General features: G+C 41.8%; 11 protein-coding genes and 1 pseudogene across 18 annotated transcripts in view; 2 read left to right on the plus strand and 10 right to left on the minus strand.

Annotated features, from left to right (window-relative positions):
* The window catches only part of esrp2 (epithelial splicing regulatory protein 2), a 17,810-nt gene extending 17,433 nt beyond the window's left edge, over positions 1-377 (minus strand). For 6 of the 7 annotated variants that reach the window (XM_062548560.1, XM_062548561.1, XM_062548558.1 and 3 more), the window contains exon 1: positions 1-377. This exon is cut by the window's left edge and continues 101 nt beyond it. In XM_062548560.1, the coding sequence (XP_062404544.1) occupies positions 1-31 (31 nt within the window). In that variant the 5' untranslated portion in view covers positions 32-377. The other variant, XM_062548559.1, reaches the window with a different exon arrangement.
* Positions 378-1,935: 1,558 nt separating this feature from the next.
* Positions 1,936-4,004, minus strand: si:dkey-148a17.6 (uncharacterized protein LOC108190685 homolog). Its single transcript, XM_062549027.1, has one exon. It carries the CDS (start codon positions 3,910-3,912, stop codon positions 2,863-2,865), a length of 1,050 nt encoding a protein of 349 aa, XP_062405011.1. The 5' UTR covers positions 3,913-4,004; the 3' UTR covers positions 1,936-2,862.
* Positions 4,005-4,828: 824 nt separating this feature from the next.
* On the minus strand, positions 4,829-6,172 carry LOC134095285 (atypical chemokine receptor 3-like; annotated as a pseudogene).
* A 2,709-nt stretch (positions 6,173-8,881) lies between these two features.
* LOC134095656 (leukotriene B4 receptor 1-like) lies at positions 8,882-10,224 on the minus strand. Its single transcript, XM_062549310.1, has one exon. It carries the CDS (start codon positions 10,185-10,187, stop codon positions 9,126-9,128), a length of 1,062 nt encoding a protein of 353 aa, XP_062405294.1. The 5' UTR covers positions 10,188-10,224; the 3' UTR covers positions 8,882-9,125.
* Positions 10,225-11,341: 1,117 nt separating this feature from the next.
* On the minus strand, positions 11,342-12,331 carry LOC134095286 (leukotriene B4 receptor 1-like). The gene has a single exon (XM_062548735.1). The coding sequence runs from the start codon at positions 12,329-12,331 to the stop codon at positions 11,342-11,344; it is 990 nt and encodes a 329-aa protein (XP_062404719.1).
* A 4,181-nt stretch (positions 12,332-16,512) lies between these two features.
* LOC134095287 (leukotriene B4 receptor 1-like) lies at positions 16,513-17,502 on the minus strand. Its single transcript, XM_062548736.1, has one exon. The coding sequence runs from the start codon at positions 17,500-17,502 to the stop codon at positions 16,513-16,515; it is 990 nt and encodes a 329-aa protein (XP_062404720.1).
* A 1,443-nt stretch (positions 17,503-18,945) lies between these two features.
* Positions 18,946-31,464, plus strand: amfrb (autocrine motility factor receptor b). Its single transcript, XM_062548576.1, has 13 exons — positions 18,946-20,083; positions 20,201-20,293; positions 20,766-20,930; positions 21,625-21,777; positions 22,177-22,217; positions 23,021-23,153; positions 23,437-23,570; positions 24,318-24,428; positions 24,797-24,993; positions 25,376-25,479; positions 26,706-26,840; positions 27,166-27,362; positions 29,506-31,464. Exons 1-13 carry the CDS (start codon positions 19,832-19,834, stop codon positions 29,681-29,683), a joined length of 1,893 nt encoding a protein of 630 aa, XP_062404560.1. The 5' UTR covers positions 18,946-19,831; the 3' UTR covers positions 29,684-31,464.
* Positions 31,465-31,689: 225 nt separating this feature from the next.
* dpep2 (dipeptidase 2) lies at positions 31,690-38,365 on the plus strand. Its single transcript, XM_062548577.1, has 11 exons — positions 31,690-31,801; positions 32,281-32,426; positions 32,684-32,810; positions 32,889-33,018; positions 33,721-33,862; positions 34,030-34,099; positions 35,420-35,596; positions 35,713-35,797; positions 35,879-35,954; positions 36,086-36,221; positions 37,177-38,365. The coding sequence occupies exons 2-11, from the start codon at positions 32,284-32,286 to the stop codon at positions 37,375-37,377; spliced, it is 1,287 nt and encodes a 428-aa protein (XP_062404561.1). The 5' UTR covers positions 31,690-31,801; positions 32,281-32,283; the 3' UTR covers positions 37,378-38,365.
* A 359-nt stretch (positions 38,366-38,724) lies between these two features.
* slc12a4 (solute carrier family 12 member 4) lies at positions 38,725-62,697 on the minus strand. Of its 2 annotated transcripts, none has more exons than XM_062548574.1 (24): positions 62,465-62,697; positions 53,588-53,685; positions 53,233-53,364; positions 52,048-52,194; positions 51,047-51,101; positions 50,587-50,717; positions 50,229-50,470; positions 49,477-49,694; positions 48,814-48,978; positions 48,559-48,657; positions 46,823-46,880; positions 46,316-46,490; positions 44,310-44,428; positions 43,946-44,044; positions 43,530-43,649; positions 43,282-43,386; positions 42,600-42,768; positions 42,281-42,476; positions 41,550-41,719; positions 41,130-41,261; positions 40,887-40,994; positions 40,578-40,765; positions 39,849-39,982; positions 38,725-39,595 (listed from the first exon to the last, which is right to left on the minus strand). In XM_062548574.1, the coding sequence occupies exons 1-24, from the start codon at positions 62,598-62,600 to the stop codon at positions 39,504-39,506; spliced, it is 3,288 nt and encodes a 1,095-aa protein (XP_062404558.1). In that variant the 5' UTR covers positions 62,601-62,697; the 3' UTR covers positions 38,725-39,503. The 2 variants fall into 2 exon arrangements, with proteins under 2 accessions (XP_062404558.1, XP_062404559.1); XM_062548575.1 differs by lacking the exon at positions 62,465-62,697 and adding an exon at positions 55,756-55,959.
* A 23,399-nt stretch (positions 62,698-86,096) lies between these two features.
* Positions 86,097-114,681, minus strand: slc6a2 (solute carrier family 6 member 2). Its single transcript, XM_062548578.1, has 15 exons — positions 114,564-114,681; positions 113,624-114,115; positions 112,659-112,790; positions 112,158-112,386; positions 101,035-101,173; positions 100,533-100,667; positions 100,264-100,367; positions 98,238-98,362; positions 97,575-97,687; positions 96,911-97,039; positions 94,961-95,060; positions 94,103-94,203; positions 89,858-90,025; positions 89,081-89,152; positions 86,097-88,600 (listed from the first exon to the last, which is right to left on the minus strand). The coding sequence occupies exons 2-15, from the start codon at positions 113,928-113,930 to the stop codon at positions 88,577-88,579; spliced, it is 1,878 nt and encodes a 625-aa protein (XP_062404562.1). The 5' UTR covers positions 113,931-114,115; positions 114,564-114,681; the 3' UTR covers positions 86,097-88,576.
* Positions 114,682-121,932: 7,251 nt separating this feature from the next.
* On the minus strand, positions 121,933-132,222 carry lpcat2 (lysophosphatidylcholine acyltransferase 2). Its single transcript, XM_062549669.1, has 14 exons — positions 131,625-132,222; positions 131,102-131,244; positions 130,360-130,577; positions 129,901-130,013; positions 129,069-129,129; positions 128,003-128,061; positions 127,847-127,881; positions 127,343-127,397; positions 127,008-127,090; positions 126,402-126,527; positions 125,602-125,755; positions 125,398-125,496; positions 124,216-124,357; positions 121,933-123,210 (listed from the first exon to the last, which is right to left on the minus strand). The coding sequence occupies exons 1-14, from the start codon at positions 131,733-131,735 to the stop codon at positions 123,032-123,034; spliced, it is 1,578 nt and encodes a 525-aa protein (XP_062405653.1). The 5' UTR covers positions 131,736-132,222; the 3' UTR covers positions 121,933-123,031.
* Positions 132,223-132,515: 293 nt separating this feature from the next.
* The window catches only part of mmp2 (matrix metallopeptidase 2), a 13,536-nt gene continuing 1,872 nt past the window's right edge, over positions 132,516-144,179 (minus strand). The window contains exons 3-13 of the mRNA XM_062549668.1: positions 144,006-144,154; positions 143,025-143,153; positions 142,447-142,620; positions 141,728-141,901; positions 140,436-140,609; positions 139,982-140,137; positions 139,732-139,861; positions 135,993-136,129; positions 134,893-135,052; positions 134,618-134,727; positions 132,516-133,563 (exon numbers count right to left, since the gene is read on the minus strand). Of these exons, the coding sequence (XP_062405652.1) occupies positions 133,460-133,563; positions 134,618-134,727; positions 134,893-135,052; positions 135,993-136,129; positions 139,732-139,861; positions 139,982-140,137; positions 140,436-140,609; positions 141,728-141,901; positions 142,447-142,620; positions 143,025-143,153; positions 144,006-144,154 (1,597 nt within the window). The 3' untranslated portion in view covers positions 132,516-133,459. The remainder of the gene's footprint in view (positions 133,564-134,617; positions 134,728-134,892; positions 135,053-135,992; positions 136,130-139,731; positions 139,862-139,981; positions 140,138-140,435; positions 140,610-141,727; positions 141,902-142,446; positions 142,621-143,024; positions 143,154-144,005; positions 144,155-144,179) is intronic.

Genomic DNA, 144,179 nt, shown 5'->3' on the forward strand with positions numbered 1-144,179 from the left:
ACACCACCAGAGTATCACTGTGCGAAGCCATCAGGGACCACAAGGGTAAAAACTACAATTAAAAGCAAAGACCAAAAAAAATAACACGAGGGTTCACCTTTCTCCAAGTGATAAGAGAAGCAAACAAAAGAGCTGGAAATTCAATTGCAGTAAACGAAGAGGAAAAGGAGATTATTTTCGAAGAGAGGACGAAAGAGTTTGCGACCACAGACTCTACCTGATCCGGTACTTGTGTGCTCTATCCAGAGTTACTGGTTTAACTGGTAAAGAAGGTTGGAAAAAAATCTTGGTTTCTTTCACTCTAACCCCATAACAAGCCCTAAGGGTTTTTTTCTCCTCCTCGCTATTTTTTTCTTAGTTACCTGCGCTTGGTTCTGCCTCTCTTCTTGTAGTCAATCTCCCAAGGGAGTTGGTCTATTGGCTGTTTCCAAAAGGTGAGGGAGGGACGCGATAGCACCAATACTATGTAACCCAACCTGATTGGTCTATTATGTTGAAAGGAAGTTACCACATTCGAGAATCCATTTTTCCCTTCGCGCTCACCTTTGCCATTATAGGTGCGCCTCTGTCTCGGTGACATTGTGCGCCACCTATATGAAGCCCTATTAGCCACACGCTAAAATGTTCTTTCCGACCATTTCTGCTTTCTATACTATATTTTATGTATTATGGTTGTCATACTTAACCATGTTTATCTATAGATATACAAACGCAAGGTACATAGCCTAGGTTGTTTCACCTATAGGCTATAGTCCTAAAACATAACTTTAGAAAGTTAGGACATAGCCTACCGTTGTTCAGTGTATGTATTGGCTGTGTTGATATGCAGGCAATATGTTTTGCTAAATTAATGGTCATGTTTAATAAAGACAGAGTGACAGTTTCTCTCACATTTCCCAACGTCCTGCTTGATTAAGCACTTTGCTTCACTGACAAACCAGTAACCAAAATGCCCCTGCCCATGCCTGCAGTGAAACCAAAACCTGGGTGTCATCAAATCAAAAAGGTCAGTAGTGATCCATGACATTAATTTCTAGATTGAGGTCGTAATGTGCTCATCAACCATACATTCAAGCCACCCCTTCTATCTAAACAAAATCATGAGTCAGTATTTGGCAATGTCACATAGCTTATATTTCATGTGTTGCCTTTGTCTTTCTCAACATGATATTTTGGATTTGCAAATAATTTTGAATGAATTCAAATTAAAGAGCAAGATATAGCTTTAACTGAGAAATAAAAAATATTGTTCTTCGTGGTGGCAGTAAGTGTAAATCAAATATCAACTGCAAGAGACCATTTTGCATAAACTAGTATGCATATATACTGTATATCTTGAAATTGAGTGCAACATGAACAGCCAGGCAGGGCACTCTATCTCTCTAGGTCTCTCTCTCTTCCTGTCTCTCTTTCACTGCCCCCCCCCCCTCTCTCTCTCTCTCTCTCTCTCTCTCTCTCTATGTATTGTAGCTGTCACGTCTCTCTCTTTAAGTGAAACTAACACAGGTGGGGCTTCTGTATAACTAGAATGGCCAGGTGGGGCACTCTTGAGCCTCATTAGGTTTCTCTCTCTCTGTCTCATTTCTGTCTGTATTCCCATTCTGTATCATACTCTCTCTCTCTCTCTCTCTCTCTCTCTCTCTCTCTCTTCAATTGATCAACTGAAACCTAGCTGGAGCAGATTGATAGCAATTAGTGTGGTCAGACAGGGCACTCTCAAATCTCTTTGAAATGTATGTGTGTGTGTTGACAGGCTACACAGCACATTTCACAGACAGGGTTTGTGGCTACTTGATATATAATGTGCAACACAAATTTGCTATATGCTAAATATATATTAACATTTGTATAATATTCAGTCTATTTAAACTTGCAAATATACATTCAATGAAAATGAGAAACACGTTGTAGGAAAACGATATTTAATGCATTTGTTTAAGTTGTTTAAAGGCTTTCTCATTTTAAGGATAACAGAAGTAACAACACAGACATCGTAAAATGAATAAAAATGAAAACGGAAGGTAGCTTAAATTACACAATGTTCCACAATAATGAACTCACATTTGTCTTAGCAACTCCAACAAAAAGCAGCACAACATGAGGATTCATTTCCTCTTTTCACACACATGTACACGCAACAGTAATTGTGAAATCCATGGAGAGCAGATGTGTCTCAGGACACGCAAGTGAGGTGCACAAAAAGCTTGCACCAACGCACATTTAAAAGCCCTGTGTCAGCTGTTTGTAATATCAACCATGGTTGAATCCTCAGTGCTCTCACAACTATTTATACTAAACCTGTTGCTGTTAAAATGATTCAAAAGCACTACACTGCTATATGCTGAACTAGAAGTATACTGTATGCCATTCTAAAAAGACTACAAGTACAATATTTAGTCTTCGGGTTCAAAATCACAAACATTAAAAAAAATATCTCAATTTTAAGTGCTTAATTTGTTGATATAATTTGGTGGTTTAATAGTACTACCATTTCAAAAGCTTTTTACTATTATTTTGGGATGATTCCTAAAATGAATATGAAGGCCGAAGGTCATTTATAAACCTGTGTACTTCTGTTTTTCTTGTAATGAGTTATTATGACTGTCACTTTATTATGAAATTCAATATATATAATGTTGGTTTGTAAAAATACAAAACAGTAGGCTTCAAAAAGAGTAAACATATAAACAAAATACAAAAATACAGTACATTATTTTCCAAATTTCATTACAAATATTGTACATTAAAATGCATTATAATCAGTTCCAATACAGCATATAAATGATACTTCCCTATGCATACATGTTATAAATTCTCAATAAAAGTGTTTAACAAATGCAGAACAGTAAAACTGAGGCCTGGTTACACACAGATGTCCGGGAGGTCTACTTGAGCTTTTGATTCTGTATAACACTCTGAAGACAGAGTGTGAGAGCTCTGCCTCTTGGATGTGAAACATAAGTCTCTATTCCCCTCACCAGTAGCTGTGCTGGAGATGTGGCGGAAAAGCTTCTGTATCCCCGTGTCGCGCAGTGAACTTCGAAATGACCGCGCAGCAAAGACATATAGCACTGGGTTAATAGTGCTGCTGACAAACGCTAAGGCCGCCGCAAAATACATCATGGTCTCTCTAACCTCATCCAAACGGTCGGCCGCCTCTTTATGAGATGCTTTGATGCCAATGTAAATCAGGGAGAGTATATTGCAGATATGATGGGGAGTCCAACAGATGACAAACGCAGCAACCACCGCTGCAATGAGACCTGTTGACTTGCGCTTGGATTTGAAGTTCATCTGCGCAATGCGGCTATACAGACACCCATAACAAACCACCAAAATAGTAAGTGGAGCGACAAAGCCCACAATGGTCTCCAGCAGCATAAATATGATTTCTTCAGTCTCAGACTTGTAGTCCTTAAATGTACATTGGTCTGTTTGATCACCCAGCGTTTGCGTGAGAATCACCGGGATGCTGAAGAGAAAGGCCGTTCCCCAGACACCAAACAGTAGCTTATGAAGTGCTTGTTTTCTTCTCCAGCCAGCTGAGGCAAAGGGGTAACGAACAGCCAAAAAGCGCTCCACACTCATAATAGTAATGAAAAACACACTGCTGTACATGCAAGCATTGACAAGATAGACCACGGCCTTACATGTGACCAGCCCAAAGATCCAGGCGTGAGCGAAGGAGTAGATCCACAGGGGCAGGGTGATGAGCACCATGAGATCCGCAACGGCCAGATGGAGGATGAGAATGACCGTGTGAGAGCGCTGCTTGACATGCTTCAGGATGGTCCAGATCACAAACAGATTCCCAGGAGCGCCAACCAGAAAACAAACACCGAAGATTACAGAAGCCACCACCAGCTGAGTCTCTGGACTTTGTGGCTGACTATCCGTACCCACACTTGCCATGGTCACAGGGAGATTTGTCGTGACTGTGCACCCTTGGAAAATGCTGTGGCAGAAGACACTGCTTTAAAGACAGCCTTCACTTCCTTCTTTTGAAAAACAGAAAGAAAGAAATGAAGAACAAGGAAGATGTAGAACAGAAAAAGTGCAGCTCATAAGATGAGCTTGATATTGCCTTTTCATGGTTCAAATGTTTGGTTAGACTATTCAACAGAATGTACAAAGTGATACACCATCATCATTTCCACTTCCTGTGTTTATATTCACATCAACACAACAGCATTACATGCCAGCATTGCATGTTTTCAAAGTGTGTGTGTGTGTGTGTGGGGGGGGGGGGTCAACATGATCAATACAACTAGTGTTTCTGAACATCTGTAGCTTTGTCTTTGTCTGATTGACTTGAATAGATTGTGTTTACTCTTAATTTGATGCTTGGCTACATTCCATTTCAAAAAGAGCCACTTCCTCATTCAGTCAGTGATGATCTATTGTACTGTTGAGAACAATTTTAATGTTTGATTATTTTTTGACCGCCTCAACACTTACATGGTTGCCTTGAATGGTAGGAATCATTAGGAAATTGCTTTTCTAAAGCCTGTAAGCCTGTCTGAATACCCTGGTTGGTGAAAAAACCCTAATGAAAGATAAACGTGATAAGGATGTGCCCTGATTGCATATGCCATACTACCATGTAACCTGTCACATATATTATACTTCAGTTTGTGCTATGATATCTTGAATCTTTGAATTCCATTTGGCTTTTAAAGAATGGGAGGCTATGTCAAGGAACAGTTTCACAAAGCCAAAGCCAGACCAAAAAAAGTTCACCCTGGAAATTTTGTTCTGCAAAAGCATACAGCAGCACAGGGTTCACTGAACTGCTGATAAAGACCAGGTCACCTAAAATGAGCGCAAATTATCTCTGAAGTCTGGTGTAGTTCTCTATGGACAGGGTGATCACATCGATCACATTGAGGATGTGATGAGGAAGCCAGAGTAGGGCGAAGGCCACGACCACACTGCTGATCAGCACAGTTGACCTCTGTTTGGTGGCGGAGTGGAGCTGCTTCAGCTGTGTGACCACCTGACAGTAGCTGATGGCCATAATAGAAAATGGAATCACAAAGCCAACAGAGGACTCTAGGCAGAGGCAAAACAGCTCTTGGTTATCAGAAGTGTAATTTTTTAAAATGCACTGAAGAGTATCATCTCACCCACATAATGTACCAGGATCACTAGACCCAAAAGAAAAGACACAAACCACTAGCCTAGAAATCTAGACGCCCCTAGTGGCAGCAAATTTGCTGCCCGGGGCAGTCTAGCAACTCTCCATTTGACTTGGGAGCTGGGCTCAGGCAAAAACCACCAAACCAATCACATCGTGTATAGAGTCGGTGGGGGGGCTTAACATAATGATGACTGACATGCGACCAGAAGATGCGACCGTTAAGCATCCTGTTACTTGAAAACAAGAAGATGATTTGTTTAGCGCTATCCTATTGCGTGGAGAGGGAATTTGAAAGACAACTGTTTATCCCACCCCTCCGATTGAGCCCTGCCTACGGTGAGTTCCCAGAACCTTACATCTTGATGTGGGTCTGGCTGGTCAGGCTATCAAACCACATGACTCCCAAACATTTGTACAGCATACCCAAACCTTTCCAGCCAAGCATCTTAAAAGGGTAGTGGATGGCCATGTAGCACTATATACTCATAATGGTGATGAGAATCACACTGCTGCTGTACATGCAAGCGTTAATGAGGTTATGGCCTTGCAAGTAGCATTCCCAAAGATTCAGGAGTTTGGCAGGGAGTAGATCCACAGGGGCAGGGTGACCAGCACTAGTTGAATGTTTACCGGTCACACGAATGCGTTGTCTAGATTAGTTCCTGTTGATTTGATCTTACTCAACCTTACTTCTGCAAAACTGTGTGTGTGTGTGTGTATGTGTGCATATGCGTCTGTGTGTGTGTGTGTGTGTGTGTGTGTGCATGTGTGTCTGTGTGACAGCATAATGATATAATGTGACAGTATAATAATTTTGTCTTTCGTGTGTCTGTGCGTGTGACAGTATCATCCTAGACCAGACCCTTTGCTCAATAGCACCATCTACAGGCCATCTGGCTTTGGGACCCACAATTTCCTATGTTCATAGAGTCGCGACCCATATATTTATTTTTAGCGTTCAAGCCAACGGATATGGTGAGCATACAAAGTGCCTGTAGACCTACTTGTCTGGAACATGTGGATGTTTGGCATTACATTTGCGTTTACCACTAAAATGATGTCTAACATGACCGCTCACATAAACATTGCTTATGTACATGGTAATGACTGACATTGGCTACGAATAAAGCCTGTTAAAATAAAGGTACAATATTAGATCTGATAATAAGGTATTTTGAATAAAAGCTCCGCGACCCACCCAGAACGGTTCCGCGACCCATTTTTGGGTCCCGACCCACCAGTTAAGAAACACTGATCTAGGCTACTTGCATCCTGATTGTTGTGTCCTTAAAGGAACACTTCACCGTTTTTTCATATTAAACTTTGTTATTCGCTTAATTAAGACGAGTTGATACAGCTCTCACGTTTCAATGCGTGCACTCACTGGCTCTGGTGCCCGGCGCAACTTTGATAGCACTTAGCTAGCCCAATGCATTCATTAGGATCCAAACAGAAATGAAGTTAAAAGTGACCCGTAGATATATATATATTGACAATTAACTATAATATAAACTATTGTCAATATATACAGTATATCTATGGAAGTGACCAAACACCTCCATGTTTTCCCTATTAAAATACAGTTACACGAGTAGTCACACGACCAAGTATGGAGACAAAATAAAACGTGGTGCATTTCTAAGCAGGTAAAAGGGATAACTATATTGTGTGGCGGAATAATGTTGGGAGCACTTAGACTCTGCGCAGTAATATCCTCACTCCAAAGTGAAACTGAAAGTGCAAGAGTGAGGATATTACTGCATGGAGTACTTACATGTTTTTCGCTTGGCGGTGTAATGGCATGGTATGGCCACGTGACGGCGATCTGAATAACTCCCAAAATGTAATTGTTTCTTCCTTGAGTCATTTCAGACATTCTCTGAAAATTTCATCGAAATCCATCCATCACTTTTTGAGTTATCTTGCTAACAAACAGACAAACAGACAGACAAACAGACAAACTTTTACAAACAAACCCCGATGAACATAGCCTCCTTGGTGGAGGTAGTAGTAATAATTTTACTTTCTTAAGTCAAAATCAGTTTTTCCTTTGTAAACTTAGAATGGGTGACAATCTTTGCTTATCCATGTAGGATAGTGGTGGAATTAAAGGGATATTCCGCCATTTTAGGAAATAAGCTCATTTTCCACTTCCCCTCGAGCAAAACAATTGATATTCACCTTTTTCCCGTTCATCCAGCCATTCAGTGAGTCTGACAATACAACTTTTAGCTTCAGCCTAGCATAGATCATTGAAACGGATTAGACCAGTAGCATCTCGTCTGCTAGCATCATGTTTAAAAGTGACTAAGATTTCCGGTAATTTTCTTCTCAAGTTAGAAAGTGCAATAAGACCAACTGAAAATGAAACCTGGCGTTTTTCTTGGCTGATTTGACATGGAACTACACTCTCATCTGTCGTAATAATCAAGGCAACTTGCAATCTACTGGCACTTCTACTGCTTGTTGTCTATGGGGACTATTTTCAGATACTGCGTGATATCACTGTGCCCATGGTACGTTTGTAAGTTGCCTTGATTATTAAGGAAACGGAAAAGCTTCCGTTTTGCCGACCGGCTACGATTGGTCACAAGTGCTGGCCTATTACGTGCAGAGTAGTTTGAAAAGGCGCGTTCAAGTTGACCTCTTGCAGCAGCGAAATCTGCTGGTGACAGCAGGGGCGGGGATACAAACGCTGCTATGAAGTTGTACTCTCTCCACTTCCCGTAGTCTAGATGTGACCATGTGATGAAACATATGGCACGGAACCCTTGTAGATATGAAGAGGCATCTAAACACCTGCACATACGTCAGGGATGTAAAAGCCAATTAGGGCAAAGTCCTGACATCATGAAGGCAGGGTCTAGGCTCCGCAGTACCTAGAGAGATGCTGCGCCACTGCTCAGCAGCCGCCTTGCCCCGCCTTGCTCCCGCGATAAGTTGAGGCCATGTGATGTCGACTGCCGAGTCGTAAACACGCCCATCTAGAGTCTAGACCATCGTGGACAGATTTTTAACCACGTGCATCACGTTTTGCGCCATTACAAACTCGCCTATTGACACCGGTTCATCCCACCCACAGGCTCCAGCTCTGTGAATGGTCCGACTCCAGACTATACATTTCTGTATAGTTTGGAGTCGGACCATTCACAGAGCTGGAGAGAACTGAAGTAGATAACGATCGAAAACTCATGATATCTCACGATCCGGACATTTTATCTGGACATTAAATCACAATGCGGCATTTGATTGATATTGCCGCATGAATTGTGTCGAATCAGGCACGTCAGGTCAATACCAGGTCATTTCGTCATTTTGTGGGTTCGTCAGGTTTTATTTTATTGCACTCTCTAGCTTCAAGAACATTTTAAATGGGAAAATGACCGGAAATCTTAGTCATTTTTAAACGTGAGGCTAGCAGGCGAGATGCTAATGGTCTGAACCGATTCAATGATCTATAGTAGGCTGAAGCTAAAAGTTGTATCGCCAGACTCACAGAACGGCTGGATGAACGGGAAAAAGGTAAATCAATTGTTTTGATCGAGGGGAGGTGGAAAAATTAGCTTAATTCCAAAAATGGCAGAATTTCTCTTTAAGGATGATTCCTGAAATGAATATGAAGGTTTAAGGTAATAGGCCTATATACACAATTTACTTGTAAAAATACAAAACAGCGGCTACAAAACAAGTAAAAATACAAAACATGTCAATTTCATTTAATTAAAAAGCATAGGCTACATTAAAATGCATTTTATTATTTAGATAATTTATACACCTGTGTACTTCTCTTTTTCTTGTAATGAGTTATAAAACATTGGAATGTAAAAATACAGAACAGACAAAAATGTAATACATTATTTTCCAAATTTCATTGAAAATGCATCATAATCAGTTCCATTACAGCATATATATGATACTCTTTTATGCATAAATGTTACATATTGTCAATAAAATCTTTTAACAAATGCACAGCAGTAAAATGTCATTAAGTTGAGGGATGGTCACAGATGTCCGGGAGGTCTATGTGAGCTTTTGATTCTGTATAACACTGTGAAGACTGAGTGTGAGAGCTCTTCCTCTTAGATGTCAAATGTAAGTCATTATTCCCCTCACCAGTAGCTGTGTTGGAGATCTGGCGGAAAAGCTTCTGTATCCCCGTGTCGCGCAGTGAACTTCGAAATGACCGCGCAGCAAAGACATATAGCACTGGGTTAATAGTGCTGCTGATAAACGCCAAGGCCGCCGCAAAATACATCATGGTACGTCTAACCTCATCCAAACGGTCGGCCGCCTCTTCATGAGATGCTACAATGCCAATGTAAATCAGGGAGAGGATATTTCCGATGTGATGAGGGGTCCAACAGATGACAAACGTGACAACAACCGCTGCAATGAGACCTGTTGACTTGCGCTTGGATTTGAAGTTCATCTGCGCGATGCGGCTATACAGACAGCCATAACAAACCACCAAAATGGTAAGTGGAGCGACGAAGCCCACAATGGTCTCCAGCATCACAAATATAATTTCTTCAGTCTCAGACTTGTACACCTTATATACACATTGGTCTGTTTGATCACCCAGGGTTTGCGTGAGAATCACCGGGATGCTGAAGAGAAAGGCCATTCCCCAGACACCAAACAGTAGCTTATGAAGTGCTTGTTTTCTTCTCCAGCCAGCTGAGGCAAAGGGGTAACGAACAGCCAAAAAGCGCTCCACACTCATAATAGTAATGAAAAACACACTGCTGTACATGCAAGCATTGACAAGATAGACCACAGCCTTACATGTGACCAGCCCAAAGATCCAGGAGTGGGCGAAGGAGTAGATCCACAGGGGCAGGGTGATGAGCACCATGAGATCCGCAACGGCCAGATGGAGGATGAGAATGACCGTGTGAGAGCGCTGCTTGACATGCTTCAGGATGGTCCAGATCACAAACAGATTCCCAGGAGCGCCAACCAGAAAACAAACACCGAAGATTACAGAAGCCACCACCAGCTCAGTCTCTGGACTTTGTGGCTGACTATCCGTACCCGCACTTGCCATGGTCACAGGGAGGTTTGCTGTGACTGTGCACACTTGAAAAATGCTGTGGCAGAAGAGACGGTTTTAAAGACAGCCTTCACTTCCTTCTTTTGAGAAACAGAAAGAAAGAAATGAAGAACAAGGAAGATGCTTAATAAACAGCTCTGGTCACTGCTATGACAGAAAACAAGCAGACATTCATGTTGAAATATGATTTCATAATTTCATGGTTTTCTCATTGTTTCCCCAGACAAACCCATAGGCTACAGAGTATCTAATTCGGAAAAAAATAAAAATGTTTTACCAACAAAAATTAAAATGTATTTACATCTAATGTGATACACCATGCGACAATTTATATGTCAAATGATAAACTAGATGTACCACAAAGTAGTACAAAATATGACCGCTGCTCAGTCCTGGACATTCTCTCCTAAAAAAAACAAACATGCTTGTCAATTTGTCTCCATTTCCTACTCCATTCCCTACTCTTGCAATGTTTGTGAATGTAAGTCAGTGTGTGCATGTGTGCGTTTGCTTTGTGTACATATTTGCTTCTCTGTGGTCTTGTGCCGGTGTGGGTGGGGATAATGGTGTGTGCATGTGTGCGAGTCTGTGCGTGCGTGCCTGTGTGTATGCATGTGTATGTGTGCATGTCTACTGTGTGTATATCTGTGCATGTGTCTTTATGCGTGTGTGCTATTGTGTGTGTGTGAGTGTGTGTGTTCCTCTGTGTGTGTGTGTCTGTGTGTGTTTGTGTGTGTGGACTTCTATTATTGAGAACAGTTTTCATGTTTGTTTATTTTTTGATCAAATCAGCTCAGTCATTGATTCATTAACATTGTGTGTTGCATGTGTTATCCTAACATTGCAGTGTTACTCATGAGTATGATCAGTATGATTAGCATTTGAGTATAATGAGCCTGTGCGTGGAACCATAATGTGACTTTAACACTTACATGCTTGCCTTGTCTGGTAGGAATTACTAGGAAATTGCTTTTCTACAGCCTCTAACCCTGTCTGAATGCCCTGAAGAGAAACCCTAAAAGATACACATCGGGAAGTCAAAAATACTGTTTGTGTAGGGAGGGCAGAGGAAGGAGGGACCTATCCCCTCACTCCCCCCTTCCTTCTGTGCCCTGATTGCATATCACAAATGAAACATATTACATATCTTATACTTCAGTTTGTGCTATGATATCCTGAACGTTTGAATTCTCTTTGGCTTTCAAAGAATTGGAGGCTATGTCAAGGAACAGTTTCACAAAGCCAGACCTTCTAAGTCCACCCTGGAAATGCCGTGCCGCAAAAGCATACAGCACAGGGTTCACTGAACTGCTGATGAAGGCCAGGGCGCCTGCAATGAGCACAAAATTATCTTTGATGTCTGGTGTAGAGTTCCCTGCATACATGATGATAACGTCGATGATATTGAGGATGTGATGAGGAAGCCAGAGTAGGGCAAAGGCCACAACCACACTGCTGATCAGCACAGTTGACCTCTGTTTGGTGGCGGAGTGCAGCTGATTCAGCCGTGTGACCACCTGACAGTAGCTGATGGCCAAAATGGAAAATGGAATCACAAAGCCAACAGAGGACTCTAGGCAGAGGCAAAACAGCTCTTGGTTATCAGAAGTGTGATTTTTGAAAATGCACTGAAGACTACCATCATCAGTCACATCCACGTAATGGATCAAGAGTGCTGGAATTCCCAAAAGAAAAGACACAAACCACATGACTCCCAAACATTTGTACAGCGTACCCAAACCTTTCCAGCCAAGCATCTTCAAAGGGTAGCAGATGGCCACATAGCGTTCTATACTCATAATGGTGATGAGAAACACACTGCTGTACATGCAAACATTAATGATGTAGGTTAAGGCCTTGCAAGTAGAGTTCCCAAAGATCCAGGAGCTTGCCAGGGAGTAGATCCACAGGGGCAGGGTGACCAGCACCAGGAGATCTGCGACGGCCAGATGGAGGATGAGCACCACTGTGTGGGAACGCAGCTTGATATGCTTCAGGATGGTCCAAATCACCAGTAGATTCCCGGGAGCCCCTACCAGGAAGGACAGACTCAGAATCACGCAAGCCACAGATGTACTCGCCATAGACCCCTCATCTAGTGCCGTGCTATTGGGGTTAGAAGGTCCGGAGGCATTCATCTTGCGTGCTCTAAATGAAGTAAATGTCACTGGGCACACAAAGCGTAGTCTAGGTTAGTTCCTTTTGAGTTCATCTTACTCAGCAGTACTGCTTTTGTTATTTACTTCTGCAAAACAGGGTGTATGTCTACTTGTGTCACGGTAGTGTCAGGAATTCAGGTGACTCATGAAAGATTGGTGTGATCTGTCACAAACATTGAGTTAAAACATGAGTTCATGTTAATATGAGTCATTAATATGAGTGAGAACAATGTTGGCTTCATTGGTTCAAATGGTCATCAGTAGATGTGCATTTTCAAATTATACAGCGAAACTTTAATTTAGCCAATTGAACATTATCTCACTGACCCCTGTCTATGGGTTAAAGATTTGAAATTGAGCTCAGACGTTCAAAAATGAAAGTGTTGAATTCAATTCAGTTGGATCAAATCAAAGTTCAATTAAACCAGTTAAATTAATTAGATCGTGAACGGGATGGCTTTGCGGTGATGGAAGTACAGGAGACAGTGTTGATCCGATGCAGCGATTTATTTCCACCTTAGCAGGTAGCATGCCCATCAGGAGAAATAGGAAAAGTAAAATGAAAACCAAAACTTCAAACAATAGCTCCAAATTGTTTGTTTGCTCCAAATTTATTTCCACCTTAGCAGGTAGCATGCCCATCAGGAGGAATAGGAAAAATAAAATGAAAACCAAAACTCGAAATGAATCATTAAACTCTCCAAAAATACAGCAAAAGTAACTCTGACAAATTCTCTTCAATCATAAGATCAAGCATTCAGAGTGTTAGGCCTCTAAGCAGGTGCACGCTGGCTCACCTCAGCCCATTCTACCTCTAACTGCCCAATTCCCCCCAGAGACTTTAAATCCCTGGCCTGAACCATTGCAACAATTAATCTATTAACTAACCAAATGGACATACTCAATAGACATACTCATAACCACATTCCAAACTAAAAGGCTCACAATGCAATACAATTACAACATTCGCTAATCCAATACATAGCATATATTTTTAGAAAAACCCCAAACACCCCCATTGTCTTATACACTTGACCTCTGCCCGTTGATGATGTCACACTTGGCACACTTGAAATGTCCCTCACGACTTCCCGTCTGGTTTTCTCTCAGTCCCCAGACCAGGAAGTAAAATGCAACTGGGTGAGTGTTTGAAATGTTTGTTAAATGTCCATGTGTGTGCAAATAAAGTGTGTTTGGAAATTATGACGTCCGTCTTGTGTGTGTCTGTGTGTGTGTCTCTGTGTGTGTGTTGTATCTACACTTCCAATTTCGTGCAGTTTTGACTATGTCAGCCAGAGATACCCATGATTACAGCACTTCATTTTTGCTTTTTCATTTTTAGCTAGGTACCTATACATGAAATGAATGGTTATGGGATGAGTTGACATGGCTTTTTAAGACCAACATACAAAAAAAGGTGGTCTTCCTAGGCCCTATGGTTCTCAGAAAACTGTGTCGGCCCCACCCTATTTTTCAAGGGGTCCGTTCGGCAAGGGAGGAGACGGATAAAAAAACAAAAAACAATGGCTCTGTTCCATCCTTGTGGGGCTACATGCCCACCAAGTTTCGTGCACCCCAGTCTTTCAGTGTCCCAGGAATCGTTAACACAACATTACTGAAGAAAAAAAAAAACACTGGAAGCAAAAAAAATCTTTGCTTCACAGACTTTGAAGACATAATTAAACACACTTTAACAACTTCAGCCAACCAAATGAATGTGTGGTTTCTTGTCGTGTTTGACTGGATTTGAGAACATGTACAGTAAGTGTGCATATGATGTGGAAGAGCTAATAGGCCAGTCAATCTAGTTCGAAAAAGGGCAAAAAATGTAACTAATTGCAATAGTAATGGTTCATACTTTTTATTGATCCTTAAACCCTCCTGCATCACATATTAGAAATCTACTGATTTATATTAGTGGAACATACTTTTTTTCAAGGTCAAAGGTAGCAATTTCCAAAGCATTTTGCCATTGGGATTTACTACAGATGAAATGGGTAAAATTGAAAAAAAGTATGTTCCACTAAATATAAATCGGTAGATTTTTAATTGGTTAATTAGATATACTTAGGGATCACAAAAAAACTTGGAATGATTACTATTGCGATTTGTTTGCTGTCAAATGCTAGATTGACTGGCCTATAATGTCACATAGCCTACCCATAAACAATTACTATGACCCTGAAAACTAGCCTTAAAAACATCTTTTGCTTTGTTATCAAAGTGGTCTGCTATTGCAAAAAAGTCAACCATATGAACTTTTTTTATGCCAGAGCCCAGAGGTAATGCAGTAAGATTTTATACCTCGTAAATAGTGAAAGCAATATTAATGCACATCACAGTACTCTTTGTGGTACTATGGTCCCTGTTTCGTCCTTTCTCATGGTAGTGTATTGAGCCAATAAGAAATAATCTTAACACGATATTGCAGTTTAGGACATTGTGGTTAAAATGTTTGGTTAATCTGCTCAACAGAATTTAGTCATGCCTTCATAGTTTCCACTTCCTTTGTGGTGTATATTCACATCTTCTTCATCTCTACAAAAGCATTAGCACACACTTGTGCGTGCGTACTGTACCTATGTGAATGTGTCTTATGTGTCTTTTTTTATGTTTTATTTTTTTATTTTAATCCCACCTCCACCCCCCACATTGGGGGACTTCTTTTCATTCTTTCCATCCTTTTTCTTTTTTTTTCTTTGTAAATGAGTTTTTGGTGTTCTAATTATCTGCTGAAGCTTGAAAGAGATACAGAATAGCCATTATTAAAGGGAATAATAATTAAAAAAAAATAATTAAAAAAAAAAATAAACAAACGAAAAGTGAAAAATAGTGTCTTATGTGTCTTTATGAGTGTGTATTTGTGTGTGTGTTGGGGGGGGGGGGGGGCGGTGTCAACACAGGCCGGTAAAATCAACAATATAAGTGTTTCTGAACCTTTTTTGAACATCTATAGCTTTGTCTTTGTCTGATTGATTTGAAATGTGTTGACTCTTAAATGCACGTAGCTACATTCAATTTCAAAAAGAGCTTAGCAAAACCATATAGCCACTTAGCCTCCTTATTCTGGTGACATGTTCTTATAAAATGGAACAGTCAGTAATGGATTAATGTACTATAGTTTTTGGTTTTGAAGTAAGGGAAAAAGCGCAACACTGCTGCTTTATAGAATCATCACTTTATTGGCTGGTGTGCTGATGATTCAGCACTAGGCCTTTATTCATTTATAGACATACTGTACACCAGGGAACACCCAATAGGGAGTCCCAAACAATAATTCAGTCATTGATATGAAAAGACAGTAGGACATAAGGGCACTGAAGCTTCACAACAATCGTAAATTCACATTTTTTTTCAAACTAGGCAGAGTACAAGCAGAATTACAGCGCCACAGACACAGTTCTTCATTTAGTCCATTCTTAAAACTTTGCCAGGTATATATCCAGAAGGCCTAACGTTGTAGCAAAAGAGATTCTGTGTTACCACATTCTGTGCACAGTAACAGGCTTGTTCAAATAAGTATCTCACTTTTACTTTTCTGAAAAACGTACAGGTCCACCTAGTGTTGAGAGATTTGTCCTTACATACCCAGACGAAGGATATACTGTAAGCCTTTGGAAAGAACAGCCGTTTGGTCATTTGTCAGTGTCTTCTTGGAGAGGTTGATCACCGACTGCTGAACTTGGTTAGGAAGTGGTGTGACGGGGACCGGGGTCATGTTCCAGAGTGTCTGTGCGCGGCCACGGCCATGGCCTCGTCCTCTTCCCCCTCCTGCACCGTTTCTTGGCCTCGTTAAGTTTTTGGTCAAATCAGTTATTGATTCATTAACATTATGTGTTGCATGTGTCATCCTAACATTGCAGTGTTACCTGTGAGTATGATCAGTATGGTGATCGTTTGATGAGCCTGTGTGTGAAACCATGTAACTTTCTTAACACTTATGCTTGCCTTGTCTGGTAGGAATCACTAGGAAATTGCTTTTCTACAGCCTCTAACCCTGTCTGAATGCCTTGGTGAGGAAACCCCAATAAATGATAAACATTGGAAAATCAAAAATACTGTTTGTGTAGGGAGGGCAGAGGAAGGAGGGACCTATCCCCTCACTCCCCCCTTCCTTCTGTGCCCTGATTGCATATCACAAATGAAACATATTGCATATCTTATACTTCAGTATGTGTTATAATATGTTGAACCTTTGAATTCTCTTTGGCTTTCAAAGAATTGGAGGCTATGTCAAGGAACAGTTTCACAAAGCCAGACCTCCTAAGTCCACCCTGGAAATTTTGAGCTGCAAAAGCATATAGCACAGGGTTCACTGAACTGCTGATAAAGACCAGGGCACCTGCAATGAGCACAAAATGATCTCTGAAGTCCTGTTTAGAGTTCTCCGTGGACAGGGTGATAACGTCGATGACATTGAGGATGTGATGAGGAAGCCAGAGAAGGGCAAAGGCCACGACCACACTGCTGATCAGAACAATTGACTTCTGTTTGGTGGTGGAGTGGGGCTGCTTCAGCTGTGTGGCCACCTGACAGTAGCTGATGGCCAAAATGGAAAATGGAATCACAAAGCCAACTGAGGACTCCAGGCAGAGGCAAAACAGCTCTTGGTTTACAGAGGTATACATTTCGAAAGTGCACTGAAGAGTACCATCATCAGTCACATCCACGTAATGGATCAAGAGTGCTGGAATTCCCAAAAGAAAAGACACAAACCACATGACTCCCAAACATTTGTACAGCATACCCAAACCTTTCCAGCCAAGCATCTTCAAAGGGTAGCAGATGGCCACATAGCGTTCTATACTCATAATGGTGATGAGAAACACACTGCTGTACATGCAAACATTAATGATGTAGGATAAGGCCTTGCAAGTAGCGTTCCCAAAGATCCAGGAGCTTGCCAGGGAGTAGATCCACAGGGGCAGGGTGACCAGCACCAGGAGATCCGCGACGGCCAGATGGAGGATGAGCACCACTGTGTGGGAACGCAGCTTGATGTGCTTCAGGATGGTCCAAATCACCAGTAGATTCCCGGGAGCCCCTACCAGGAAGGACAGACTCAGAATCACGCAAGCCACAGATGTACTCACCATAGATCCCTCATCTAGTGCCGTGCCAGTGGGGTTAGAAGGTCCGGAGGCATTCATCTTGTGTGCTCTGAATGAAATCAACGTTCAATGGGCTCACAAACCATATGTCTAGGTATAAGTTTCCTTTTGAGTTCTTCTTACTCATCACTGCTCTTATGACTTCTGCAAAACAGGGTGTGTGTCTACTAGTGTCATACCAGTGTCAGGAAATACCCCTCTTGTCAGACGTATATTCTGTCTTGATATAATTTATTATCAAGTTAGTTTTGTTCATGTAATGTGGCTTGTCTCCTAACCAGCCAATGCTAAAGCCATGTCTGGGTGGTAGCAAAATAGGCCTACACAACTCAATTTACTGACCAGGGAATGAATGAAAGTGCCAAATATTGGATAACAAAATTTGATAATGTGGACTGACAAGCATTTCTAAGCAGCTGTAGGAGTAGTTTATTCATTGAAGTGAAGTGAATAATTCAAGTGATTCATGAAAGGTTGACATGTTCTGACAGAAACATATTAGTAAATGTTAATATGGGTGAGAACAATGGGCACAGTCTGCTAGTTTTATTGGTGCAAATGGTCATCAGTACAGTATGCCGTTTATGCAAATTATACAGCACACTTTAACTTAGCCGATTGAACATTATCTCGCTGACCCCTGTCAATGACTTAAAGATTTGAAATTGAGCTCAGACATTCAAAAATGAAAGTGTTCAATTAAATTCAGTTAGATCAAATTGAAGTTTAATGAAATCAGTTAAATTAATTGCATATTTAGTAGTAAAGTAGGCTTAGGCTATACAGTATAATAGGCAGGCCAAATGGCCTACTATGTGGTGATGGCTGACAGTCTGGTCTGATGAGAGTGATGCATGTAGCCTAACAAGAACGCCGATGTAGTGTGCTCATCAGCTTTAGTCAATGTGAACACACGCGGTATAATTATGACCGCCGCTAGCATAGCTAGCGAAGTGGTCATATAGTTGTAGTCAAAGTTTTTTTTTTTTTTTTCGTCATATTTTTGGTCAACAATTCCCGGGACACTGTAACACCGGGGCACATAAAACTTGGTGGGCATGTAGCTCCAGTAGACTTTTACAGTAGACTCACACACACACACACACACACACACACACACACACACTCATAGACAGACAGTCATATTTTTGGTCAACAATTCCCGGGGCACATGAAACTTGGTGGGCATGTAGCTCCAGTAGACTTTTACAGTAGACTCACACACACACATCTTTGAATATGTTTTGTGAGATACAGCACTGTGTTAGACCACCGGAGCTGAGAAGTGAGTGTTTGTGTGATGTACTATAGCCTGTGTGTGTGCGCGTGGGTGCGTTTCTGTGTGCCCGTGTGTGTGTTTGGCTATTTAATACAATTAAAATGTGTCAAGTGTTTGACACTGTAGTTAGTCCCGGCGACATTATGCACTCAAGCCAGTAGGTGGCAGCATAGATACCACTTTCCACTTTGAGATAGAAAGTCCAGTCTTCTCGCTCGAAGCACTCTCTGTCGTCGGAGAAGAAAGTATGTTTGGGGACTATGCTGGGAAAGCCACCCGAGTCAAACACATCGGACAGTAAGACTGACAAACTCAAGGAACGCATTTAGTAGATGCAACCCAAAAGCTAAATTCTTGTAATGAGCCTCTTCAAACTCTGACGTACCTATCTACGTGTATCTGTCATTGTATCCTGGAACCGAAGCTGCTAAGTTTGCTAGCCAGGTCAGGTGAGCCTTAGGTTGATCATTCATGTGATAGCTAGTAATTTGCTAACCCAAATATATGTTTTTCATATATTCAAGTGTTGTCCATCGTCTTGATACATCTGTTGCGTTGGCTAATCTTGTTCAAAGTCTAACGAGATATAGATGTGCCATAAGAGATTGTTCGCTAGTAACAGCTAAAAGCGGAGGTTAGCTGCCAAGTGGTAGTTTGTGGAAAGCTAGCTTAGGTTACCTAACGTTAGCGATACATTTGCCAATCGTGGTTTGCTGACGCTGCCCATCTCATAACACTATTTTGTGAAGCCAATTTCCTGAATTTAGAGATCTGTGCCGTCCCTAGCAAATCTTTTAGTATACAAGTTTTACGTTCACTCATTTCATTGTGTGAAACTTTCAGCGATGGTTAGCCTCGAATTAACCTAGTTAATAGTTGGCTAGTTAGCTAGCTAGCTTGCTAGCTTAATATTAGTTATCCAGCTGTCTGGCCCACGCAGCTGACTGTCTGACGGAACGTGTTGACAAGTTTTTCCACGCAGTTGGCTAACATTGTCAGACGAACTTGTTTGGAACTCCAAGGATCTGAACTCTGTAAGACTGTGAGGATTTGGACATTCTTTCCCCCCTCCACACGCTTTAAGTTGCAATGCCACTGATGTTTTTGGAGAGATTGCCATGGCCCAGTTTGCAAACCTACATAGCGCTCAGCGCGGTCCTGTTGACAGGAAGCATCTACAGCGCTTACAGCACCCTGACAGATTTTAGGCTGAAGTCGTCATCTTTGGATGAAGCCCCCCTCGGCTCTGCTGACACACCCCTGCACACTGAAGATGTGGACAGTGAAGTTGTGTTGTCCACAGTCCTGTGGTACCTTGTTAATGACAGTGTTTATGTGTGGGTAAGCTTCATATTAACAGTATTTTGTCCTCAAATGCACATTCAAATAAGATGCATGTCTTCTCAGATATGCTGTCGTGCCTTATTTATACAACCCTAATTTTGATTTTACCCCAAGGTGCTTGTCAACACCGCTTGTTGCACTCTTATGGTCATTGCCAAAATGATCCAATGGATGATTTTTGGAGCTCTCAGAGTCAGTGAAAAGCAGGTATGATGATTTGTGTCAATTCATGTTCCAGTCAGCTGTATTATATCAAAATAAAGACATTTAATAAGTGAATGAATTAGATACACATGAGTAGAAAAAAATCGGCCTCTCCATGAGGCCCAGTAGTTATGAGAATGCAGGCTTCTTACATGGGACTGGTAGGCTTTTCCAGTGTGGGGTCAGCTATATTAAGTGCTTGCCCCTTCTGTAAAGTTTACTAGGTGTAGAAGTGTTAAAGTTGTCTCAGTTGTTGTGGTGGTTACCTCTTCCTCTAGTCTTAAGAGCAAAAACAAAATACGAAGACTCGTGTGTACCAAGTTATGAATTTGTTTTGTTGGATGTGGAATGGCCTTTAGATGCCCTACTGCTGTCCACTGTTTTATCTCCGACCAGGGTGACATCTGTTCTCTTGGATAGCCTTTGCTACAAGTTAACCTGCTTTCTGACTCTGCTCCTGTCCTGATCTGTCTAGCACTTGAAAGACAAGTTTTGGAACTTCATCTTTTACAAGTTCATCTTCATTTTTGGAGTCCTGAACGTGCAGACGGTGGAAGAGGTGGTCATGTGGTGCCTCTGGTTCGCTGCTCTCATCTTCCTCCACCTCATGGTTCAGTTATGCAAGGACCGCTTTGAATATGTGAGTTAAATCGGGCACTTGTTTGTCTCTAGTGTAAACACAAAAGGGAGTTTGCATTCTCATGTACTAGCAGGTGTGGTGAAACCGAAGGCAATTTTTGGGGGCTTGGGGATGCCATGTGACTGACATTTTTTTTGTAAGGCCCAGAAAACCTGCTCATCGTCTTAGTCTTACTCCGAGCCTGTCTTTACACTTTCTTACTTGCATAGCAACAGTACAGCACAACGCATTATATTTGCATATTGCTTCTTTCAAGGCACCCAAAGCACTTTAGAGTGAAGGGGCAAACACTGAAATACTGTTGTCTACAGTATAAACTGTTACAAATTGCTGTGCTATGAGACCGTACATCTTTTAAAATGAGTGACAACGGTAGGCCATATCTTTTTTCAGGTCTGCCTCTATTAATAGTATCCGGCTAAAGCATGTGAGGCCTAGAGTTTTGGTCATGCAAGGGGCTGCTCATGTTGTGCATCTGAGAAGCTAGGTCTCCAGGGACTTGTTTTCATTTGTTTTCAGGTTATGATCGCAGGTTACGGACATATAGGTCAATGTTACATTTGCATGTCCTTTTAGATTTTAGGTTATATCAGACATTGTCCTACCTACTGTCGTTAAGCATTAGGCTATACGTTGGCTGATATGTGTGTGTTTGTGTGTGTGTGTGTGTGTGTGTGTGTTTTTTGTCCCATAGCTCTCCTTCTCCCCGACCACCCCCCTGGGCAGTCACATGCGGGTGATGTCCCTGCTGGCGGGTCTCCTCCTCTCCTGCTGTGGCCTGGGAGTGCTGTGTGGCCTGTGGGCGCCGGCCCATGGCATGCACACGCTGTCCTTCATGGCTGCTGAGGTGAAATACGTGACATGGCAATCACCCATGAGCTCACCCATATGTTTTTCTCATTTGAAATACACAGGCCTAAGTGTTCTATTCAAAAGCCTTTGCGTCTGTGTTTGTGTTCATGGGCGTATGTATGTTTGTTGTTCATATGTTGTTCAGGGCGCTCTAAAATTAGTCTTGTTTCAAAAGACCCAATGGATGTCAGGATGTCTATTTCGGATAGGTGTTATTGAATATAAATTTAGTCGAGCCATCCTATGGTTGATGTGTTCAGCTGTGTTTTGTTTCCTGCAACACATGTGCTCCACAAATACATCCCCTTGTGACAATCCAAGATGTTGTCTAGTTGCAGTGTATAGCTCCTGAATATTTGTTTCAATATATTTCTTTTGTCTCTCTTTCCCCTAGTGTATGTTGGTGACAGTGCGCACTGGCCATGTCATTATGCGGTAAGCCTCAGCACACCCAAAGATAATGATCTCGTTTCTTGCTTTGGCACCTGGTCTTAAGTCGCCTCCTTCTTGTTTGAGAGAAACTCCTTTCTCCTTGCTTACCCAGAGCTCACGTCAGCTGAAATGGCAGCTTTGTGTGGCAAAGGGAAAGGGAGATTAGGGCTTTATTTAGTTAGCAGACTCGTTAATTAAAGGATTATTTTTGAGCTAACAAACAGTAGGGCTAGTCACATACTGTAGGCATTCTAGTGTCTAAATGATCCTTAGGGCTATGTTTATAAAAGACTGATATTATGGACAGAGATGTAAAATCATTCAGCTGTGTTGCTTTTCAGTGTATGTTGACTGATTGTGAAAAGGCACTGACTTTTCAGCAAACCAGTTTAAAATCACTCATGGAATGACTCAATGGACTCTCAATGGAAGAAGCACATATTTTACCGCTAGTGCTTGACCTATTGTCTCATCTATCAAAATAAACACTGCATGTCTGCATTCTCTCGAAATTCAACAAGTTGAAGCTTTAGGACATCACATTTCACCAGAGGCACACTACAGGCGTGTTGTTGTGGTCTCTGAATTGCTATCCTGACTGATATGGACAGAGATATAAAATCATTCAGCTGTGTTACTTTTCAGTGTATGTTGACTGACTCTGAAAAGGCACTGACTTTTCAGCAAACCAGTTTAAAACAACTTTACTGCTAGTGCATGAAGCTTTAGGACATAACATTTCACCAGAGGCACACCACAGGTGTGTTGTTGTGGTCACTGACTCACTATCCCCCTCGTTCCTTCAGCTACTCCATTCACCTGTGGGATCTGAACCACGAGGGCACCTGGGAGGGCAAAGGCAGCCACATCTACTACACTGACTTTGTCATGGAGATGGTCATGCTGTCCTTGGACCTCATGCATCACATCCACATGTTGGTGAGTGATGGGAGGGTTGAGTTTCTGTTCTAACTCAGGGAGGCTCATAGCGAGGCTTACCGTAGTGTACTCCATTCATGGTTGCATGTGTGATGCTAAATTACCAGGGAGAACTATGAAATGAGTTCACTGGACTATGTAGGCATAGAGATAAATGATCTTGAATGCTGATCAAATGAGCTATGAAGTGAAGAGATGAATACATGATCACCCTTTCTTTGATCTAACTCTCTCCCTCACTGCATCTCACATTATCTCTCTCCCTCTCTCTCTCTCTCTCTAGCTCTTTGGGAACATCTGGTTGTCCATGGCCAGCCTGGTGATCTTCATGCAGCTGCGCTACTTGTTCCACGAGGTGCAGCGTCGCCTGCGTCGCCACAAGAACTACCTCCGCGTCATCGACAACATGGAGGCCAGGTCTGCTGCCCTTAGTTGTAGTTAGTAGCTCACAACGCCGGCCTCTACTCCCTCTGTCATGGCTAGGGATTTGCTGATGGCCTGGTTGTGTAATGTCCGAGCCTTAGGCACAGATTTAGTGTGCCGGTAATCCTTGGCCAGGTTTTGAGTGAATGAGCGGTCTTGAGAATCACCTGGGAGAATGGGGTGGACTGTGGTTGCAATGTTTTTAAACTCTGGTTAGTCTGTGTCAGGCTTGTGCAAAATTCAGAATTTTAGAATTGGCCTCCATTCAATTCAGGAATTGGAATTGAATTGACTCCACCCTACGGGAAGTTGAATTTGGAATGACAGGAAGTGGAATTAAAGTAATGGCAATTCAAATCAATTCGACAGTCACACAACATAAACAATATGTTGAATCTTATCTCACACTTTCAGTTTCGGGGTGTTTACTTTGGAAATGTAATTAGTTACTGTTTTAAATTATAAGTTGTGTGTTTGATGGAATCATATCTGACTACTGTGAAGCTTCATTGTTAAGCACCACTTACATTATGTATATGTGTTTCTTTGAATTTCATTGAATTTCAATTCTACTTCCTTTAATTCAAATATAAATTGATATTCTTCATCCTGTTTTTGACCTCAATTCAAATTCAAGAATTGAGTAATTCTCAATTCAATTCTGAATTTTGCACAAGCCTGGTCTGTGTCTGTGTGAGTGAGAGAGATGGTTTTGGCTTACTCCACGGTCTGTTTTCATAGATTCGCAGTGGCCACTGCAGAGGAGTTAGCAGCCAACAACGATGACTGTGCTATCTGCTGGGATACCATGCACACTGCACGCAAGCTGCCCTGTGGACACCTCTTCCACAAGTGAGTTGTGTATTGCTCTGCTGATGAATCACTATGAGCTGTTTTTTGAGACTAACAATTGCATTGCCAGTATTTGTTTCAGGAAACGTATTGCATTTCTTTTCTTTTTTTTGGCATCAAACATTTGTTTTGCTATTTCCTCGCAATGCCATTTATAGGTCATATCCTTCGTGACAAGCATACTGTAGGCCATACCATTTGTGATCTCGCACACCATGAAGTGTAACACTGAGTATACCTACTGTAGGGAGTTGGCCACTGTCACCACTGTTATTTGATCTGTGCTTGCGTGTGCCTGTGCGTTGTGTACATGCGTGAATACTACTGTAGGCTTTGTAATGTTTACAGTGTTGCATGTTTCCTTGCAGCTCCTGTTTGCGCTCCTGGCTGGAGCAGGACACCTCGTGCCCGACCTGCCGGCTGCCCCTGAACATCAGCGGCGAGGGGGGCCATGCCCGGGATGCCCCGCAGAGGGGGGCCCTGGAGGGCAACCTGGCCCCTGGGGGCCCTGCTGCAGACGCCAGACCCCACATCAACCAGCACAATCACTTTTTCCACTTTGATGGTACTGTAAAAGCCCATGCTGGATCTCAGATGTGACCTTAGATAACTGCAGGACTTTTATGATGCTAGATGAACTGTGTGTTGTTTGCTTTACTTGGCCCCACCTCAACCTATGTGTGTCAGCCTCTTTGAAGTGAAGAGTAGTGGTTTGTTTATTCACCAGTACTGCTGGTATATGGATTCTGTGGTATTCTATAGTATTGTACTATATATTGCACAAAATAAGATCCAACTACAGAATCCAAGTAGTTGGATTTTATGTTTTGCAATATAGAATACGTTTCAATCTTTTAAGTCTTAAATGATAATGTTAGTATTCACATTGTATTATAGGCATTGTTAATGGATACATTTTTAACTTCCTGCAATGATGTGGTTTGCAGGATCTCGCATTGCCAGTTGGCTGCCCAGCTTCTCAGTGGAAGTCATGCACACCACCAACATGCTGAGTATTGCACAGGCCAACAACTCTCAGCTCAATGCTATGGTGAGACATGTCATGATCTTTTGTTGTTTTGGGAAGTGACAAAATAACTTTAAAGTATCAAAAGAGCTGATGACTAAGAGCCCTTTCTCTATTTACCTCAATTTAAAAAAAGTGATGTGTTAAATTCCAATTTTATACATAGTCTCGTTGCTACCAGTATTTACTAGTACTTTCAAGACCAACATTTGTATTCTCTTCAAGAATGCTCCTATTCAATATCAAATATTCTTCATGGTTTAAAAAGTTAAATTGTAAAGAATAATGTTGCCCTTTAAAGATAATCCCGAATGGAAAAACACTTTTACCTTGGCTTTGTTGAAGAAGTTCGGTTCATGGCCGTAACATTTCCACAGGAACGGGAAACACATTTGTTTCCTCCTCCATATGTAAATCTGGAACTCTAAAATGAGCACTTCAAAATGGACGAATCTGAACGATGGACTGTGACGTAAATACAGACTGTAATGCAAACCATCCTTCTGATCGCCGCTTCCCTCCACAGACACGCTACTTTATCTCTTCTAGTTGGAGATTCAGGAGGAAGTTGCTAAAGAAATAACGCCTTGAGGGGGCGCTATATATCATCTTAAATGGGCCATTTTATTCCTCGGCCTACCCTAAATAAAGGGTTGTAAATAGGCTTGTAAGATTACATTTGAACATGTTTTTAACAGAAACTGATGTTTCACACCTTCAATGTTCGCATCAGAGAACATGGTTAAATGTGGCCATCATTCTATGTCATCTAGTTGAAACTTAAAAAGCCTTACTTTGCATACATCAGTCTTATCACAGACTCGTTTTGGCATTTCACTCTAACCCTTCAGGGAAATTCTCTGGAAAACCAGTGCATTATTCGACAAACAGGCCCAACCTGAAAATCCATGATATCTTTTTTTTTTTTTTACATAATTAACATCTACTTTACTTGAAGGGAAGGGAACTGTCAGGAATGTGTCATAAACATTATAATTAAGTCATAAATGTTTATGACAGAACGCTTCTGTCATTAAGTGTCATTCGTTTTTCTGTCATGACAAGTTAAGGTTAGGGTTCATGTGTTATGTCAGTCTTATGCAGATACCTTCAAGTGAAGTGTTTACTTCTTTTACTGCTTAGTATGATACCGAAATTCCCAGTCAGTCTCTCTTCCTTATTTGGCTGTTTTAGCAGACCGACTGCTGTCAGATGGGTGGTAACAGCTTGTCCCCCTCTCTCTCTCTCAGGCCCATCAGATCCAGGAGATGTTCCCCCAGGTGCCTTACAACCTCCTGCTCCAGGACCTGCAACTCACACGCTCGGTGGAGGTCACCACCGACAACATCCTGGAGGGACGCATCCAGGTGCCCTTCCCTACTCAGGTGAGTTCTGCTTCGCTGACCTCTCGGTTGGGGGTAGGGGGGGGGGGGGGACATTAGTAGGCATCCAGTGGGGCATTTGACCGTTTCAGTTCTAAACACATGGAAGACCATATCACCATAGCGTGGTATTCAAAACACAGAATAAGAGGATAAGGGACATATGAAAGGTACTAGATTTTAAAATGACTAATGTTTGTCGAGAGCCAGTCTTGTAGATGATTCAGTGCCAATGATAAAGCAACAATATACACACCATCAGGCAACAGAGTTATTCTTAACCCTTGTGTTGTGTTTTGTGTTGCACATGTGCTGTGTGTGATGGCAGACAGTGGAGCGGGTGCCTCTCCAGATGGGCGCGCCCCCTGAGGATCTGGCGGCGGGGAGCAGCTCCTCGGGCGGGGACACCGCGTCCACGGAGCCAGAGAGCCTGGAGGTGCGGGGCAGCCGCTTCTCCAAGTCGGCTGAGGAGCGCCAGAAGATGCTTCTGCAGAGGAAGGAAGAACTACTCCAGCAAGCACGCAGGTACACAACAGCGCTGCAGGATTTTATTGTGGGTTGTATGCTTAGGGTTGTTTCATTTGTGTTTGTATGAAGTGTAGTGCGTAGGCCTGTCACGATAACAAATTTTGCTGGACGATAAATTGTCCCAGAAATTATTGCGATAAACGATAATATTGTTATCTAATATAATGATAATGGCATAATAATGCAGGTACCCCTTTTCAAAGATCAATAACTTGTATTTCTAAAGAATAAGGAACTGGAATGGGAAGACATTTTTAAATATCCACAATAAATGAACAAAACAACCAAAAACAATAAATACAATGGACTCTCAGTCTCTACTAAGACTCTGTTTAAGGGCCAGCAAATTAAAACGTGACATGGAACAGGGGGCGTGTAGAGTGACAGTTGCTAAGCCTTATGCACAGAACTAAATGTCATCATAGCTGATCAATTAGGCCTACGCAGTCAGCTAAACATTTGAAACTTGCGCAAAACGGCATGAACCCAGCATCTGCACGTCACATAAAACACAAATTGAAGCAATAAGTTGGTCATCGGATAATCCTACTGCAAAGCCTTTTCATAGGTATGCTACGTTTATGACATATTACGAACACATTTCACCACAGCTGACAATTAGCTTACGACATTTTAACCGGAGCTGCCGGCTGTTTTGGCTGATTCTTGAGCTCTCAGCGGAGTGCAGACTTTGCAGAGTGTGTCTTTATCAGATGATGAAAAAACGTAGCTTATAAGCATGATTTTCTGAACTGCATTATCACTATTTTTACCCCCATACCTGTCAAGCTACAACAGAAAGCCTCTTCAGTGTGCTTAGGCCAATCGCCAAAGCCTCGTCTAGCCTGTTAATCAAATGAATGTAAGAAAGTAAAGTTGTCCGTCATGTTTTTGAAAGATACATGTCTGACAACTGACTGACATGAGGGTTCACTCCTCGTTAGGCTGCGCTAAAGGAAGCACCGTGGTTATCCTCTCTTTCGTAGAGAGAGAGAGAGAGAGAGAGAGAGAGAGAAGAAAAACAATCAAGCATGAAAATGGAAATTATCGCGGGCGGCAAAGTTATCGAGCTCATTTTTTTTATTGTGCGATTTATTGATTTATTGAATATCGCGACAGGCCTAGTAGTGCGACCATGTTACATGGAGATACTGCACTATAAACTATGTATTGATCGATTGATTTGTCAAACATTTTAAACATATGTTGCATGGCACCAGAGAAACTTTGAGAGAGCTTTAAGTGCTCTGTTGTGTTTAAAAGGCTGATGTGAAGACACAGGTAGTCCTGGTGTATGACTTTAGATGAGATCTCATCATAGAGTTTAGTTTCTGAGCTTAGATTAGCCCTAAACTGTGGAAGGCATTATAATGACCATCACGCATGGTTTCTTGAAACCAGCAAAAATATTCCCTGAAAATAAATGACTCAACGATAATTACCGTAACACACGGTGTTTCTGAAGAAAAAAGGAAATGTTGACCAGACGCATTGGCAGTTTCAAGAAAAGTAGTCTAGACTTCATCATCATGAAGCAACAGTCAGCCTATGACAGGGAAAATGACTAGCAGAGCTTCGGAGAACCGTCTTTCAGTTAAACCAAGAGCAGGAAAGACAATGATGTAGCCATGAAACTATAGTTATAAGAGAAGCAAAAGCAAAAGTAATTTAATCTTTTCTGAATTATGTAATCTGCAGTATTTTCTGAATTTTGTAAAATTAGCGGTTATGCTTCAGTTTGTGAATTTTGTCTGCCCAGATAATGTTAATTAGAAAGTAAATACAAATACAGTCTGCAATACAATGGCAGAACATAAAAACATGATGTACAGGTGTAAGGTTCAAGGGGGTCATGGGCTTTGGGCTCTGTACAGCGCCTATAGCGATTTTTTCAGTGGTTATTGGCACTACAAATGATTGTATTGAGATTGAAAACTCTCTCTCTCACACACACACACACACACACACACACACACACACACACACACACACACACACAGCCAGACGGAAATGAAATCTACCCCACACAGCCTGCGAAATCACACTACATAATCTGGAGGTCATGGGAGTCTGCTGTCTGAGGTTTGTGTATCGTACAAGCTGATAGCATCTGTCTATGTTCCTTCCTTCCTTGTCACAGGAGGTTCATAAATAGAAGCCCGGGAGAGGAGGAGGAGTACGAAGACGAGGATGAGGATGAAGATCTGCCATCTCTGGAGGAGGCTGAGCCCAGCTCAAACCCAGCACTGAGGAAGAGACACACTTTAGCAGCAGCCGCCGAGCGCCGCATGAACAGGCAGCCATACCCTGCGGAGTGAGCCAGGACACTGAGGACCCTTGAGCAACAACACACACACACACACACACACACACACACACACACACACACACACACACACACACACACACACACACACACACACACAGAGATACACTCACCAATAAACACAACAGAACCAGTTCAAGCAGCCTGTGCTCTCTCTCACTCACAGCCTTCTCTTAAAACAGTAGTTGAAAGTACCTACAGAGAACCAGACGAGACAAAGCGGAGAACTGCTACCTCTAGGGTTGCCTTAGCCAGATCTGATTGGTCGGGTCTTCCTACTCCAGATCACTACTAGAAGCTTTCTTGAAGAGCGTTGGCATGGCATTGAAGCTTTCAGTGTTGCAAAAGGACAATAGACGATGCCCGGTGGTAGCATGCAAGTTTAAGATGGCTGCTGCATGGTTTGTGTTCAGACATTGTGTGTTGCAGAGTCACAACAAGCACCAGAGTTGGTTGCTATTATTTTTTTCTCTTATTTTTGTTGGATCCGAGGAATGGAAGGTTAACGTTTATAGCTGTGGTTTAACCTGGGATGTCAGTGTTTTTCATGTACTGGATACTCTCACTTTCTCGCTCTGTCTCTGTCTCTCCCTCTTTCTCTCTCTCTCTCTCTCTCCCCCTCTCCCCCCCATCTCTCAATCTCTCTCTATCTTTTCCTTGTATTGCTCTTGAGCCAGAATGTACCACCGGAGTGTTCTCATTGAATCCATCAGTTGAACGGAGACAAACTGTACTACATAGATAGACTTTGCTCCCACATGATCCATATCACTACTGCTTAAGGTCACATATCAGACATCCATATCATTGTCTTCCTGATGAGAGACACTGTCAGTTTGTGTTTTTTTTTTTTTTTTTTTTTCCAGCATAATTTTTGATTACAGCATGGAACTTTTGTCTATATGTGTTACTAACCCTTGACCCCATTTTATTTTTCTAATGTAGGTGGATGGCAACAGAGCCGCTTCTTATTCTACTCAATGCATCTTACAATCTGCCCACCTTTTTTTTTAAGTTTGCCTTTCATTAGTATCAAAGACTGCTGAGGACATTTTTACCTTGAAATGATCAATATTTTAAGAATGTATGGGTTACTTTCTTACAGTCTTAAAGGGACACATATCCCCTGTTGCACATGGTGTTTAAACAAAAGCAGAAAAAGTTGTGATAAAGCATTGACACAGATAAGAAGTTGATTTTCTTTTTTGTTTTGTTTTTTGTTTTTGTTTGTTAACCATGAGCAATCTGGGTCTCCTTAACTCGGCCCAGTCTGTATGGGGGCTCATATAGAGGTTACATAAAATGTTCTGTTTGCATTTCTTTGCCTACTTGAGTGAGGTGGGCTAATATCTCCCATTAACAGTAACCTTTTCCATTTAGCTAACGAGAGACCTGAGAGGTGCTGTTGCAGTGCCTGGCCATAAAGCTACCATTGTTATTTCATATCTGTCGTGTAACACTCCAGTGAAGGTATTACATTTGATTTTCTTTGTCCCTTGAACATCAGCAGAGAAGAAACGAACATACCCGGTCTTGTCATCACGTGAGATGTGCAATGAGAGATTTTATTTTATTTTAGGTTGCTGGACATTCAGCTGTTTGTCCTATGCAAAAAAAAAAATTGTCAAGTATATTATTTTATTTCCGAGGTCTATTTTTTCGATATTTTTCCCCAACATTGTAGATGATGGTTTGAAATGTTTTCTCAATGAGAGATTGGCTGTAGGGCCTACTGATAGAGCTTTATTATTAAATTATTGTGCCTAAATTGGAGAGTAGTGTCAGTGCTGAATGAATTAGTTTTTATATGTATTATAATTGTACCATTATGAATATATCTGCTAATTAAAGTTTTTAAATGAAACTTTAATCTACTGTTATTTGTATGGACATCCATCATTTACATCAGCAGAGGGCGGTGCTGAGACTGAAATATTCTTCTGTCAACAAATGTAGTAATCTTATGTTGCTCAGAGTTCATGTACAGCGTCATGGGTGGGTGTACAGAAATGGATATGATGTAGCCAAACGCATATTTCTCACTGACAACTACGACAAAGTGCCATCGTAAGTCTTGCGTCCTAGCCTGAGGAACTCTGGGAAATTGACAGTAAGTTTGCCATTGGCAGTTTGTGTTTTTGAGGAATTGTATTTAACCTTAGCGTAGCTTATAGCAGTGAAATAAATGCGTTTTTAAAGACAGGACGACATTCATTCTAATGAAGTATATCAGTTCATCATACGGGCATTTTATCTTTAAAGTTCACAAATAAACACTTGTGGCGATCCTTTTTTTCTTTTTCCTTCACGCTGACATGCACCGACAATATTCTAACTAAGCAGTGCATAAGCTGCTAATAATTGTTATCTATAGCCCACCTTTAGGCTCATGTAGGCTGCGTGCGAGTTTTCCTCTTCCAAAATATACTTCGATATCTTTTTGCGAATGTCAGACACATTACGCGCCACTGAATCTAATGCTCCAAGCTCCAAGTTGCATTTGAACTTCACATCCAGTCGGTTTAGGTTACATGAATTTCTTGACTCGCGAATGTATGCGCACACAAATCTATGAATGATGTATCACAGGAAATGCTGCCTCATTCTGTTGGAGTACACACTGTGTGGATATTTTTGACATGGTTTGGCTTCTTGGTCCAGTGTGATGTTAACTCCGAGTCTAGCTTCGGAAAACAAACGGTGGACCTCATGTCAAAATACCGATTAATAGACGGGTAAGTAGACCTACCTTTTATGTGGTTTATTTTTGGTTGCTGATGGTGGATAGAGTTTAGTTCCCCTCACATGTATTAGTTTGTTGCCTTTTGTTGTATGAATGTGTGGTGTTGTCTGTCTTGAAGCTGCTGTGACACTATCTATCTATCTATCGATCTATCTATCTATCTTGTAACCAGGTCTGTAGGTATATTGATCACATTTATGTAACAGGTGTCTTCAATATTTGCACTTGAAATAATTTGTCTCCCTTTAGACACAATGATCTTGCACTACAGCTGAGGATCAGGCATAACAATAAACTGAGTCAGATTGACCCATACAGGATTCCACAAGTTGCCACAGACATAAATCGCCTAAAAACGGGTTATGTTGGAGCGCAGGTAATGTGACTCTCTGCCTACTAATATTTTAACTTTCATCTGGTGATATCTTAAGAGTGTAATCTCCTGTCATTGCAGGTATTTGCAGCATATGTGATGTGCACTGCCCAAGACAAAGATGCCGTGCGACTGGCCCTTGAGCAAATTGATGTGATTATCCGGCTGTGCAGTGAATGGCAGGATTTCGAGCTAGTCAATTCATCCGAAGGTACATTAAATGCTGTAGTTTACTAACAGGCTTATCTGTAGAGGAAAAGAGATCCGCCCACCACACATGTAGCTCCCACTTATATATTTGTTATTATGATGATGATGATGATCATCATCATTATTGTGTGACGTTTTGAACCTCTTGTGCTTCCTCAGTAAGTCTGGCCACGGAAGTCAACCAGTAGAAAAATATTAGAATGGGAACTAAATGGTATGCGGATATCTTTTCCTCTTGTGATACTTTCATGCTGGATCCTACACCCCTCCAATTTTGGCCTGGGGTGTGTCAGGCCTTGGGCTTCTTCTAAACAGGCTTGTCTGACCTTTGTTGGCATTAAACTCTTCTTTGCCATTATGTTCCCTCAAATTTTTTTCCCCCACCTCAGTTGGATTGTATTGAATAGCCTTTCGTGAGGAGAAAGGCTATTCAATCTGTAATGGCCTTGGAACACTTAATGATGTCCCTGGGCTTTTCCCTTCATTATGTGCAATTTCTGAGGGATTCCCAATATCTTGTTTGTGTGAGACCGCCCAGTTGTCAGGGCTATTATCCAAACAAAGCATTGCTTAACATTTTTCCACTTTTCACATGGATATAAAAGGAGTGGAAAATTCAACCATTCATGTCCTGTGTAGCTTGTCAGTTGTAACATTTGCCTTTACGTTTGGGTATGTGTTTTTGTGGGTTCTGTCGCTTAAGGGCTGAGGAATACCAAGAAAATTGCATGTTTGCTGAGCCTTGAGGGCGGGCACATCATAGACAGCTCCCTGCCTGCGCTACGCATGTTCTACAGACTAGGAGTGCGCTCAATGGCTCTGACGCACACATGCAACACGCCCTGGTAAATGTCTTTAATTGATCCTCTGTGTAATTGCATATACACTAGTATACACTATGGCAGAGTACAAGATGAGTATCCGCTTTAAAAGACAATATGCAGCCATGCATGATGAATAGAGCTGCAGATATCCCCACTCTATCAGTAACTGATACTGTTTTTCTTTTAAGGGCTGAATCGTCATCCAACCGTTATCAAATGTATAAAAAGGAGAACAGCAGTTTATCAGAATTTGGAAAGGTAGGATCTTTGAGGTACTGTAAAAACATCAATTAAACTGATAAATGGAATTATGTTTTATAATGGTCATATACTGTAGCTGAGGACATATAATTGAGTGCAAGTCTGCATTACAGTAATGACATGTCTGGGCTGCCATGGCATGAACTGTTTCAGGAGAATAACAGACAGAGCGAATTATGTTCCCAAAAACACAACAGATGAAATCCTTAATATTATCTCACTTAACTAGTCACATATCTCGACAAGTCTCTCGCATGAACTGTTTCAGGAGAATAGCAGAAATTGAGCAAGAAAATTATGTTCCCAAAATGTTTCTAATGCAACAGGTGAAATCCTTAATGCCATCCATGTTAACAGGCCACACAGATCTTGACAAGGCTCTGCAATACTTCTTCTAAGGCATGTTTTAGAAAAAGGGAAGCATTTAGTCTTATCTGAGAGGGAAGGAAATGTGACCTTTTCAACAGATCAGCAGAAATTTGCTGACATTTCTTTGTTTAGCACTATTATGCTGTTGCCATTGTTCCCTCTCAGCTGCTAAACACTGTTGTCTATCAATAACATGCAGCAGACGATGCCGTGTTCTTAGAGCAATGTGGCTGCTTTGAATATTCTATGTATGCTCATATTGTCATAATGCAGTATTTCATGCAAAGCATATGCACAGAATATTCCACATATATCTAACCAGAGAGGGTTAAAGCGGAGCGAGAGGCGCAAACGTTCGACAATTTCCGCCTTCTGTTTTCGCAAAGGGGTGGGGGGGGGGGGGGAATCCCCCTTTAAGCAGACCTAAAAGTGACGTTACATTAGAACTGAACTGCTTGTCGATATCCCACTATGACGTCTTTCCTTAAGCAGACAGGAACTGTTTGAATTTTGCTTTCATAGAGATGCATTATGTTGCTCTATCTTGTCAGCAATGAAGGATCTTTGGCTGAATGTCTTCCTGTGTTATGTGATAAGAAAGGGGCAAATGTTACTCCCTTTTGATGTCAGAATGAGGGCAGTATTTGTGAGTGTGTGATTCAAATACAGTATGATTTAAATGTGAAATATACATGTTGAATGTATAGTGCTCTCAATGTTGATGTGACGTGAGTCTATGGGTGCCTCTCATTCATCTTTTATACATCCTCCCTTCCTTCCTCGGGCCTCGTCCGCACTGATCTACATAAAGAATGATGGGGCGGCAACAATGTGATAGTCTATCCAGTGTTAGTTATACTGTAGATCAGTGGGAACGAGCCTGGAGGACCGAGCATCGAGGATCGAGGAGGGTTGTTGAGAGGCACCCTATGTTGTCTCTCACTCTAGGTTGTGGTGGAGGAGATGAACAGACTGGGGATGATGGTGGACCTCTCGCACTCCTCCTGGGCCACTGCATGGGCAGTGCTGAATGTCTCCAAGGCCCCGGTCATCTTCAGCCACTCCTCGGCCTACACCGTGTGCAACCACCTCCGCAACATTCCAGATGACCTGCTGCACGCGCTGGTTAGCCTCAACACACACGCTCACTCACTTACTGATGCCAAAAAAGTTTATCACAGTGTGTCATTACCTTCTGTCAGTGTGGAATAGCATTCTTGTGTTTTGTGTCATTTTTTTAGAAAGACAACAAGGGGCTCATTATGGTCAATTTTTACTCTGAGTTTGTTGGCTGCAGTCTCAAAGCAAACATCTCCGTTGTTGCTGGTGAGAAATCATTCATGTAAACTACTGAATGCTCACCCTCAAACAAGTAAATGATACATTCAAATGCTATTCTTCTTTCAGACCATTTTGACCACATCAAGAGACAGATTGGGACCGACAGTATTGGAATTGGCGGGGACTTTGATGGTGCCTCTGAGTGAGTATCTCCACATGGATGGTTTCGCAACAACACACGTGTCGGATTCATTACTCACCCGGTTCCATGTGGTTTCCTGTACATCAGCTGCGTCAGAGTGTTTATGCTAATGCAGGATCACTGTTCCGTAGTTTCCCGGAGGGCTTGGAGGATGTATCCAAATATCCATCACTGATCCAGGAGCTTCTGCGTAGGAGCTGGACAGAGGCCGAGTTGGCAGGAGTGCTCAGGCTCAACTTCATCAGAGTGTTCGAGGACGTTGAGAGAGTGAGCTGGGCACAAGATGTTTACTAATATGATAGCTAATAATAGTCTTAGAATGGAGTATCTGTCAAGTGGGTGACCTGATTCTTCCCATATCTATTTATATCAAACACTTATCCACAAGCTATGTAATTGTTTAATGAATTATTGAGCCTATTTAACATTTACATATTTTGTTTTGTGTAAGGGATAATGTATTGTCTGCCAATCCTTATCGGGCATTAAGTACCGTCAGGCGAACAGGATGCGGACACGTTTTGCTTTGTCCTGAAGGGACTTATTTTCCAATAATAACCAGCAGACAATACATTATCCTGCTTATTTTACACCTGCTTGCCAAAACAAGTACAGAAACTTCGCACTGTGGGTCTTTTAAAATGATGTTGTCAACATTTTGTGGTTTCCACTGAGAACACAAATAGTTTGCCACACAAATGGAACGTGAAAGTTTCAGATGTTGCGTGGCAATTGTATTACTTTTCTGGCTTTCACTTTAAATGAAGTTCCATCGCGATAAGCAAGCCAACTATTTGCAGAATGAGATGAGTGAATCAGAAACACAAAATCCCTTGCCACTGACAGCAGTCATTATACGTTGCAGCGGCCATTATATGGGTTTAGCCTCTGTTGGGAAGGCCCATTCAAGTGAATGGAACTTTCTGCAGGACTCTAAAGAGCCATATAATCATTAATAAACAACTTTTAATGATATATTTTAATGAATATAATTTTGTGATTATACATTTGTACTGTTTTTGCATCGTTCCCTCACTGTTTATTTTTTGGTGACTAAAAAATCTCCTACCCATATTTGCCAATTAGGGCTTTACCTTTATTTTTGGCTTTTTTTATTCTAACTTTTTGTAAAGTGCATTGAGACCACCCTGCATGGTGATTTTGCACTCTAAGTAAATCGACGGACCAATTGAATGATTCTTATTTGGATCCACTTTCCCAGGTACGAGACTCGTTGAAAAACACCCATCCAATCGAGACGGAGATCCCACTGAAAGAGGCTGAGAATGCTTGCCGTCTGGCTCTGAGGCCTCCCACGCAACACGTTAAGTCCAGGACGTCCACGGTCAAGAGTGAGGGCAGTTTCCTGTCGGATGGAGCTTTCGTAATGATGTCACTCCTGATCTGTTTATTCCTTCAGTAGAGCAGACCGAGACCACTCCTCAGGGTTTAGACGGACAGCGAGCAGCTCAGATGTACATGTAGCACTTTATTTCAGGGCTGTGATTATTTTCACAGTTGATTGTTTTATCAATTCATCAATTAGTTGTTTGGTCTATAAAATGTCTGAACGTTCAGAAACTGCTAATCAGCATTTCACAAAGCTCAAGCTGATGTCCTCTAATGTCTCATTTTGTCCACACGTCAAAGATGTTGTTCAGGTTAATGTCAGTAATTTGCATAGAGGAGAAAGTAAATAGCAGGTTACTGAAGTTGCTTCAATCAGAGAACTTTCCACACACATAACTAAAATTGATTAATTGATAACCAAAATAGTTGACAAATTGTTTAATAGTTGACAACTAATCCATTCATCAGTGAATCGTTGCATCCTTACTTCATTTACATACAGGGAAGAAGAGTAAAGTAACTGAGAAATGTGCAGGAAAATGCTGATTACCAAACATGCACCTCTCTGTGAGTGAGTGAGTGAGCTCACAACATTATATAGGCCTATGAACATTTTATTCTTTTGATATTAACACTATGAAGCAACGTGTGTTTTGTTGCTATGCATTGGAAAGTACTGTAAAATATAGTCTTACTAGCAACTTTCTGATTTCCCTGTATCAAAAATGTAACCTCTCAGACATATCAAACAAAGGGTTTGAATATCCCATGGCAGCAAATCTGGAGTTTTCCGGACAAGTCTTGAAAACTTATCACCTCAGCTATTTTGCATCACTGTTTTTGATGTCCAAAGAGTCTCTGTTTTTAGCTTCATTTATCGATCATTTCATATTTACACTTGAATGTATTTGATATAAATACATAGCCTACATTGTGTTCATATGCAAGCATACATGTAATGCAAGATTATATTGTGTTTTTTATTTAAAGTAGTTTATGTCATTTTTGCATGATGATATCATCTTATTTGTCAAATAAAATAAGTGCATTATTCAGTGAAATACATATGATTTCTTTTTAATCTACTTGATTATCCTCACTGCTGAATGGCAGGCAAAAGATCTAAGTAAAAATGGCCGGATGTATTTTCTCCCCTTTTTTTGGTCTTTATTCAATATTTATTATTTAAACATCAGACTTCACAGCTGAATAACGTTTTGTTTCGTTTCTACAAGCAAAATACTTTATTTTATAAATAATATTATTTATAGTAATAATATTCTGGCGCAGGTCCTATTGAGTGTTGTGCATGAATTTACAAACTAACTCATAGGATTATCAGTATACATTTACAGACTGAAAGGCGTTCATTCAGAATACAAAGCAAATATAATGTACAAAAGTCATAAATTACTCGCTCTTTCAAATGTTCCATTACTCTATTACAAAATTTCTGCGTTGACAATTTTCATCGGCAATCCAAGCAGCGAACCCCACTTCAGTTTACTATCTACAACCTACTTGATCCCAATGGGGGTGTTACAAAACAAAATAAATAAGAAAATAAATTATTTCTCCAAACTCAAAAACAAACCAACGTTTGGCACTTTTGTTTGCAAAGGCAGTGTAACATGCTCCACACTCGAAACCTAGAGGAATGTTAGCTGGACGTGAGCCTTCACACGGATGTCGCTGCTATAGGGTCACAATCAAATCAAACACTTGCTAATTTGCTGTCAAACATTCGACTAATTGTCGTAGTCAGTAGGTTTCACAACTTTTCCCACGATGCTCTATGCGCCATGTTTGCTCCAAATGTTGATTCATGTCAGTTACAAACAACAAAAAAAAGACTTCCTGATGAGTAATTCCAATGATTGTTCAGTGGTGGGACATGGGAGTATATACAGTTCCGTTATGGCACTGTCAAAGGTTTTGGCAAAGGTTTTGGAAAAGTCCCAACTTGACATGCTGCTGAAAAAAATTGCATGATTATATAAGCATCCTATTTGAGGGAAATACATTCTGTCAAAGTGCCAAGCCCACGTTTTTCAATCGTCTTTCTGTGTGTCTACACAGAGCATCAGACATATTGAACCAGCCACTGTGTTTATTGTGTCTGGCTGTTGGAGAAGATCTCATGGTTCTCCTGTCAAAAGGTTTTAAAGAGAAACCCCGGGAACGTCTGGTCTGGTCAGATCATGAGTAGATAGTGATGACCTCTCGACCTCCTCCTCTCACCAACAGAACTCTCTCAAGACCCTCAGTCAGGACTTCCAGGAACTCCATGTCTGAGGAGCAGTTAAGGACACTTAAGGCAAAACAAGAAGTCTGGCATAAGAATCATATGCTGTCCACGTGCCAATGCTATGCCTAAAAGGTACCATATGCTATTCCTTCAGGCAGCTAAGCACAAGCTGAGCCCCATTGCTGGTTCCAACTCTGTAACTACAACACTCAACCAGATTATAGGTTTTCAGATATTAAGACAAATGTATACTAATGACAGTGATGGCATAGTACTCCCATGTGAGTAAAGGATACAGTTCTCATCCCCATCTGTGTTGCGAGGAGGACCAGGCATGTTGAGCAACACCAGCCTTGCATCGTGCGACCTGTTGACTATGACCTCATTGAGCTTAACAGCTGTGTGCATTCTTCGTACGTTAGACTGATCCCTAAAAATCCAAATAAACTCAAGTCAACACAAATGCATCTTCTACAACACCGGTATTAATTGCAGCTGTCTTCATTAAACAAGCAGCAACATGCTTGCAAGCTGACTTACAGACCGACCCACTCTCTGCTTGCACAACAGCAAAGACAGAGTGAGAGAAAGTGTTATGGTTATGGTTATGGGGTTTGGCAGACACTTTTGTCCAAAGCGATATACAAATAAAAGCAATACAATAATTAATTTAACAGTGAAATTGAAAAGAAAAGTTGGTGAGACTACATTATGAAGAATAGCAAATATCCAATATAACAATAATGTCCATTCGATCAATCATATAATAACAACAACGGCATGGTGAGGCTACAGTACATTAAGGAGAATTGCAGTAATAAACAACAATGTCAATTCCATCAGTGGCCAAACGAAAATAAACAATGCTGTAATATACACACCATACCCCATAAGAACTGTTAAAGAAAGTAAGTGCATGTTGAACAGATTTGCCTTTAGACCCCTCAGATATGCCTTTAGAGCTACAAGTTTAAAACAGATGCATCTGAGACGCCTGAGGTTATGGCTTATTGTACAGTACGTACGGTTTGATACTGATGAGCTCTCTGAAGTTCTCCGGAGCATTGGCCCGGTTCCTCCTCTCGGCCTCACACTTCTCCATAGTCCAGGTCATCTGGATCTTATCGGGCATGGGCTCCGGCACGTCCTCCTCCTCGTCTGAGTACAGGCTGCCCATGCGGATCATGGAGTGCCGGTCCTTCACCAGCTGGGCCTGAGGGAACGTTTCACAGACATGTAGTGAGTGAGGTCTGATATTGTGCACGGTGTGTAGAATATTTTCCCATACCATGGCTGTCAGAGATGTCATTGCGGATCGTCATGGAGGCGTTTACCTCTCTCTCTCTCTCTGTGTTGGATAACCTCATCTGTCTCAACATCTGAGACCTCTGCTCCATCATCAGAGTGCGCTCGTATGTGTACGCTGAGATATCACTGTCATGCTGGAGAGGGATGGGGAGTGGGAAGATGTTACTTTGATGAATTCACATTAAGGACGTTTAAAAATATATATCCGTTATAGTATATTTACTGTACTGTATATAGTACACAGAGATCGGGTGAATACTGGAGCCTACCATCTCCACCACCTCCACTTCAGCTTCTATCCTCAGCTGGTAGAGGAAGGTGGCCAGGTCTTTCTTCATCTGAATGCTGTTGTCGTCCATCTGGGCCACTGTGAAGATGCGCATTTTACACTTCCGCCAAACCTTTAGAGTGAGTAAAAGAGTCAAAAGAGAGTTATTATTGACTCCAGCAGTCTGCGTCTAGAGATTCCTTGATTTTCAAAGTTTCTATGACCATTTTGAACCTGACACAGCACAGGGATAACCGTTGAGTTGAAAATAAAAATGTCCAAAATTAGAATGAAATGATATGCATTTGATTACATATGATATGAATTAAATGACACTGGGACAAATCCTGAATATTTTCACTTAAGTTCTCTTGGATGCTTTACCGTAGACAGTAATCATGAGAAGTCAATGCTCTCTCACCTTGTGCTGTTTCAGGAGGAAGGGAAGCAACATGAGCATGCCACCGTCATGGACAATCCACCAGACGTCAATATGACCGTCAGTGAAGCGCTCGTGGTTGCTGGGGTAGAAGGACACATTCTTCGGCACCATGAGGGCCAGGTGCGCCGCTGTTATGCACCTGACCGTATCTGCAATGACAGCAAGCCAAACTCGTCAGAGATGCAGTGCACCAAGCTATAAACAGTGACTTTTGGGAGCTCTCCTCCTGTATTATTGCAGCATGGATATATCTACAGACATATCAAAACACACACACACACACACACACACACACACTCACACCAAACGCATAGAAGGAATGTGAGTAGCTTGTTAGCTTGTTTTGCAATAATGTAATCATTTTTTGTATAATGTCATAATTTTTTGCATAATGTAATCTACAGTATCAAAGATGTTATTGTTTGTTATTTCAAATGTTTAGGTGTTATACTATACGCGTGTCACCAATCATCATCATTATTATCATCATTAGCAGAGGTGGAAAAGTCCAGCTTCAAAAAATGAAGTCCTATCAAACATCTGTGCCAACAACTCACTTAAACCAGCTAATTCTAATTAGCACAACTCCTCAGCCAGGTAGAGCAGCTAATTGATGCAGATTACCTGTACTAAGTGCATAGGTAGAAGCAATGCATGATTGGACTTTTCCACCTCTGATCATAACTAATCATTTTGTGAACTGCACTCACTGATGAAGGTCTTCCAGGCCCGAGGGTCCTCACTCTGTCTCCAGCCGTATGGCCAGCCCATGACCACGGTGTTGTGCTTCATCCCACCCAAACCACATGACTGGATGAGATGAGCAATGCCCTCGCGTACTTTTGATGTCACCACTGCCTGACAGAAACCTTTCACCCTCTCAATCTCCATCATGTTTTTAATTGCCTGAAGGAAAAAAAGAAAGAAAACAAGTTGTGTGACATTAGTTAAAACTGTTGCCTGTACAGTATGTTGAAGAATATAACTATGGGTCTGAGACCAAAAAAATATTACTTCTAGTAGTGATACCTGTTCAGCTGCTTGTGTTTCACCATAGCTGTCCAGGAAGTTACCCTGAATGACAGACCCAACGATGGTCAAGCCTTTCCCTGCCTTCAGCTGGGAGGCAAAGGTCAGCAGTCTGGGATATTTGACGTGTAGGTCCTCATCCAACTTTAAGAGCACCAGCAGCTGAGGCCTGAGGGAATTGCATGATAAACAATATCTAAAATTAGAAATATTTCATTCATGTAGGCTTTGACAGAACACTGTTTTTTACTTCCCCTGCTTGAATCCTCACAACACTCCTTGATAACCCTAGTGAAATGCTCTCACAGGCTGTTCTATTTGTGATGTTTTTTTTGCCCGTAAAGGTTGTTTTGTTATTGACTGTGTTTGTGAAATCTTGTTGATTTCCTGTGTATATTTGAAACTCCTACCCACTCAAGGAGGTTATGTTTTAAGTGCAGTTTGCTTGTTTGTTTGTGTGCAGGATTACTAAAAAAAAAACGACAGACCCGATTTCCAAAAAAAGATAAGAACACTTTGAGTAGCTCTGGTGGCTTGGTAAATTCAGTTTGACTTTTACACTACAAGACACAGCATTTGGCAGTGGTCTGTGCTTTCTGGGAGGCCTTGCTGGTTTTGTTTTGTTTTGTTTTGTTCTGTTTTGTTTTGTAGGTCTGTTTTCAGCAGTCTAGATGATACCGACCTCCAGTTCTTGGTATGAGGTGGCCCTGCCTCTAGACGTAGAAGGGCATAGCGTGCAGCACTCAAAGATAATCCCCTTATTCCATCCCCCCACTCCTTCTCAGCTCTGAGAAGGAGAGAGAGAAAGAGAGAGAGAGAGAGAAAGAGGGAGAGAGTGAGGGGTTTTATATCAGTGTAACACTGAACACACTCCTTTAATCAAAATAGTATAAATCATGCATGTAAACAAGATAAAAAAGCCGAACTCACCCTTGGTACTCAATGTACTTGTATATCATTCCAGCAATTCCCATAGCCACAATGGCATAGTACCAGGAAGAGATGAACATCAACGCCAAACACATGCTCATCCCCAGAAAAGAGAGTGCCCTAAAAGCAAAAATAAGAGCATTTATTTTAAAAAGACCATCACTCTTTGGTATATGTCTATTTTCTTTGTAGTCTTCCATGGTGCCTACATGCTAAAGATGCCATACTGTTTATAGATGTTTATCTATGGAGTAACCGTTTCCAAGAAATGAGTAATTTTACCGTTATCTCCGTCATAGCTGTCCTTTGAATGGACATGTTGGTAATAGCAGGATTGAAATATCAAAATACAAATGTGCTGACAGGACACACCTATCACAGGCAGAGTAATAACTGGAACTATTCTGTGGACTTACCAGTGGTAATATTTGAACCTTGGTCTCCAGTTTGGAGTTCGGAGTAGTGTTTGCACTGCACAGGCTAAGTTCACAAACAGGTAACACATCAGGAAGAACCTGTTGGGTAAATTAAAACATTAACAGTGTACACATGTGTACATTTTACGGGTAAACTTTTACAATGTTAGTCATACTGTACGTTTCAGCATTTCAACATCTTGTGAAATTAGGGTGAAAGAGACAAATAGAGTGTACCACCCAAAAGCTGAAATGTGTTCCAGTAATTGAGCAAGATCAGTACCGCTAAAGAACCTTCCAAGAGGGTGAGTACTTAATGAGTCATAACTATCCACATTGTGTATGGGTTCGACTGTGGTCTCACATTGAGAGAATAGGCGCCACCATATCCAATGAGGCAATGAGAATACCCAGTTCAGCAATGAGGCCAGTCAACAGCAGAGCCCACGTGGGTTCCCCATTGGCCTTGCTGTGTCCAAATACCTATGACGAAAACAAGAGAAAAAGCACAAAACAACACTGATGATGACTAAGCCTTCCCATAAAGTTTATTCTCAGCCAAACTTTGCATGTCGACATGCAAATGCGTGTTTTACATAGACAACCATGCATGATGCGCTGCTGTTTTTTTACATTCCTGTTGCACGCAGGTGTGTTAATTACTGACCAGGTAGGAGCTCCCTGTCATGGCTAAGGCTGAATTAGAGATCATATACTTATGCTTAATAATTGTATTTATTTATTTATCATTATTATTTAATTCACTGTTTTTATTGTCAAACAAAGCAGTACAATCCAAATCACAAATTTCAATACCCCCCACAACCACCTCCCTCCCACCCCCACCTCATACTGATCTCACATTGGGCTATGGACTCATACATACCAGGCTTGTGCAAAATTCAGAATTGAATTGAGAATGACTCCTAAATTCCAATTCAATTCTTGAGTTTGAATTGAATTTGAATTGAGGTCAAAAACAGGATGCAGAATTACAATTCGAATTTGAATTAAGGGAAGTAGAATTGAAATTCAATGAAATTCAAATCAATTCATATACATAATATAAGGGTACGCTGCAAATGATTTGATTCTTATCAAGATAAAAAAAATAGATTAGAAGTGTTAGATCATTTACATTGTTTGAAGCGTGAATTTCTTACTTTACGTAAGTGTTCAACTTTACACTATCTTAAATCAAGCACATCTTTTTTTTGTCTCAAATAGGCATGACATCTTAAAATGAGGTAAATACTGTTAAAATGAGATCTTTTACATCTCTCCCTCAAATTCTCATCAAAATAAAGCTTGTTAAACAATTAAAATTTGACTTAATTTAAGATGACATTTAAGATTTAAGATATCATCGTAAAACAGCAGTTTATGCTTATAACAACTTATGTAACAACTTTAAATATACGTAATCTAGACTTGTCAAAAGCTGTGGTACTGTGGCGCAACAGGTTACAGCATTAGTACCTTGTACTCGTCCAACTACCCACAGGCACCCGGTTCGAATCTCACCTACGGTCATATCCGAGTCTCTCCCCAACTCTTTCACTCACCTACCCGCTTCCTGTCTATCTTCATTGTCCTATCTGAATAAAGGCAAAAAGTCCAGGAAATATTCTTCCAAAAAAAAGGAATGTAATCTGAGGCTGTTTAAATTTAAGTACAGTAACCTCATTTTACAACCAGCATTTTATGCTTATATTAAGTATATTTTAATTATTTTGGGGATGTAAAAATTATATTTATAAGTAATCTTAAAAACAGCAATTTCAGCTTATGTTAAGTTTCCAAATACCTCTGTAGACATGCTTATTGCTAGATTTTTTGTTATTTATCTTAATTCACAAAATCTTGTCAAGTGATATCTTGCTGCATGGACAGAAAATGTCACTTGTTTTGAGTACCTTTTACCTCAGATTTAGTGTTTTTATCTTGTTTTTAGACACCCTTTTTTGAAGTGTTTAACAATTAAGTTTCACAAAATGTCAGATATGATCTCAACAAACACACAATTTATAATTAAAAACAGTAATCAATTACATTTCCAATGTAATTTTCCCTGAACTGAATGTATGTGAGATTCAACACATTCTTCCTGTTATGTGACATGTGAATTTGTTTTGAATTGCCATGAATTGAATTCCACTTCCTGTCATTCCAATTCCAATTCAAATTCAACTTCCTGTGGGGTGGGGCCAATTCAATTCAAATTCCAACTCATGAATTGAATGGAGGCAAATTCTAAAATTCGGAATTGTGCACAAGCCTGATACATACATATACTTATACTTATTGAGTATAGTAGTATAGTACAGTATACTCAATATAGTACTCAGTATAGTACTTAAAGAACCCTACCCTGAGGAAAGGCACGATGTTGTCCTTAGCAATGGCCTGCAGCAGTCGAGGAGCCCCGGTCAGAGACTGTAGCCCTGCTCCCACCGTTGAGAAGAAGGAGCCGACCACTATGACCCAGGGCGAGGGCCAGGACAGGGTGCCCACCACCAGGTTCTTACTGACGGCGTCCCCAAACCTGCAGCATTCAGTTCAACTCAGTGACTGGAAATCAATCAGGAAACCGTACACAACAACCGCCATACTGACTATGATAAATAAATAACTAGCCGAATAGTTAATTAATTAATTAATGACCAACTGGCCAGTTCTCTGTCCTAGACTAAAAGCTTTTCCCATGGAGAATGACATTTTCTTTTAGTCTAAAATGAGGCCTAATCTGTAAAATGTGCTTGAAATCTGACCCTAATACCATTCCATTACCATTCAAAGCATTTTTGCACATTGTAATTTGAGCTACTGATGCACTGCACTGCACTGTGCTGTGCTGTGCTGTGCTGTTTCCCTTACTTGTCTCTCAGGACGGCGCCCTCTATACACGCGCCAAACAAGACCACTGAACTCATATCTGTGGAACCAGCTGTTAAGGGTAATATTTCAAATCAATACAACATCATTTCAACATCAGATTGACTTTCGCACAAGTGAAAAATCTAACTGCAGCTGCAGCTTATGCTGCTTCAGGAACTAGATGTAGGCCTACTGCAGGGGCACATAACATGACAAGCTGCTGCCTGCACAATCCCATAAATACATCAACTTTTCAACTTCTATCCATCCCCTACTTCTGCAACTCCTGGTAAACTGGCACTCTTACTGTATTTATATGACCTCCCTTTAATTGCTGAGTAATTGTTGAAACTCATCAGCTGTTTGCAAATATCCGTGTTGGGTCTGATTACTTTTAAATGGAATCCGTTACTGAGTACAGACTACACACCAATTTTTGTAATCAGTAACGTAAACCATTGGATTTTAGCCCAGATCAGTTGGATCCAATAAACTTTTGAATCAAGTCTGTCCGATTTGTTGTGTAGTTTGAGCTGGCTCACGACTAGAGCTCGATCGATGAATCGCTCTGCTGAAATTATAAGCATCTGCATTTATATAGTCCATCAATTATTTTGCATTAATTGAAGTAAATTAAAAAGGAAACATTGATCCCTCATTTAAATCTACAGTATTGTCTTTCCAGCTTTACATTACGTCCAACAATGAAGTAATATTAGCTACTGACAGTAGCCAAGGTAGTTACTGTAGCCACAATGATAACATTAGCTAATTTTGTCTAGACTAACCCTAACCCTAACCCAAAACCTAACCCTAACCCTCATCTGAAATATACAGCTTGATCTTTTAGGCCCCCACTGTTGACTTCAAGGCAGCACTGCCATACCTAATCCTAACCCTAACCGTAACCCTAAACCTAACCCTTGGCCTAACCCTAATGCCTTCCAGACAGCACTGCCTTGAAGTCGACAGTGGGAGCCCAAAAGACCACATACTGTATCAATTATAAGCCCTCTGTGTGGACCTAAGTAGAGTGTGGGCTCCATAAGTGGCCACAGCAAATGAGGCTTATGAATAGCGATCAATGTAAAAAAAAAAGAAACACGTATTGTATGGTCACACTGCACATAGGGGGCATATAGATAGCAAGTGGCATGTGCTGCACTTGCTGCGCTTGCTGCTCTCGCTGCAAGGTTGTGCTGGGTGGAGCGAATATTTGTGTTGTGGTCTGCTAATTTATCACATATGTAGTCTATATATCCTCTTTTAAACACAAATTGCGCATGCTTTCTTAAACTTCACTCCTGATCTGGGTCATGGAACCAATGTCTTGTGTTGATTTGCACAACTCAGCCCTTCACTCGCCCTGCATACCTGACTGATGGCGAAACACTATTTTTTTTTCATGCCCAATGTCCAACACACATTTTACATTGGAAGTAAATATAAGAATGATCAAGACACAGATTTTTTTTTTCTCTTAAAACGAAGGCATTGAAATTAACACTTTTTAAAACACATCTCTATGTCTAGAGACAACTCACATTTGTTTTAATAGTGTAGATTAATGATATTTTGAGAAGGCTTCATTTTTAGACCTTGTGAAACGAAATGGTTACCCTTGTTGTAAAACCAGCAACTCATTTAATGATTTAATGCCTGCAGATGTTAACTTTGGCATTACACCGGAATTCCTCAGAAGGTCACCCACAAAAAGATATAGGACTGAAGGATACAGACAAGGGATGTGGTTGCTATTGCCAGAATGGTACCCACGGGGATAGACCTTTGTGCATCTTTGAGATCTCCAGATCTGTTGGATCCTGCCATAATACCTGCAGCATCAATAATGATTAATAATTAATCACATGGGAAGATAGAACATTTTACCACCCCCATAACAATGTTTCACAGATATGTCAAATTTACGAGTTAACGGTGCAAAAACGTAATCTTGAACAGATTGACGACGGGGTTGTGGAAACTTTTACCAGTGGATGATGGGAAGAATATCCCCACTAGGAGGGTGAATGAGGTGGCTATATCAGCAGACACATACAGGCCAAAGTTCTCCATGGAGCCGCGAGCATCCACTGAGGCCAGACCAGTTTTCTCCAGGATCTGCCCCTTATCCAGGTAGTTCGACCACATATTGTCTATTGGAAAGGCAGAGCACAAATACCAAACAATTACTGGGAGTAATAATTGTAACCAGAAGTAAAAAGTAATATATCACATTTTAAAAATACATGTGGCATTGCTCAATTACAGTAGATTTCCTGCTGTTAAAAAATCTTACACATGGCATCAACACATTTAAGTGAATGCAATTTATCCCCAAAGAAGCATGAGCTAGACTTGGTAAACCGAGCCCAATCTCCCAGCGATTGGATTTCGCCCTGCATCTCAGGCTAAATATCTTCACATTTCTCTCTCCAACTTTCTGGAACCAATTACAAACTGGCTTATCCACCAGGCGCACCTGGATTGTTGATCTGATTGGTTAAAGGACTATCCAAATGTGTGCAGAGTCATTTGAACTATGCCCATTGATCATGCCTCTTGTGCAGAAGAAATACAGCACAGACTCCCCAGACTAATGTTCAGTCTCACAAGATTTATGTGTCCACTGTCCATCACTGAAAGATTCTTACCGCTAATGACTCCACTGGACAAGCCAGGAATTCCTTGTATTTCAGTGACGTTGTTCTGGTTAAAGTAGTCATCGTCACAGTGGAGGCTAGTAGCATTTCCTGAGCCACAGAACATCCTCCACAGTTGGCTTGGTACCGTGTTGTTGCCCTCCACAACAGTCTTTGCGCATGTGTCGAAGAGATCCCTCACCAATGTCCGGTTTCCCAGCATACAAATCCTACATGTTAAGTGTTGGAGTAAACAGGAAAAAGCCACTGTCAAGCACAATCACAAGACATTTGTCTTAGCCAGAGAACATACAGTAGCCTACAGGATGAATGAATGACCCCCCAGAGTGCTGTATGGGATATTAATGTTGACGGGAAACATTGTAGTGGTGTGGCATGTCCACCATTCTACCTGTAAATAAGTAATGAACCTGAAAAGAAATAAATGATGTCAGGACTCCCGCACTGTACTCTCTGTGTCTTACTTAGGGGCATTCGTGGTGTACTGGTTAGGGCTTCGGGCCGGTTCAATCCCCGACCAGCCCTTGAGCAAGGCACCTAACCCCTCACTGCTCCCCGAGCGCCGCTGGGTGGGCAGGCAGCTCACTGTTCTGGGTTGTGTAAATCACCTCACTGTGTGTTCACTGTGTGCTGTGTGTTCACTAATTCGGTTAAATTGGGTGAAATGCAGAGAACTGAATTTCCCTTACGGGATCAAAAAAGTATATATTCTATTCTATTCTATTCTATTCTATTCTACTTACGAAAAGTCTGGCGGGTGGAAGCTGGACATCACCGCTCCAACGTAGATGGACACAATGGAGATGAGCACGCAGGCCAGAAAGAGGGAGGCCAGCTTGTTGACGTACTTGACCCCCACAAACACAACAACTGCCATCATACTGAGGCATATAGTGCCATAGACCCGCATGTTGTTGAGCATGGCCCCGTCTGCTCCATGGATATCGGTAGAGTGAAATATTGCCGCCTGTGGGACCAGGTATTTCTATGGAATGGGAACACAAAACAAAGACATTATGCAACATACTGTATATGGAAAACAACAAGTTAAATAAAAGTATTAAAAACCAGTAGCCCAGTAAAACATCACTACTGACTTACCAGAAATATTTCAACTGCTCCTAATATGTACATGGCTGCTGCAAATGTTGTTCCCAGGTAAAAACAGAGTCCCACAGCACCTCCAAACTCTGGGCCCAGAGAGCGGGAAATCATAAAATATGCCCCACCAGCTATAGAGGAACAAAGCAACAGACAGGCCTATATCATGAGAAGGGCCAAGGACCACTCCAGCTACTCCAGACCAGAGCCATGTAGATACATCTATATGGCTCTGCTCCAGACACCATTCTGTATATCGGTCGGTAGGTCGGTAGAACTGACAGATTCTTAAAAGGGGGTTTTATAATAACAATGATAATAATCATCATCTTTATTTATATAGTGCTTTTCAGAACATAGTTACAAAGCCCTTTACATAATATAAAATAATAAACTGAACAAAAACTAAACAAACATTAAGTGTCTAAAAACAATAATAATAATTAACCCTTAAGCTTACCTGGCACAACTCCATTAGTAGCAATTGCGCTCATAGATATAGCAGTGAGCATTGTCTGTAAGATGAAAAAATGTAAAAGTAAATAAATAAAATAACAGGCCTAGCTGATAAGCATGGAAAAATAATGATGAAAAACATATATCATTAGTTAGATAAGTATTAGAATGATGTTTTGTGTTCCTGGATAGTTAAGGGTAATGGGGATCGGTAAAGAGAAGCCCTAAACCATCATTCGTCAATGGCATTTTATGCTTTTTCTTCATATGCTGTCTGTGAAGTGAATTGTTTAATCTGTGCCATTGCCTGCTATCAAGTGTAGGCGTCTAGAGATTCCTTGACTCTTCAGTCACTGACATCGCTGCATGATAAGGCTACACTAAGAAAAGCCAACTCTATCCTGGAAGACTCTACTCATGTTCTACATGGAGTTTTTGAATGGCTGCCCTCTGGCAGGCGTCTGCGCTGTCCTCTTGCTAGGACTAACAGGAGGAAGGCGACCTTTACCTTTGAGGCTATTCGCCTTTTGAACTCAAATATGCCCCCAGCCCCCTCCTCCCTCTCCTGGGACTAACCCCCCCCCCCCCCTGTCTTATGTTGTGTTATGTCTTATATGTCACTATGCCTGCACAGAGAAATTGCCCCTCGGGGATAAATAAAGTGTTTTGAATTGAATTGAATTGAAAGTTTCTATGACCATTTTGAACCCGACACAGTCCTACTGTGAGAGAGGATATTTTCTCAGGCTGATGTAGATGCCAATGTAACACCCTAAACACAAGTTGTATTTTCGTAAAACAGCTGAGCTGCAGGTTTAAATAATTATGTCCATTAGTAGCATGTTTGTTGCCAAACACAAGACAGCCATGTGTATAGAGCATTTTTTTTGTTTCATTCGAGATAACAGATTTACTGACATTAATGGTCTCGTGAGGACACTGATGTGTTGAAATTGACTTAGCAACACAAATGTCCTGGGAGTTCTAGTGAGTAAACAGACTTACACATGCACAGCACATGAGAACAATGAGGAAGGACTGTACGACTCCAGCCATGCCCACGATCCAGGTGAGACGGAGGAAGAGGATGACACCAAAGATGTTTTGTAGACAGGGCAGGTAGACACCCATCAATGTGCCCATACTTGGTGACTAAAGACAAAGCAAGGAAACAGAGTCATGACACTAAGTCTTTAATGCACTGACACACTGTAGAGCCTAATAATACAGTATTATAATTAGACTATCAGTAGGCTATAATCATAATATCTAATCATACATACAGTACAGTACAGTATGGTATTAGAATGTTGTTAAAACCACCCAATAATAACTGACTTGCAAACATGAGGGAAAATACTACATGTGAAGCATACCCACACCATGTAAACCACTGTATTCCTCTACCGAGGAGATTTGCAAGTGTATTAGTCTTATATGTAATCTTTTTTTTAATGCAAAAACTGACTTAAAGGTTGGATGAGGCTTGCACCACAGATGGCTCCATGAGTGTGTGTCATTGATCAGGACCATTGATTGGTGGCATCTGGGTCATTCATGCTTAGAGAGAACTGACCCAAATAAGGAGACATTGTCATATAGTTACTTGCAATTATAGCACATGATCACTTATTGTGTAAGAGAACCTGGGGTGTAACTAAGGTCGTTGCTAGACATATAACTCTGAAATTCTTTAATACATGCATAGAATGTGCTATACAATATATTGTGTGCTACATATTTGAACTTCCCTTGCTCGGCCCTTTACAAACCCTGACTCAAGTCAAATACAGTGAATCAGTCATGAATAATTTCAGACTTACTTTAGTTTTGACCCACAGCAGGCCAGCTAGCTTACTTGTTATCACTATCTACTGTACAGCCAGGTCTTACCTCTGTCTCATCATTTCTTTCTGCTTCCCTGTCTCTGCCTCGTCCAAATACCTTTCTGATGTCCATCTATAGGAGTTGATGTTTGAGTCAAGGCGAAATTACCATTAAGTAATCACTTTTTTTGAAATATCAAAAAGGATGTGATTAACCAGTACCTAACATTGCCTAAGTGACTATCCTACAGTTTCTGGTCAGAAAGGTTGCTGCCTAATGTTAATGAAGATCTTTTTTTTAGCATTGATGAATAAACTGTACACTTCTTGTTACTGTGGTTTGCCTATCTGTGATGATCTTAACCTTTGGGATATTTCTTCTAGATGCATCCGCGTTTTCAGCCTCCTCGTGTTCTTTAGCCCCCTGGGTGACGTTGGTGTAGTTGACCAGTCGGCTGAGGAGAGAGGACACCTTGGGCCTGATGTCCAGCTCCTCCTGCAGGACACAAGAGGTAACAGCTTTTTAAAGCCGGCTCAGACGTTAAACAGTTAATGATAATAAACAGGCTATTCACAAGAGTACACTTTGACGTCACTGCTCTTGCAGTAAATAAATACTACGTGAGAAAGATATAATATTTGAGACAAAGTGTCAAGAAGTTGCCAGAATATTGCTTGAAAGGACACAGAGTGGAAATGTGGCCTAAAGATCATCTCACCTCAAACAAAGCCAGATTTTTGTCATAGTAATCATTCTTCTTTGATGTTGACTCATTGCTGCTGAGAAAGGGACTGTCTTCTTTATGATTGCCATGGCCTGAAATAAGGCAGAGGGAAAGATGCAGTTATACACAGTATTGATCCAGCAGATGGAAACGCTTGAGAAACTTACAGTATTTTTGCTCAGGGTGGACAAAAAAAAGCTCTGTGCTGTTTGTCCTTTTTTGGGGATGGGCTGCTTTCAAAACCTAGTAGGGCCTTTTTGCATTTGCACTGAGGCAGTCTCAAGGTTAGTTGCATGATATGTTTGAAAACACTGTCCAAAACAGTGAGTAGTAGCCTATATCAACAGAATGTTCTTTACAAGCCTATATCAACAGAGCGGTCTTTATGACAATATCACTTACACCACAGCAATTACCAAAGCACATAATTATGTCCCTGAGGTGACAGAATGACTATAGCGAACTGATGCTATTGCGTAAATAGACTCTTTTCATTGGAATCATAAGTGCACCACCCCCATTCTTTTCATTGGAATTGTAAGTGCACCACTAGAAGTGCAACATTCCCCAACGTTTGCCCATTGGCTAAAACAAAACCATCAATAAAACAGGCTGTTTGTTTATGTTACAAAGAATATAATTTGATCTTCTGCTGGGTGGTGTTGAATTGTGTAATTGGCTTTTGTAAGGTTTCAGCAGTCCCTTCCAAGTCAGCATTAATAATAGATTGGGTTCAATCTAACTCTTGGATGAAAACAACTAACATTGATTTTCCTCCACTTAGTGCTTCAGCATGAGAAGTACAGTACAGCACGGTCTCTGTGAGATGAATATTGGTGTCCTGTCTTGTTTAGTTCACACAGAAACAAACAAATTGTTGTCTGGATTTTCAGCATGTTGCGTGTACTATTTCCTGTGCCCCCTTAAATGACTATAGTAATGATTATTATGAAGACTAATGGGGAAGCTGTGTCCTCAACCTCAGCGAGTTGGGTATGGGAGCTAATTCCCCATCCCTGTAAATGTCCCAATGTAGTGTGGAAGAGAATAACTGTCATGTGGCCTTGGGTCCTCTCCTCTACCCTGGGCCAATCAGAGTGAATCAATTTCTCTGTCTCTGCCGTCCTCTGTGTACAGTTGGTGTGCGAAAGTGTGTGTGCATGTGTGGGTGAGTACGCATTTGTGTCCGTGTGCATCTTTCTCACTGAAAACACACACACACACACACACACACACACACACACACACACACACACACACACACACACTCTCACACTCACTCTCTCTCACTGTAACTACCCTCTTCTCCCAGGTCACTGAGTCTGAAGACCTGTAATTGTTTTCTTATTCTGACATTCTCATTGACCACTGAAGCATTAACATGAAACACCATGGACAAAGGCTTCTGCCCAAGAACAAATAAGAGCAAATTAACTCTTTCAGCCTGGGTCAGACTGGACTTTAGCTGTGGCATCAACAATTAGTCTGGTGTTTATACTCGCCTGATTGTTTGCCATCCTTCCAAGCAAAATCCAAATTTGTTTATCATTAACACCGTTGTCAATACAGATGTTTGTGTGTATACAGTGTAGTTGTGACCATGGCATTGCTTAAATTCCTACTCTCATTTTTTCCAAGCATCTCTTTTCATAGTTTCAAGTACTGTACAGCATTACAATGTAGTTCTGGTCAAGTGTATGGATCAGTCAATACACTGATTGGTATAACCAAAGATCCTTCATTACCGCTTTAACCCTCTCTGGTATAACTAAAAAGAAGTTAACATGCATGTCGACAGACTTCACTCAAGAACTGCTACAAACCTCAATGGTTCAGTATGACGTCCTTATTCACTGCTTCTCTTTGTCTCTTTCACCAGCAAATGCATGCTCGCCAGGCTCTGACATCCTGACATAACCTTTGGTCCATCACATAACATGCCAGTTTGCCATGCTGAATCCACCTCAAACAAATCATGCCATGGCAAATACCTTTAACTCTGTGCCCTTTTGAAACATGTCTGCGCGGCTCCTATTAATTCCTCATGGTGAGAAAAAAACAGCTGGGCAGGTGAAATAAGTGAAAGGTGTGTGACCAGAGTTACCCCACACACAGTCAGCCCTCTTCTGCCCCAGCTGAGCAGCCGTAGGTGCCTCACTCACCTGTGTCTACCATTGCACTGCCATTGCTGCTGGTGTTGTGGGTCGGCATGCTTCCTCTGTGGAATGTTGTGGTTTGTGCTCAGAGCATGGCAGCCCCAGAACAAGCAAGGCAAAATCCAGGGCACACTGTCACTCAGTCAGCTGTAACAGGGCAGGGGTGGGGGTATACTGATCCTGCACACCAGGGGAGGACACAGCACAAACTAGATACACACACACACACACACACAGTGAAGGCTGTGGTGTGTGAATAATCTCCCATCATCCAATGCAACTTGCATTAGGATGAACTTCCACTCGAGGTTGAATGCACGTGCACACACACACGTTCACTGCTCAGTAGTGTGTGTGCATTATCTTACTGTGATGAGACAGTATGGCCCAAACAGGGACTTGATTGTGATGTCATAACCAGTGCAGCTGTGATTGTCTTCCCAGAGAAGCGTTAAAAAAAAATGGCAAGCAAAGCTACTGTGAGGGAGAGTAGGCTACAACTCCTAGTTACCTGTTCAAATCATTTTAGCGTTGGTGAAGACAAGTCAAAACATGACAGCAAGCTTCAGTAGAAATAATTTAGGAGGCATTTCACATAATTTACTGTTTTTCCTCTGACATTCTGTGGCTCCTTAGTCAAACGAACAGAAGCCACAAATACTTGTCTCTGTGTGTAGGAGGATGAACGTCTTGATTAAAGGATGGTCTGTAATTGTGTTTGTCAGGCGAGTATTTGGTGGAAAATGTAAAACGGCTGAAGTCAGTCAAGTATTGACGTCAGCACACCGGATGGATAACGATTAGATTGTTGTGTATGCTGCTCTCTAGTGTTTGCCAATGGCATTTTTCCTCTTCTAATTTTGATCCATTACCATATCTTCCTTTGGTTTGTGTTTGCTTTGGTTTGTGTGTGCATCAGGGTACTGTCAATATTGATCTCAGCAATTTTCACTTCTCCTTAAGGAGACTGAAGATCTGTAGAGTATGAGAGTGAAATTATGGGACATTATAAGAAGAAATGTCAGATTATGCCTTGGTTTGACAGTCTCATTTTAACTCCGCTGGCTTCCATCTTATTAAAGAAATGCTGGCTGTTTCCCTTTGACCACATGCTGGACATCTCATTAAAGAGATTAAAGTTTCACGGAAATATCAAGCACACTCTAATGCCATGCTGCGCTGAGCTTATAAAGAAAAGTTCAGACTTTGATGGCAAGCCTGAACAAGTCAACACAGCCTCTAAGAATGCCTCACAGTTCATGACATCGAGGAATGGCAACAAAGCAAAACTCACAATCAACAAAAAAAAGGAGGAGCATTTGCTGTGTTGAGCTTTTTCTGCATTCTTGGAAGTACTAGTGGGTTGTGTGAAGTTTCTGGTTTACTGTTGTTACTCAGTCTGTAGTATGTTGACATAGTTGACACCATGTTTTATTGGCTTCTGGTGAATAACAAAACTGAGGGCATTTGAGGGATTTACTTCTAAGCATGATGGAATGTTCATAGGCCGCATACAGCCAGTTATTTATGGACTTGTGGAGAGGATGTGACATGAACATCTTCCTCTGGCCAGATAGACTTGTGGTATCTACTGTTGTTGATGAACAATGGTTGGGAGGAAACTGATTAGTTGCATTGTAGCAGATATGATGAGTCTTACTTGCTGTGGCAACGTTAGTAGAAGATCTTGTCGACTCTGTGTTTGTGTGTCCCTGTGTATCTGTGTGTGTTTGCGAGCGCGTGTCCATTTGTGTATGTGTGTGTGTGTGTGTGTGTGTGTGTTTGTGTGTGTGTGTGTGTGTGTGAGAGAGAGAGAGAACAATGTATACATATGCACGTGCACGTGTTTCACTTTAGCAGTGAATGTTCATGTTCATAACTCCTATCACTAGGGAGAGGTCAGGCTGTGCTCTGTGAAATGCGTCCTCTAAATCCGATTAGCCATCCAAAACAATTTACCACCTTATTAGCCTCTTAGGCATAAAGGCTTATCACTGAGAGTTCTCATTTAATACACATTTAAGGAGTTCATTAAGACAAAAGCCACATGGCTTAGGCCGCTTTGTTTCGTGTTGTGCCTTGGCAAAGAGTGGTGTTATGGTGGCATACCTGATGGTTTCATTCATGTCCTGGCTCAAAGAGTGCTTTCGAGACACGTGAGTTTGTGTGGGTCTGATGTGTGTGTACTTCAAAGGGTGTGTTCAGGAGCAGTGACTAGATGCCAAGGACCCTAAACATTTATATAAGGTCCGTCTTGGACTTGCATCATGTGTCGATCCCAAGGTGTTGCTGCCATCACATCAGTCTCCTAACATTCCCTGACTTCTCGCCTTCACACAGGAAAACAGCAGAAGCTCTGGGTATCAGTCGTCCAGACCCAGTACAGGTGGGATAGAACACATTTCTTGTATAGCAGATTGAGATCAATATACTGTACAGGAGATAGATGCCTGGTTCATTCCAGGAGAAATGTCGGATGTTTGAATGTTGTTCATGCATTGTATAGTTACGAGTCTGGGTCTTATGTAGGGGAAAGGGCTGTTTGAATTCATTTATATGTGACATGTTGAGGAATATTGAACTAGTCTTCTGTATTTAAGCTTTGTTAATGGTAGTCGCAAGAGAAGGATGAAATTCATTACTCTATGTTGGGTTGCTATACCTTCAAAAAGTAAAACAAATTTGCATGGCTTAAATTGAATTAAGTGTCTATAGATTTCAGTCGAAGCAGGATATGATTAGAAAATCACATGCAGGTGATTTGCCTAAATTGTAGCGATGTACACAGGAACTAAGCTTAATCAAATTCAGTCAGGCTTTAGAGGCTCTTGTGACAGTGTATTATTGATGTGCTTAACCAGCGGTAGCTCTTTCTTACACTTAGGAACTGCCTCTAACTACAGTTCTTTCCTTTCCCAAACTGTAACAAACAAGCTGGATATGGATGCAAATTATATGCCATTACATTTGGGTTATTATATAAAACCATGGCATGTTCTAATCTTCTTACTGTGACGTCTTGTGCATTCATTTTGATTTAATTTGTGGAAGTGGGTGGTCACTCTGATTGCCTGAGTGTTCTTGTTTTGTGATGACAATTTTCCCCTCAAATAGACAGAGCAGATTATGAAAATGGTGCTGTTAGCATTACTCCCACCATTGTTTTTTCAGCGGGAAGAAGAATTTTTTTTTTTTTTTTTTTTCTGAAGCAGCCGCATGTCAATCGTTATTCATAATAGGCCTGTCATAAAATTAGAAAGGAGAGCAACTGTAGTGGAATAAAGAGGAGGAATGCTAAGTGCCTGCATCTGGCCTTTGTGCTGGGGCTTTGATGTGTGCTAACGATGGGGAATGAATGGGGAGGCGACGGCGGAGGTGGGCGATGTGCTGAGATGACGAGAACTTGCCTTTACCACGCTCTTCTCTGGAGCCTGCTTTTCTCTGGGACAGACATGTTAATCCACAGAAAAAAAAATCTGTTCCCTGAGCTTCTTAGAATGTGCTTGGTCATGGATGATATACACTATACGGCTGTATTATACTCTTGGAATGGATTTGTTCGGCTAAACATGTGCTGCTCTGTAGGGCTCTGTGGCATTGAAAGAGCTCTTTTATGCCGGCCACCTGGTCTGGTGCCAGTTCGCAATGCCAGTCAGGGCAAGTTAATTCGGCAGACGGGTTGGTCACCAACTGCTGTGTGTGTTGGTCTCTTTGAGCTCGGACTAATACCCCACTTAGGGAGACACATTGTAGTCAGAGCAGGAGGATGTGGAGAGCTCAGCTATTCTCTGTTGCGCAGGATTGCAGGCCCTCGGGTCAAAAATAGAACTGAGTTGTTTTCATATGTTTCGAATAACTCCTCCCTCAGAGTTAACAACTGCTGTTTGTGTGTGTGTGTATGTATGTGTGTCTGTGTGTGTGTGGTGAAAGAGTTTGTTACAGAACTGAAAGTTTGAGTCTGTTTGAGACATTTTGAGAAGAGACAAAATGAGATCAGTCACTCACTTATGTCACTTCGTACATTTTCAGCAGATAGAGATTAAGTCTGTCTTGTTACGAAGACTAGAACTAGAGCACTCTGATAACAAACTATAGATAAACACTTGTTGACACCACCTCAGACCCAGAGCCTTATAAATGTATATATCTATACAGCTCTGCTCAAGCCGAAATAATTGTTGTACTCATACCCTCCAACTGTGTCTACCCTCGTCATATTTCCTGTGTATGGGTTTGCAGCAGTAGCCCAGCTGTCAGTGGGCCACCTCATCTCCCCCCAGACACACCCCAGACTCAGCTGCTCCCACTCCTTAACCCCTCAGTGTTTATCTTCCCCCAGCTAATGTCATCTCAGATATGCGGGCCACCAATAAACAGGACCAGGAGTAGCAACAGTGTTCACCCGTACAAGGCCACAGGAAGTGAACACATTCAGCGGCACATTGTTAGGGATCTCTCACGTCAGGAGAACAGTGTCTGTCTGACTCTCTGCTGCGTCACGGTAGCATGCTGAGGATGCGTGACATGCTCATTCACAAACGCGCTCCTCGAGTCACACAGAGACGTGGCCTTGTTGCCACGACGCTAATGGAATTATGGGGTGGTGGACCACTTGAGCCACCTCTCCATCTCTCTCACTCTCCTTCTCTGTGCGACTCAGCTGGAGTGCTGGTCCCGGGCACAATGGTCACAGTGTGCAGTCCAGTGCCGAAACGGAGCAGAGTTCACCAGCTGGAACAAAGTTAGCTCTGTGGCCCGTCTTCACTCTGCTCCGGCTCCAGCAGCCCCTCCTCCCGCCTCCCCCTCCTCTCCTCCGGCTGCTCAGCGCTGCCGGTATCCCCCCTACCCCCCCCCCCCATCCAAAGCGTCCCTCCCCAGAGTAAGAAGTAGGTCTCCTCTGCCTGGCCGGCCTCCCTCTCTCTCCAGCTACACACAGGGGCCTCTGAGGAGAAGGGGCTCAAGCCAGGTCGATGCTCACGCTCTCGCTCAGTCTTTCTCTCACTCACACTTCTTTATGTCTCCATTCCTCTCACAGTCCCCTGGTTGGTCATTATGTTTCTCACAGTCTACTCTTATTCTCCTCTATTTCTGTCAAGGCTCTCTCTCTCTTGTCTCAATGTCTCACCAACAGCTCCTTGCCTTGTCTTGCTATTTGTCTCACAGCTCCTTCTCTCTCTCTCCGGTTCTCACCCACTCTCTATCAATCTTAGCTCCTTTGAGACCCTCTAAATTAGGATAACAGACAGTGAGGTTCAAGACGAGCCCTGGTGTTGATGTCATTGCCAGACTGACCTCTGCTGAGGAAATGGTGTGTGGGAGCATTTCAGGTCAGATACTTCTACAACTGTTGAAGCATACACAAGTATCTAAAGGACAAAATGAGGACACAAATAGGAATCGCTTGCAACAAAGACTGAGAGTAGGATAATAAATAATGTGAAACATTAGGAGGTAGCAGACGCATGAATCGAATGAGACAAGCGAAATTCAGAACACACTTTGAGCTGGAGTTTGAATCAGCGTTTTCCATCTATCCCTCTTTCAAAAGCTCCTCCTCCCCTCTCTGCTTCAGTCTCCAGTAGTTTTGAATTCCGATCAAAATTTAATACAAAACACTTTCGAGGCACAAAGCAAGATGGAAACGCTTATTCAAAAAGAGCGAATATCCTTCTACTCAGCAATGATGCCATGCTGGTGAGGTCTATGTAGGTCATAGTATCTCATTCTCTCTTTGACTAGTTTGCCACCTTAACTGAACTCGTGTGCGCAGGCTGCGTGGAGAGTCTGGGTGGAAGGCCCAGACCATAATAAACCCAGGGCAGGGCAGTTGTGTGGTTTCTACGGCTACTTCCTTTTCGGAAAGTCTGCCGTCATGTTCGAATGAGACGCTAGCTCAAAACCAGCACTCCTCGCCTCTCCTCTTTTCTCCTCGCATTAGATCCCGTCCCCCTACAGCTAGCAACTCTGTCATTTGTTTTGCCTTTCTTTGCCACCCTTGTTCTCGCGCCTCTCCATTCAGGTCGAGGAGTGGCCCTCTTTTTATTGGCTCCCGGGGGGAAGTGGGAGCGAGGGAAAGCTCTGCACACCAGCTGCTCTCTGGGGGGGAAGAGAAAGAGAGGCAGCCCGGGCCACCGAGACCCATCTTTTGTGTGGTGGGAAGAACACTCCAGGCTTGTCTTATTACAGAGAAACCCAACTATCCCCCCCTCCCCTCCTCGTCTTCTCTTGAGCCCGCCCCACGCCTCTTCTTGTCTATCCAATTGTTTTTTTCCCCCCTTTGTCACCACCACAGTCTATACCCAGGCCCTTGGAGTGGGTTCGCAAGAATGTTTTGTCTCAGTTCGGAGTCTCCAATCCTCTGCTGAGCCCCCCAAAATCCCCCCAGAGTGCACACACAAATGGTTGACGAGTTTTTTTCAGAAGCCCCGGGAAAAGAAGAAGAAGGAAAAAAACGAACTGTCAGAGAGGCCGCAACTGCTGGTTGGAGAATTGCCATGGTTACCGTAGCTGCTGTAGGGTAGAACACACAGCTGAGCGGAGCAGGCTGAGTTTTCATCACAGTCGCAGACTGCTTCTAACTTTTAAAAGAAGTTAGAAGTAAACCAAAAAACTACCAAAAGACACATTTTCCTTCCCTCCTGCCATCCTTTTTGTTCACACATACATGAGAGCGAGAGAGTCTGTTGCGCAGAAGTTTGTCTTGTCCTAAACTTACCATCAGAGCTGACAGTGTCTCCATGTCCAGGATATCCCTGTCCTGTGTCCCGGTAATCCACCCAGTTTATCCCCTCGAGGCTGTCATAAGCTGACGGAGCGTTGTCTTCCACGGGGACCACGGTGAAATGGGGCATGTTTTCATCCGTTCACAGCACTTTAAAGTCCCCTCAGTCAAAATGCCGCTCAGTCAGCCCGCGTCTGTCTCCCCTCAGCCTGACTCGACTCCCACTAATCTCGACGCATTCCAGTACCCTTCGGTCACTTCCTCCTCTCGGCAATTACCATACTCTCCTCCCACCGGCCGGCCTCCTGGGCTCGGGGTGAAAAGGGGCTGCTTTGACACTGTCATGCCTCAGTGTTTTCTTGCTAGGACACCTCGGATGAATCAGGGAAAGGGATGGGATTTGGGAACAATGAGAGGGAGGATGCCTTTTCTCTGTGCTCAGTGAGTCCTCATAACATGGGGAAGACTTGTCACCCACCACCATCACCTATAGACTTTTCCCTCACAACATGAAGATATTTTTGTCATAGATTGCTGTTATTAATGAATCAAACAACTCTTCCCCTTCCTAAACGATACTTAAAAACTATTTCTAACAGAAGGGGGAGGTTTCTGTGTAGTCCAAACAGGCTATTCTGAGCAGTGCAAATACACCCAGATACAGACAGGCATGGGCTGCTATTTGCTTCCAAGTTTGAAAGGGAGTTTTTAATTTTCATCTCTTAACTTTGTTTAAACAAGTGCCTTACCCAGAGGGATTACTGTATGCTGTGCTGTCAATGGTGGAACTGTCGTGTTCTGTCATGTTAGAAACGTTATATAAATGTGCCATTAAAACAAGCCCAGTAAGAGTAAGCCACCCCAAAGTATTCAGTGTATCCAGTAGTTTGTTTTGTGAAGAGGGAACTGAAGCTTCTCAGCAAGGAATATGGTCCTGTAATTTCTGGAAACCTACAACAGTTTCCAAAGACAGCCTTAAGTAAACCAAAAGAGGTTTTTGTTAGACTTTTCCCTTTCCCTCAAGACAGTCATATATCTTCCTCCTGGGTAAACGTCTACTCTAATATTTGTTCACTGTGAGAGAGGTGGAAGGAAGCACCAGCTTGATTTCTTACTCTTGTCAGCACGGCTTCTGCATTGGCTTTAGTTCCATGTATATTCCCTCTGATTCATTTCAGTAGGCAGCCAGATGTTCAGACGGTCAGACATTTAAAGCAAGTGAAATTGTTTCACTCCGCTGACGTCAGAGTGACTGATGCACTCCAAGGATTGCCTAAGCTTCTCCGTCATGGCTTTTGGCTCTTCTTTGTTTTCATGGATACAGTAACTACAGACCCTTCTTGTATATATACAGAGGCAAATTCAGTGCTAAGTTGTGTGCAGACACTCTTCACCAACAATGACACACAACATAGACACTCCTCCTCATGGTTTGTCATGACATTGTACAACATTATGTTTTCTACTTCTCTAAGTTGTTTGAAAAGCTAAGGAGTGTAGAAGCCCCCAATTTTAAGCAGGAAAATAACAGAACAAAACAAACAGAACAAGACACTCTTGCAACTGTGCCCAGACAGCATATGGGGTTGTGAATTTCTTGCCCTAAGGCAGTTTATAGTGCTGTCATTGCACAGTAATTACCACGCAGACGTCATTGCACACCCAAGGAAAGTTCCCACCCTGGTGCTGTTTGTGGTCAGTGCGGGTCAGTAAGCAGCTGGCCTGGCCCCTGTGCTTCGCTCTGCCCTGTTCAGTCTCTGCTCCCACTTGCAGTGACTCAGTCATGAGGAACAAAAGTAAGGAGGACAGGGGGCGGCTTCCTGGAAATGCTCAGAGGCCCCGTGAGGGCAGGTTGTTTTGTACCAGCATATGGACTCAGGAAACTTCCAGACAAGCTGGCAAGCGCATTTCTAAGACCACTAGGTATCACCCACCTTTGTGTGTAGATAAGCTGGCATTTCCTTTAGGGGTTAGCCACTCTTGTGCATTTGAAAGATTTTTGTTTAGTTTGTGTATTACGTTGTGGCCCATAGAATGCTTCAATATTTCAGTGTGTATGAATGTTTCATAATGTTGTATAAAATAATGTTTCTGTGATGTAAATGTATACATGTACTGTATACATATCCAGTACATACATATGTAGTAGGCTAACTCAGAGGAGAGAAAATAATTGGTGGTACAAGTTATAGATATGGCGCACCATGACATTTTAAACTAAACCTGATAATAAAGCCTCAAGCACTGGAAAGGCACGATAGTTTTGGGTTTCTTTTGTTTCCAGTAAAAACAGTCTAATCCATCTAATCCTGTTGTTGAAGTTGCGGTGAAAGTTTGTCTTTCACATTTAAGCTGGGTGGTGTCAGGGGAAAACGGCAAAGTCCAGTGTAGTACATTGTCTGATATTATGTGATCCAGCCTCAGATTCTTTCCACTATGGAATTTGGCAGAATTGTTTGTATTTAGAAATAGACTGTCGGTAGCCTATTCAGTATTAGAGTTAGACTGTTAAACAAATAGATTGTCGGTATTCGGTAGTTCATTGCAATAGATGTGTATCACAATTCTTTATCTCAATGTCTTCACAAACAAATTATTGTACCAAATGCAATAGTACACTTATTGAAACTATTTGGCAGTGTGTGAAATAGGCATGCTCTCAAATGCAGAAGTTGCTTTTGAAAGTTGCTTGACTCAATCGCTGACATTTTTACTAGGCCTACACAGATTCAAATCTCCATATCCCCAGCTTTTGTTGTATTTTATCATTGAGAGCTAACTTATATTTATCTTTATCAAACACATGAATTTCACGCTGACTAAAGACTGACAAGTTCAGTGTAGTGCAGAACAGTTATGGGAGGGACTGCAAACTCAAGAAGAAATCCAGTGCTCAAGGAATTGGGTTGATTACTGCCATTATATTAATATTTGTACTCAGCTGTCAGAAAATAAGATATGCGAGTTGACCTTTGTTTCTTGTATGACTTGGTGAAGGTGTATAAGTAACACAGAAGGAATGGGATCTGTAGTTAAATGAAGGGGCTGAGGACATATTGAGGAGACGGTTAACATTAAAAGCAAGTGCAATTTTTTGAAGTGCATTTTTTTTTATCGACATTAATGGTAAGATTGCGCAGTCCATAAAAAAAAAAATCAAATAGCCTACATACACTTATCTTCATATTATCCATACACTTATCTTCATATTATCATTAAAGATATGATAGGCCTACTATATGTGGGAACGACCACTAGTGTTTAAAACAGGCATTGCAGCCCGAAATCAAAACGTTTTTGAGAGCATTAAATCATGATCCTGAGTAAAAACAACCTGGGGTCTATTTATGGCTGACAAGGTTCAACCTTTCATTTGGGAGCATAATTACATTGGTAGCTATTTTCTGATCACTTTTCAAAAGTCAAAATAGCCTACACTTCGGTGGTAGTGTCCATGGGTATCCTACAGATAAACCGATGTAGGCCTATTGCAAACTTTTGAAGTGAACAGACACTTGCAGCTGCGCGGGTGTTGCTAATTCCAACAGTATAAACAAGCATCACCCTCAGCCAGATCTGCATAACGCTGTAAGAAGTTGAACGCACCCACTAATTTGACGCTAGCCTACTATTGAGTATGACGTCGTCAGTCTACAGAAGAAAGGCTGTTTGTCTTTGTTCACGTTAAAAGTTTGCAATACTTTGTCTGTTACCCATGGACACTACACTGAAGTGTAAGCCTATTTTGAACAATGTCAGTGGTTTGAAAATTGTGATTTATGTGGACATGGCACATGGCAGTAGCCTATATGTTTGTTTTTACACCGGAATATCTCTCTATAGACTAGCAATCCAGGAAATTTTAATTGGCAAATTGCCGTAGGGTGCCATAGCAGATCAAAGCTCAAACACTCAAAACATAAACAGTATTTGCAGGCAGAAAATGAAGGTTTGAATTGTAAATATCCTGGCTGTAGCCTACCATTGTTGTCAGTGAAGCCATAGGCTAGCCTATGTGAAAATAACATGTTTCTGTAGCCTAATGGTTCATGGCATGTGATGATCATTTCATAATGTAGGCTATTATAATAGGTCTACAGTAGGCTACATGTCTTAGGCTACACATATTATACCTTAAAAGGAACACGGCAACATTGTGGAAATTAGCTTATTTGCCACCCTTCTCCTCTCTGTGCTTGCAATAACCCAGTTTGACACCATTAACCCAGTTTAGCATAATTCACTGGTTACTACAGTTAGCCTAACCCATTCCAATGAATTATCCTAACGGTATCGGACGGGGTTATTGCGGGGGTTAGGCTACTGTTGGGGTAGACGTTAAATAAGCCATGTTTCCCAAAAGTTGAGGTGTTCCTTTAAGTAGGCTTAAATAAAGAGTGGGCCTAAATCAGAGGTTTACCTTCATTTGGCGTTTAGTTTTTCTTCAGTGGATTCAGAGATGGAACGCAGTGTGTATTGATGTGCAGTTCCCAAGTAAGTCCTGCAGATGAAGCCAAAACATCATGGTGAAGAAATGTTATCTGAACATGACTCACAAACATTCCTTTTTATAACCACTAGATGGCAGCATGGTCCCAGTCTAGTTTTGTATGAGTGGAATAGTATGCACTGAGAGGGCGATATGTATGAAATGAGCATCCAGGGAAGTCGCAATTGTGTATGCCAAGGGTATGGATTGCTGTGGTTAGATTTTGGTCAGGTGGCTCATAAGACATTGATTTGATGTTATGTAGGCCTACCTTGTGCACTGAAATGTGCAACATGAAAATGTAATGCACTGTTATGCGCTGTATAAATGTGATGAATTGGGGTGTCCACAATATTATACCACAGGATGCTAATGTTGTTTGTGTGTCAAACTACTGTAATATCCTTTTTGAATGGGCGAACTATGACCTCTATAACCTTTTGTACTAGCAGTGAGTGACTGACACATTTGGTCTATCACCCCTAATTCCTGAGTTGTAACAGTCTTACATGTATACATTTGGAGTCATCTTTTATGGTCTTTCTTCAGGATGGAGCCAGAACCCCAGCTTTCTGCATTCAGTTCGGGGGAAATGTCTCAGATTAGATTGTATCAATGCATTTCTAAGAATTTTTAATCACCAGTAAATCTATTCCATGGTAGTCTCTTTATGTATAAATCAACAGTAATCTATCTGACAGCTCCAGATGTGTGATTGGCTCAATATGTAGCTCAGAAGGAAGACATGTAGCTTGGTCAAGCCTCAGTTACAGTTGAGTGTCAAAACAGTATACTGTAGGTACAAACAGTCATTTTGTGAACAATATATCAATGCAGTGATGCTTTTTGTGCACTAATGTTGTAATCTAATCTATCTAATGATTCTCAGAGTATCAGAAAGTTACAAATTGTAAGGATATGTAATGCATTTGTCTTCTGGAACAAATTAAATTACTATATTCTACGCTATTTGGAACTATTGGCATTTGGACAAAGAAGCTCTGAAAGCTGGACCTTATTAAACCTGCTCAGTCCTGGTAATTTTGTTTTGCACTGCTGTGACTATCCCATTCAAGAAGGAACCCAAAGTCATGGTGAAAGGAGGGCCTTTTCCCTCATGAATGGGATTACGTATGAGGACCAGGGAACAGCATGCAATCTTTTCACTTAATCTCCAGCCTACCAATGACATTCATTATACTTTTCTGACCGAGTGCTCGACGGGGCTCAAGTCAATCCAATTACAATTGCCCTCCCGTGACATGGGCAGAGACCCTCAGGTTAGACCCTATTGTTTCACACGATGAGCTGGTTCTTGAAGTAGTGTCTGACATTTCAAGCCCTGCAAAAGTCATGTTTATGTTTTGGCTTTCTGGAAATGTCCTCTTGTTTTTTTCAGAGCAGGTCCCTCATATCTGTACATTTTGTTTAAATCATGTGTATGTCAACATTTTAAGATGAGGGCCATGTCAGGGTTTGATCTAAGATGTAGTATTTGTTTAAATACACTTTTGTGTTTGGTGTGTCTTGACTAAGCACAGATGATCTGTCCATATGTCCCTAAAGCTGTATTTTTAAACTTATCTTAGAATATGACTTCAACCCTCAAAATGGAGAAGAAATAGCACTTTGGCACCAAGTTATTGCCATAAAACAGCTATTAAAGTCAAACTGGTGAAAAATGTTAGCTCATATTGACCGTTTTGTTCAGATGGTCTCCAAGAACAGCAAAGCACTGTTGCTCTTTTTAAACCCCTGGAAGTTAAGAATGATACAACTGTTTAGCAGATGGCCCAGCAGTTGAAACCAAAAAGCATTGCAGCATAATATTTAGAAAGTTGGTCTGTAGGTAAATTATGTGGATGAGCTGAAGTGAAACTGATATCTCAACCAGGGACTTAGCCTTTGAAGGCCTACGAGGTGGAGTGCAGTGATTTACTTAGGGACCAGTTCTATGCCTCTTCACTATTTTCTTTTCATTAGAGCAGCTATTTAACAGTCTTCTCTATCCATCTGTCTGGCCTCACATAATACATTACCTACTGTAGATAAGAAACTATGACTTCATGGGTCCAATCACTATGCTCACGCTCACTTCTATTTGGTCTTTGTGCTAGGCTATTTAAACACAATACATCAGCATAACTAGGGCCAGTAAACAGTATCAACATTATGGGTGATGTGAACAGCTGAATCTGTCCATCAGTAGGCTGATAAATACTGGGACAAGTCTGGCCCAGGTTCGGCCCAGTCCTCCCAGAGTACACTGATGTCAGGGCAGGGTGTTGTCGCACAGTATATGGCTCCAATATTTAATCTCTTAAATGTTACACTTGAGATTTATATTGGGTGTTCCTCTGCTCTCCCTGGTGTATTGTGTGTTATGTCCAGTGCAGTAAGTGCTGCACAGCAGGGGCAACAATAACACTGGTCTGTACCTTGGCTTTGGATGGGGCCAGAACGGCTGCCAGATGAAGAACTGGGGGAGGAAAAAACGTAATCAAAGCAAGTGACTACATTTACTCAGTAACTGTGATGGGTTTTCTGCTTTATTGACTCGTGACGATGACTAACTGTTCACGGCCAGTTTAAATACCTAGGGTCTGGGATAATATTAGCAAAATGAGGTGGATTATGTTGTCAACTTCCGATACCGTATTTTATCTGATGAATTAAAGTTGCCCAATAAATTGGATAAGTTATATAGGCCTTTCGTATCTTAAAAGTTGCCTTAATCAAATTTTTATAGAGATCCATTGTGTTTTCCTGCGCACCATTGTCACTTCATAAAACAGTTAGGCTCACTTCATCCTCTCCGTCATATTCTCGGCCAGCGGCCAAAACTGTAGCTATGAAACTAAGACAGAGAAGACGTCATCAAACAAATTGCATTATACTTTCATTAGCAGTGTTGGGGAGGTTACTTTAGAAATGTAATGTGTTACAGTTACAAGTTACTCTGTTTAAAATGTAATAGTAGTGTAACTATTTGAACTACTTTTTCTGAGTAACGTAACTAATTACTTTTGATTACTTTTTGATTACTTTTCCTATTTTTTTTTAATGATATATAGTCCCCAAATCCATGCGAAGATTTCGGCCTTCGTCTACAGGCTGCCGAGCAGTTCTGTACAAGCGCACAAGGCAGCAAGGGCATTCAATACATGAATTAGCATCACATTTTTTGTGAGGATAATATAATGATAATCATAAAACGTTTACAGGCAGGCATGTAGGCCTACGCTGATGGCGCTGTAGACGTGATAGAGCCTATCAGAAGGTCCCATATCAAACTATGGCTGTGGAGGGAGTTCTTTTTACATACTGTACAATAATCTTTGCAAGGTTTTGCTGACAATATTGAGATGTAATTCAAATTGTAATTTTGAAAAATCTCAAAAGTACCTGTAATTGAATTACACATTTTTCTATAGTAACTGTAATATATTACTGTTACATTTATTTTGTAATTAAATTACGTAACTCAATTACATGTAATGCGTTACTCCCCAACACTGTTCATTAGTCCACAAATGAAAACCATCCGACTATTATATGAATAGCTTTATTTTCAATTTTTAACTTCTGCTTCAAATTAGCTACTGCGCACGTCTTGAACCATGCAGCCATCACCTCAAAAGCCTCCCCAAGCAGGTATTTGCTCAGCTCTCTACCACCAACCACTGACCCTCTGAGTGCTCAGGCCTTAGGGCTGATGCCCTGGTTAGCTCTTGTGGCGATCTGACCTTTCAGGATTCAGCTGTCCTGCTTTGCCACGACCTGAAATGAATCCACCATTTCCTATGGAGGTATGATTTGGATTTGCAATGGTCAGGTTTAAATATGACACAGGGTTTATTGTGGCTGCTGTTTGTGGTTATAATCATTGTAGTACATGTCCATCGATTTGTCCTCAGTATCTACTGTAGATTTCGTCATTGTATAGTAGGTGTCTATTGTGGGACTTATAAAACAGATCTAATATAAAACAAGATTCATAGCCCATTTATTTTCCCAATGTACTGTAGTTATTATGTAGTTTGAGATTCAACAATGTATTCCACAGTACAGTAGGATTCTAGAGACTTCCTCAATGTTTCATCACACTTTTTAAGCAGTACAGCTCTTCCTCTCTCAGGTTGATGTCAACCAGGTTGTGTGTGTACTGTGTGTGTGTACTGTATGTGTGTGTGTGTGTGTGTGTGTGTGTGTGTGTGTGTGCTGAGTGTGATTTCTGGTCTGTGACGGGGGGTGACTGGCAGTCAGACAGGCAGTGCTTGAGGGATCTCATCAAAAACAGAGCGCCCCCTCGGCATCCCAGGAAATCCGCCGCAGATGGACACGATAGCATCAATTCCACTTCCTCTTGTGACAGAGCACAGAGGAGTATGTAACCAGACCAAACAGGATTAGAGCGGGGATGGAGATGTAGCCCTGAGTCAGGGCAACACCACACACAACACAAACAGCCAGCGCATTCTCACTGCTGTGTGTGTTTGTGTCTGTCACGCATGGGCCTGAAGGGGTCAAGATTGCCATCTTGCAGCCAGTAAACACACACACGCACACTCAGATATACATTCAGGCGCACGCGCGCACACACACACACACACACACACACACACACACACACACACACTCAGATATACATTCAGGCACACACACACACACACACACACACCTCAACACCACACTGGATGTCCAGATCCTGCTGCCCCTGGTTTGTTAGTGTTCAGCACTGCCCGCGTTGTCATGGATGTTGATGGAGTCGTACACATGGGAAATGACTCCTATGTCACGGCCAACACACTTGTTTCAAGCAGGTTATGTAATGTAACTCTATCTGATTATGGAGCTGATTAACGGACACATTTGGCACGACACTTACTGCATTTGATCCTTTTGGGTGTTTTTTTCTCCTTTCAAATGTTTTTCTGTTTACACAATCTTTTGGGTTTAATTGTTTTTTCTACGATGATAATATCTTGGCAAGCGATGAATCTGGGTTCTGATATGCAGCCGATTGCTCTGTGCATAGCATGCAGTGTGATAAAGATATTTCCTTATAAACATCAGTACTGAAATGAGTAATGCACTGCTTATGTTGTGTGTTGCTTATACATGCTAAACTTCGAACCATGCATATTTTACATAATATTACTTTATGAACTGTACAACAAATATGGATAATAAGGGTGTTCTCAGTGATGAAAATAACTTTATTATTGTGTCCACATTTTTTATATTTTCCGTGGATGCAGTAGTTTATCTTTTCTAACACACTGTGACTTAAAATGTCAAATAATGTGATATGATTAAAAGTGAAAAAGTAAAAAAAATGAATCCTGAGATCAAATTCCTCGAAATCGATCAAATTTTCTGTTGTCTCACTGAAGACGTAATAAGTTATATTTATACTGTAGATGCTGGTAATTAAGTATTAAGTAAACACAATTTGAGAAATGACTCTCAGTGCATTTTTCCTTCACTTATCCCTTGGGTTTATGACTCAACCTGACAGCATCAGACACACATCTAGTTTATAAATGACCTGTTTAAGAGATTTCTTCCTGTCTGAGAGAGCTCAGTGGTTTGTGTAATAGCAGAGCAATTGACACTCCAAAGTACTCCAAAAGGTGATTGCTATTAAAATGCCACTTGGGACATAGTGTTTTGGATTAATTTTCTCGGAGGTTAATGTCACGATGCCCCGGGCTAGGAGATGCAGGCCAGCTAGCTAGCATGCGATGTGTGAAGTAATGGGCTAGCCCAGTGAGAATGGCACCGCCGTGACCCCCAGCATATGTCAACACACATTTGGAGCAGACAAAACAAGCCGTACTAAAGAAAACAAAAAACAGCTGTGCGGAAACATGTGCCCTGTGTACTGTTCAACACCAAACATTTTCAGTTGCGTTGGCCTGAAAGAGCTATTGTTGGTGGCCAAAAGGATAGACTTTTGAATGGTGCAACCTGCTTTCACATTCTCATAACTCTATCCATCTTGTCTATTGGATTTTCAATGTTGTCAACAGTGACACGAACATGTAAACATGGGCCTAGTTTATTCCCTTTTGTAGTACTGCAGAATACAATGTGACCTTTAGGCGATGAGCTGCACACTATTTTGCCACGCAAAATCATATCTCCTTCAAGTCATGTGTAAAAGGCATCACATTTTTGATAGCTCTATAGTGATAAACCAGATTTGTGTTTATGCAAAAAGCATAAACATAGCCGAATGCAGTTCCGTCATATAATATCATTCACCAAATATATGGAGCTTCATCAATTCTAATTGTGTGACCCTGCGGCAAAATCTTATGAAAATGGCTGGTTCTGTAGATGAACAGTAGCTCTAAGCTAACTCTTATACACTGCATCAAATGCAATATTCATTTGGTATTCTAACATACACTGCCATTGAAAAGTATGGATTCATTTAGATTAGCTTGTTTCCGAAGGACAGAGTATCTGGCTATTAAATAACACCTAATCAATCAGAATTACTGTGTAGACATTGTTAGTGTTGTACTTGTAAATGGCTATTATATCAGGAAATTGATATATTGACATGATTTCTATGCAATATCTACAAAAGTGGACATAGGCTTATTTTCAGCAAGCAACCATGCATCCTATGTTCCGATGGCACTCTCAGTCTGCTAATCCAATTTTTTCATTTTAAAAGGCTAACAGATCATTATAGAAAACCCTTTTCTAATTATGTTTGCAGAGCTGAAAACTGCTGCCTTGTTTAAAGAAGCAGTTCAAGTGGTCTTTAGATGAGTGGAGAATCTGAAATATCATCTATTGTGGGTTCAGTTAAAGGTATAAAATGGCCAGAAACAGGACTTTCTTCTTACAGTAAATGTGCCAATCTATTCTCGTTCTGAGAAATGAAGGCTGTTCTATGTGAGAAATTGCCAAGAGACTGAGGATCTCATATAACACTGTGTGCTACTCCCTTCACAGAAGAGTGTAGACGGGCTTTAACCAGAATAGAAAAAGGATCGGAAGGCCCCAGTGTGCAACTGAGCAAGAGAACAAATACATTAGACTGTCTAGTTTGAGGAACAGATGGCTCATAGGTCCTCTTCTGGCTGCTTAGTGAAAGGGTATCTGCAAAACACCTGTGTTAACAGAGGAGGTGACTCCAGGGTGCTGGCTTTCTAGACAGAGTTGTGAAGGGGGGGGGAAAGCATTTTTTTCAGTCTGGGCAATAAGAAGAAAAGATTAAGATGGGGAAAAAGACCACAGACACAGTCAACCAAAAGGAAGACTGCAAAAAAAGTATTATCAGGTGTTCTGACCACAAAGAAGAAGTCAAATTTGTTTATTTATTTTATCATATTTGTGAGACACCAACCATATGCTGGAGGAGTTGTAGGGAATATGATGATAGACTGGGCTTGCTTTGGTGGTAATAAAGTGCCGAAATCTAACACGATTAAAAGGAATCTTCACACAGGAGGGCACAAAGTTATCCTTCTTTCTATTCTTTGTTGCTATCTATCTTCTAGTTATCTATTCTTTGTTATTGCCTCCATCAAGGAGGTTATGTTTTCATCAGGGTTTGTTTGTCTGTTTGTCTGTCTGCTCGTTCACAAAATAATTAAAAAAGTTCTGGATGGTTTTGAATGAAGTGACCCAAGGAAGGAGACAATTTTATTTTTGCTTGGCGGAGGTATGTGCTCTCAGAGTGCTTTTCTATTCACTGGTTCTACTAGCACTTGGATATGTTTTCTGTCTTTAAATCGTGAATGTTGAAGTATGAATTTTGAGGCACTGGACAGTGTATATTTACAGTGGACTTGGTTTCATAATATGTGCAAGGACTGCAGCATTTTGTAGGTAGAATATCAACATAAACATTTGAGATCCTGAACCTCGCTGGTCCCAGTCCATCTAAATCAGTTTTACTCTAAGATTGAATTACACTTTATCTGAGTTTCTCCCCCTGTCTGGAGACTCCCTTAGTTCAAATACAGGTCTATAAGATTTAGGAACTATTACAAATCTTCTCAGAATTAATTTCATACTGTCTCTGAACTCTTTGGGGATTCATAGTCATTGTAAACAATAAGAATGATCTCATTTGTGCTGGACCCATGAAATAAAACATTGACGTAGACTAGCCCTAAGTCCCAACGGACAGCTGTAAAATCATACCAGCACCACACGTGAACATCTAGTGGAGGACGTTACATGTATGGCTCTACGAGCATAGTCCCTGGCTTTTGTTAGATTTAGACAGGTCCAGCTTACTTTGAGTGCCATAATGGCTTTTTTGGAATCTGTGAGAGTACCTCTCCAGAGGTCCAAATGTCTAAAGCAGAAAGGGTGGTTGAAAGTGACAAAGTGAGGATTTCCAGGTCCAATCAAACACACAAAGAGTGACCATCAATTTGACACATCCATAATAGACTAGGATTAGTATACAACAGTGATGAACAGTCCCAAATGAAAACGGTCATTTAGAAAGCATGAGAAAGTATAATTACAGGGATTTCAAGAAGAATCAGAAAATGACAGGTGGCTTACTTGGGCTGTGCATCAAGAGTTTCAACATCGACAACAGGAAAGGGTTAAAGGAACACTTCACCGTTTTTTCATATTAAACTAGGCCTACGTTATTCTCTTAATTAAGACGACCGATACATACCTCTCACGTTTCAATGCGTGCACTCACTGGCTCTGGCGCACGGCGCAACTTTGATAGCACTTAGCTAGCCCAATGCATTCATTAGGATCCAAACAGAGATGAAGTTAGAAGTGACCAAACACCTCCATGTTTTCCCTATTAAATACAGTTACACGAGTAGTCACACGACCAAGTATGGTGAGACAAGATAAAACGTGGTGCATTTCTAAGCAGGTAAAAGGGATAATAGGCTATATTGTGTGGCGAAATAATATTGGGAGCACTTAAGACTCTGCGCAGTAATATCCTCACTCCAAAGTGAAACTGAAAGTGCAGGAGTGAGGATGTTACTGCGCCACACAATATAGTTATCCCTCTTACCTGCTTAGAAATGCACCACGTTTTATTTTGTCGCGCGCCAGAGCCAGTGAGTGCACTGCACGCATTGAAACGTGAGAGGTATGTATCAACTCGTCTTAATTAGGGGAATAACGTAGTTTACAGTAATATGAAAAAACGGTTAAAGGGATATTCCGCCATTTTTGGAAATACGCTCATTTTCCACCTCCCCTCGAGCAAAATAATCGATATTTACCTTGTTCCCGTTCATCCAGCCATTCTGTGAGTCTGGCGATACAACTTTTAGCTTCAGCCTAGCATAGATCATTGAATTGGATTAGACCATTAGCTTCTCGCCTGCTAGCTTCATGTTTAAAAGTGACTAAGATTTCTGGTAATTTTCTCATTTAAAACGTGTCTCCCCTCAAGCTAGAAAGTGCAATAAGACCAACTGAAAATGAAACCTGGCATTTTTCTAGGCTGATTTGACATGGAACTACACTCTCATCTGGCGTAATAATCAAGGCAACTTGCACACTACTGGCACTACTACTGCTTGTTGTCTATGGGGACTATTTTCAGATGCTGTGTACGATATCACTGCGCCTATGGTACGTTTGCAAGTTGCCTCGATTATTACGCCAGATGAGAGTGTAGTTCCATGTCAAATCAGCCTAGAAAAACGGCAGGTTTCATTTTCAGTTGGTCTTATTGCACTTTCTCACTTGAGAGGAGACACGTTTTAAATGGGAAAATTACCAGAAATCTTAGTCACTTTTAAACATGAAGCTAGCAGGCGAGAAGCTAATGGTCTAATCCGATTCAATGATCTATGCTAGGCTGAAGCTAAAAGTTGTATCGCCAGACTCACAGAATGGCTGGATGAACGAGAACAAGGTAAATATCGATTGTTTTGCTCGAGGGGAGGTGGAAAATTAGCGTATTTCCAAAAATGGCGGAATATCCCTTTAAGTGTTCCTTTAAGGGCTGTTCACCCCAACAATGATAACTAAAACAATAACTTGAACAACAACATCCACACATAAACTATAGCGATAAAGAAAGAACAATACCACTGGGTATTGTGATTTTCAGGCAGCCAAGCAGAATCTGTCCAATTTTAGCCATCACATGTGAGAGACTTTCCTATGGAGCCCGGGAAGGGTCAGGTCAGGTGGGTGAATATTTTTTAAGTGCACTTTTGTGTTCCCTGGCAATAACTTTTGTGTTCCCTCGCAATACTTTTTGCGTTCCCTCGCAATAACTTGTATGTGTTCCTGTCAACTTGGGCTCCATACATTAGGGCTCCTACCATACAGGTTTACATGGACTGCAGTTCATATCATGGATAATCTGGACGTTATTAAGTTTTACTTTAACCTGGGGCTCACATACAGCAATATACTGGCGGATTGTGAGACACAATGTGATTATAAACATGAAAACTCTGAAGCGTCTGCTAAAGAGAAACGGCTTGTTTCGGCGCAGCATGAGCGTTGACAGCGCATTAACCTAACGTAGTCTAGGCTAACCTACAACTGTATTGCGCCCAATGTTGTCTTTCTGTCTTAGAACGTAGTTTGAGATTTCAGGGGATACTGATTTGGCTGCTCCTATGGGCAGAGGTACTTGAATTTACTCGGGTAAACTCCCTTTCTCCTTCACAACAGCATGCAGGTTAATAACTTGCACAGTGGTTTGGATCCAAGGATTTATTTTGTGATCTCTATAACAATATAGCCTACATTCACATCGCTCAGGTCCCTGTAACATGCCTCTCTCTCCCACTCCAATCTCACACACACCCTCGCTCCCACTCCGCAAACGGAACCTGGGGCTTAAAGGACATACACATACAAGTTATTACGAGGGACCGCAAAAGTTATTGCGAGGGAACGCAAAAAGTATTGTAAGGGAACGCAAAAAGTATTGCGAGGGAACGCAAAAGTGCACTTAAAAAATATTCACCCACCTGACCCTTCCCGGGCTCCGTACTTTCCTTGTCATTGTGGACACTTTTATCATTATAGTTATATATATATATTTTTTATAGTTATCACTCCTGGAGTGAACTCTCAGACACCTGTAGATGTGAACTTGCAGATTTCCGTGAAATAAACAGATTTCCCCCCATTTTAAATTTCTCGCCAGCAATGTTAAGTGCAATGATGAATATAATGCATTTTATAATGGCCCCACCACCCATGATAACTTTTTTGACGATTTCATGGTTTTTTTTTAATATGAATTTTAAGAATAGAACATCACTAATGAAAATATTATTAGAATCCAGAGGCGTATCTAGGTCCATTTTGGGGGGGCTTGAGCCCCCCCCAAAATATTCCCAAGCCCCCCTATAATTTGGGGTCGGATTTAAAAAAAAAAAAAAAAAAGTGCAGATATGTGTCATGATATGTATAAACTTAACATGAGCCAGCAAGAAAGCGAGTCAAACTATAAATACAAGTCCGTTTGTTGAATGAAAGTATCGTTATAATTCCCATGCCTCAGAACCAGATAGCGCTCTGGCTAGCGCGGTAGGCAGGCGAGCATGGTTAACGTTCCTGTGCTGTGGGCGGAAGAGAGGACAAAAGTCGCAGTGAACGACATAGTGAGATTGTAAGTTGATATCAGTAATTGTTAATTGCTTAACGTTGCCAATGCCTACATTTAGCTATGGGGAAGAAAGGGTGCTATTGCAGCCTGGCGATAGGCTATTTGTCTATTTCATTTGATTTTGGCAGCTAAATGGAACGTTATGGAAAATGGCAACATCGAACAACCAAACTGCGAGTGAAAACTAAATGGCATCAGCATTAGTTTTTGGCATGGGAACATTTAAACTGTCTTCAATTCATTGGCTAGATGATACGAAGATGTTTCAAGAAGTTAGTGAGGAGCAGGAGAGAGACAAGGGAGCTGATGCTGAGGTGGTCTGCGTGATTGAGGTAAAGGTCTATGAACGAAAGATGATTAAACGTTGCAAATGTCACATAAGCTGAATGGGAACCAGAGGAAAAGTTTCAAAACGTTGTGGCCGCTGAACCTGGCTTTTGCAACAGGCTTTTGACTGAGTTTGTTTTATTTTGTATGATGGGTGTGTCAGAATCAGAAATGTCACCCTATCGGCAAAATGTGTGTAGCCTAATTAGACAACAGTGCGGCTATAGGCTGTGTAGACAACATGCACAGCAATATGTGTAGCCTGTGTAGAGACAACATGCACAGCATTCAACTCAGTTGATTGGCATAATAACAATGAAAAGGCGAACAGAGAGAAATCTCCACATTTATATGCATGTTATCAAAGTTGGATAAAAACACAAAACAAATAGTGATGATCCATGTGTAGGCTAGGCCTAATGCATCTCAAACTCAACCCAGGCATTCCCAACCTAAGGAGTTGTCTTATTCAAACATCATCTAAAAATGTTGGTTCTGCTAAATGTTCTTCAAACAATGACCAAGCCTTTGTAGGAACGCTGATTTTTTTTCGGCGCGCGCATTATAAAAGACACTCCTGGGGCTAAGCACCCCTAATCTCTCAATCCTAGATACGCCTCTGTTAGAATCACTGAGTTTGTTCAAGCTACTCCTTGCGTTGCACCTGAAATCAGTGGATCTCATTTGGAAAAGCTGCTCGTGGGTAAGGACCTGGAAGCCAAAATGCCCCCTCAAACCACCACCACCACCAAAAAACATTTCTCAAATGTCTCTGTGTTAACTTTACTCTCTCAGGTCTTGTGTGGTCATGAAAACAACAGTATGGCAAACGTAAATGTGAGTTTGGAAGCAGATAACAACTGGAAGGTGTGTCTGGTCTAGAAGTTGCGAAAGACTGAACTTATGTTAACTCCACACCACAAGTCATAATTGCCAGCGCCATAATATATGGTCCCATTTCACAATCCTCTGGACTAACACCGTTTTATGTCTCAACTTGTAAGGCGGCCTACTGATTCAGTCCGTGTGTTCAGAGAGGCACCGTGCTGCGCTGTGTGTGATGATGGATGTGCCTTTGTGTGACTCTAGGCCATTACGGAGTTGAAATAACTTTAAGAAGGACAGATGACCCTATGGAGCATGTAGGACACACACACACACACACACACACACACACACACACACACACACACACACACACACACACACGCACGCACACACACACGCACGCACACACACACACACGCACACACACACACAGGCACACACACATACGCACTCCTTCCACAAACATCGTCTGCCCTACTCCCGGTGGGACTACATCCATTTTCCACTGTGTGGCCTGGGACTCCTGATTTAGACCTTATAACTCCATCAGATGTGCTGTAACTGTCCTCAAGATGAGCTAGAGTACCCCCTCTGGCAGAAAAAAAAGAGTTTCAAAACTCTGCACACGTTTGTGCACTTGTTAACACGGCCACCCTTTGCACTTTGTAAACATTTGTTTGTGTACCCAGTGCACTGACACTAATTTAAAAATAGAACAAACTGTGACAGAGCAATTTCTTCAAACGGACCCCCCCTGGACATGATATCTGGCCCTTAATCACGGCAACACTTGTGTGGTCTACGGGTTCTTCAAGAGAGATATAAACAAAATGAGGAGAACGTCATTTGATGCCTCTGGTTTCTCTTGTCTAGATCAGCCTCATCTAGATTGCGATGGGCAGTTAATCCTTCATTTGAAGGGTCGACAGATCTGACGTCCTCAAATACTGAAAGATGGAATTCAGGAGGCAGGCTTTTTTTATGTTTGTCCCTCAGCTTGGGGTCCTTGGGCATTCCGGTTTCCCTTGTATGAGCATGGAGGCTGTGTTCGCGGTCGAAGGAGAAAACAGGAAACTCGTGCTGCACATCGTCCCTAAACTGCCCCCAAGAGAAGACATGCTTTCTAGTGCAGGGAGGAATTTTTCATTGCTAAGCACACCCCTGATGCCCACACATTTTTTAGGTCTTTAATGGCCTTAGACCGGATATGCTTTATTTCATAACCATTTGAAGGAGCAGAATGCAGAATCCACTGCCGAATATTTCATCAGTAAACACATTTACAGGGCTCAAAATATTGTTTTTTTTTACTAACAAGTTTTATCAACATATTGGCCTGTGTTATTACTTGCCACATTTTAGCTTCTCCAACATGTTTTCACATGTTCTAGACATGCAAAAAATGAGAAATGCATACAGAAAATGAAATGTGCTATGAAATGAGTCTCACACAAGAATCAAAGGATAAAAAAAACAGCATTAACTGTGGAGTGATCCATATATTCTGCGTTGGATATCTACGTGGAAGAAAGTCCCTTCCTCGTGTTGCTTTCTCCTGAGTTCCAACTAAAACAACCACAGGGAATATTTACTGTACTGAAGAAGACCATTGATGCCTGACTTCCTTCGTTACACCCCAAATACTCGTTCGGTTCGAGAGGAAGAACCCCACTGTGACCCGTTCTCTAATATTAGTCTATTTGCCTTCGTGCTGCCCTCTGTAGTGATGTCAAGCTCGGCCGGGTTATCGGATGGCTTGGCGGATTCCCCAGGGATGACTCAACAGGAAAAGGAGAGCATAACCACAAGATTAATAGGCTCACCACGGACTAACAAACCCTTGTTTGATACACATGGACAGTGGCAGTTCTACGTCCTGTAACAGGAGGAGAGTCAGGTTGATTTTCAGACATTCGCGTCATGGGGGGAAAGTAGAATAAACTGTCAGACGGTGTGTGGGGAATTTATGTCCTGAGTAAAACCTTTCCAGTTGTCTGTGGTTTCTTTTGAAGTTCGTATAGCCACAAACAGTAGGCCAAAATGGATGTAAATTGGGCAATACACCGTACGTTCTCTCTTTTCTGAGTTCCTGAGGATTGACCAAGAGAATATTTTATAAGTCCTCCTGTCTGCTTTGCCTGCCTTTCACTCATGCTGAAGGCTATTTTCTCGCTGGGGGTGAAAATTACTGCATTACTGAGAACAGGGTCAAACCACAGCTATGTGGCTATGGAGAAGAATGTGCTTTAATAAATGTTGCCTTTCCAAACCATGCCAAGAGATCCTAGAAAAAATACATCTATAGCATTTGAAGGATTTGGCTGGTATTGGTTACATCAAACCTCTGGAATTGTTTTGATTGTTTGACAGGCTTTCTGTGACCACAGATATGGCAGTGTTTTTTGACTTGCTTGGTGCAGATAAATAATGACTAGTGAGGCCTATAGTGACAGGCCTATGCAGTTTATTCACAGTTGTCTTTTTTTCTTCCACTTCCCAGAACTGACCCCTGAATTAGCCTAATAACTACACCTTCTCTTTTCTCACCGTGTCTTAAGGTTTAAGTCAAAAGCATCAACAAAGGGGGATTTTTTTTTTATCAGTGCAGTCACAAGGATTAGTTCTCTGCAATTGGATTATGAGCATAAACAAGCCTCTCAATATGAAGAAGCCAACCGAAGAAAAGTCCTCCCCTTCCCCCAATGACATTACAGCACCACAGAGCATCCAATTAGCTTGTTGTCTGCGGAGGGCCAGCTTGACTTTTATTGGCTAAACAAATTTGATGAAAGTTTGTGGTTTTGACCTTTTTGTTACATTAAAGCGCTACGGGAGGGTTGGGCCGGCAGTGAGAGATAAGACCGGGCAAAATGGCAACGTGAGCCAAGGTTTTTTATCTGCGACAAAGATCATCTGAACGCTGTAGCTGCTCGGACTCTCGAGAGGTCACCTCTCATCAGTGTCAGTGGTGGCAGAGGCAAACAAAATAAAAGACTTCACCATTCTGAAATCACGTTATCGACTCATTTTGATGTTCCTTCTCCATTTCCCCATCCTGTGCAGTTCGCTGCTACAAGAGACCTGGACAAGAGATAAAAACAAAGTAGTGAAACCAGAAGGAAGCCCTTATGCAATGCTCAGGGATAGAGAATACAGTGGAGAGAGAGAGAGAGAGAGAGAGAGAGAGAGACTCACGTTAAACATCAAACATCAAAAGCATCCAACAGGCTTTGCTCAATGTAGATAATGGGTAAGAATTATAAATTCAGGCTGTTGAATATTGCATCACACCTCACAATATTTTAAGGGTTCTCCTTTAAAAGCAGCTATAATGATGTGCATGTGCAATCATTATGGGGTGTGAACTATATCAAACAGATCTGTTTGTGTGGACAACATGCAAAGGTGATGTGTATTTGTATAGTGCTTCACTGTTGTACATTTAAAGATGATAAGCCCACACTTCTAGTTAAAGGTTGTTGGTATTTCAGCTTTAAAAACAAATACACAAACAAATTACACCCCTCCCATCCTGAAGCAGTGTGTTAATTAGCTGGGATTGTTTATGACTCTCTTATGCTTGTTTTCTATTTACTGAGCCGAACTGCGCAAACAAACTGAGCAAAATGACACACTGCACTGACAGCAATAGCAGTGCGAGGAGCAGTGCGAGGGATTTGACAAATCGTGTTTTGAATTACAATCACAGACTCTACCTTTCTATCGTTTTTGTATAAATAGAAATGGACAATATGTGTCATTTGCACAGGGTATTCGTTGCGAGCCAGCAGCTTTGTTGCAATAAAATATATCAAGCATGGTAGAGTTATGGTAGTTAATGAGCCATTTCCTTCATAAGAATGTGTTGTGGAGGAATTAAACTGTGGTTATGTGTGGGTCTGCAGGGGAAAAAAAGATAACAATGTTTCCTGTGTAAATATGAAAATAACAACATTTCTCCACACTTAAAAGCAAGTAAAAAATAATGTAAACAGGATATGAACTCTTGCCTTGTAATGAGCTCCAATAATGTCACTAATTCAGGTTCTTGTTATTCTGCAGGAGTTGATTGGCCTAGATATGGTTAATGTATGAGATTCCCAGATACCCCTTTAAATACTGCAGTATATCATATTGTGAGATTCTTATCAGGTTATGTATTATTAGATTTTGGTATTCAGGGTACTTTGTTTACTGTGGCCTCATGTTCAGGCAATGCAACATTTTGTGAGTCACTTTGGACATTTTCCCTTGTCTCATCATAGTGCAAATCTCACCTTTGTATTTGGTAAGATTTTTAAACCGTGGCATTTTATGGAAGGAGTTATTGTCTGTGACATACTTAGTTGTCATTCCGATCATCAGTAATGATGTAGTTTCTAGTGTCAGTTCATTTGCCATCTTGCAGGTAATAGGTGTCTGTGGCGTGATGTCAGCATAAAGGGATGTCAACAGTGAAGCCAACTTCAAACTAAATTTAACACTGATTTTAATTGTGTTTTTTTTTAATGGTTAATCTACAAGCGTGTCTTCCCCTGCCTATTGTTGTAATGGTCTGAACATGCAGTTCACAAGCTCAACTCATCCACCTTTTCAAAAGATCAACCACACCAATTAGGAGCTAGTTGCTTATAGGACTCGATTAGTAATGTCCATGACAATGACTATTACAACAGCTGTATACTGCACCAAACCAGTCACGGTGGGGAGTAAATTGAAAAATAAAAATCATTGTCAGTAAGTGTAATATTTCTGTCTCAAACAAGTATATCATTGAGTTAGAATGATGGAACTGGTCTCAGACCAGTTTGCACAATTTGCTGCCCCCTCAAATAAATCAATGCATAACCTAATAAATCAACTACTGATAGCACAACACACTGCTCAATGTCACTGTGCATTCTGTGATTCTGAGGCGTTTAATCAGAGTAAGTAGCTTATTTCCCTCCCCAGTGGACCTCTTTCTCTCATCTCTTGTTCTCACACTCATCTCACTGTCTGCGTTTCAGTGTGAGAACGGCGAGATGGTGTAAGACCCAGACCTCTGGCCAAACCGTTTGATAAGCTCCAGGAGCGGACGGTGTTCCACTGGCGGCGTCGATATCAGTATGGAACAAAAACACTCACTTCCCCCCTAAATGGTTTAGTGCAATCACTGATTTCCTCCTCTTGACATTCAGGTTAGCTAGCTCTCTCTTCCTATAGTCTGCTGTTAGCCTATGAATGTCTATGACTGGAATTGAGAGATAAGAAAACATGATATGATCTTTGTTTGAAGTGTACATTGTTATGTTCACTGATAATGAAATGCCATTGTTAACCCTGCATATATATAACAATTCAGATATTCATAGTAAAGGTTAAAAATAAATGCATTAGCTTAGCATTCAGATCATGAGTTAAAATGCATATAATTTGATTTTTTTCTGGCTTATTAGCTCTTGTTTACACCCTACAAACTATGCCTATACATCTCATGCAGGAGAGCCTCTTGACATATAGCCAACCACATATTAATCTAAAGGGTTTGTTTAGATAATAATGTAACAGGTAAACATCCATGCAAAATATCCCATATATAGGCCTAATCTTGCAGTTATTGAGACAGAAATGTCTAGTTGGAAAGCAGTGATGACTGTGGTGCTAAAGTTACCATGTAAGCATTCTCTGCAAGCAAGTGTAGGCTACCATACAAAATGAGGAGTGACACGCTAGGATCCCATATCTGCTAGGATCCCATGCCTACTGACTGTAAACCCTGATGACAGCAGCACAGCTATAGCACTGGGGGTCAGGGGATGGGTTGGCATGAAGGGGGGGGGGGGGGGGGGGGGGGGGCGATAGTGAGGGCCGATACAATGGCGAAAGTGACCGAGGCCAGAACGGCACCGTCAGCCTGGGCTAGAATGGAAAGCCTCTGGTCAGCACAAGCCAATGCAAAAATAAATGTTCACGGCCTATTATTACATTGAAGTGAAAGGTGTGTTTGTGTGTGCGCATATGTGTCTGTTTGTCTGTCTGTCTGTCTGTCTGTGACTCTGTGTGATACTGCTTTTGTGGGAAATGATTTGGATGGAGGCCTGTGAACGATGGAGAGGCAGCACATTCAGACAGTTTGTTCTCATTTACTGTTGGAAAGAACAGTGATCCTTCTGTTCATGTTTATTTCGTCTCGTTAAAGACCAGCTGAAGATTGGTGATCCTCTCTTGACTCTGTCAACACTCACTGAAGTTGGCGGATTAAATCACTCAAGTACTCTGAAAGATTAAGCCAATCAACAAAGGCTTTGGCCTTCCTTCTAGCCTATGCCTTCCAAACCAATTAAACCGTGTCGTGCCAAGTTGCAGTTTTCCTTAATGAATAACTTTTCCACGCCTGTATGTGAGTGTGTAGAAGAAACTCTTTATTGTAGTAGTGTGAATAATTGGATTTGTCTTTAATAGATAGTTGCGTTGCATGTTTAACAGGACAATGTGGTGTACATAGTCGGAGTTCAGTACTACCAGGGCAGATTCAGCTACATTCTTGCAATAGAAGAGATCCTGGCTTACACTGAAGAATACATTTCTGAATACTGTTTTTTTGTCTTACATCGAACACCATGAAATAACAGTTTACACTAACGTTTAAAATACTTTACATTCACGGCTCCTTATAAACAATTTGATAAATACAAGATTAGATATATAACAAAAGAATATGTATATATACTTTCTTTAACTCACAAATATCTTAAATTTTTATGTGTGGCTTATTTCCTACTATGCACTGTTAACAATGTGATGTTCAGATTTCAATTTATAATTTCATTCTTAATAAATAATAATAATAAGAATAAGAATATAAAACAACATTAAAGATTATACATTTGGATACTTAAAAAAAAATTCTCATGAAATAAAAAAAATCAGCAAATTATGCAAAGTATCACATTTTCTGCTGAACAGGACAATCATACACATGACAAAACAGTGGTTATGACTGTCATTTTCTGAAAGATCTGCAGTCGTGTTACACACATACAATACATATAGCAATAGCACACGCACACACTCACGCACAAACACCCGCACATCATAGAAGAAAATCATTTGCAACTGCACTTTACATTGCAGCTGTAATACGTGGACCACAATGGAGTGGCAACCCTTGACATGGGTTGATGATCTTACACTGCCAAATAATTAAAAGAATAAAACAGAAAATCATTGTGGAGTCCTCAACATTATCACTTGTAAACCAGAGTTTAGAGTTTCTGCAGAAGAAAAGACTAGTTGTGGCCTAGTTGGTATGTAAAACAGAATCAAACTGATTGACGCAAATCTACATCCCACCATTGCCTCAAATTGGCATGCTGTCCACAGAAACACTAAACCAAAGAAGCACTTTTTTGATGGGAGCTCCTTTCAAGTTTCGGATCTGTTCTCTCAAATAACCCTCACTGCCACTCTGTAATCTCCCATCAGATCAAGAACCGACCTCTAATGCTACTAAAACAGTAAATTCAAAGTTGAATTATGATAACAGGCTTCTCAGGAGAAGCAAAACTGACAAAAGTCATAATGCACCATTGGATGATGGTTAAGCCAAAAAAAGAAGAGAGAGGACTTTTCATAAGAGAGGAAGAGCTTAGCCCTAAAATCTATGTAAAAGTCTCTAAAATCTTTGGAACTGAGTAGTGCCAATATGATCTGTTCCCTTTTATTTGAGATAAATGATAATCTTTCTACATCTACATGGCCAATATGAACTCTATGCTGAGTTGTAACCTCAGTTCACAAAATGGCACACACTGCCCCTATCATAACATGCTTTTCAGGGCAGAAGACCAGGAGGATGTTTGTCACAAAGAAACGGCTATCCTCATCTCTGTGAGACGAGCAGTAGTGAAAGTAGTATTTTAAGTGTCTAGCTTGATAAGGCACTGACACAGTAGAGCTCCTTAGCTTTGATGAATACAATGGTAATCCTGGGGGTTCCCTAGCAACTGCCTTCACACAGTGGTGATGATCTATTTTACAACTTCATAGACATGAGTTTACATATTCCGTCATAACACTTAAATGGTTGGTTCAATTTAAAATATGTTCATCAGAGTAATGGCAGTGTTTTATATATAAAAATGGATTGTTATGCTAATTGGGGTGGAAATGATTTTGTTCTGACAAATAACATTGACAAAATAAAATGACAAATACATTTTTTTATAAGCAAAGGTTTTAGTTGCAGGTTTCAGAGGGGAGACTAAAGAAGGACCTGTTTCTAGTTGCCTTTTCAGTCACAGAGAGAAGGAGGGCTAAGATGTCTAAGGGTCTCCCAAGAAAACTACATCTACAGATTGAATTGCTTCCCTATGCCACACACAAGGAGGACTGTTTGACGTGACTGATATTGTTGTGGGTTTTTGACATATTAAGCAAACAGTACCAAATGATATAAAGAAGGAAAAAAACAGAAATGTATAACAGAAAGTATGATTAAAAAAAAATGGTTTGGTGAGTAAAATACCTGTAGATTCCCAGCATTATTTGTATATGAGAACTATGAGGTTTGAGTTAAAATTTCATCAAGAGAAAGGGGGGTGGGGGGTGGGGAGTGGGGTGTTGGGTGGCAAAGCAAGAACACAGACAGAACGTTTTATTTTGTCCACTGAAAAGTAGCGACAGCCATTGAACAGTAATGGAGCGGTACGGACGGTGCATTGTGCTGAACACAGAGAAGCAGATGCCTCACCCTGTCGACCTCCCAATGGAAGGCCTCTCTTCCCCTCACAAACCAACAGCAGACCCTCCTGCAGAGTGCATCACCTTCTCTTGGGACATCCTGACATTTGACTTTGGACACAACCGGATGGTGGTTCCATCAAATGGCCAGCCAGTGTTTGAGCTGAAACATAAATCCATAGACATTTCACATTGTCAGTTGGCAGTTCTTGAATATTAGTTTACTTAAGGTAGTTCAAGTTTTAAGTTTAGGTCAACACATATTCACAATAATTTTGAATATCAAAAACAGCAAGTCAGCTTGACAAGACTGTACAGGCTATTTAGATTAATGTTTTGCAATCTCATGCAAAGGATTCTTCCAGTTGTGTCTTGTCCCAGATTACCTTCTGCTGACACAACTGAATACAACACCTTTACCCAGCATCAGATTAGACATTCTTGTCAGGACAGGAGAACATGCATGACAAGGGTATCAAAAGTGTAAGACTGAATGTACCTAATTAATATTCTTTAGTCTGAAGCGTAAACTGAAACAACAGCTTAAGTTTCAACATAAGGTTTAAGACACACCTAAACTTACAATCAAACGCACATTTGACTGGTGCAACCAACTGGTGGTATTTGATTTCATGTTTCTCACCGTAAACTGTCTGATATTCCCCTCTTTCACCAGGTGCTGTTCATGCTCTGGAGTCACACAATAGGCTATCCTCTACAAGAACAAAAACCCATTACAGAAACAAGTTAACATGACTGCAGAAGCAATATTGAATACATATATCGAGGGCTGAGAACCAAAGGGGCGTGAGTGACATTTTGGTCAAAATTGAGTTATATCACCTGAAAGCTCTTGATGAGCTCTCTTAGCTGACAATAAAATATTTATAAATATATAGTTATTGAACAAAAACCAAAGGTCTTTAACTGTGAACATATAGAAGCAGTTAGATTTGTTTTGGCTCTCCTGTAAAGTTGGTGAAATGTCACTTACGCCCCTTTGGTTCTCAGCCCTCGATATGCTCAGCTCCAATGAAAATCTAGCAGTTATTTGTGGAATTATGGCAACGCACACACATACTGTACACAGACACAGGAACACATGCACATGCACACACACACAGCCATGCACACACACACGCACGCACATAACACGCACACACACCCACACACACCCACCCACACACACACCCACACCCACAGACATACACACACACACACACACACACACACACACACACACACACACACACACACACACACACACACACACATACACACACACACACACACACACACACACACACACACACACACACACACACACACACACACACGCACATACACACATAAATACAAAATCAATCAGGGGAATCTGCCTGTACAAAATGTTTTACAAAAGTTTATAAATCATTCTTACCTCTTTGAAGGTCCCTGGAACACTGAGGAACTTATAAATGGCATAGAGGGGTACAAACATCATAGATGACATGGCTATACTCCAGCCCACCACATTGGACCACCAAGGAAATGTGTAGTCATCATGTTTTAAGCCAGTAGATGTGACGATACTTGCAATGACCACGAACTGCAGAAGAAAATGTAAACAAACAAAAAAATCTTTCATTAACTTTTCCCCCACTTGCATTAACTTTTAATACTAATGCGATCAGGCTTGGGTATTGTTTGGGTGCCTGAATGGGGCCTGAACTGACACCTATTGACGTGATGACATTAAATTACTTTCTTGATTACTGTAATAAGATGAAATTGAATATGAAATTCCATTGAGGATTGAACAAAGTACATCCATAATCATGAACATACTGTATCTGGCATAGAAAAAGTAAGTACAGATATTGTGGCCAAAATTGCACTACCCCTCAGTTTGTTGAAAAATACCCGGCAGAGCTACATGAAGTGTAAAAAGGAACATAACCCTAGAGTTTAGAGCGGGGGCGCAAGATGGCTTGACGACTGACAACATGGCTACAGACCCAGGAACGGACACTACAAGCAAGAACACGGCACATGAGACAACCATAGCAGCAGCTGGACATTCCCTTCAGGTGTGCACCTGTGGCTGGGCAAAAATAACATCATTCAGCCCCTGCTGTGGCGTAACTGGCTGGGGCACCTGCACTGTACGCTGGCGACCTGGGTTCGATTCCCGCCACGTGGTCCTTTCCGGATCCCACCCCTACTCTTGCTCCCATTTACTTCCTGCCACTCTCCACAGTCTGTCATTAAAGGCCTAAAAAGCCCAAAAATATATACTTTAAAAATAACATCATTCAGGGGGTTGAGGACCCACCAAAGAAAGAGAGGATGCTTGAGAGAGCAGAAACAAGGGCCTCACATTGACCAGTACTTCTTACGAAGCAACCAGTCAAATCAGTCAATCAGTCACAGCGACGGGGGGGGGGGGGGGGGGGGAAACAAAGTTCGCAAGGCATCAGCACCTCTGGAGGATGATTCAAGCACAGAAATGCTGATGGAGGAACCCACCCAACCATAGAGACCCCCTAAGGAGGAAAAGATCAAAGGGCACAGACCCAGTTTGAAGTGGACCAAAGCTGTTGAAAAGGGAGAGTGGGAAACAGTCACAACAATGACCTGACAAAGATCCTGGAGCAACAACTGGGCACAGAGAAAAAGCTGGAAAGGATGGGTGATGTCATCTACCACAATGGAGAAAAACACTCTGGATTGAGGACAAGGAGAAGTGACAAAGCAACACTAGCACCAGCCAAATCCAGGTGACAGCAAGAGATCAAAAGGCTGGTCAGAGAGAGAAGGCAACTGAGAAAGCAGTGGGAGAAGGCCTCTGATGCAGAGAGAAAGGCTTTCATGCTAGCCTGCTTCAACGTGGTGGCTGGCTCTCCAAAATGGATGGAAGTAGAGAGTACGGTACGGTGCGCAAGATTAACATCTATCTTTGGAGACTCATGAGAATAGTGTGGCAGCCTACAGTACATAGATGCCATGACCACTCTGACCACTACTCCAGCATGCACCAGACAGCTACTTGGAAAAGTGCAGGAGAACATCAAGTGGGCCAAACTTGTGCCCTCTAACCAACTCTCAAACACATCTTGACCAGTTGTCAGACCAGCCTCACACCTAAAGGCACAACCAGGTCTATTCTGGAGAACAAGAGGAATAACACACACTCCTTGCCCCTGAGAGCAACCAATTCTATCATGGCCCCCAACTTTCATCAGAGGGAAAAAAAAGCCCAACCATCCCTTTACCAAACCAAAAGCTGGACAGCTAGCCATGGACTAGAAGATGCTGGAAGGTTAGCCAGCAACTTATCGTCCCAGCTGAGATTGCAGCCACCACCCTTAGGCCAGACTGGATACTCTGGTCCCCTTCACTGAAGTCTGTTTAAAACACAGAGCTCATAATCCCATGGGAGAATTCAACAGAAGACGCGTATGAGCGCAAGAAACTGCACCACACAGAACTGGCAGCAGACGCTCAACAACGAGGATGGAAAGCAAACGTCTATCCAATTGAAGTAGGATGCAGAGGGTTTGTGGCTTCTTCCACCATCAGGCTGCTGAAAGACCTTGGCATCTATGGACATGCTCTGCCACAGACAATTAGGTCAGTCTCTGATCTAAGCAGAGGGACCCTTGCTGGGCTCAAAGAGCATCATCATGACCCACTCACTAATCCCCCCCCCCCCCACTCCATCCCCCACTTGATTGAACCAGGTCATGAACAAGGTATGCGGTCAGCTCTAGACTTGACTCAGGGAAGAGGATGCCCCCTGCTTTGCATAGTCCCACGGGCTGCTCCATTTAAACCACCAGGCAATTCTCATGATTGGCCATGATTCTCATGATTGGGCACAAGCTCAGGTTTGATCAGCTTGTAGCTGGCCATTATTGATGAGGGTGTCTGGTGTTGAATGGCCAGGTTGAAAATGGTGTTGAATGGTTGAAAACACCCTCTGATTCAAAGGTACACTACTGATGATGAGTCTCAAAATGTACATCTTTCCTCTACAGGAGATGAAGGGCGGAATGAGAAGGCAGTAATGTTGCAGAAATAATGACCAATCTGTACATCTGCTTTTTCCTTGATATTTCATGGTTCCTTGGTATTCTACAGTAAGCAATGGCGCAAAAGAGTAATATTTGTGCAAGGCCAGACAGTTTTTTCCTCGCAATTTTATGTAATTCATGCATATCATTCCATGTAACTGAGATCATCTCATATCTGCAATCCCTTTCCCTATCAGTTATCTACTGTAACCATTAAGCATACAACTTTTCAGTTTGTAACAATGTATTATTTTGGACAGTGAGAGATACTACTGTAGAATAGCAATGTACAGTATGTCTTGATATTGGTACTTTTGATGTCATAAAGTATACTATTACAGCCTTGTACTCATGGCACTGAAGACATGTTGCTGAAAGAAATCATAAGTTATACATGCAGTCTGATGCAAACAATACACATTTCATGGCTTAAACAAATACAGCATAAACATCTAGCAACATATTGATGTGCTAGCAAGCTAAATTAAACAGCAATACATGGGCTTCCTGGGAGCTTCCTGAATTGAGTAGGGCTATCCCAACTTCCATTTTCCCAATCCCAACTTTTTATCCTAAATATTGACTTGGTATCTCCAAATTCTGACAATCTCAGAATTTTAACTTATTTTAAACTGTTTTAACCCTCTCTGGCTCAACCCTGTCATTTGGTCTGGTTACTACCTTTCACGTTGGCACTGGTACCATCTTGGAACTGGGTTTCAGTACCCAAATCTACTTGAGATTCTAAGGTTACTCCAGTAGGGTTACATCAATCCCTTGCCAGTTCCCTCTTAACTTCAAAGTGCATATCAAAGGCCAATGTACTGTATTTCAGCCTGCTCAAGAAAATCTTAGGAATATCAAAAAAGTAAAAAAATGATGAGTTATGTCTAGGGATAGAATTTTTTTAATGAATTTACGTGAATCGGAAACATGCATTGATCAGATTATGCATTATTCAGTTATCCATGTGATTTACTCCTGAGAATGTGCTGAATGAAGACCTTTGTTACGCACAAATGATAGGCATGTGTTCCTCCTGCCCATCTGCTGAAGCAAGGTGCTTGCAATGCCAAGGTTATCAATGTGAAGGGGGCACATGTACTGACATGCACCGTTCTTGATACATCTCTGAATTAGTGTGTGTGTGTGTGTGTGTGTGTGTGTGTATATACTGTATATACACAGTATATATACATATCATATCAATTCATGTATGTATCGGAAGAAATCAGATGCAAAAACAGTCCATCTTCACAATTGTACAAAATGTGCATGTTTTTTATCTTTCTATAAAACTGCCACTTGGTAGTTTTTATTAAGTAAAAATAAATCAAATCAAAACAACTCAATAACAGTTTGACTGATATCAAATAATATTTATGTAGGCCTAAACATATTTCCGTAAATTCATCAGATACAGACTTTTTTTTGCATCTGTGCCCGTCTTTAAAATACAAATACTTAATGCATTTAGAAACGCATTGGTGCCACATTGGTGCCATGATGTAACATGTTGTTGACTCCACCTCATCTCCCTAGACCATGGGTTACTGTACCTCTTTACACCTCCCCCCACATCCCCAACATTCCCCACATCCTTGCCTCACCAGCAGAAAGGCCGGACTGACAAACTTCCAGCAGATCCTCCAGTAAAGACCTGGCTTGAAGCCCATCATACGCTCGATATCCTCACTGAATCTGTCCACGCCTGAGGGCCAAACAAACAACAAGGAGTCCAGGCGTCATTTCCCTGAATGCCAGAGAGCCATGGGAAAAGCAGACTAAACACTTTCAAATGGACCCTCGCTCTTGTGATTGCTCTTGTCTGTATTTTGATATCATCAGAACACTGTGTCACAACTTTCAAAAATAATATGCATAATGATCTAAAGAATCAGGACGTGCCATCGTATTTTACGGTAAAACAATCAGTTTAGTCCACTACTGACTATGTGTTTGTGTGTGTGTGTGTGTGTGTGTGAGAAGTAGTCTGTGTGTATGTCACTGCTTTCCTGCTTGCACACATTGGCCGCCTCCGTGTGTTCTTTTTATCCAAAGGGCTTAGTTTGTGGTGAAATAAGGCAAGAGGGGGGGGAGGCTTCTCCTCAGCTCTCCTCTGCTCTATCAGAAAATGCCAGTAGTAGCTTGGGGGCTCCACTGTGACAAAGCCACAGGGCCGTGTGTGGGGCAAGAGCCCGGAGGGGGCCATGGAGAGATAGGTTGAGCACCACTTGAAAGCCCAGATCAAGACCTGTGGCTGTTGGCATGAGCCATTAAAAGTCAAGGCTCTCAAGCAGCCATCTCAGCCTTTGTGCAGCTAAGTAAAAGAGACTAGGAGCACAGAGCATAAAATGCTAGCAGCACAGTAAAGGCAGGGAATGACAATTGGGGTGGTCAGCTAGCATGATGGCACAAAACTAGGGGCTAAATATCAAACGGTGACAAAGGCAGAGGGTAGACCCTACCGTAAAACCATGAGACACCGATGGCCTCGATCAGTACTCCAAACAGGATGGAGGTCCCGGCAGCATACTTGTCCAGCAGGGTGAACACGTAGATCCCTCCCTGCAGAGCAGATAGATCTTAAAAGGCAGCAGTTCTTGGGCAACATCAATAAACAATCACATGGACCATTAACACGGAAGGGAAAACATTGGATTCTGATTACCCCGAGGTGAAGCTTTAAGGGGCGGAAGTACGCCTCTGCAGTCATGGCTTTTTGTGCAATAGAGATGTACTGTATGCATGGATGTCTCCAAAGTATACCCGTTTTTCTGCTGTTGCGGACTCAACGTGCACAAGTGTGTATAGACACAGAATTTTGGTGCCGCGTGGACAGTCTGATGACGGGTGGACTGTGCTGATGGCGACATTTGTATCACGTGCTTTGTGCACAGATTATGTGGAGACCGTGTCTGCAGAGATATACTTTCCACTTAAGTGACCTGCAGGCAGGCCACTCTAGTCAATTAGTCATAGTGTCAAGTGTACTGACTAACAATGATTTATGGACTAAAATGTCAACATAACATGTTGAAGTGCTACTGAAAAACATCATGCTATGGAAAAGGCATAATGAATATCAACCAATTACAAGCAAATTATATTTTTGAACCTCTAAGCAGACAGAAAGGTAGTGCTGTGTGAGTTTAAGCTGTTAAATTGTGTTGTTTGTAGAACAATTATTGCTTAACAAAATTAATGCTTTAGTTCACAATACCAAACAGGACATGAAAACATCAACTCATCAAGTTTGCAGTCAAGCATCAAGCAAGTTTTGAAATGTTGAGCATTCCGAAAAGTATTATCTGAAAGCATGTAGGGTTTACAGGTATAAAATTCATAACACACAATGAACAGGGAATGACTTTAGAAAACCAATAAGGCCCTGAAGCTCAGACTAGGCTACACTATGAATCCATGGCCAAAATGGATGCAGCTTGAGGCAAAATAGATTTCCATCTCGGGTATTCATGAAATTGCCTCTCCTCTCTGGCCCTATTGCTCAGTCAATACACTGACATCACAGTAGAACTTCACGGATCTAACCGTGAGTGCAGAGAATTACATTTTCACATTTTAGCTCCTTTTTGGTGCCATCTAGAGATACCATAATACAGTACTTGTGTTGTGCTGCTCTCAGCTCTGCTACTGAGAGGCATTTACTCAGATACACTCACGTCTTACCAGTGTGATAGAAATCATACATGGAGATGTGAAAGGGTCAGAGATCAGGTGTCACTGAGCTACCAACAAATCATTTTTTTAAGCAAATAGGGTCATTCAAGTGAGCTCAACCCTATAGCCATATCCTGTGGGGTCTACACACTTTAAACTGCTAATGAAACTAGAACAAATATCTGTCTGACTCTCCTGAACTTGCCTGGTGGAAAGGAAATATTAAAGGGGTTTAATACTCCTTAAGGGTGATGCATTGTACAGCAGAGCTATAGTATACAGAGAAAGAAAACAGTGTCCAAACCACCCAGTGCGTCACTCACTGATATTCAAACCTTTTTATTGGAAGGTTTCCCTTTTCCTGGAAATAAAAGTATGGTTTGCACTGACTTAATTAGCTGGCAAGCCAGTTTTCCCAACTTCACTATGAGCAAATGGCCTCCTCGAATGCAGAGATGTGGGGCAGGCAAATCCTACGCTTGTTTAACCACATAAAAGTGCTGCATTGTAGGCTATTGCATTGTGTGTTACTCTCAAACCCTCTCATTTTAATCAGAGGCATCAGAGTCACTTATAAAACTCTTCAGTGAACCATCACTCATAGAGTTGTCTGCTGTTTGAACAATTTTGTGGTGTGTTCTGATTTGTTTTGATCTTAGAAATTACCAGAAGAAAACAAAATATCTGACAAAAGAGCTGAGATACACCCTGTTCTGTGGAGAGGGGGGTCCACTTACGTTGGTGATACAGAGTAAGGCAATCAGGAAAGTTCCAAAAGCTGTGGCAAAAGTGAACAACTTGCGGTTCCTCTTCAGTATTTTGAAGTCATCGGAAAGGCCAGTGATGACTGCTTCCATGCCTCCCATCTACAAGAGACAAAGTGGAATAGGATTATTACACTCAATGACTGTCATAACAACCCGCTTTTAGAGATATTTATTTTTACGAGCACAAGTGTTAGACATCAAGTTAGATCTGATGGCTGTGCCAAGGCTGTTTGAAATGTGTTTCTCTCTTGTGTGGATCTGCTCATCTTGTTTCTCCTCCCTGTGCCTTGGATGTAAAAAAAAAACCCCAAAGGAAAATGTTTTCTGTTCTGCTAGCTGTTGCACAATATTCCAGAGCCTGCTGCTGTTCAAGTCTCAAGAGTTAACCCTGCAAAACGTCTTACATCACTCACTAACACACACATTCTAATTCCATGAGCAGGTGTGTGTGAGAGACCAAAAAGTGTTTGTAGCCTAAGTGAGAGAATGATGGCAAAGGAAAGTCACATTTGAGTTCCACAACCTTGGTCAGTGGGGACACACACAGTATCCGAGAGACAACATCAAAGTAATATTAGATCAGTTGATATATTGCTAATAGTCGTTCTGATGTCTAGGCGGGGGTGAGACTTACTGAACTGTCAATGCCAAGGGTGAGGAGCATGATGAAGAATATAATGGCCCACAGGGTAGACATTGGGAGAGTGGATATGGCCTCTGGGTAGATGATGAACACCAATCCTGGCCCTGTGGAAAGATTCACCTCAGCTTTATAACAACACAACTTAAGCAGTAAAGTCAGATATTTAAAACACACACACACACACACACACACACACACACACACACACACACACACACACACACACAGAGAGAGAGAGAGAGAGAGAGAGAGAGAGAAGGACACTAGTTCCTTTTCACAGGGCAAAATAAGGTAAAACACAAAAAGAAGGAAGTATGTCTTCTATTTTTCTTGTTTCAAAGACAAATATTTATAACATTGTGGGGTTTGGGGGTTAGAGGAAGGGCGAGACATGAGACGCTTAAATATTTTGAGCAGAGCGCTAATCGTTACGTAAGATTAATATTAATATCTGCCACTATGTTTGTCACAATCAATATCTAACAAGTGGTTGTAGGGAGACGAAAGTGGTCACTCTGGTATGCTGGAATGAAGTGGCACCACATCCAGTGATGCTGAGGGGGACAGTGATGGTGGGCAAGTTGGATTAGATATTTCAAATATTCTTTTTTTAAACACTTTGGAATGAGATTGGACGTCTGAATAAAAACACACCGTCCGTGGCCACTTCTTTGATGTCCACGCCGTGTTTCTGTGCCATGTAGCCCAGCACAGAGAAGATGGCGAACCCTGAGAAGAAGCTGGTGACACAGTTCACTGTGCTGGTTAGGAGAGCATCCCTGCGTAAAACACACACAAAAGGAATGCACAAATGCCCAAATAGTGTTAAAGGTAGCGTGTGCATCATTCAGGATATAAAAATGCCAGATCACAGTACAACAGACAAAATATTTCATGCCACAGTTGTTGAGGGAATAACAGATTGGATATATTCAACCTCATCTTTTTTTCCAGTTGTCTGACTCTGTGGATTGTACTGTAGCTTAGAGCCTGCTGTGTTGATATAAAACAGTCATAAATCGGAACAGACAGTTTGTTTCATGTTTTTATTGAAACCTTGTCTTGGCTTGCTTCAAGCATCACATTGGAGTGTCTTAAAAAAAAGCATTTAAGTGTGTAGTTTCTTTTTTGTTTGCAAACCCCCAGTGATTTTTTTCTGAAACCAAAGGGGAAATCAGGTTAACGAGGAGCTAGTCCCCCACCAAGAGCCTTCACATCCAATTATAAGTGCGGCCTCTCAGACCGGCTGCACAGGCTGCCTCTGGATGAAGAGAGTGCAACTCCGCACACTGACCTTGTCTGGCCCTGGGTGGATGTTGAAATCCATCCTCCCCAACTACTTATGGCGCTCCTTCACCGGAACGACATACAGTATAACGTTCGCAAGGCCCTGTCTTGGCTCACTGGGGCCACATCTGACGCACGTGACCCGAGAGGCCAAGGAGTCAAGGGTTCTTGACTGAAAGTGATCCGTAATTATCCAAGCATTCAGCTGATTTACAGTATCGTGTATCGACTTGGAATGTGTGGAGAAACAATAAAAGCTACAGGAGATGTTCTTCATGTTCTTTCACTCGCTCTGGCCCTCTCTCTGAGAGAGGCCAGTCAGCTCAGAAACTGTTCTTTTTTCCTGTCTGTCTTTCACAGCCGTCTCTAGGCAAAGACAATTATCTGTCCCAGTAGAGCCGTTTGTCACCAATCATGTATAACCTGAAGCTATTTCCCTTTCCATATTGTAGTTTACCTGCACAGAAGGCACAGAAGGCAAGACAAGAAGCACCCTCAATCATCACAAAGGCTTTTCTTTGCTTTGGATATCCCACACTCCAGCACGGGTCATTAATTTTACGATGAATCTACACTGCAGATTCTACAGTAAGCATTTGATGAACTGTCAGTGCATGTTACTGCCTGTGTTCAATTTTGCAAAATGACTGACAGCACCTGTGACACCACAGCCAAGCTGTGCCTGAGTTTAGAGAGGTTATCACTATTCTGTGCCTGCTATTTTTCACAAGCACTTTCCTCCTCGTATCCACATTAACCTGTTCAGCTTGATAAGAAACAGCAGGCTGCCCAGGCTATAATTACCAGCACTGAGCCGCTTCAGGAAGCATTTTGTTGCGATATGCAAAGGAGAAGAGAAGCATTGATTTGTTTAAGTCTCTAATGCAGCAGCTGTACTGTACATTTGGTGTTATAAAGACTCGAGCTCATTCACAGTTCATTAAGACGCTGCTTTTTAAGATAGAGGACACAAATAAAAGCAAAGCTGGAGATTTTCCTTCATATTTAGGCTACTTATCCTCATTATCTTATTGTCTGAGAACCAGATTAAAGGATGTATCATCGTAATGTTTCAAGTTCTAAAATGGAAAACAAGGCCTCTCATTTCAGATAACTTCCCATGTGCAGTTCTTTGCAGTTAGCAAAGCTCAGTCGAGATACTACTTCAAAAGAATATACATTGTTTTTTTATATGTATATATAAAATGATAGCAGGTTTGGTCATGCATTTATACCAGCAAGCCTTCTTACCGCGTGGTATAAAGATAGTTGATTATTTGACATACAGTACTAGTCAATGTACCAATAGTCCTAAACCACAATCTTAGAGGTAAACCACATGTTCCGTGAACCACTGCATAGTTTAAGCCCATGTTTAGAAACAATATCTTACCTGTAACAGTTGTTGTCAAATTTATTATAACTGGCAAATGCAATGAGAACTCCAAATCCTGCCCCCAAGGAGTAGAATATCTGAGTTGCAGCATCAATCCAGACCTACACCAGAATGAACACCAGAATAGGGGTAAAATGCTTAGTAATTACCTAATGTAGCCTCCACTTATTCAAAGTCACATTTTACTATTCTATAAAATAATGTTCATATTTTACAACACTGACTTATCACAATTTCAGCCCCCAAGAATTTAAGAAAAATCTTACCGATGGTTTTTCTAGCATCTTGAGGTCGATATGGAGATAGCTGTTAATGCCATTCATGGCCCCTGGTAGGGTAATGCCACGAATCAACAGCACAAACAGCACCACGTAGGGCATAGTGGCTGTGACATACACCACCTGGAAACAGGTAAGAGGTATCAGGTATCTACTGAGAGGTAATGCCATTAACCACACTGATATACCAGAAAGCAATATTGTTCAGAGGAGTAAAAAATATAATAATTCTTCACTCGGAGTCAGTGATACAAGCGTATCAGTATGTATACTTAACCTGACATCTATATGGACAATATTTAGACATAGTCTATTCGTGTGTCTGGATAGTTTTTACACTATTGCACTTATCTTCTTGAAACCCCAGGCACACTGTTCCGAGAGTTCACCTAAAGTACAAAGGAATTTCTCGCTGTGCCACACTCTCCCGTGCCAAAGGCTGAATAATTTGTAATCCCGCACCCCCCCCCCCCCTTCCGTCGTACTCTACCTTTCCTGAGGACTTGACCCCCTTCCACAAGCTGAAGTAGAGGATGAAGACCACCACCACCAGGCACACCACAAGCTCCCAGCGTGGAGTTCCCAGGTCATGGATGCCTCTGCTCTGATGACTGCGAAGGACACCTCGCCTGCAGAACACAAACCACAGGTGGTGTTAAGATTGGGTAACTGCGTTTTGCTTTACTGAGAACATCCAGATTTTCTTTGGAAGGATCAAACTCTGGGCCATGAATGAGAGAGGTTTACTCTACAACATGTTTTCTGTGAATACCTTTATACAAATGGATAAGCAGCTCCATTTGAAATCAATTGGTCATGCACAGATTTCCCTTGTCAAATTTCATATTCATCAAAATATTTTTCTAAGACAAGGTATTATACACAAGTCAGACTACCAACCGTCATACACTTTCACACATTTATATGATTAAGTAGGTGTTAATTGCAAATGTCAGGAAAATATGGATATTTATCAATATGTCACAATATTTACTCTGGCAAGACAGAATGTTTTTGAATAAGTTGTCCACTTGAAGCACTTTTCCAGCCAAAGCAGTCTCAACAAACACCGTCTAAGACTGATAAAAGGCACCTGTTTAGTTAATATCTAAAGCTTTCACAGTAACGGTGCAACTGTTCTGACAGTTCTTGCGCAGGAGCTTTTTCAGATTGACAAACTTCTGTATGTTCTACAGCTAGAATATTTGATATTCTCCTCAGCAAATTCAGCATAAACAATGTTGCACTTTTTAACAGCTGAAATACTGAAGTAATACAGTGATAAACAGCACATGATGGTTTCTGTGTCTACTAACAATTTAGTAAGATAATAATTATAACCTTGAAATGCTTGTGGCCTACAGTATCTGTACCTTGCCTTCACTAAGCTGCTGTAGTGAGGGTCAAAGGTTTAGTTATTTTATGGAGACATAAATTTAAGATCTGAGTGATCTTTGGGTGATAGATGGAGTCTCATCTTTCCTGCAATAAATATGGCTTCCCCCAGTGATGTTTGCCAGGCCACTGCAGAGAATTCCAAGGCAACACCCTGCAACAACACACTGAGAGTGAACTCCCCAGACATTATCGTTATACTCTCTTACCCTTTTCAATACCATGGCTCCTCACAACCACAGGCTCATTTGTTGTCTCTGGCATATAAACATTTTAATTAGCCTATTTTGGGGTGTTTGAGAAAAAAATGTGTTAAGCTTTGATTGTGTTGGACCCTCTCACGCGAGTCACTTCTGTAATATTCCAACACTGAATCTGAAAAGCTGAGAAAGAGAGAAAGCCTTTGTTTTTTAGATTGCTCAAGTTTCTCGGTGGAGTGCCTCTGTTCAAAGTTAAGATTCTTCTTATGACCAAATATTTCCACAAGTTGGTCTGGAGTGGACATAACAAACATCTGCATTATCTCTGGAAACATCTGTATTGTCATGTCACCCAGAGTGTGTATGTCAGTAAACAGAAAACTTTCTAGGACAGAAAGTTTTGGAGCCACACCAAACAGCTCATCTCTCAGAACACAGTGAAACCCAGAGGGCTGAACAACATAAACCTTCACAGAGCTCCACAGTCTCCCTCATACCACAGCCCACTGTAACAGTATATCCAGAGTCTTAGCCTTAGAAGTTAATCATTTAAAATGCGAAGCTGAGACTGTTTTAAACAGTCTCTCCAAAGCCAAGCCTTGAAACTCAGCCTATTTGTTTAAGTGCAGCTGTTGAGGAAGCGTGTTACTTGACCGTCGGAGTGACACAGCCTGACATCTCCTCTCCCCATCCATTAATAGTTTCCCCATGAGTGTGCCTGGCTGCTGGAGCTTAACACACCGTCTCGGTGATGGAGCACGGTGATAAAGTGGGCATTCCATTTGGATCTGATGAGCAGTGGAGTTACATAATGTTCCGTCGCTCTGGAAACATTGGGCAGACTAGAAACGCACACCCCATGAGATCTAAGCTTTGGAGGAGGTGGTGGTTTCAAGCCCCCCACCACAACCCACGACCCCCCAAAAAATAAGGCTTCAATTTCTCCCATCTTGATAATACCGTCACAACTGTGAAGTCTGAAGGAAACAAGATAGATAACAGGCCATTGTAGATCGAGAGAACAGGAAACTCAAGGAACTCTAGCTAGCCCTCCTGCCAAAAACAGACCCTTGCAACACATCACATCTTTATCTGATATCTGCCCTATAAAGTGCATCCCACAGGACCTCAGTGTCACAGTGGCACAGTACTGTGTGTGCGTCCCTCTCCTCTCTCTCTACAACAGGTCTACCGGAGCCCCGTCTTAGGTAATGTTTTGTTTGTTGTTGCGGACTGAGGTCGTTATTTAAGTAATGTGTCGATATTAAAGTTCAGCCTTAATCTGAATAAGGAGGCGGAGGCACCCGCAGGGGCTACGTCGAAAGGCCGCACATTGCCTTTAAAATATTCTCACACTGACAGGAAGGCAATCCTTTAAAAGGCATTGTTATTGCAGTGTAATTTGTTCTTGAAACACAGGTTAATGTGATTACAAGCCTGTTTGTTACACGAATTACAGACACTATCAATTTCCACAAAAGTGGCTTCTAATAGCACCAATCTTTTCTAATTCTGTACAAATAGTGATTGTAATGAAAGTCATCCATCATCCATCCACTAGCCATTCATAAAATCACACACAGATGCTACAGCATGTAAAGAATCCATACATTGTTTCTTTGTTTTAATCTCACAGAGCAGGATTTACAGGTTTAAGTGGTCCTTGTGTAATCCATGGGCACTCATTATATGGGCAGATTTACATTTTGACTAAGTGGTGTAAGCAGCTTGTATATTGGCTTGTAAAATTGAAGTCATTTGTTCCTGTTCCCACTCTGCCCGCAAGGCCGAAGCTGTCAGTTTGTTTGTTGGTTTGTAAGACCTAAGGAAACCATGCCATGCTGAACATTTTGTTCTGAGCGTGTTGCGGCCCAAACGCCTGCGATCTTAAAGGAAGTGAGGACAGTAGCCCACCACACATAATCCTAAGAACCTGCTGCAGATGATACAGTACATGCTGTTAGACGGCTCCCTTCCTTAAGCATACAGCAACTTGTCATGCTTGCAGGTCTTTGTGGAAATATCAACAACTTATTAGTCTAAGTCAGCAGACAAAAAAAAAAAAATGAAAAAGGTTAACACTATTATAAACGTATCAAGCATAAGTGTGAACAATAGAGGCCTCAAACACATTCACCAAAAGGGTTCAGCAAAAAGTCACAGCATGACTTTGAGTGGATCCCTTTCCCCTTTCCCCCTTCCTTCACAGTTTGTTTGGCGAGCACCTTTACCAGGGGGGTGATAAATCTGAATTGCAATTTGCAATTTCAAATGTGCACCTGGCATTGCACCAAGCAGTGGAGTAAGAGAGTGTGAGTGCTGCATTCTGGTGGGTAACACCTCAAAGAAAAAACACACACACACACACACACACACACACACACACACTCACAATACCTCCAGATGGTCTCAATCAACAACATGGTCATTATGGATGTCAGGCTTAGGACATCTGTCTGAAAACAATACAAGCAACACGTTGCCACTTTTGATGCGCGCCTAAGTCACTGAAAACGAAAACACATGGAACCGGACCTAATGGTGAGTCAATTGTCAACAACCTAAAAAACATATATAAATCCCTTGTTGAATGAAGTGTCTCAAAACTCCACATTCACATGCAGTTTCTCCTCCACTACCATACTTTTGGCCACAACATTCACATGTGAGGTCTGCCAGGAAGTTCAGTCAATCAGGCAATTGTTTCTTCCTGACAGGCACCTGGCTGTCTATCTGACACTGTCAACTCATCACATAAGTTACTCTTGACAGATCAGCTCCCACAGCGAAGGATTATTCCATCTCTGTGTAGTTCTGTCCAGATAATGGGAGGAGACCCTCTGGACAGTTGCTTAGTCCAACCCTTAATCCAGATCTTCCTCAGGTCTGGGAAACTATTTTTCACACATAACCAGACGGAATCATTTTCACAAACAATCCATATTCAACATGCTCTGTAAACCACTGGGAATCCTAGTAATATATCAGTAGTAGGTAGATGGCAATCCTCTTAATGTGATACTGTGGGATAAACCAATACTGTGGATAAACTGCTAATCACACACACACACACACACACACACACACACACACACACACACACACACACACACATGTCTTCCATTATGATCAGTTGGAGTGACAGCATCTATAATTCATGAATCTATTCGTGAGTCTATGGGGGTATTCACACCTGCCTTGTTTAGTTCGATTAAAACAAACTCAAGTTCGTTTCTTGCTTGGTTCGGACCTTTTTGACTGGTGTGAATACAATCACTCGAACTCTAGTGCGGACCAAACAAGCGGACCGACACCCAGCTGAGGAGGTGGTCTCGGAGCGGTTCCTACCGAACCCTGGTGCGGTTCGTTTATGGTGTGAAAGCAGACCGACCTCGATCCGACCCAGTTACAGAAATCTACCTTTTTTGGATTTGACGAGCTCCCGTAGTTTTTGCGCATTATGGGAAATGTAGGATAGCTCCGTGACGCACAACAGCTGTAAGCAGCAGTGGGCTAACGCTTTTTTGCCAACAATAATTTGATTTTGCATCTCCTACCCGTCCCGTCTTCCGTAGGCCTGCTGTTAGCATGTTGGACACACATGAGAGCTCTTCTCAGCTGTTTTGTTGCACGTCTTCGTCGTTGCAAAATTACCAGCATGATCTTGTTAAACTTGCATCAAACGGTCTTGACGCTCAAGCACTTCTGCAAAGCTGTAACTGTATAAACTATATTGCTAGGATAATAACGAGTACAGTACGCAAACATAGTATTTACGTGGGCCAACTTTGACTTTGGCTTCCTATTCTTTACCCCACCTACACGTTTACCAGCCAATGGTTGAACGACCTTAGCACATGTGCTTTTGCAATTAATCACGGTGTGAAAGCGAACCGCACTAAAAAAGAAAAAAAGAAAAAAAAATTGGTCCGGACCAAATAAGTGAACCAACGGACCTTCCTGGTGTGAATACGCCCTTAGATTCACTTCTATTCTCACTGAGGGGAGTTTCCTGTGAAGATTCACAGGTGCTGGTTGAGTTCTTCTCAGTGGCCTGTAATACTTGTGCAAATGTAAAGAGACGAAAGGATGCTGTGGTCATGAGGAGTGGCCTGGCAAGACAGTAAAGCTGTAGCTGCCAACAGACTGTACATGGGCCAAAGACAGAAAGACAAACTACGCTAACACACACACACACACACACACACACACACACACACACACACACACACAACCCAGAGCTCTATGAAACAGCGATCTTCAATGTCTGGTGAATACTAAAACAATATGCAAATGTTAAGGAATCTTCACATTTCTGATTCACATGAGCTATTTAATTGCTTGCAGTTCAGTGGTTTTAGAGATCAGAGAATCAAAAAGAGCCTTTACATAGAAATGGCATTCACCATAACTGAAGTCTTCCAGAGAATTGACAGACCTTGAGTTGATATAAATTGATGGCACACAAAAACAACAGAAATGTTTTGGAAGGGTGTGTAACTTTGAAAATGTACTATGAAACATATGAACAGCTTGCATGCATTGCTGTAATGCGTGCATGACTTCTTGTAGATTCATATACTTTTGTAAACAGCAGAATCACAACATAATGGGATTAAGCTTATAGGTCAGCTCTGAGCCAAACTGTGTAACTTGAGAGAGAATTCATAAACTCAGCATTAAACAGTTGGCAACTGCACCACGTTCTGTTCCTCACTAAAATTCTACTTCCTGTGGCCCAGAGACCATAAATACTGGGCACACATATAGAGAAACTATTGATTTATCATAAACAGAAACATACACTGAAAAAAACAACCACCACCATCAACAACAACCGCATGTTATGTAATCAATGTATTGGAAACACATTTCAAGTGCATCAGCAGTCCCAGTCAGTATTGGAAAACATGGTAATGCTGAAACATATTGTGTCCATTCACACACACACACACACACACACACACACACACACACACACACAGAGAGAGAGAGAGAGAGAGAGAGAGAGAAGGACACTAGTTCCTTTTCACAGGGCAAAATAAGGTAAAACACAAAAAGAAGGAAGTATGTCTTCTATTTTTCTTGTTTCAAAGACAAATATTTATAACATTGTGGGGTTTGGGGGTTAGAGGAAGGGCGAGACATGAGACGCTTAAATATTTTGAGCAGAGCGCTAATCGTTACGTAAGATTAATATTAATATCTGCCACTATGTTTGTCACAATCAATATCTAACAAGTGGTTGTAGGGAGATGAAAGTGGTCACTCTGGTATGCTGGAATGAAGTGGCACCACACACACACACACACACACACACACACACACACACACACACACACACACACACCACAGAGAGACAGGTGACAGCACACTAATAGGGTGTAAACCGTAAATGTGATTTATGTTCTGTGGTTTTCAGACTTTCTGTGAATACAAGGATGGATGTGGCTTTTAAAAAAAAAAAAAAATTATGATGAATTTGAGCACTGAATACAATACTCAAATGTAGACTAACTGCTATAGTACAGATGAAAGAGGAGCAAATACAGTAAATGTTGCAAATGAGGATTTAAAGTCTACATTAGTTATGAAGATGTCTATGTCAGGAAAATAATTGTGAAGACAGACTAAAGTATGCATACCAAATTTCAAAATCAGAACTTAAGCAAAACCTTGAGATACTGAAATGCGTCAGTTGCAGCACTTTGGACAAAATTTCACGAAATGTATCCAACTAATGTGTTAGCGATAAACAGGGTTGGCTACTTAATTTTGATCCTGTATATCCTAAGATATCAACTAGGGAAGTGCAAGATTTTTAAACAAATATGATTCACTGGGTGGCGCCACTCCACACATGGATTAAAACATGTACAGGCAATATATCTCCTAGAATTGCCATTAAACTTTCTGAGTTTTTGGCGAAAACGTTTGAGCTATTACCTTAAGAAAGCTCTCAGTCTACCTCTCTTCAGTGTGTACTGACAAAACAGTATGCATGGAATAGCAGTGGTCATATAACTGGCATTGCTGGGGTGAACAGTTCAGTCGCCTGGGATCCCCTGTACCTCATTAAGAGCTGCTGCAGTTGTGAAGCTGTGGAATGAATCCATCTGACTTCAGGGCTTGAGTGACACCTGCTGTGTGCTCGCCCCCCCCAGCTGCACTATGATCCTAATGGCCAGCCTGTGATATGACACTAATGAGCGCGCATGAGGGGAGTCCGCCGCCTGTCCTTACAACAAGGCAGGGCGCCACTGATCGATGAACAGAGTGAGATAAGCCTCCGTGGAGAAGAGTGCCCAGCCACATCTTTTTCTAAGGCAGAGGACAACAGATGAGATGATAAATTAGTGTATCTGTATTGAGGGGGAGGCCCACTTCCCCCAAGGAGCGAAAGCTAGACAGCGCGTGGGAGTTCATGCCAAGGGGTACTCCTGAGGGGATTCAGGAGAGGCCAGTGTTTCGGCTGTGCAGGTTTGTTAGTCCTCTGCTTTTGGTAGCAGCGTGTCAATCATTGGTGCACAGTTGCTAACGGTGTGCTAACTCTGAGTTGTAGTTGGAAGCTACTATGTTTATCTTTCACTCTGTTATTACTTTATATCTCCCTGAGCTCCCTGGATGTTCCCCTAAGCAAAGAAACTTTCCGTCTGGAAAGTGAAAGTTTTCTAGTACAGATGTAAACAGCTGAACGTTTACCAGAACACACTTTGTTAAAATATAACTCAGTTCTACAAGGATGTCCTTGGATAGTGACTAATCTAAAAACAAAAAAACACTCTGTCAGGAAAATAACAACTATTGAACAGTTACTTTGATTTGTTGTTACGAAATGTTGTATTATTTAATTATACTGAAAATAGAAGTGAACTGTTTACCAGACACCTTTGAGTTAGCTTCATAGCCAGGGTACATTTTACACATCTAAGTGCTTTTCTTAACTAAACACATCTATTGGTTAAATGTCCAGCCTTTATTAGATGATAAAACTAATTCTTGTAAAAGCTGTAACCCTAATAACTACATCATTGACTTATAAAATTATGTGGCCATCTCAGGTTTCATGACATAGACAGCTCAATTTCAGAGTGTTATTGATACATTAAGCGACTGATTTGATGATAAGCACCTGGAGGGGAATGTCAAGAAGACCTAGAGTTTGGCCCTAGGGGACGGGTGGATGGGTGATCACAGGCCTGTGGTCATCAACAACGAAACTCCCAGAATTCCTCATAAAAATACTGTGGTGTTTTTATTGATACTGTAGGTCACTCACTCGGAGCAAGCATGTTGAAAGTCTCTGTAGCAGACTGCAATCATGTCTGTAGAGCGACTTTTTTTTTATAGTGTTGATTGAAGTTTATCATAGCCTTTTATCGGGTGGTCTTTGTGTGCCTAAATAGTTTAGTGACCTCTCTGTGCAACTGAAGAATTTAAAACTAGCTTGACTAGACTACGTAGAAATCAAGAAGTGTAACACAGCGTCCACCGTATCTATCTGTGAACAGACTGTATTACGCCCAGTCATGAAAATAATAGGCTCATTTGACTTGATAACGTGATGCGTATACTGTATATGGCTGAACGTGAAGCATGCTGGACTTGATGAATGCTTGCATTGTGTAAAAGTCCAGCATGCCTCACACTCACCAATGTTTGCACAGGGTTGCATGAAGTTCAATCAGCCTAATAACTTCGTCATGTCTCAACTTCCAGCCATCTCTACCAACTACTGCCATCAGGGAGAAGGTTTAAATCATTGCATTGTCCTTTGCATACAGTAGATCTGAAACTAATTTTAGCCCTATACTTCGGTAAAGCCTTTAAGCAGCAGCAGATGTAACAGGGTGGAGTCCATAAGGAAAGCACCAAACCTATTTAACTTATGTATTAATGATTGCTCATTTTCCAGTTGTAATGGCTCTCTGTAATATTTCTGCATTATAGGTTGACACTGTATGTACGTACCCTGTATTTGACATCACTGTGTTTTTGTTGTCATTTTAGTGAATGTATTCAGCCTTTTTTTGTTTTCAGTATATCTACAGCATTGTACTGTATGTTCCCAACGTCTGAAGACGGACCATTTCTAAAGTTACCCGTACAGAACCGAGAAGCCTACGTGCCTCATTTCGTGTCAGCGAGTTGTTCTAATCATTCTTTTAAGCAGAGGAGTGAGGGAGTCTTGGGCTCAGGCCTTCACTTTTAAATAGAAAAGAACATAAACAGGAAATGTAGGGCACATATACCTGTTTTAAAAGAAAAACAGTCCATACATACTGTACAGAGGGAGGAAATTTCAGCATGCCCTGTGCATAAACAGAATGTGCCTTGAATGTAGGAGAGTGGTCGGCAAGAGCGTGGCACTTTTATCTCCCGCAGGACCGGCTATGACGTACCAGTCTCTGGGAGTTTTGTTTATGGCTGACGGTTTGCACATCAGCTGAGAGATAAGGCTCACGCATTGTCCTACTCGTTTCACTGACTTCCTCAGGGCTGCAGAAGCAATCTTCACACAGACTCTGGGAGAGAGCTCCCTGACTTTGAAGTGCAAACGGGCGCCTTTTTTGGTGACTTCAAAAGCAGGAACTAAGCTTCCTTGCCTTTATGCACTAGTGCTATCGGTTATGAGTGGATTTAAAGAATATGTTGGGTGCAGCACAAAAGTTTTTAGTCATAGTGACCCAGTTAATGTGCCAACACATTGGTCATGTTCGCAGCTATGATTTCTGTTGCCTTCGATATAATAAAGATATATTGGCCAGTTGTAGGTGATACGTTTTCCTCTTTTTACCTGTCCATAGTTAAACTTAAACTTAATATTAATGGCGCCAACAACTCAATTTAAGATGTGTCTAAACAGTAGAGTGTTTTTTGTGGAATACTTCCTGAATAGGAAGCCATTAATGTCTCATCAAAATATCACATTCAATCATCAAGTTTTTTAGGTATTGAGTTTTGTCTCTTTTTTACACCCCTGACGAACAAACAGCCAATTGTATTCTATTTTTTAGTAATAACTGAAGACATTTGTTATCAATTCTTTCGTTGATCATGTGGGTGAATGTTTGAAAATGTGCAAAGGCTTTCTACATCAGCATCCTCATTTGAGGTTAACCAGCACATCTAGTACTGAATGAATACTGTCTCCGAAGGACCAGAATCCTTGCGAATACAAATAAAAGTAGAAGTCAAAACAAGCAATACCGAGACAACTTCCTTTTGCTAAAAACATAAATGATGCCAAGCAGGAATAACAGACAGGAGGAAGAATCCAGGGAGGAAGAGGAGTCCTCATAATAAACTCACAATATGAAGCATCCTCAGCGGAGGGAAGACGTGTGGAATCACGGGAGTGAGGAGACACCCGTGAGACAGGGTGGTCTATATTATACATCCACAGAGAGCCTACGCTCATCTACACAATCATCCGCGCTCAAATCCATTGCATTTCACTCTGGCTGCCTCCCAACAGGCCAAGATAGAATGAAATGCTGTCAAGCTATTTCTGGTCAAGCAGTTAGCACCCAGAATAATTCTTGCCATTGTGCTATGCTGAAGCTCTTCACCAAATGTCAGACGTCACTGTCAAAGCGAGACAATTGGCAGTGACGACAACAGATCTAAACAAGAGTAGGACGGAGGAAAGGGATGGTGTTAGCAGGTTCCGCAAGTTTAGTGATTTGTGTTTCGGAATCTGGCTCTCGGGTCCTGAAATATATAACCTCCTGTAGCCTTTTGTTCTTTTGTATGTTTGATTGACTTGGTGTGTTTATGTGACGATTAAATCAAAGCTTCCAGGAAGAGTTCATTTTTGTAATTCGACACAATATTTAAAAATAGCAGGCAGGGGAGGATTCTCCTTTTGGCAACATTCTTTTTTTTCCCCCAAGTGTACAGTGGTTATTTTTCTTCAAAACCTTTGATTGAATTATTTAAACAACTCAGGGGAGGAAGTCATTACAGTACATGTAGATATGATTGTGCATACAGGTAGTCACCATATAGTACTTACTCGTAGAATTCAGCTGCCGGCGTGAGCTTGGATTTGGCATAAGTCCCCGGGATAGAACCATTGAGGTACATTGGGTCCGTGCAGTTGAAGCTGTTCCACGGATGCCTACAGTTCTGCCAAGGCAGTTCCGAGGTGCATGACGAGAACAGGTAGTACAGAGACCAGGCTATGATGACATTATAGTAGAAGCCCACATACAAGGCAATGATGATGACAGTATAGCCGACACCTAAAAAGACACAAAGAAACACAATATAGAGTTAAACTGCATATAATGCCCATGTACATATTAAGACAGGATAATGCTGCAGTATTTGGCTCTCAGTGGTGAAACCTAATGGTTTAGCTTTTAATGGTAACTCCTAAAGTATGCTTGTCATCATCACACCAGTTAGTTTACACTGTGTAACACAACACTTCATACCTTCTGAGCACACACAGCAAAAAAAAAAAAAAAAAGTGCAGAGGAAGCTGCCTGGTAATGTGTGTTTAACACCTCACCTTTGAACACTGGGCAAATCTTCCACACTGTAGCGGCGCCTTGTCTGTTATACTGTCCAAGAGCGAGCTCCATGTAAAACAGAGGCATTCCGGCAATGAACAGGAAAAGAGTGTATGGGATCAAAAAGGCACCTGGAGGGTGAAAGAGGAGACAAATTATTTCATAATTTTGCCAAGCCGAGGTGCATATACAAAAGAGACAGAACTGCACAATAACGACATACTGTAACTACTGTGCTCCGCATCCCAGTAAAAGAACAGGACAAAGTGATACACTTTATTTGCAGTGTACATTACATTTGGTCAAGTCTATATAAATCGAGCATTTTTGATATACTTTATATGAAGACTACAGTAAATGATTCAATATGTGTTCAATGCTTGAAGGGCTTTGATTTTCAGCTGCCAATCAGTAACATCTTGAGTTGGAGACTGTCTGTGTTGAAGATTGTCAGAGAAGCAAGTGTTTTTATTCATTAAGAGGTTTTTAGGAATTAGCACACAGTTGGTTAATACAAAACTAGGACCTATGGTAAACATACTGATATGATAACACAGACTAACTCATATACAGTATAGTCAACTTATTTGCACCTAATGCTATGCAAATTAAATTCATTAATTGTCTGTCTGCAGACAAACACTTAAATGTGTTCACTCTTGGTCAGTATCAGGTTGGCACATGAAGTAATTATAGTTAGGCCTACTGTAAACTCGTTTGTGTAACAGTTTCTTAAATTTGAGTGCAAATCCTCTTATCCTTTATTCCACCAAGAACTATTTCTGGCGTAGGCTATTAATTGCTATTTTGACCCACTGAAAGAATTTGTGTGCCCAGGCTTTATTTCTACGACAATTTCATTGCACAGCTTGCGAGCGTATTAATTACAGATTTTTTTTAGAAAATAGTATTAAATGCTGATAATAAACAGGTACAGAAGCATACGCAGGGTATATCCACTCACCTCCACCGTTTCTGTAGCACAGATAAGGGAATCTCCAAACGTTGGCCAAGTCCACGGCAAAGCCAATGACCGACAAGAGAAAGTCTAATTTCTTGCCCCATGTTTCCCTGTTGACATCCTTGTCATCGACATCGAGCTCAGTTTCACAGTCACGGGGGCTTGGGGTTTCGATGATGGAGGAATTGGTGTACTGGACCCCATTCTGATCCTTCACCAGGATTAGTTCAACTTCTTTCTTTTCCACATTGTACGGTTTCAATGGGGCGACAGATGAGGACTTGTGCTCGGGCATGACTTGGATGTTCATCTTCTTAGCAACTTGAACCCCGGCGGCCTCGTGCTTTCACAGCCCCGAGGAAGAAGCAAAGTTGATGAGGGTGCCACCGCCGCTGCGCGCCCGAATGAAGATGATGCTAATAATGAAGAATCACTGTCTCCGCTTAGGCAGTTAATTTCCTTGTAAACTGGAGTGGTGTCCGCCGCTTTCATCAGCTAAGGAGATTGATAAAGCATATTTAGGTGAAACAATGATTGTCATGATTGTCATCATACAATAAATATTGGCGAACATCCTGTTGAATTTCCCTAACACATGCTATATGGAAAAAAAAGAAAGAAAAAAAAACCCTTATAAATTGTTACCGTTGGCCCATTGAAATACATATACAACTAAGTATCAACAGTAAGTGAAAAGCAAATGCAGCGGATAAACTAAATAGGCTACCCTATGCTGCAAACTTCTGAAGCAGCAGCGCGTCTGTCCACTGCAACTTTTCACGACTGTCGCCTCAGTGCGCTGCTTCAGCTCTGGTGATTAAGCCTGGCATTCAAACTTACCACTTCTACTAAAAGTAAAGAATAGCATTGCCAAAATGCACAGAAACACACAAGTCTTGCAAGCACGGCGACATATGGAATGCCTTTAGCGCGTTGTAGTTACCACGAGTAGGAGAGAAATCCATACTGGTGAACCTGACGGTACCTCTCCATGACCCGCTTCTGTTGCTGTCCAGATGGGTGTGAGAGACTGCCCATTCTGATAGAACTTTAAGACTCGCCTTCCTAAAGGCTGGAGGCAAAGTAAATTGCGAGCATTTAAATCCACATCCTCTCCTTCCACGTGATATTTCATAATTTAACATTTTGATTCGCTTTCACCCAGAGTGCGCGGACCACTGCATCTGATAGACAGAAGCAAGTAGGAGAACAGAAGCAAGTAGAACGGTAGCTCTTGGCACCAACAGTCTATAAGGCTGCTGGAATCTACAGTACAATGTCATTTACACTGCTCATTTCACAAATATCTGAGATTTGGACTTACCATACTAGCAAATATATGGTAGCTCAGACATAGCAAAAATGCTAATTGTCAACATTTCATTCAGGTGCTCTTACATTAAACTTGACGCAGTGCTTTGTCTAAATGTGCATATTATCCTGCAGTTAACCGCATGGAAATTTCACAGGTAGGTAGGTAGGTCGCAGGACAGTGAGAAAAAAAATACACTGTTGACTTAAATCAGTACTAGCACATGTGTATTGAAGAAGTTTGAAGAAAACACAGTTGAAAATATTTTTTTCTACTTTAATTACCTGTTTCTTCTCTCTTCTCCTAAACAGATTGAATTATGTTTTTCTAAGAATCTGTAAAAGCATTGTGTTCTATGTGTAATCGAGTTGTGAGTCAGCTTTAGCCATAGGCAGTGATTTCTATTAGATATTGTGGATCAGTTCATCCCATTAAAGTCAATGAATGTCCTCTTAAGGCTCTCCAGTGCTTCTTTTATAAAACCTTAAAAGGCGTGCTTTGGGTGTTTTGTGGATACTCTCGTGAAGATTGAATAATACATGTAATGTTATAACAAGGAACAAGGTTATATGGCTAATATATATTATCGTTAGTGTATTTACTCCATGTGAGGCTACATTTCAGGAAGTTGCCAGGTGGACTCAGGAGGTGACCTAACCAGAGGGGCCACTAGTTTCTTCAAACAAACTCCACACTGTGCAACAGCTTTGTATAGTAGTGACGTACAAACAGTACATATGGCTCCTACAGCTTATCCACGGCAGAATGAGGTAGCCATTGTAAGTGGCCAGACCCTACCCTTGTCCACTAAGTACTCTAGGATTTGAGAATTTGAGGGTCTCTCAGAGAAGGTGTTCATCTTGAAGATTGATTGAGATGATGACTGCATAATGCATCAGTCTCGCCTGAGGGGGGATGCTTGTATGACACCTTAGCTCATACCACACGTGTTCTGCATAACCTCCAACCCAGTCCGGGCCTGGCTGCCATCATCAAACTCTTTTAGCATCACTCACCAAGAAAGCATTTTGACATCACCGGAATTGTCTGTTGCAAGGTTAGTGGCACTCTGCTGCTTTGCGGAAAGAGGGTCCAAGAGTCATTCGGCCACATGAGGAAACACATTACTCATAGGTTTGAAGCAAATGTGCGGTAGTCTACACACAGTCATAACTCAATTAATTAATCTGACATGGTGGCAGTGAAAGAAAAGATGTGCATCACTTTCTCTGTGATGAGATCAAACAGGAAGTGTGTTCACCCTGTGTGACATGAAATGAACCTGAGTTATGGTATCAGTAGTTCTCTTTCGATGATGCCACAAGTAGATCTCCATTCAGTATTGTGTGTGAAATCTCCTCCAGCCTTGCAGGTCACTCTGGCTGTCACATCTACCCAGACGCTTCCCTCTAGCTGGCATGGACCAGCGCCGGCCCCCGATGTCCACCTCACCCCTGCCAGACTGCAGGGCCTACCCTTCCCTGGCAGGCACTCCTCTGCTTCGGCCAGGTCTTTATCTGGATGGGCTAAGCTTAATGAGACATGAAAACTCTCTCTACTGGCTGACATCAGACTGGCAATGATGCCACCACCAGTGGAACCCTGTGCAAGCTCTGCAACACTGATGTTACTGGATGGTCTCCGCCAACTACATATCATAAATGTTATATGTTGAACAATGCCAAAGTTTAATGTCTTGTAAATGTATTGTGAGCATTTGGATTCTATATGAAGTATGAACGTCAATGTGCAATAGTCATAACATTTGATAATATGCTAAAAATGAACGGTCTAAACTGTCTAAAATCACACAAATGGCAACCCCTTACTATACTGTAGCTATATCATTGCATACTCAAAATAGTAAAGATGAGCTGCCTCTATGTGTATTCTTGCTCGTCTAGAATCTCCTGTTGCCAGTGTTGTTGTAGCCCACATTAGTTTGTTATTCATTTCATCAACATTACACGTGAGTGAGTTATCACCAAAATATGTTGGCACAGCTCAATTCACCTGTGTTAGAGAGAGTAGAGAAGTCCTCTCCTTTTTTCCAGCGTATTTCTCCTCAGTGGCCATCGGTGCAGTTAAGTATAGAGGTAAAACAGCCCAGGGCCACGGAGTCAAAAGGTTGAACATTAGATGACCTCCTAAGTGAGGACTACAAAATTCGCTTAGACATTTCCTTGACTTTCCCCTAATTATCTGTCATCCCGATCAATATCAGCTTCTGACGCTGCACCAGAAGACCTGCTATTGTGTGTCACAACAAAAGTGAATGCAAGTTTAGGTGTACCGTGTTCACCTGCAGGTCACATAATAAAGTTCATTCCCTGGTTGCAAGAGGTACCATATAATGGGGGGAGAAGCCTGCAGCACTGGGACTTCTGCATAGACATTGGCCGGGTTTCCCAGAATCGCTAAGAAGCTCTTAAGTGCGAAGAACTTCTTGAGCGTTCTTAGAACATTCTTACAACATTCCTAAGAAGTTCTTAGCACTTAAGAGCTTCTTAACAATTCTGGGAAACCCGGCCCTTGTCAATAACTGACCATCCTTCTAATTTGTTGAGAAAAACACTGTTTGTTCCAAGTAGATGGGCAGTACATCCTTTTACTCAGCACTAAATGGCAAGAGTTTGCAGTCAAAAGTAAGCTAGAATATTATCGACAAATTGTCTTGTAAGAGTAAGAGTTGCAAATGGTGATGAACCAGAGGGGCTGATAAATTGGCATTCAAGGTAAGCACTAAAAAAAACATAGTATATGAGACTAGACTATTATGTTTGAGCTCACTATGCCTTGAAGCACATATATTGTAATTGGTGAAATGTCATTATTAATTGATCTGTATCACAAAGCTGTCCAGGTATTATATAAATGACAGGGAATTAAATGACTGGCATAGAGGGCTATGACCTCTTTTGAACTTAGGACTTTACCTCTAATAGCACTTCTTCAGCCTGAAGAGCTGTTTTTTTATAGTATAAATCAATACATGTACACGTGACCAAATGTCCAACTACGCCCTTTCCAAGATATCTCGATGTTTTTGGTTGGTCTGTTGTGTGGTCATTCATAATAGAAAAAATAAACAGATATATTTCATTTCAAACCAAATGAAACCACACTAATGCAGCCAAAGAACAAACAAAGACCAGTACAAATGGATGATTCTGTTAAATCAGATCCATCTGCCCAAATAAATAACAAAGGTAGGCCTACTGCACATGAGGATGTCAACAGAAGAAAACATAAAGCAAGAGAAAACATATTTTAACATATCCATCTTAACATTTATGAAGTATTTGGTTTTACCAAAATTTCTTTCACTGTTGTTAGTGTGTGTGTGTGAACTCACACTTTGTGTGTGTGAATTGTGAAATGATGGAATTTACCATGGGTTGCACAAAAGGATACATCCTAGCCTGGGAGTACTCATATGAACCTTTGCAGGTCCATCTGGCCTAATTCCAATGTTGCTGAAACACAGGCATGCAAACACAATTGCTAATCGGGCATGGGCGCGTATTTCTTTGGAATTGATTAAACAACTGCAACTCTGTTTACAAGATTGCTGCACTTCTGAAACAATTTGGTGAGAGTTTAATGCACCAATTTAACTTTACAGTATCTTCACTGCTAGTTACTGTATGCCCCTGCTGGAAGTCGTAAGTCAATTTACCTTGTCCAGACCCACTCTCAATTACAATGGAAAAGGTCTGCTAACCAGACTAGATACATCCTGGTCTTGCATTTAAAGTAAAGTTTTGCAGCAATACGTGTCACCTTGTGCTGGCATCATCTTTAACAATGTGAGGGACAGATACTGTAAACACACGAGTTGATCCCGTTAGCTGCCAGGCTAAGCAATCAACATGTACTTCTGTGGTATGGGTAAAGCTTTTCTGCTACTATACAATATTACCTTTAACAAAAAAACCCAAAGCAAAACAAAAAAGAACGAGACATTCTAAGGCATGACAGGACTGAGAGAGATAGAGGGATAAATGATGAGCCAAGAGCTTTGTCCCAGCTCGGCCTCTTCTACACGCCCAGGGAACATCTGGTTCATCTTGCTCTCATCTAGACCAACAACGGACACTCACCCATCACCCATGCTGACCTGAACTTGCCCCCCCCCCCCCCCCCCCCCTTCAGAGGACAAAATGGGAAGTTAGGATGTGTCCCTCCCAAAGTGATGGGAAGACACACCATAACAAAAACTGTGAAGCTAAATATTGTCTGTCTGCCTTCTCCACCCTGGCATACAGTATTATGTCCCTGTGTTCATTTGTTTTAATACTGTGAATGACACTAAACAGGATACATTCTCGCCCTCTGATGAAGAGAATAGACATGGTGTCATCCAAAGGTGTGAAGGAAGAGACGACAATGGGAGACACACACACGCACGCGCACGCGCACACGCACACGCACACGCACACGCACACGCACACGCACACGCACACACACAAAACACAAACACACACCAGGAGCTGCCTTGTTCAGATCTTCCTTGAGCAGGGTATGCTTGGCCAGCAACTGTGAACTCACGCAATAAAGCGAGTGGTATGGGCTCCCAAGCCTGTGCAAACATGCGAGCGACACATGTCGAAATATGACACGTCCTTGTCAGAGAACACGCTGTCTGCCCAACACAGACGGTGGCAACTACCACAGGCTCATAAACTCATACCCCTCCACTTCACATACACATACACACATAGGCATACACATGCTCATGCCTTTCTTGCCAAGAAGGAGGTGTGTGTGTGTGTGTGTGTGTGTGTGTGTGTGTGTGTGTGTGTGTGTGTGTGTGTGTGTGTGTGTGTGTGTGTGTGTGTGTGTGTGTGTGTGTGTGTGTGCGTGCGTGTGTGTGTGTGTGTGTGTGTGCGTGTGTGTGTGCGTGCTTGCGTGCGTGTGTGAGAGAGAGAGTGTGTGTGTGTGGGGGGTGACAACATGAAATACAAGACCCACTACCACACATGGCCAAAACATATCTGGAGCAGGTGGAGGTGTGACAAGATACAGTGTACAGTGAGTGCATGCATAGAATCTGATAGACCTGTGTGGAATGGCTTAGGCAGTAGGCTATGAAGCAAACGCACAGAGTGAGAGAAAGATAGAAGGGGAGAGAGAGACAGAGATAGAGAGAGAGAGAGAGAGACAGAGACAGAGAGAGAGGGGGAGGAAAAAAGAAGCCGTTTGTTATGCGTTCTGTCCACCCACGGGGAACAGCACAGCGTGTATGGTGTATGCTATAGCAGCAGCCCTCTGGCAGAGAGAGCAAGAAGGCAAAAGAGAGACAGAGGTGGAACTTGGGTGTCACTGTGATTACGGCTATTAACTGAGCCATCAATTAGACTATTGGGCCTGTCAATGGTGACCTTTTTCTACCTCTGCTCTGATTGTCTTTTTTTTGCGCTCCTCTGTTCCAGCATGGTGTGTCCTGCACAGACCCTGGCGCCCGCACCTTGTTTGGTGGGAGGGAGATAAAACCAGATTAAGGCCACTGATTGCCCACAATTTGACTAGACAGGCTCACCTTGGGGCACAACTGAAATGGATACAGCAATATTGAGACCGAGGCAGGAGGAGAGAGAGAGAGAGAGAGAGACAAGGAGAGAAGGAGGTTAAGGGAAACACACACACACACACGCATTCAAACACACACTCGCAGACAACAACAATGTGACTTAATTGATGCCATGCCACCTCATCAATTGTGATTAAAATGGAATGGGCTCTTTGCGCTTGAAAAGGTTAAAACAAATTGAACGTGGAAATCACAGCTGGTAATCACAGTCTGTACAACACCAGGCTTTTAATTAACCGGGCCTGCTGCCATCATTCATCTTCTCACGTTTAACAAGAGTGGGAGGACATCGCTACTTCACAGGGGAGGGCACCATTGATTTGGAGGCAGAAATATCATAGAGCCACCAGTACCTGTTACATCACAGGCTGGCTACTCCTCTTTCTATCTGTCCATGTAATGATGAAAAGAGCTACACAATCATCATGCAGCTGACATGCTTCTTCTCCATAATGTCAATTTCATCCCTCGTATCGGTCAATAATGTCAATTCAATAAATAACGCTGCAAGGCAAACATTAACGTGCATTTGCTTCATCAAGCCTCAACTCACAATATGGCAGTTACTAAGACCTTTGATCCCCTATTGATTTCCTTGGCATCTCCTTTCTTTTAAACCAATAGTATGATCACTGCAGCCTTAGTGGTCAGTGTAAAATGGCCGCTTATACGCCTCTGACAGACCTCTTGCATCTCCCCTTACTGTGGTAGTCACTTTCCAGGCCGCTCTTGACACACTCCGGCCAATGACCAGACCACACTCTTAAAATGAATGTGTTGAAAACACAATATCTCGGCGTTAAATAACTAGGGACACCGCATTGCTTTTGATATTTGTTGCACAACATGTGTCGAAAACAACCCAACTTGCACTGTTTTTAAAATTTTTTTTTTTTTTTTAAACACATCTCTGTGTCCAGATAGGGACAACAGTTTGAGTTGTTTCCGACACATTCTGTTTTAAGAATGCAGTCTTCCTAAAAAAGCTGCATGAGACATGAAGTAAGGGAGAACTGTTTTCGATCTGATCCATATTTTGTTATTTACACAAATTAATTCCTGTTGTTTTCCTTCAAAACAAACAATGTCTTCACACCTCAATCTTCTGTAAACACATTTGAAAACAGTGAAGAGAGATTGTTTTGTGCCAGCTTGTTTGGGGTAATGGAGTGGGGCAGCAGCTTTCCATATAACAATGCATTGTTATATGGAGAGCTGCTGCCCCCTTGAGGTTGCTTGAGCAGATGCACACACATACACACGCACACATTAATTCAGGGGCAGCCTGAGGTCAACAAATAATTTCACTGCAAACTTTATCACTTGTTTTCCTGGAAAGGAATTAAAAAGTTTACATGCTGCGTTACAAAGAAACACAGACAAAAACACTCACACAAACAAGGGGGGGAAAATTCAAAGATTTTATTGCAAAATAAGCTAAATGTGCTGTGTTAACAAAAAATCATTTATAATTGACTCCTGCATGGGTAAGTAAATAACAATGCAGTAGATGAATTTGAAACCTACCTCCCCCTGGTACACAGGCTTGTATGTCGGTGGTGTTGCCTTTTTGCTCACAAATTGCCCTATTTTTTCTGTAGTTGCTGGGCATTAGCCTACAAAAGCTGCAGGGATACGCTGCTGCCTCAGCACCACTGTTCTTAAATAGAAATGCAAATAGAAACAGATACAAAGCAAAACCTTTGATTACTGCCGACTTTTTTTCGAAGCAGAGTCCCTGAGCGGAGAGAGGAAGTGAAGAAGCCCAGCACTCCCTGTGTAAATCTCTTGGGCAAGAAACTCCAGTGACTTTTTTTTTTTTTCTTCGGGTAGCTGCTTCTCTTATGAATATTTCGCAATAAGAGTACAAAATGAATATCTATAAGGCAGCCAGTTTACTTGCCCATGTCATTGAAACAAAGCCAGTTTTAACCAAATGCTTTGGAACGAGATTCAAGTCAATTGTCTTTTGGGCAGTGGGGTCAAAGTCAATTACTGGTCAAAAAAAAAAAAAAAAAAAAATTCATTATTACCAATGTTTAAGAGATTAAAAAAAACTACAACACTGGCACAATAAGTGGTCTTAAAAACACCAAGCCCATGACAAAAAATAAAGCGCTTCAGGGAGAAAAGGCATGATTATATTTATCTAAGTTAAATTTATTTTGAACATAGAGAGTTTTGTATGTTCCAGTTTCATGTTAAAGCACTGATCGCTAAAACTGAAATCAGTTATTACTCCAATAATTAACTCCCAATTAAGATCAACAAATGATGACCTTTTTTTCTAGACTCATTTATGAAGGGGCAGCTTATCTTTCTACACAAAGCCTTTCCTCCTAAGGCAGATTAAAAAAAAATTGGGTTCCATAAATCTGTCTGTTCACAACAGATCGGTACCTCTTCACATACCAACTCGGCCATAGCTCTAGTGGTTCTTACGGTTCAGTACAGTTCAGTTCAGTGCATTAAAGAAGGGCCATGTCTTTCCAGAGCGGACCCCTTTTCAGTCGTCTTTCTTGTCGGAGGTGCTCTCCTCCTGGCTGTCCTCCGAGTTTGCACAGGCGTAAGAGCTCAGGAAGTCCTCGTCCTCCCCCTTGAGGGCCTGGTAGCGCTGCAGCTCCAGGTAGGTGGTGAACAGTTTGGCATATTGCGGGTGTGTCAGGGCGAAGGTCCGGAACTCAGCTGCACGGAGACACAGAGAACTATTATGAAAGCCCAGTAGGAGGCAGAGTATACTGTATATACAGCTCTGGAAAAAATTAAGAGACCTACGGTTGCTGAGCAACATTCAAAATCAAGAGGCCACTGCAAATTTGAATATGAACATCAACTCTTTTTCGAATGTCACTCAGAAACTGTAGGATGACATCATAAATACGGTCCCCTCAATTACAGTATTGCTAATTAGAACATTGCTAAAGTTGACGATATAAAATCATGGTTTGCCATGGTTTTATTTCAGTTAGCCTATTAGCTGGTTTGAATTGCATTGAGCTCAATGAGAATGAAACCAGCTAATTAGCTAACTGCTAATAACTGAAATAAAACCATGCGAATCTCTTGGTATGATGAAGGGTATGTGATGATGTGGGGTTATTTCAATATCAGGGTGTATAGTGTCCTGGTTCCATGAAATAACTGGCATTTAAAAAATAAAACAAATAAAAATCTGCCTGCGTCTATGGGAATTTTAACACATAGGGTTAACATAGGCGTTCCAATACTTATGACCCCTGCATTTTAAGGAAAACATTTATTTATTTACGATACATTACGATTCATTCACAAAGAAAATTGATGTCCTTAAAGTAAGGATATTTCCTAATTTTTCCATTTAAGGCATTACGATCAATTTCCAAAAGATGATTTTATATAGTCAACTTTAGCATGTGTTTCAATATTTATGGAGGGGGACTGTATGTCATCTGAGTGACATATGATATGAGTGGCAGTGATGTCACCTGATTCGCTGACGTCATGCTACAGTTTTTCAAGTCAGTTTTCTTTCCCACTATGAAAAGCAACCTTGTTTATGAGAAAGGCACTATACAAATATAACTATCTACCATTACAGTTGCTGAGTGACATTCAAATCAGTTGACAGTCATATTCAAAAGAGGCCACTGCAAATTTGAATATGACGGTCGAATCATTAGAATGTACTGTACGAACACAAACTGCACTCACAATAGGTGATGTGGCCAGACCCGTCTGCATCGATGTCTTTGAAGAGTTTGGTGACATTGAGATCACACACGCCCAGAGCAGAGCGCAGCATATGAGCAAATTCCTCTCGACTGATGCTTTGGTCATCATCAGTGTCAAAGAGCTGATGAGAGAACAAGATGAAAATTATTGGGACTTGAATGATACATTCCGCAATGATCCAACTTCACAATGGCCCTCATCTATGAAATGTGCGTACGACAGACAACAGGTGTGTGACAGGGGTACGCTCATTTCCACGCAAAACATGTCATTTATCAATTTGAACGTGAGTGGTGGCTACGCTCGAATCTCACGTCAAGTCTCAACTCATGTACGTACGATTTGTAGGCTGCATAGCACCGTGTAGCAGTAAAATTCCAAGCGGTGGATTGGAGAGTTGAATGAATTCAGAGATGAATTCATGGAATATCTTGGACATGACTTCCTGCACATTTGTAACCTACTTGCTGTAATGTAACCAATTAGGTTGACACATTTGGTGGCTTATTAGGATAGCCATATAGGAAATGATTACTTTCTCTTTGGCAAACGCAACATTCATACATTACACATTTTGTATTATTTTCAATGGGCAAATGGCAGTATCGGTTTTGCAATGAATGTATTTACTTTATGATGCGTTCTCTCTGCGAAAATAAAGTCGCTCTAGTTTCCCGCCTTCCTTAATAATGACACTTCTGTCAAAATTCAAAAGGTTCAACTGGACGTCGCTGTGCGTCGCTCACTCGAGATCACAAATGTTTCTCTTCTGGACATGCAGTATAATGCACCTTCATGTCGCGATTCAATTCTTGGGTCAAGGCCTTTAAAACGAGCGTATTTAGAGGCGTGATCTTTAAATCACGCTTGTTTCCAGCCGCCACATTTATCAACAAATGATAAGAAAGTTTCATGAATCATACGTGAGCCCCGTCGTAAGATGATTTCTGCACTCAGATCTACGTTGGTTTCTACACTCGGTTGGTAAATGAGGGCCAATAGCCTATCTGTGCAAACACGGAGGCCCATAAAACCACTAACATCCTGTCTGAAACATTATCACACACACTTCCTCAGGCGTGCAACACCCTAACAAGGAAATTGTTCATGTACTAAACTGGTCAGTAGTAACATTATGTATACAGACAGCACTGTTTGTACCTGAAAAGCCAACTTAATAACCTCTTCTGTGTTGGCAGGTCGGCATAAAACAGTAACACCAATGACATACTCTCTAAAGTCAATGGTACCATCCCCATCCTTCAAAAAGACAGACGAATAAATATTAAAATATGAATAACATTATGAACACAACCAATTGCCATCTCTCTCATAAACACATTTAAACACAGAAAACACACATACCCTGTCAAAGAGATTGAACAGTTCCTGGAGGATTGGAGTAACAGGAATCTTGAGGTAGTTTGCAAACTCCTCAATCTTAATGCGACCGCCCTTACAGGAGTTGGCAATGGCGGCGAAGTTTTCAAGTTCTTTCTGGATGCTGTCCCATTTTAGGCTATCAGAGACCAAAAGGAGGAGATAGAACACCTTTCAAATGAAAATCACATGAGATGAATCACCACTAACAGATTATACCTAGATCTTGAGCCAACAGCATGTGCATCAGATCTGGACAACACAGGACCTTAAACTAACAAAGTAGCTCTATTTAAAACTGGCCTCAGTTCGACAAATATACTATTGAAGAGCGTATATTGTGGTTGCAGCATTTGAAAAACGGTGCGTGTTGATCTAGGTCAGTAAGGGACTCCTATTGATCTTGCTCACAAAACTTGGGCACACATTGATTGCCAGCAATGATGAACAAGAGAGGGAAAAAACTGGCTGTGATGTGAGTGCAACTGATGGAACAGATTGAGTTGTGTAGAAACCTGCATAGCTACCAAACATTTCCTAATTAACGAGAATGACTGTTAATGAGTACTTCTCTATTACTATTTTTTTTAAAGATTGTTGGAATGTTTTGCTTGTAGGTTTGATTGAACAAATATTTCTGCGATAAAGGCAATATTAACACTTTGAAATGTCCATATGTTCACTACATGATCTAATCTGACTTGGCCAAATATGCAACCTTCATGGATAACAGCTACAGTACAGTGAGCAGGTGTACTGTGATCCGCGGTTGTGTTCAGACTTACTCCAACTTCCTGCTGATCTTGGTGAACTCCACGAGGCCAGCCTCCATAGGAAGGGTCAGTTCCCCAGCACAGATCATGAGCCTGCAGTCCTCAAAGGTGTGGTCCGTCACTGGGATGCCCAGGGCTCTGCAAAGATGCACAAGGACGTGACTAAACGGTTTGCTTGTTTTTGCAGCAGTTCATAATGTTATTCCTAATCAATGCTCATAAAGGCATTCATTCTACAGTATATGAAGCGTGAGCATTTGTTGTGATAGTTTCTGAGGTAACTCTTTGTGCATACAGTACTTAACATTATTTTTCTGCACTGCGTTTGTAAGGCTCAAGTGTAGCAGCATGCCTTTGCCTTGTGAAAAACAAGCCAAGACACTTCAAAAAAATAAATAAATCAATATCCACAGTATATAAACCACACACAAGTATATATACAGTACACACACAATATGCACTAATGGACATATAGCACATGCATCCTTGCACATTAAGCGTGTTTTACATGTGCATGAAAAGCTCATGCCTCCCTGTGCACTAAGCAAGTGCTAAGTATGTGCATGTTATATGTAACAGAGGAACCAAGAGAAAAGAGGAATAAAGATAATGCTTTACTCGGCCATGACTCCTCGCACTCTCTGTGCAAAAAGATAGGGGCTTTTCTTCTCAGCCTCAGTGGGGATTTGAGTGGGCAGGAACTACAAAATAAAAGTCACAGATGTCAGAGGTCCTCCCATAGAACAACATTCTTGCAACATTCATGGCCAGTCACATGTCATGTATAGCAGTCACTTCCATGTGCCAAAGCAAGAGTTGCAGAAATGAAGAAGCAAGGGTTCGGGGGTGGGGGTACTGTTTGTGTGTGTGTCTGTGTGTGTGTGTGTGTGTGTGTGTGTGTGTGTGTGTGTGCGTGTGTGTGTGTGTGTGTGCATGTGGATGTGGTGCCCAACCTCAATTTCCACCGTCGTGTAGAGCTGACACAGGGTGAGAAGAAGTAGAGTTCCCCTACAACACAAACACATGTGATTACTCATACAATCTCTACTGACATCTCTCACTCAATCTCTTTCACTCAATCTTTCTCTGTCACACACATGACCCCCCCCCCCCCCCCAACACACACACACACACACACACACACACTCTCACTCACGGTACCTACAGAGAGCTGTTTTTATAAACGGACCATGGTAGATCTAATAATACTGAACTTCATTTAGCAACTTCTTGCAATGCACCCCTCTTGCACCTAGAGGGCTAAATGCTGGACTAATCCCACAGAATTGCAACAGTATTTCACAAACAAGCAAGTTGAGCAGTACAACAGTTTAGTGAAAGACATTTTGGGCAGAAATAGCACACACAAAATCATACAGTTCTGCAAGGTAATATACGAATTTTAAGAGTTTGTTTGGTAGATTTTTTAGGTATCAAGCAAAAAAGAAAGTACATACGACTTTGGGCCTTGCCATGTCCAAGTCACATTGTCCTATGGGGAGAATGTAAACAGTCATGAATCAGCCATCAACGGCTGCACTATAAATACAGATGCTTTATTGCTTGTTTTTAATTTAACGGGTTGGTATTTTAGGTAAGCCGGTGGCACTGACCAGCTTATTGGGGTATCTGAGGATCACAGGTTGTACTGGGACACCAGGGATGAAGGCACCTGGGAAGGAAACAACAATCATATACACATTATACTTATACTAAATACACACACACGGTTTCATGATTACTGATTTTCACTGGCTGATGTTCTTCACAATAGTTGTCGACTAGTCGTTGCGGTGATCGGTACAGTGCTGCTGCTAACATTACTGCTAGTACTAGCTGTTGGTTGCAACATGCAGGAAATCCATCTTTAGATGGCTACCTGTAACAGATATGCTCTTGTTGTACTTTAGTTGTGCACAATGTAAGAGACACACAGAGAGAGTTCTTCATCTACCAAACAAATGCAAATGTGGATGCAAAAAAAGCAAGACTGATGAGATAGCGTCAAAACAGCAAACTGATGCCTAAAAAATTTGTCTGATGGGATCTGACTGGTGCTTGCATGCTTGCAAATGTTTGTGTCCACTACGGCGCCATAAGAGAGAGGTAAATTTGGGACACTATTTACAGCCTGGTGCCTCTGCTTTTGTCCACTTCTGCTGACCACATAACCAAACCTGCCACGTGAGTGAGGGGGGAGAGAGAGAGAGAGAAGCCCTCACAAAACACCATGAGCTAAAAAGAGATGCCACTCTCTTCCTGACACATAACTGGCAAATTTGTATAGTCGTGCTTTGTATTTGAGTTATGACATCTACACTGCACAGTCACAAAACAGACACTCAGGCTACAACTCATATTACAATACTTACATACTGTTAAGTTTGGATGGAGCTTGTTTGGATAGGAGTTGAAGCTGATTATGAAGTTATACTTTCGGCATACTTATAGCATATTGCTATAGAATGCCAATCAAATGTTCAATTTGATATACATACTTAACTAGCAAAAAATAAAATCTTAGGTGAAGGCATACTACTACTACTACTACTACTACTACTACTACCACCACCACCACCACCAAAGAAGGCAACTCCTAACCAATGGCACATGGACAAAAACAGCTGTGCCATGGATGTTGTAAATTCAAAGACAGTTATAAGTTTACAATCTGCCCACCTTGTTTGAATGAGATAAGACAGGTTCGATTGGTACATGTTCCCTCAGGGAAGATCAACACCTAAAATGAACACATCTGTCAGCACAATGCCACCTATATACAGAATACTAGTCAACTGGTAAACTCTTCAGCCATTTCATCAAGTGGTCCTACAGACACTTCTTACTGTACAGAAAAGCTAGTTTCAGGAGGGGGGAATGAGGAAGGAAGAACTTTAAGCGTTAGTATGTAGCATATATGAGAACAGAGTAGGCGTTGTGATACAGAAGTCAGACAGGATGTTAAAAATTGGTTTATAGATCGTGATATATAAATATTGCCTTTGACACAGATATTTTTTTCACAAATGTAGAAGTAAGATCTTTGCTCAATGTACCGCTGAGGTACAGTAGGAGGAAACTGCGCTGTGTAATATCCTGCAGATCAAAGGGCATAACTGACTGCATGGGAGGCAACTTGACCAAGTAATACATGGTGTGCCCTGATCTCATTTGGGTGACCTACACCATAATACATTTGCACCAATTATAAACCTGCTCCGATACGTCCTTTTACCCACTTTATTCTGGCCATGAGGTTTATCAGCTGCTCTGACCTGTATGTATCCATTCATCTACAGTGCCCTCCAGAATTAGTGCCATCCCAGGTAAAGTTGACTTTTGGTGATTCATGGTAATCTCCAAAATAAAAAAACAATGAGGAATAGTCTGACCTTGACGGGAGGCAATAATTCTGGAGGGCACTGTATGCAGCAAATAATATTTTATGCATAACAATAGGAGGGGAGACCACAAACATACAACAGAGGGGAGACATGTGGAAACCACAGACCTGAGGCCAGACCCCTCCTGACGTGGACCTGCTCTCAATCTCCTTTATGGTGTTCTTACGGGAGTCTGGATCTTTACGTGAGACCAGCACAGGCTGCAGACAACGCAGAAACCCTACACACACACACACACACACACACACACACACACACACACACACACACACACACACACACACACACACACACACACACACACACACACACACACACACACACACACACACACACACACAAACACAAACACAAACACACACACACAGGTATGAGAAACCAGTTCACAAATACAAGTAATACAAGTAAGCAGCTCAACGGTCATGTTGTGAAATGCCTCACCGCCTCCATGAACCCAGTTACTCAACATGCCTTCAATGCTGGAGAATGCAAACAACATTCCTTCCTAAAGGAACTGGCTATACAAAGCCAAACTAAAATACAAAGCCAATCCAACTCCAACTCACTGCCAAATATTGGCGTGGCCAGGGTCTCTGAGCGGGAAATTGTACAAGGGAGTCCAGAGATGATGCACACGATGGCGTCGAAGAAGCTGGAGTGTGGCGCAACGGCCAAGATGGGCGCCTCGGCACTATCCGCCTGTCTGCCTTTCACCACCCACCAAAAGCCAAGGCCGAAGAAGTACATCCGGCCCAGAGCAGCGATCACCGTCCGGCACAGAAACCTGCGGAGTGAGCGCACACAGTCAAAGGTCATAAAACCACTTGAAGAACTTCTACGGCTAGATGAAGTTTCTCCTGACTGAATAGGGACTCTGGGTGTGGTGGTATTCTTTATTTACATTACTGAGATCATGTGGAACAGCTTTATCATGACTTTGTGTGTTGCTGATTTCATGTTGGGTGTTGTAGCATTAGTTGATAAGAGATTCTTAGATGTGTGAGTGTGCAGCAGTTAATTTCCAGCCTCATCACATTTAGCAACAAAGTGTTATGCTTTAGCTTGTGGTTCATCAGCCCATCTCTGAACCTTATCTCTCTCCACCATCTAGCTTCAGCTAAGACCGACATTCTATCACTGTAAACCAAACTGACTACGCGTGAACAACTCAAACTTGAATCCACTGTATGACTGATTGATATAATGGATTTCTTTTGGTAGAGTCAGTAGTCAGTCTGCAGGTGAAGGGCGGTTGGTAGTCTCAGGTGGCCTGATAGTGTCTGTGTTAATAAGAGTACTCGTGTTTACCTTCTCCATCCCTTCATGGGCTCCACGGCCCCTTTGAGGGGCATTCTGAAAGTGACTAAAGTAGCCAAAGGCCATGTTATCAGGCACACCAAGATCACCCAGATCGACCGAAGAGGCAGCAGCACCAGCCCCAGGAGTGCACACTGGAGAGAGAGAAAACACAGTGGTTTTAGGCAGAGCAAACCCCACCAAACACCACTCACATGGTGGGCCACTTTACATTCCCATATGGTCTGAAGCCTCCCTCCATAGCCATTCACACTAATGAACTTACTACTACAGCAGCTGCTGCTCGAAATAAATCACTTTCCTTTCACTAAATCCAAACCCGTAGAGGGATTTAGAGAAGGTTACACAGTTGTGTTCATTGTTACTGTTTCAAAACGAGTGAGTATTACAGGATCAGATTAGGTCGATGGCTATGGTCAACGTCAGCAGTAGTTAACAGAGGGCAATTCATTATCAACCTTCTGGTTAGAGCGAATAACATGGCAGTTCTGCATTGAATTGAAGTGATACTCACTTTAATTTTGTCGGCCTTGCTTATTTTCTGCTCTTGGACAAACGGATTGAGGACGGCTGGAAGAAGAAGTGACTGTTGCCTCGGCAGAGCGAACACTCTCTGCGGCGGCATCCTCACAGGGTTAACTTCGGTTCAAAGAGGTTACAGATGATGACAGCGGGTGTCTTTCTCAAAGGCCAGAACACAGTCTGTAACTGTCCAACATCTTAAATGCGCGCATCCGCGCAATGGCGCATCGCGAAACTTGCGCATTTCCTAGTTGTGCATAGCTAGCGTCAAACAGATCGGAGGGAAATAGGAGTAGTGTAGCACTCCTAGCCCCTCCTCTCGAATCTAATCCTATTCTGAGATGCAGTGACAAATCAAGTGGAACTGAGGACGTCCTTACGAACACAGTTGTGTGTAAAGGCCGCTTGTATCAAAATCCTAATTAGCCTAAATAACAGACCGGTCTTCAGAATGACTAAACCAGTATGGCAGTGCACCCTAACCAGAGTTCTTGCGATGTCGCCTCAGAAAATCAGTGTTGTAACCCAAAACGTATAATAACTGTTCCGATTTCTCTCGTGCGCCCCCTATGAAACTTGTCCTCCACTCCAAAAATGGCGACGGGTAAATATGGAATCAAACATATACTGATAGGCTCATAGGATAGGCTACATTTCGAGTCATGTCCAAGGGCATTGGTGACGTATGGTCATATCCGTGCATGCTCAGTATTCCCGATCGGATCAAGCACGGTTACAGTGTTTCACCACAGGATGTCACTGTAAGATCTAGGCTGCAACTCTCCCATTTGAGAAAACAGATTTGCAAATTGAACCTATTTCCCATACAATGAATTTAACCCCCAGTGAAATTAAAGGAATAATCTTGACACAACAAATTCAATAGGTGGACTGATAAGATTCTTCATCTTTATTTTTTTCCAACAACGTATAGAGACAAAGTGCACAAAGCAAATACAACTTACAAATTAAAAACAAACTGTACTGTCAACTCCAGAGTAAAAAGACAAAAAAGTAATTATACAAAACGATTATTTCAACTAAAAACATTTCATGGTACTTCCTTGTCATGACTCCATCATGCACCAGACCCTATACAATCCTCAGGCAACCCGTGCCGTGAATCTATCAGCACCATGATTATAAATCTAGAAGAAGAATATTACGGACTGACTTGACAGTAATTTGGTCTCCATGTGTACAAAACACATTTATATAAAAAAAAAAGTGCTTGCCTGTAAGTAATCATTGTGAAATATTTACGCGTCAAATGTTACTACACAAATATGGTTATCCATTTTGTGAAGAATAAAAGAACCATTTTTACAAGGTTGTGTGTTCAAAAACTGATACCTTTTGACCTGTTACAATTCAATCGCATCATTATCATAATCAGATACCTTAGTAAAGCACCATCCGATTTTTATGTAATGGGGACATACCTGATGTCTCTGAATACTTGATGTGGAAATAGTTTATCATTCAGGATTGGGGAACTTCAGATCAAAATTATTCACCTTCAGCATTACAAAAAACAGCAAATATCACACAGTAATATAAAAAAGACTTTTTATGGTTCATCCAGTTTGCCTATGTTCAGCTTGCAAAGAGGGTTCAAAGATTTATCACTACTGTGACTTGGCCTTCCGGCAGGCTGGGTGGCAGGTTATATTAGTTGATTGGTAGTTACAGTCTTGCAAGTGCGGGGGGGTTGTTGGTGGGGGCGAGATCGCCATGGTAACATGGTTTGTGATGACGGTGGACTGCACTACGGGCCAGGGTCAAAGGTCATCACAGAATGCCAGTGGCTTTGTGTCCAACAATCACTCAGCAGCGCAGCCAGTCTGCTTTCACCTCACCCACTTTGGTTATCTTCAGACTGCTGTCATCCAGCTTGAGATAGTAGGAATCCTTGAAAAAGTAGCTGTGACCTGTCAAAACAGAGACCACAAGCAGACATCAATGCACATGATAATGTTCCCTCCAAAATCATTTTCTTTTAATTTCTGACTCTGATCTCTTTATCTCCTACAGGCACTGAGATAAAGAAATAAAGAAACAATAAAGTAATACCAAAGGAGTAGAAGGAGAAGAACATTTTGCTTACTCTGTTCAACTTGTCTTGCAGAGCTATTCTAAACAGACCAACTCCTTCAGTAATTACTTTGTTTTCTATTATTATTAGTTTGTGTACCCAGGTAGCGTGGACTGTGGAGAAGTCCTACTATAGCCTACTGCTGAAAACAATAATCAGCCCGGGCTACAGATCCAGCTCTAACCAGCTGCTTGGGGGATACATACTGTAGGTCTAAAGTTTGCACTTAAGTTACTTTAGTGATAAGGCACTGAATGGCTAGCCCTCTCAAAAGTTATTTCACTAAATTTCAAGGTGTGTTTGTGTGTTTGTGTGTTTGTGTGCGATGAGGTTGGTAGAATGCTATTTAGGCCTTATGCAACCTGGGAGGTCTTGTATGGTCCCTGTGAACTCACATAGACCTTTGCACATCTCAAGCACAATTGTACAAACTCTGCCACATTCTCCCTTTCTCTTTGTCTTTTGTCTCTTTCTTCATCCTCTATTTCTCAATCTCTTTGTTTTTCAGTCTGCCGATGAACGAACGGACGGACAGGCCCATGCAGGAAAAATGACCTCAGTCCTTGCAGGGTTATGGTGTCTATGGGCCTTTCTGCCGTGTTGTTGAAGGCCCAGTGCCAGCTGTAATGGGGCCCGCCTGGAGCTGCTGCCAGGAATGCTCAGCCAGGCTCCAGCCAGCCGGCTCCCCCTGATGGGACCAGGAGAAGCCCGGACAGCAACAACAAGAAGCCTCTTGCTGGGCTCCAGTCGCTGGGCTATAGGTTAGGTTAGGCTAGGCTAAGCTAAGATAGGCTTGCTCATCATTCTGGTTCAGGCTGAAAATGATGTGTATGTTGTTTGGGCTGGACTCAGCAAGGTTTAGTTAGCTTAGGCTAAGGCTATTTGCTTACCATTCTGGTTCAGGCTGAAGGCTGCGTCTATGTTGTCTGGGATGCCGTTCCAAGCATCTGCGATCTGCTTGGGGAAGCCAGGATCCATCTTCTTCTTAGCCTCGTTGAACCTGAACAATTAGATGCAAAATATGTTGCCATATGCATTGACAAGGAACATTATGAAACTTGCTTAATTACTCCATTATGCCTTCTTCAGCGAAGGATGCAAAATATGAGATAAAATATACTCTTTATAGAACAGTGGATGAATGATATTGGACTTAGACTCATACCTCCAGAACCTGCTTCCAGCAAACAGGTATGTCTTCTTGCTCTTGCTAAAGGAGAAGGCTGCGTCTACTTTTTGTACATCGGATGGCAGGCCGATGGAGGAGAGGGCCTTGGGATAGCCTCTCTCTAATGTGCTGCCTGAGAAGATGTAGATCTCATTCCCTGGAGGCAGAAAACAGAAGCAGTTAACACAACAAGAATAAGAAATGTTTTTGTTGTTGCTGTTGTTGTTGTTGTTGTTGTGGGATAATGTAGTGTGTAAGGATGTATTTGCTACAGTGTATTATGGTATTGGTTTAAATACCTAGAGTGTAACTGTTAATTTGCACTATGTTGAAAAAAAAATGAATAGGCAATGGTTATTAGACCTCACACCCAACTTGTGGGAGTTTACCTCTGAACGAAGATGGATTTGAGATTCAATAAACAGTATGCCTCCTTTGACTTGGACCAAACCTTGGCTAATATGACACATAAAATGTTCCACTGGGGCCCTAGGAATCATTTAAATTATGACCAAATGAAAATAGATTTTCCCTAAAAATAAACCGGGGGGAAAAACAACTGTATCATCAATTTTGACTACTCCAAGTAGGCAATGTGAAAAATGTGACCTCATTGCATGATAATTTGAAGGGAGAACTTGAATGAAAAAAAAAAAAAGCCCAGGCATGCTTGTCAAATAAATCTCCTTGGTGAAAAAATTTGTTCAGACAGAGCTTTGCTTTCAATATCTGTTGAGAAGAACCTTGCCTGAGACCCATGGAAATCTGTTTAAAGGACCATGCACGGAGGCGTGCCACGCATGGAGTCTATTAGCACAAGCCACAAATATATCAAATGTCTGAAGCAGGGTGAAAAACCACATTCTAATGGTAAAACCAGGTCATTCACTTGTGGTTCGGAGATTACGGTGCTGATTTATATTTCAGTCAGCTTCCAGTAAAAGGAAATGTATTATGGAAATTTCAACCATACACTTATAAGCAATTTCTTGCATAAGGGGAAACGTGATGGTGCGAGTTATATCGGAATGAAGGTAATGTGATTTGAGGTTTTTACGGTGGTGCAGAACTGGGTCAGCTTTAGCATAATACTGTACCTGCAAAGAACACGGTCTTCTCCTCCAGTGGGTTCTCGTAAGCGGCGTCTATCTTCTCTGGAAGCTCACTCCAGAATGTGGCCACCAGCATCGGGCCTGTGGGCTTGGACATGAAGTTGGCAGACCTGAAAAGGAACCTGGAAAAGGTAGAGAGAGAGAGAGAGTGAGTGGGTGAATGAGAGAGAAGAGGGGCCAGAGAGGTGAGTAAGGAGCGATGGAATGGAGGGAGGAGAAGGATGAGGAGGAGGAAAAAACTGAGGGTGTGTTAGACTTATCAGATGAGGAATACAGGGAGAAGAGAGATAGAAGAAGAGAGCTTGGAGAAGACGAAGAAAAGAAAAAAGAGTGAAAGAAACAGAGGAAGAGAGCAAAACGAGAGAAGCAAAGCAATAGGCAGAGGATCTCAAACTGGCCACAATGGCGTGATTCATGGGAGCATCTGGTTCTCGTTATGGCTGAAGGTGCCGACGCCAGCGGAACAAGCCTGCACTTGCCCGGATTTCCAATATGAAGCAAAGCAACTGCTACAGCAACAGCAGCACCAGCGTTCACTTCCCCTGCTCCTTTCCACTGACCTATTTTTCTAAAAGCCAAAATAGTTTCGCGAGTACAGATAAGTCCCTGCAGCCACTTCATGCGATGCTAGAATGGGATTTTCAGGAAGAGTTTGTTTTGATAGCCTACATTTCTATGACATTGCCATTAAATAAATATTTAACTGTCCACGGCCTGTCAGCTAACCTCAACTCTCTCAACTACTTGTCAGCTGAAACAAACCATAACCGACCCCTAACCCTGACCTTAAACAAACTCCACACCGTATTCTGACCGCTCCTCGCTGACGATTTAATGCGAAAGTGGGTTTTCAAAATACCCACCATACCCAAAAAGTGTCCCATTCTGTAATGCCAATCCCCTTTATCTTGCATCCTGTATCCTGTTCCTGCCTTTGATGTCCACCTTAGCCTTTTCTTTCCAATGCAGGGCAGGCAGCTTCACACAATTCTTCAGCTAGATTTTTTTTAAAAATGAAAGTCAACAATTGTTTGGTCCCCTCCACTTGCTTCCTGTATGTTATTGCAATTGTTTCAAAATTTCACTGCCTTTTGGCAAATCAGTGAGAGTTATTCTGTGTCAAATCAACAGGGGTTTCCCCCTCAAGTTATTTTCTGGTAAGTATGATGGAAACATGGGGGAATAACATTATGGCCAATTTTACAATTTTGCCTTGAGAGGTAATGGTTCATTTTGCATTATATTTCGAACCTTCCATGCAGCTTTCTATTTTATTTAGAACTTATTTTAAGTTTTATCAAACTAAAGTTTTCCCCATCTTTTTGTATCGCATAGTGTCTGTAACATACTCTGTTATGTTTTTTTTCATTTCCATTTAATATTTCAACTGTTTGTTTCCAGTTTATATTTTAAACCTAATCTTTGCAAAGATAAACTTGCTTTACCTTATCTATCATTGCTGCAGCTGCTGAACACTCCCTTAGGGTCACTCGCAAAACTACACAATTTCAAGGTCTCTTTTCTCTTTGACTTGTTGCCAACCACAATACTGTACAACTTCTCCTCAACCGTGCTTCAACCTAAGCTAACCTACACGAATAAAGCAAGGGAACTGGCGCTGGAACAATCATTGTTCCTTCTGAACTGCCGAGATCAGAGAAGCTGCTCCAAGACACCACACCCAACGTTTTCCCGGAATGGCTAAGTATGAGTGAAGCCTGTACTCATCTTTCTCCTATTTGCTTGCCAATGAAAACATGCATGGGCAGCACAAAGACCATGCAGGGACCTCGGGCGGAGTGTGGAATGGCTGGTGTGAAAAAGTTAAGACCTGACAACTTGCTTTCACTCTGTTTCTTCACCTGAGCACGTGAATGGGTATAAAGTCAGTCGAGGTGACAGAGACTCACTTACATCTACTTTTTTCAGTTTTCTTTTTTGTAAAAAGTGATCATCATACCCAATTCCATTAGTAGTGCAGAAAAATATCCCCCATCCAATGAGTTAAACATCTGTAGTATTCCGAGCCAGCTGTGAATGTCTGAACTCCCGAGTCATTTTTCCACTCTGAAAGCTGAGACTTTTCCCAAGTAGGCCTGTGGATACAGCGCATCAGGCAGAGCTGTGTTTTTATCTTAACTCCTTTTTTTTCTGTGGAATTTCCATCCCCATGTCAGTCTTGCTTGAGCCACTTCCAACTCATGATCGTCATCAGAGATGGTGTTTTGATGGCACTGAGCTTCTGTAGAAAATAACTTTCCAACTTCATCAAATGTCAACCAGAGCGTTTCTTTTTTTTAAGAAAAAGCTCTTAACTTCACATCTGAATAAAGTATCGCTCCACCCCAGCATTAGGCACATTGAGTAATAACAGCATTATCAGGGATGGGGAAGGCTGACTACTTATAAGCTACATGGCCAGTAGCTGAAATAACACAAACAGTATTTACACACCAGTGGCACTGACTCACTGTCTGTTTCCAGTCAGAATGACGCAGAGTGTATACGTAGCCTGCCCTATACCTGACGTACTCTCATTGTCCAAGTCTGGCCGTGCACCGTTAATGCAATGATGAATAGCGAACCACTGAATGAGAAGTCCTAATTCTGACTTAAAGCAGGATTTGTCTGCAGAGCTTGTGGGTGGTTTGTCTCCGCCTCCGAGCGTACGATTGAAAAGAGTTGCTGGTCTTTGGTATGAGAGCAGCTCTTTGAGTCCAAGTCCCACAGAACTGTTTGCTTTGGATGCGATTCCAAAATGGCTGCCACAGATCTTACAGTATGCTCACCTCAAAAGTAGGGAAGGCCAGTGCTAGCAAATAGAGCCAGGGACTGAGGCATATAGAGATGGCTTTTAGGAGCAGAGGCTGAAGTCTGCCTCTCTCTGTTTGCATGTGTGTGTGTGTGTGTGTGTGTGTGTGTGTGTGTGTACTTGTGTATATGTGGGAGGTTAAGCAGGATACCAGTTTATTTGGGTTAACAGTTCCCCCAAAGGTCTGTCTTAGACAGGGTTCAGCTGTTGTGGTGGTAAATTGTGTATGCATTGTGCAGCTGGGAATAACAAAGAGTCATGCAGAGTTGAAGCAGAAACGCTGCCGCTGCAAAGCCTAGCGGTCTGAGTCACTGCAAATTCAGAGCACTTCATGTCTCTGGAAGCAATAGGTCCACCACAGCAAATGTCGACTGGTGGATGGGTTTCTACGGTTAGTAATAACACACTCTCTCCCCAGTCTACACTCACGCGACAGATTTCCTAGATTAACTACACTGTCTTAAACGTAGTCCATATGAAACGCCATTTTCATTCTGGATTTAATAAAACATCTAGGGCTGCAACTGACAATGATTTTCTTTATCGATGAATCTCTTGATTTATCTTTTTATCGATCTAATCCTTAATTAGCACCGGGAGCACCAGGCTGGTTTTGTTGCATTTTTGTTCATTTTTGGAGCTTGAGCTGTCAACAGAGACAGCGTTTTTACAGTGTATTCAGGTAGCTAGCAGGCTAGCAGCATGGCTGCACAGATTGTGACTTACTAGTTTTAGGTTTGGACTTATATTTAACGACTGTGATATAAACTATAATGTTGATCAAATGCAAATGGAACTGTGGCTTTAGACTGAATATTTCACTGTGGTTTACCACAAAGAAACAAAAATGGAGCTTGGCAACTCATATATGCTGTATACAGTATATCATATGTCTGCGTCAATATACAGTACCTGTCCTTGAAGAAGAATGTCTCTCCCCGAATCTGGGCCACAGCATCAAAGATAATGTTCTCATTACAGATGTCCATAGGAGTCACTGGGCCCTGAGTGGGTGGAAGGGGTTTGCCGCCCGAAGAAGAGCCTGCGTAGAAAAAAAAAGAAATGCAAGACTTAGGAAAACAGAGATGGGTCCTGTGCCAATAGAGTGACTGAACTACTGCACAGATAGACACAGAGGAGCCACTGGTCTCCATCAGCTCACCATAAAGCTCCTGGATGCCACGGATGTCGTCGTCGGAGAGCCTGAAGTGCTTGGTGTAGGTGTACACGGGAGCCATCAGGGCGCCGGGGTCCTGGGAGTGCTCCAAGCCCAGAGCATGGCCAAACTCATGGGCCGCCACCAGGAATAGACTGTAGCCTGGGGCCACAAATGGAGAAGAGAGTTAGAATTCTAATCTATGAACACAGCGTGATGATTAAGCAATGCCATGACTATGATTTCACATCCCAAGGAACAAAAGCTATGCTATTGCTACGCTAGACACTACACTCATCCATAGATTGTGAACCACGAGTGGACAAAGGCTAATCCACTGATGGGTAACCACAAACACCATAAGAAACCACCAAAAGCTGCTGCAGTACAAATAGCTTTAAAACAGGTATCTTTGCCCTAAGGTAACTACTCCAGACCCAGAGGTGTGTGACATTAGTACCTTGGTCAGGGCAGAAACCCCATTTACGGTCATCATCGAAGCTCTTGGTGACGGCACACCACATCTTGCCGTCACTGCGTCCAGAGGTAGTGCAGGAGTCGTAGCTGTTGCCCAGGAAGATGAATGGGAACACACAGGGAGCTCCCTCTGAGTTTCCTCCCACAGTGGACATGGCTGCAACAACACCAGTTGTACATTGTGAAATAGGACAGTTCTCCGAATCAACTTTTTACTTTTTTAATTGCCCCGCAGATTTTTCCAGGCTAGATGCCCTTTCCTCAGCACGCACTGTCGATTTTGCCAGTAGCAACAGAAAATGGAATTCCAAATAACATTTCTTATCCTTCCTCTGGCTTGATTAGAGAGAGGAACAGTGTGTCTCTGAGACCAAACGGGGAAGACGTGGGAGGCATACAGAGCGGCTACGATAGGAAGCAACAGTGCATTTGTGACAACTGCACAAAAACAAATTGCAGTAAACTTGGGCACCGGATCTGCAGAGACTCTGTGGAGTCAGTCGGGTAGGAAACCAAAGCAGAAAAATGTCTGTGGTTGTGATGACACATACTCCTGTATTCTAAAGGATATCTACCACAAATGCTGACAAACATCTTGGCCATATGTTTATCCTTCTGATTATTTTCTTTGGGGCAATCATGCAACACACACACACACACACACACACACACACACACACACACACACACACACACACACACACACACACACACACACACACACACACACACACACACACACACACACACAGAGTAATACACAAAGTACCCTGCTGTAGGACTGCATTCCCAGTGAATTAAAACCAGATGAAAAGCCTTCTCTACCCGCTCCACTAAGCCAGCCCCCCTGACACAATGGAAAATAAACTCGGCCAGTGCACAGTAAAAACTTTTACAGCCATCAGCGAGACTACCACAAAAATGGAAACCACAGTTTTGGAATGTTCTTGTCTGCAAAAAAAAATTGTCCTGCAGATATACTCATCACACAACAGATAAAATAAAGGTGAATTAACACAAACATGTCTCAAACACTTTGTGCTTTCAAAGAGAACCAGTAGTCAATCTGTTGTACTCTTGCATTCCTGAAGCACAGCAACACCGTGAGAAAGCTACCAGTCCAGCACAAGCATAATCATGGACCTCTGTTATTCCATGGTCTGAGGTAAGAAGAAAATAGTCTGTTCTCTGCACACAATGTCAACAATGTTGATGAGGATAAATTGAGTGTTGAAGCTGTATTTTGTATGTTGGGAAGGTGCGGTGGTCACTTACCGGTTTCGGGACAGAACCCATACGACTTGTCACGGTCATAGTCCTCGGTGGTGGCACACCAACGGTAGCCATCATCACGGCCTTGGGTGGTGCAACCGTCATATGAATCCCCCTGGAACGTGTAGGGGAACTTGCAGGGGGCTCCGTCAGCATTTCCACCCAGTGTAAACAGCACTGTGGCACAAATCACACAAGCAAGTGAGAATGTAGAATAATATATTGCTTGAGTTGCACTGATGTAGACTAAAAAAAAAAAATCACTCTTAACTGCTACCTAATATACTGTTCCACTGTAATGTCTGATGACAACATACATGTACCTTGAGGTGTATGACAGTTTGAAATACGTAATCATCTATATGAACCTATTCATGTATAAAGCAGTTTTAAAGAATTGAGTTCTGAGTTTGAGCTGTTGTGGTACACAACCTTACGTATGGATACTATGTATCACTTATATTCAAATCACACAGATCACACACCATCTATGTGGTTTGATTAGTATTAGTAGATTAAAGAAAAGCATGCTTGGGTGTTGTCTGTGTGTCTGATGGGTGCATTAACAATACAGAAGATATACCAAAGCATCAGTACCAAGGACAGCTACCAAAACAAACAGGGTGCAAACATCTTCATCAAACAGCTCCACCCACTGTACCGTGAATACATAGTGGTTTATCACAATAATCCTAAGTGACGTGAGAGATAGGGCGACTCACACTCATGAGGACAGAAGCCATATTTTTTGTCGGTGTCAAAGTCGTATGTGGTGGAGCACCAGAGGAAGCCATCGTCACGGCCCTGTGAGGTGCAGGTGTTGTACTCCACCCCCATGAAGAGGAACGGGAACTTGCAGAATTCACCCTCCGCATTTCCAAACTTCACCTTCACCACTGTGGGAATGCACATCACAGTAGTAAGAGAAAGTGAATAACAACTGGCCACAGAACACAAATAATAACCATAAAAGAGGTGATTGATTCTGTTGTGCAATATTATTATTTCAAAATGTTGAGTGCTATTGCTCGGAGCTATCCTTTTGAAAATTCAACAAAAGGCTGCCTCAATAATAAGGAGACCCTGACTCATCATTGCCGAGCGATACAAATCAGAGAAATTCCCCTTACATCGAGACGAATAACAGAACAGAGCCCAGTGTTCAACCACACAAGAGTAATTGCTCAGATCACTTGCAGATTCCTGGCTTGTTTTGCACGAGATCTCAAGCATTACTTCCTCCCTCAAAACACGGAGTTAAAAAAGAAGAAGAAGAAGAAGGAGAGCTGAACTTTTGTACCTTGGCCTTCGCCCAGCGTCCACTGCTCATCATCATCAAAGTGGGAGTCGCCCCCGATGCCTGGGCCTGGAGCAAAGGCATGGGCCAGAAGGCCATCTTTTCCATCGAAGGGGTAGCCGTCACCGTGCTCTGGAGACAAGGCAAGGCAAGACAAGGTTACTTACAGTATAGAGCGCGTTTCATACAGAGAGGCAATATCCTTTACATAAATAAATGCAAAAAGAACAGACAAAAACAAGATCCGAAAGTATTACTATTAAAAGAAAGTGAAGTACGCAAAGTAGAATAAATGCATGAAATAGAAAGCATTAACGTAAACACTTTGATTAGGGATATGATGATACAGACACAACATTCTCACAGCATCATGTATACCTTTGTGAACAACAGACACAAACAGTCAAATCTGCTGCTGCCCTTGAACCCAAAGATTTATACGCCTGCCAACGCTGCTGTGGGTTCAGTCTTCTTCATTACGGGAACCGGCATTTATGCGCGTCCACTAATCTGACCTCATCGTGGGCAGGTCCACGTAATTTAGGATACTCCACAAGAGATGCTTTCTTCTGACTCACTGTCTTGGCTGGCGGGGGCCGAGTCTAACTGCTCTCTGTGCAGACACCTACTTTGTGTCTGGACATTCCATCGTCCTCCTGAATGCTGACCCCATAAAAACAGGTTTGGTTGAGGCAAGATCAGGGCGCGAACACTTTAAGAGTAATTGTGTGTTGTTCCTGACCCACTACTGGGCAGATTTGGGCTGTGTTCTCACCACAGGATGCATGGACTGCCATGAAGCTGTCAGCTGTGTGGGCTCCACTAAATTGTGGGAGCCGTTATGGGCTGTGATAGGTTCAGCGGACATTATCACAATTTTGCCAACTACAATCTGATGATTTATTTTCTTTTACTTTTATATATATTTTTTTTTAATGAAGTTGCATATTGCGTCTGGAAAGAAGTGAGACAGATGTTCCGTACCATTGCGGCCAAAGTTGATCATGATGTCAGCCTCTCCGTCCATGATCCTGGCGAAAGTGAGTGGCGTTACGTCACTCCATACTTTGAAGGCACGGAAGAAGGCATCGTCGATCGTCTCCTCATCCAGATCAGGACTGTGCCCAAGAATTCTGTGGAAGAAGAAAGAAAAATAAT

The sequence above is a fragment of the Sardina pilchardus genome, chromosome 11 (assembly GCF_963854185.1).
Source record: "Sardina pilchardus chromosome 11, fSarPil1.1, whole genome shotgun sequence".
Classification (NCBI taxonomy): Eukaryota; Metazoa; Chordata; class Actinopteri; order Clupeiformes; family Clupeidae; genus Sardina; species Sardina pilchardus.

Coding starts and splice junctions, on each gene's coding strand:
- si:dkey-148a17.6 (XM_062549027.1), bottom strand. CDS start 3,912: ATGGCAAGTGTGGGTACGGATAGTCAGCCACAAAGTCCAGAGACTCAG.
- slc6a2 (XM_062548578.1), bottom strand. CDS start 113,930: ATGAACATCCAAGTCATGCCCGAGCACAAGTCCTCATCTGTCGCCCCA. Junction 100,368..100,532: donor AGATGCTAGAAAAACCATCG/GTAAGATTTTTC, acceptor ATTCTGGTGTAG/GTCTGGATTGATGCTGCAAC. Junction 95,061..96,910: donor CCTTACTCTGTATCACCAAC/GTAAGTGGACCC, acceptor TCTGCTCTGCAG/GGAGGGATCTACGTGTTCAC.
- LOC134095287 (XM_062548736.1), bottom strand. CDS start 17,502: ATGAATGCCTCCGGACCTTCTAACCCCACTGGCACGGCACTAGATGAG.
- LOC134095656 (XM_062549310.1), bottom strand. CDS start 10,187: ATGGCAAGTGCGGGTACGGATAGTCAGCCACAAAGTCCAGAGACTGAG.
- LOC134095286 (XM_062548735.1), bottom strand. CDS start 12,331: ATGAATGCCTCCGGACCTTCTAACCCCAATAGCACGGCACTAGATGAG.
- amfrb (XM_062548576.1), top strand. CDS start 19,832: ATGCCACTGATGTTTTTGGAGAGATTGCCATGGCCCAGTTTGCAAACC. Junction 25,480..26,705: donor ACTCTCAGCTCAATGCTATG/GTGAGACATGTC, acceptor TCTCTCTCTCAG/GCCCATCAGATCCAGGAGAT. Junction 26,841..27,165: donor AGGTGCCCTTCCCTACTCAG/GTGAGTTCTGCT, acceptor GTGTGATGGCAG/ACAGTGGAGCGGGTGCCTCT.
- lpcat2 (XM_062549669.1), bottom strand. CDS start 131,735: ATGCCGCCGCAGAGAGTGTTCGCTCTGCCGAGGCAACAGTCACTTCTT. Junction 129,130..129,900: donor CAGGAGGGGTCTGGCCTCAG/GTCTGTGGTTTC, acceptor TGTTCATTTTAG/GTGTTGATCTTCCCTGAGGG. Junction 127,091..127,342: donor ACACGACGGTGGAAATTGAG/GTTGGGCACCAC, acceptor TTTATTTTGTAG/TTCCTGCCCACTCAAATCCC.
- dpep2 (XM_062548577.1), top strand. CDS start 32,284: ATGCTGCCTCATTCTGTTGGAGTACACACTGTGTGGATATTTTTGACA. Junction 33,019..33,720: donor GCTAGTCAATTCATCCGAAG/GTACATTAAATG, acceptor CTGTCGCTTAAG/GGCTGAGGAATACCAAGAAA. Junction 33,863..34,029: donor CACACATGCAACACGCCCTG/GTAAATGTCTTT, acceptor TTTTCTTTTAAG/GGCTGAATCGTCATCCAACC.
- slc12a4 (XM_062548574.1), bottom strand. CDS start 62,600: ATGCCCCATTTCACCGTGGTCCCCGTGGAAGACAACGCTCCGTCAGCT. Junction 48,979..49,476: donor GTCCAGTGGAGTCATTAGCG/GTAAGAATCTTT, acceptor CCTTTCCAATAG/ACAATATGTGGTCGAACTAC. Junction 42,769..43,281: donor CCTCATACCAAGAACTGGAG/GTCGGTATCATC, acceptor CAATTCCCTCAG/GCCTCAGCTGCTGGTGCTCT.